The following is a 132,985-nucleotide window of genomic DNA, read 5'->3' on the forward strand; positions in this document are numbered from 1 at the left end:
CCAAATCCATGGAACTCCTGAGAAACACTGAAGTAAAGGTCTTCACTATCAAAAAGAAACATGGTCACTTCTTACGAACACCAATATAGGACACATAGACTCTGGTAACTCTAGAACACTGCCTGCTTCTACCTGTACCAAATTCACTCTGCTCACAAAGTTTAGTCAGAGATGGTCTACAAGCTTCTTTGTAAGGTCAAAGAGGTTTTTTTGAACTTAAAACCTGTCAGCTAGACAAGATAAGTGCACAACGTTCATGTAGAATGGGATTTATTATGATCAAAAGGTCAGGCTACTGACAGCCAGGGCAAAAGGTCTGTGTTTGTTTTAGACTGCTCATTTCCCAAGATAAAGCCAACCCTTCCGCTTGCTTTCAAAGCACTTTGAAGTCTGGTGGAACAACATCTTTCCAGCTTGGTCTCTCATGCCTTCTGTACCAACCAGCTTGTGTTTCACCATCAAGACCCTTTCCCCACCTCCACCTTTTTGTGTGTCTTGTACTGTCTCGTACTCTCAAGTTTCTAACAGTCTTCACTGAACATTAGCCTTCTAATATTCTCCATATTCATGAAATCTTCCGCATCTCTGCACTGCACTACCTGCTCATGTCTCTCTCTGCTGTCCTAATGGGAAGGTGCAGTGCGCACATCTCTCCTTGCTCAGTCTATGACCTCGGCAGTATAGAACATGGAATGTGCTTTCCATGAAGAAAAACCTATCATGTGTTGCCTATAACTCACATCAAAATTGGGACACAGAAACGTGCAATTCTATCAAAGTATCCTCAATACAGGGCCCATTTTCAATGTTGCAGGTGAAATTTACTTGAGTAGTAGGTAAGAATTGAACCAACAACACTGAGCTTCCATTCTAGTTCTCTATGCCACCCAACTTACAGGGTGGCACCAAGAAGAATTAGGAACAAAAGGCACCATGGTGGGTGAAGAGCCCAAGTGACTGATACAGTGATATGGACGGATCATTTGCCCAAGGCCTTCTGTTTGTATTGTAAACTCCTAGCCAAGTTCTCGGAGACTGACTGTTCTCCTGAACACACTGGATGCCTGAAGGATAGAGATTGTGTTTCATGTCTGCTGGATCTGCCTCAGGGCTTATTATTTTCGGCTCAATTAATACTTGTTAAACAAAAGATTTCTTTTTTATTTAGAGTCTATACAAATACAGGTACCTTCATTAGTGCAATGTTACTGGAGGAATAACAGTCGATAGGGAATAGAAAATGAGTACTGTTCACATTTCTTCATAGAATGATGAGTGTTATCCAAGCCAGTGTTTATACTGTCAGATTCTATCCACAACAGCCAACAGAGATGAAATGGAAGCAAAAAGGAGAAAGAAAACATCCAGGGAGTTGAAATTAATACACCTGCATCTCTCTACCATCGCTTTCAGAATCATCCCATGATCTTGTAGTTGATACATGGCATTAAAAAAAAAAATCAACAACATACAAAATGGCTGGGAAGGTTCAGGAGGCCTTGGCTTTCACCTTGGAGAGAAGCACCTCATTCTTGCGGCCCTCCTGGAGAAGCAAAGAGAGAAGAGAGGTGTGATTATATCAGCCTTGCTGTCCTTACCAAGTCCCTTGGGAGCAGGTTCCGACAAATCAGTATGGTGAAACTATTGGGTGACCACCTTTGACATAGTGATGCTACTTCAATGCTGCCAGACTGAAGACACAATGAGACTAGTGGTTTGGCTCTGGGCTTCCTAAAATCTCCAAGGGGACAGAAACTGAATGCAAACATTGGGCCTATGAGGGTGAGAGGTACGAAGGAACTGTGTAGAAGCAACCTAAGGAATTTTGAGAAAGGTAGCTGTAGCAGTACACAATGAGCAAAATCCTTTGACACACTTTTATTCTGACAGTGAGGGGTAAGTATTCTCAGCTTTAAGAAAAAAGTTTAAGGAAAAATGCATACAGAAAAGGGCTCTTCATAAGTATTTCTTTCTAGAATTAAAAAGTTAAATTTCTCACTGCCTCTATTTCTTGCTGAAGACCATGTATTGGGTGCCTGCTCTTGTTTTTTAAAAGCTTATCTTGAGGTGAATATAAACTTCATTTCAGCTATAACACACCCCACCCATTTCCCCCCTTACCTCTTTAAACTCTTTCACAGTCTTAAAATACAGTCTCTGCTTTTCTAACAGTTCTAAGTAATGGTCATTCAGTTGATCTCTTCTCATTTTGTTCTCCTGTTTCTTCTTTTCCATCTGTTGAAAAGATTTTGGGAAATGTGGGTGACAAAAAGGTTCCTGACCAAGGCAGCTGGTAACATCAAGAGCAACCATTGCTGAAGTTTCCATGGATTTCCTTCCACCTATAGATGCTGAGGTTGGCTCAGCAACATTTATTTCTTTGTATGACATTATAAATTATTCAACAATTGAACTATCATGGGACATTAACAGGTCTATTTTTGTCACTGCTAACAATTTCACAATAAACAAGTGGTTGATTCACAAATGGGAGGTTATTTTGCCCCTGGAGGACATCTGGAGATACCTACTAGCAGTTTTGAGAGTCACAACTATTAGGAAGAGGGGTCACTGTTTTCAGTGGGCAGAGGATGGGAATGCTGTACAGGGCAGTCCCACAAACAAGAATTATCTGACTCAGGATGTTAGTGGAGCTGAGGTTAAAAAAATCTCTGGTGTGTGAAACTGTTTGTTATACAATAAAGGTGTATGTCACCTTTCCACTTGATATAATTGTTTACATACTATAAGCTCTCTGCAATTACTTTAAAATCCATACAATAAGCCCTCATCATTCCTTACCTAGTCATCTTTCAAATAATACAAAATATTGGTTATCTTGGACTAGGATCACATACTAGAGGCTAGATGTTTATCTAAAGAAACTCCTTATAGGTTACAAAAGTTTATGCATTCATTAAATATTGACTGAATACTACCAGAAGCAGTGCACAAGGTAAGTCCTTGCTTTCACAAGGCACACTGATGCCTAGCAACAGAAACATTAGAGAAGGGTGGGATATACACACACATGGCTCCTCAGACTGAGGAGTGTGAGGGGGACTCCCTGAGGAAGAGCACCTAAGCAGGGATGACAGTGACGTGAACTATATTTTCTGAAGATAAACTCCAGAGCATTGGTCAGTGGAAAGTGAGGACACAAAGAGTTATAACACAGCTGAATGCTTGTGACATGAAATCATGAATGATGATTTTGCAAACAAATTTAGCAAACACAAGTCAAGGGGAACTCACTGTACCTGAGTCTCGGGTACAGTGATACCTGATACTTCCTATTGCACTAGGAGGGCCTGACAGTGGCTTTCCTCCCTCAGCACAGAAGCTTTAAACCAGATCCCTCATCCATTTAGTATCTGAGCAGAAAATCTGGCTATGACTAGTTTTGTTCTAGCAATACAGATAATGTACCGCAACTCAATTCTGAATCCACTCTGGGAAGTAGAACAGCAATATAGGGAATGTAGGAGCTTAAGTCCAAAAAGGCCTACATTCAAATCCTAGCTCTGCCACTTGTGGACCAGTGGACAGGCTATTTAATATTTCTCAATGACAGGTTCCCTCTTAGCTGTAAAACAGGGATAACATAATCTAGATCACAAGTTCTGTTGTAAAAAATGTGTGATGTTAAGTGTTAAGCAGATGATAGATCATTTTAATTCATAGTAGCTGTTCAGTAAGGTAACAATGCTTCTTAACACTTACTGTGCCAGAATGAGTAAGTTAAGGGGGAGGAGTTCCCTCACTCTCAGGGTCAGTAGTGCTCAGCTCTAGTTTCATTTTCATGTTCCCTTTAGCATTTCTTTGCCACTTAGACCACTCTTACTCCTTCCTCCTCTCTTCTTCACAACCAGGTAACAATGTCAAGTGCTTTTTCGCTGAGTTAGCATTTTTCCTAAAATTTCAGAGTCCCAAAGATGTTACTTCTCTGGGTGAGGTCAAAATGCCTTTATCCAGAAGCCCAGGTGAAGAGAAATGCCTGTTTTCCCATGTTTACTCAATGCTATCATTGTGCCAGTCCTGGAGTACAGAGGCTCAGCTGTCACATCACTGGAAGCAAGACCCATTCTGGCATTACAAAGACAGCAGTTTCCTTTTTCTTTCTTTTCCTTTTTTTTTTTTTTTTTGTTTGCACTTGTGTTTAAATTCAGGGCCTTGTGTTTGCTGTGGAGCTCTCCTACATGACTAGCGCTTTCAGCTTTCAGTATTTTTGAAGTAGGGGCCTGCATTTATGCCCAAATTTGTCTGAACTACAATCTATGTATTTATGCTTCCTGCATAGCTGGGATGATGGGCACACACTACTATGCCAGCATTTTCTCATCTGTAGAGGTAATACTACTCATAAGTTTTCCAGTTTATTTTTTTGTTTGTTTCTTTCTGTTTTAAGCCCCAGTAGTGGGGCTTGAATTCACAGCCTGAAGTTTGCTAGGCAGCCACTTTACATTTGAGCCATGGCATTAGCCCCATTCATTTAAAAGACTCTTAAAAGATCAGCACAGTGTGGCACTGGTGGCATATACCTATAATCCTAGCTAGTTAGGAAGCAGAGATTTGAGGATGGCAGTCCAGAACCAGCCTGGGATGGAAAGTCCATGAGACTCTTCAATAAACTACTCAGAGAATTCCAGAAGTGGTGCTTGTGACTCAAATGGTAGAGCTCTAGTCTTGAGCAAAGAAAGCTCACCAGAGATAGCGTCTAAGCTCTGAGTTCAAGCCTGAGGACCAGAAAAAAGAAAGCCAAGTGGGGGGGATGGAAGCAGAAGGAAGGAAGAAGGGTCAGTGGAAGGAAGGAAGGAAGGAAGGAAAGGAAAACCAGATCAGCACAGTGATTAACCCACAGTGGGTGCACAATGCCTCAGATCTGCTACCCAGAGCAATCTTTGAATTTGAGACACAGTCAGTGAAGGGCGGGCCCTGCCCACTGCCTGGTAAAGAGTTCCTCAGAGTGTGGTAAGGATGGACAGCAAACTCGCAAGACATGAAACTTGGGACATTACAGAAGACAGGTCAGCTGACCTTCATCTTGCTTTGCTTAATTCCTTCTACGATCTGTTCCATCTGCCGTAAAAACTGGTCCCGGGCAGCAGGGGAGGCCATGGCTCTGAAAAAAAAAAAAAGCAACAGAGATATGAGAGCACACAGAACTAAACTATGAGAAAGTAGGGTCAGCTTTATGTCCAGATTGTTGTCCCCAGAAGCAACTGGACCTTTGCAAAACAAATGGACCCAAGGGGATACCTGGGGTCCCAGGCATTTAGGATTATAAACCTCTGAGGAGGACAGTAAAGTTAGCCTGGTCTAATAACTTAATATTGATCTTTTATTCCCCATTCTCCCCACAAGTTCACTACCAAATCTGTATTTTCTTAATGTAAAATAAAACGAAAGATGCACTGCTTAAGAAATGAACTAAATTTGGTTTTAAAAAGTCTAGATTGGAAGATGTTTTTTGGGATTGGTAAACATATTCTGAGTGTTCCTCACCAGGGCTGGGACGCCTGGTCCTGTTGCTAGAGGCTTCCTGATGTGCTAACCAGCCTGTCTCACTCAACCTTGGCAGAGGGCAGGACACCACATGGATCAGAGTTGGAGTTGAGTTCCTCCAAAGGGCAGGCTCCCAGAGCTGGGCTCTTCACAGTGAACCTCACTATATACTCTCTCCATCATCAGGAAAGGGAGGTAGGCATCAGTTTTAGGAAAGTCACAAGACTATAAGACATTCCCTGAATCTGCTAGTTGTCTCCCCCCGCCCCCAATTTTGTTTTTAATTTAGAGCCTGTAATTTATTAAGACTCTGGTCTCAGTGTATCTTTTCACATATCAGGGCTACCAAAGGCTTATACTATAGAAAGAAAGCCTTGGGCTGCTTGGGAATGAATGGGCATTGAGGGAGTATGGGTAAGATAGCCTACCATGGACATACTTGAGGGCTGATGTGTTCTGTATAAAAGTGGCCTTACTACCCAATTTTTGGAGATAAAAATTTATATTTGAACAAAATAGAGGACGCATATTAACAGGTCTTTCATGCACAGGAAGGAAGGTAGAAGGTACTTACTGTGAGAAGTTCTCATGAATTGAGTTGAGCAGGCTAATCTAGGGACATGAAATAAAACCGTAAGATTAACACATTAACTCCCTTAGGTTTTGAAAGCTTACTTCCTTTCTACATATTGCTTTAGAAAGGAATGTATACTTCTTTTTTTCATATATTTTTTATTGTAATTAATAGAAGGGTTTTGTTAGGCTTTTGTTAGGAATGCATACTTCTTTAAAGTAACGTATTAAAGTCAAGTTATCAACCACTATGGAAAGCAGTATGGCGGTTCCTCAAAAGACTAAACATAGAGCTCCCCTATGACCCAGCAATTCCACTACTTGGCATTTACCCACTTGTCCAGAAACAGGACATACTAAATCCACTAGGACAATGATGTTTATTGCAGCACTATTTACCCCAGCAAAGATATGGAACCAACCCAGATGTCCCTCAGTTGATGAGTGGATCAACAAGATGTGGTATTTATACACAATGGAATTCTATGCTGCTGTCAGAAAGAACAACATCACCTCATTTGTAAGAAAATGGAAAGACTTAGAAAAAATCCTATTATGTGAAGTAAGCCAGACTCAAAGGAACATAGGCTCAATGGTTTCCCTCATTTGTCATAATCAAGTAGAAACTTGGTCTCTCCTCGCAGAGATTTACAATAGAGCAAAACCTAGATACATAAGGCCATATATTACGACACTAAATGAAAGGACCTCCAGGATATAGAAACAAAAGCCATATAATGAGTGATTGTTGTCCTTAATGTACTATGTTATCTCTCATCAATTTTGCTGTCCCTTGGTTATCTCATATTGTTACCGTATTTTACCTTGTAATCTGATATGTTGTATATATGCATATTTGGTTATTTGAAATAGGATAGGGGAGGGGGGAAAACAAGATGAGGGGCAGGGGTGGGGGGGTGGGAAATGGGGACCAAGACATGAGAAAGGGTATCAAAGTATGTGAAGTAATGTACCTTCTATCTGGTGAATGTAGTGTGGCCCTTCTATTAATTACAATAAAAATATATAAAAAAATAAAGTCACGTTAATATAGATTAAAGTAATGACATATGAAAGAAGAAAAAAGAACAACATATTCTTAGTTCTTTACATTTCTCAGAGAATTAATTTCTTTTTTTAAATATTTTTTTATTGTATTTAATAAAAGGGTTACATGATATTTGCCAGATAGATGGTGCATTAATTCACATACATTGATACCCTTCCACATGTCTTGGTCCCCATTACCCTCCCCCCCACCCCCCCTTTTGCTTTTCCCCCCTTCACTGTCCAATTTCAAGTAACCAAATACAAATGTATCCAATATATCAGATAACAAAGTGAGATATTGTGACAATATGAGATAACAAAGGAACAGCAAAAGAGATGAGAGATAACATAGCACCTTAAGGACAGCAATCATTCGTTATTTGGCTTTTGTTTCAATTAATTTCTTTCTTTTCTTTGCCAGTCCTGGAGCTTGAACTCAGGGCCTGTGCACTGTCCTTGGACATTATTTGCTCAAGGCTAGCAATCTAGCCTTGAGTCACAACATCACTTCCAGCTTCTTCTGTGTATGTGGTACTGAGGAATCGAATCCAGCACTTTGTGCATGCTAGGCGAGCACTCTACCAAGGGCACATTCCTGGCCCCAAAGAACTAATTTCTATCTCCTCAAAGAAAAGAAAAGTATACAAAACAAAATACACCTCTTCCTAAAATGCATTACCACAGAAATATAAAAAGAAGGCTCTCTAATGGGCCCTGAATGCCAGTTGCAAAGATACTATGACAATAATTTTTCTTCATGGCTATCAGTACGCAGAGTCAGAGAGAAGACTGAAAACAGTTTCCATCCTTTTCCCAGAATCTGTCTGTCAATGTGGCCAGCTGCCAGATGGCTGTGAGAGCCTTTGAGGGAACGCATCCTTCATGACTCTATTACCATGGAAACTCCCTAACTTCCCACAGTAGGATCCTCTATCTACTGCAGTGATTGAGTCCCAGAAAGGGCTTTCATCTGGGAACAGAAATCTGGGTCCTCTTGTATCAGTGTATCTACTAAACCTGTAGGCTCGGGAGTAAGGAACTTAGATTTTAGGTTCACAATCTAAAATGTCACAGACATAAATGCAATTGGAATAAAATATACAAAGTACATTCAAATATTAAGTTCTATCTTTGTTAATATGATTTGGAATAAAATACCAGCATCCCAATCCCTCAGTACCACTAGTTTTCTTTTTTAAAAAATTGCAACAACTTTGTAAACAATGTTGAAGAAGAAAGGGCAATCTCAAGGTGTTCTGAGAAGGGACTGAAAAGTCTTCACTTTCACAAGTAGGCCAGAGTGTAGAGCAGTGCTGTTCCTTAAGTCTGGTCAAAATCTCACCAAACATACTCATCTGTTCATTATCAAATGCCTGGAATATGCCAGTCCTGCATAAGGTCCTGAATACATAAAACATCCCTTTTCAAGGAGTCTGTCTGACTGTACTAGATAACAAAAATAACTGATGATCCGGGTACTGGTGGCTCACACCTGCATCCTTAGCTACTCAGGAGGCTGAAATTTGAGGATTGTGGTTCAAAGGCAGCCGGGGCATGAAAGACCATGAAATTTTTATCTCCAATTAACCACCAGAAAACTAGAAGTGATGCTGTGGCTCAAAGTGGTAAGAGTATTAGCCTTGAGCTGAAGAGCTCAGGGACAGCACCCCGGCCAGAGTTCAAGCTCCATAACCGATCAAAAAAAAAATCACAGATGTTTTAATTTGGGTTCAGAGATAATATACATCTATAATATTGTTCTTACAGGTTTTTGTCACAGTATAGGAGGAAAAACAGTAATAAGATGAAAACTAGAGGCCGGGAATATGGTCGAGTACTTGCCTAGCTTAGCACTCATGAAGCCTTGAGTTTGATTTCTTGGTACCACATACACAGAAAAGGCTGGAAGTGGTGCTGTGGCTCAAATGGCAGAGTGCTAGCCTTGAGGGAAAAGTGTCCAAGGACAGTGCCCAGGCCCTGAGTTCAAGCCCCAGGACTTGGCAAAAGCAAAAGCAAAACAAACAAACCAACCAAAAAAACTCAGGTATGTCAGCCTTCCGAAGAGGGTTGGACAAGAACTACTATGTATTGAGAATTCACCATATGCAAAGACTTAGGATTCTTTCACTTTGTCTCCATCATGATCACCATCAACTCAATTCCAGAGGGGTAGATAATCAGGCCAAAGCTGTGATCTCTTTACTCCCCTGTTCTGCTGTAAACACCATGTCTGTTCTCTTCGTTAATATACTGCTTCCTTCTCCTTACTGATTAGCCATTTGGGTGGTTCCTGAATCAGCAATCAATCTAACTTGTGCAGGAAAGTGAGAAAGAGCTGGAGAGGTGCTGGTGTCCACATCAACTCCTTGCCCCTGATTTGAGTTCCCATTCATTTGAATTCATGCCAGTGCCTTCACTGAGGATTAAATGGCTATTTTCTCCATGTGAACTATAATAAGCTGAATGAAATCTGCTTCATTCAGTGGTTTCTTCTTGCCTTATAAAACTCAAACCAGCTTCCTCACTTATGCTTGCACTGTATTTTTTCATGATAACATTTCTCACATGGCACTATACAGAACAGCTATCTACCAGCTTCACCTCACCACAATGAACTACCAAGGAACCTTGCACTTTCTGGTTGATCAATCTCAGCACTTGGCATACAATATGCACTCTTTACTTGTGAACTGAATGTAACCATCCCAGGTATCAAGACCATCTGAACTTCCTGAAGTCAACTATACTGTTAGTTGTTCACCTGAATCATTTCTTTAGAGAAATAGTTTCTTTTTTGTTGTGGTTTTGAAAATCAATAATTTATTTTTAACTCAGCACCCTGATATAAATTTATAAGCTTTGAATAGCGGTACAAACGTTTATTTATTTTCATATATTTTAATTAATAGAAGGGTTACATTATATTCGCTAGCTAGACGGTACATTACTTTCCAAACATTGATACCCTTTCTCATGTCTTGGTCCCAATTTCCCTCCCTCCACCCCCACCCCTCATCTTGTTTTCCCCCCTTCCCTATCCTATTTCAAATAACCAAATAAGCATATAAACCAAGCATTAATTTTTGCTAAAAATACTTTTCACTAAGTAAAAAGCCACAAATAGTTACATTTCTGTTTACAATGTATTTTTGGACTTGGAATGCTTTTTATTTGATATTATTAGAGTATAATATGTAAATTTGATTAAGTGATAAGGATATTGTAATAATTAAAGGTGTAGTTGCTATAGAGAAATAATTTCTTACCTCTTTTTCCAAATAGACCTTTTTATCATCCAGGGTATTATATAAAGTGAAGAACTGCTTGGTCTCTTTGTGTACTGCAGAAACTAAATGCAAAGAAATCAGAATGTGAGTGAGAGCAGAGATCAAATTGATTTAAGAACCCTGTCCCCATGAAGGAGGTCTCAGGTCTGTGTGCAAACTAAATTGCCTTGGAAGCTTCTGAAGTCTCAGAACCAATTACATGAGGATAGCTATTGGCAAGACTCAGGTAGATGACACTGTGGAGTAAACATTATAAATTACTGCCATAAATGGGCCAGTCACTATTCTCTGAGATGGATAAAAAACTGGGTGGAGTTGAGGATATTTGATGATGATGATGATGATGATGATGATGATGATGATGATGATAAATTGATATATTTTGGTGCAACTGCTTGAAAATGGTTTTGGGGTCAATATGTCCAATGGATAAGAAGAATATAAAATACACAATGGAGTTTTACTAAGCCACTAAGAAGAATGAAACTATATTGTTTGCTGGAAAATGGAGGAAACTAAAGATGACCATGTTAAGTGAACAAATCAGTCCTATAAAGATAGCACTGTATTTTTTTCCCTTCACTTATGCAGGGTAGATGAAAGTAGAACAAAGCAAAGCATTGAAGTCATGAAAGTGACTAGTAGAGATTACTAGGGAAATCAAAGGAAAAGGAAAGAGGGATAAGGGTGACAGATGGATGAATATGATCAAAGGATAATACATGCATGTGTGAAACTTATTACCATGTACAATTTAATATATACCAAGAAAATGACTTTAACTTATGAAGTTTACTTTGGAATAGGCAGATATACAGCATTATTGTTGAAAGCTTTCAAGTAGAAGGTAAAGATGTAACTTAAGGCAGAACCTATTTTTGCTGACAGCTGTCACTGTTGACATTTGCCTCTGATCATCCAAGAACTGTTTGAAAGGTCAAGCTGCTAGGCTAGGACATGGGAAATAAACTGACCTGGACTCCTCAAAGAAGGACAGAGCTTCAGTTTGAACAGAAATTCCAAGTATTTTGGAGGCCATGGCTTCAAAGCCAACTTGGAAGTGTATCTTGAAATTTACTGAGTGGAAACTGCAGTGCAGCAAAATTCTGAACTTGGGGACTGGCTCACAATTCAAGATGCAGACATATGGGGGAATCACTGGATACTGACTGCACACCAATGCTATGAAACTTTGCATTATATATTGGGGATTTTGAAGCTAATCCAAATTCCAGAGAGATATTAAATAGTAAAGCCTTTAGAATAAGAGTATAAAAGATAATCAACTTGATATTTGAGAAAGATATCTCAGCAAAAATATAGAGAGGGGATTAGTCACTGAATGGAGAGGAGAAGTCTTTAGCTGCAATAAGAAGAAACAGACCTGAACATAACCAGCAGGCAGCACTGCATCAGGGAGCAGTAGATGGGTCCATTATGGCTAGAGGAAGAAGGAGTTTGGCTATCATGGTGATATACAAGAGGGAAGATAAGGGAACTTTTGTCAGGGATGGGAATGTGGAGTAGGCTTACACAGTCTGAGTGGTGTATGGAAGGATTTTGTCTGACAGAGGAGAGGGGATCCAGGCATAGGTGACAGGAAGGGCCAGGACAAGACAGAGAAATTCATGGTGTGCTTAGGGGCAGAGTGTGGACTGCTAAGGCCACTAGGACTAGGAAGGTTCCAGCTCAGGTGCAATAATGAGAAATGCTTGATTCAATAGCTAAACGCTATAAGTAGAGAGCCAGTAAAGGACTGGGAGAAGGCACTGCAGACCAGCTCATGGTCATTTATCTGAGATAAGATGTAAGTAAGAACAGATATGGCAGAAGATGTAGGAGCAGAAAGACTAAGGCAACTTCTTCAGGGCACTGTGAGTCACAAAATGTGGTCACTGATCAGACTAGTCCCAGAGGCCTGGGTGAATATGATGTTATAAAGCAAAGTCTGTATGCACAGAAAGAGGACAAAGAGTGAGGAGTGATCTATATATGCTGGCATCACGATGTTCTATGTTGAACTGGGAAGTGAGCCTGAGTCCTGGGAAGGTCATGAGGTTGGCCACAGTGAGGGCTGGTTAAAAGAGTATTTCTAAGATCTTTACTGGCTTAAAGAATCTGTCTACATGAGCAAAGAAAGTAATGCAGTGTGCCCTCAGGGTTCTCAAACAGCCCTGATGAGGAAATAAAGCCCAAATCACAGTTATAATATTCAATGTACACAAGAGAAAATGAAACCATGTCACTTGAGGGGATGGGAGAGAATGATGGAAGGGTGACAGTGACCAAGATGCACTGTATGTATTAACTGAAATGTTGAATTGAAATTCAATTGAGGGGATTGGTGATGTTGGGAGAGATGGGAGAGAATGATGGAAGGGTGACAGTGACCAAGATGTACTGTATGTATTAATTGAAATGTTGAACTGAAATTCCTTTGTGCAACTACTTAGGGATAGTAATAATAATAATGATAATAACAACAATGCAGTGGCACTCACTGGATACTATGTTAAAAGTGAACTATACAACTTGTGCGTGGGAACGGGAGGGAAAAACTGGGAGAGAGCAAGGGAAGGTGACACTGTCCAAATATGCTCTTTACCTGACTTAATGTAACTGTAAACCATCTATATATCGTTTTTATAATAACAATAAAATTTAAAACATACGACAAATAACAAACAAATCCCCTACTAGGCTGGCATTTGTGGAATATGTTCTGGTAAACATAGCACCATGCTGAAGTGGACAGAGCCCCTTGTCTCCTATCCTTCCCAGTCTCAAGAGCTTAGGTGTGGTCAATGCACCTACTCTGGCGGTAGAGTTCAATAAATCTCTTCTGATACTGTATTAGCTCAGCGCGGCTGGGCACTTCATCAATCTTACGATGCAAAATTGCTATTTCTCGATTTCTTCGAGCCTAAATGGAAAGATAGGAGGAAATAACACTACTTGGTAAAAGGTTTTACACCTTCCCTAGGTGAGATTGTTCCAACTTCCATTTGACCTCAACCACATTCCCTGAAATGAAGATACAGAATCCTGCAACTAGCTAGTGTTCCCAACTAATGAAACAATATCAAGTTTCCCCCTTTATAATATGTGGCAGAAGGTATATTACAGATTCAAACATGGATGGCATCAGTGTTACAGATCTGGTAATGTATGGAACCCATACCCTCTGACAGAAAGTATGTCATCCTGCTGTCTATTCCAAATGCATTCAGAACTCCTAAGCCTGGATGAAGAGTACTAGTTCACTTCTCAAGTACTTCTCATGGACTGGAGAAACTTCCCTATGAATTGGATGTGCAACACAGTGAAGTGCAGAGATGCACAGGGAACAGCTGCTGCGGGAGCAAACCAGTCAGCCTGCACATGCCTCCATCCACATGTTTGGAGGCTCAGGACTCTGGGGTCTTAGCATTGTCTTTCTCCCATGTCTTCATTTCTCCTGTTTGCCAATCCTCCTGTTCTTCAGGTCTGTTTCATTAACAGAAGCAGAATTGGTCCTTGAATTTACAGGGTAGTACAGGCACAAAGTGAAAACGTACTATCAGCTCTTAAAACCAAACATAAAATTATGTCCCTGCAAATCTATCTGGATGGAAGCACCAAATCTCCTTTTGGCCAAAGCACCTCATGGGTCCTCAAGTTCTGATTTTCATTTTATTTCCCCTGGAACAAAATATTAAACAACTATTTAATGTATTGCTTGGTCTTAAGCAGCTTCCTCTCACCAATATTTAAATATGCTCAAACCAGTCACTTTTAATAAATGCCCCTTCCTTAAACATCTTCACCTTTCAAGCCACCGGCCTCTTTCTCTTTCCTTTCCTGGCAACCTCATCCAGAGCTATGCCTGCTTCCCACACTGCCCCATCATCCCTCACCCCCTCCTTGTGGACTGATAATTTTGGCTGCTCATGCCAACATCATGGTAGATCTTCACAATGGATATCCAATGGATGAGGATTAGTCTCAAGCTTCCTAGACTCTAGGGACCACTTCCCATGCTGTCCCCTGTGATCTCTGCTCAGCCTCTTCTGCTCACTGCTTCCCACTCTACTGGCACAGCAGCTCAGTGGCAGCCACGTGGTGGATTTCTCTTTCCCTTGGCTCCTCCTTATATGTGTACTTAGCAGGGTTTACATTTTGTATATTGTCAGTCTCAGTCAACATCTACCCAATGCAGACATAAAATCTCCAGCTCAAACTGATCTGAAAGCTAGTTCTGACAGTCACTCACTCCAGTGATTTTGTTAAATACCCAGAAAGATTCCACTGGCACTCTTATTCACACTCCCTTCCAATTTCTTCTCTTTTATGATTTTTCTTAGTGAATAACACACATATCTATAGAATAGAAACCTTAGCATTATTCCCAGTTCCCCTCTTCTCTTATCCAATCAATGCTAATCAATGTACATTCCTTCAGATTCAGTCTTCCATTCCCCACTGATACCCCATTTCAAATATCTTGCTGCCATCAGCAAACTACTGGTTCAACTTCTGCTTTCCTCAAGCTGGTCTGAAGCTTAAAAGATTATTTCCACATAAATTCCCTTGTACCTTGATGTTTATGGACATTCACTTCTCAACTAGCCAGTTCCCAGAAGCTGAATCATACCATTTACTGTCCCTGAGCCTTGAATTGCAAGGTAGAATCTGTAGGGAGATTTTTTTTTTTTTTGCCAGTCCTGGGACTTGAACTCAGGGCCTGGGCACTATCCTTGGACACTTTTTGCTCAAGGCTAGCAATCTGTCACTTGAGCCACAGTGCCACTTTCCGCTTTTTCTGTGTATGTGGTTCCAGGGTATCAAACCCAGGGCTTTGTGCATGCTAGGTGAGCACATTACCACTAGGCTATGCTCCCCGGCCCCTGTAGGGAGTTTTTAGTCAAAATTTCCAAATATGGGACAGTAGTGTCCTGATTTTATTTCATTCTATGTCTTCTTAAAGATTAGATAAGCACAGGAATATATCTGACTCACAAAACTTGACCCCAAAACTCAGCAAAATAATTAGGAGCCAGAAAGAGAAGAAACAGGATCTTACAGGCCACTGCTATTTGTGGACCACTCTCATCATAGCTTGGCCTTTTCATCGCAAAGAATACAGAGAGAGGAAGCCTAAGTCAAAGTGCAACTTAAAGCTCTTAAGTTCCATGAGCTGGATACTAGCCAAGAAAGGGATTTAAAAATATAATTTTGTCCTATTTACATTTACTTTCAGAGATGGTTTTAATTTTGACTCTGCATTTAGTTCTAGAGCTGGTTTTAAGGCTACTTGCCAACATTTGATGCCACTTTCTCAAATCCCTGGTTATCAGTTAACCAGATGAGGTATCTAACAAGAGAGGAAAAGTACTGGAACTCAAATCCTGACTTTGGCAACTCTGCCTCTGGAAAAGAATTTAATTTATATGTGTTCATTTTTTTCATGCAACACATGAGGTATACAATATTTATTTTCTACATGGGGTGAAGTTAAACTCAAATGAGTGGCGGTGAAAGTAAGACACCAACGTGTGAAGCTTTTACCATTTTAAATCATGATGACTCTCCAGATAAAAATAGGATTGTAAGCATCAGTCTTATTACTTGGTTTCCCTAGTTCTTAGACACTATGACATTCTATTTCAGTAACTTCTATCTAGTTAGATGTGTTTAAGGACTGTCAGTTCTTGCCATTTACCTGTAGTAAACGAATCTTATAAAGTTTCTCTTTCTCCATATTATACCGTCTGTCGAGATCTTCCTGAAAATGCGAAAAGGCCATAATTACTTGGGAGTGAAAAATGTTCTTTAAAAGTTAAATATGTTTTATCATCTTTCTTATCTTAAGCCCTCAAATTCCTGTTCTCAAATGCCCAAGTTTAGGATATAGGTCTTATCTCACATGAGGTTCTTGATATTTTTCACATTATGTTTAAAACTCCTTTCATCAGTAAGCCAGACTCAAAGGAACTTAGGCTCAATGGTTTCCCTCATTCATCATAATCAGTAGAAACCTTGGACTCTACTAGCAGAGATCTGCAATAGAGCAAAATCTTGATACATAAGGCCATATAGTATGAAGCTAATTGAAAGGACCTCCAGGATATTCAAACAAAAGCCATATAACAAATGATTGTTGTCCTTAATGTACTATGTTGTCTCTCATCTCCTTTGCTGTCCCTTGGGTATCTCATATTGTTACAGTATCTCACTTTGTTATCTGATATATTGAATTTATTTGTATTTGGTTATTTGAAATTTGATAGGGAAGGGGGGAAAACCAAGATGGGTGGGGGGGTGGGGGGGGAGGGTAATGGGTACCAAGACATGTGAAAGGGTATCAATGTATGTGAATTAATGCACCTTCTATCTGGCAAATATCATGTAACCCTTTTATTAATTACAATAAAAAATTAAAAACAAAACAAAAAACTCCTCTCATCAAGGATCCAGAATGAATCCAGTGGTTAAGTAAAAGGCTTCAAATCTATGAAGTCTTACCATTCCATACTTCAAATCTGTACTTTTATTTTTTTCTGTCTGGATTTTTTTTGTGTGTGTGCCAGTCCTAGGACTTGAATTAAGAGCTTGAGCACTGTCCCTGAGCTTTTTTGCTCAAACCTAACCCTCTTTTACTGAGCCAGAACTCTACTTCTTGTTTTTGGTAGTAAACTGGAGATAAGTGTCTCATGGTCTTTCCTTGTCCAGGTTGGCTCTGAATTGGGATCCTCAGATCTCAGCTTCCCGAGTAGCCTCCTGAGTAGCAGGCATGAATTGGTGCTTGGCTTCAAGTCTTTCTTAACCACATCTAGCTGGTGGTTTCCACAATAGATGGAGAATACTTTCTATCACTGCAGACAGCTCTTTTGGACAGTACTGAGGTAGAAAACATAGAGACTAGCCCCACGCTGAACTGGTACAGTGGGAGACATGGCTGGTCAGTTTACTGACTCAGAGAGAGCTAAAAGACAGTATGCATGTGTATAAGCGCGCGTGCGTGCGTGTGTGTGCACATGCACACGCATGCGCGCACACACACACACACACACACACACACACACCATTTCAGCTTCAATGAGTCCTGAAGCCCATTTTCCTAAATGAATAGAAAGAGGCATCCTTGAAAAAGGCCTTCTTCTCCAGTCCTCTTTCTCTCAGAGGTTTGTGGACATGCTGAGTACAGTGGCTTAACGCAGAACAAGGTTAGCAAATTTTAGCCTGTAAGCTAAATCCTCTAGCTTTTGGGTCTAATTTATCTCTCTGCCAATTTTTGTAAATAAAATTTGATTAGACTATAGTTTCATGCATTCATTCATATAGTAACTATGGTTCCTTTATCAGTTTGGCCACAAAGATCAACAGACTTATTATTTGGTGCTTTTCAGAAAAAGCTTGCCAACCTTTACATATGGTACAGTAGAGAAAAAAATCTTTTCCTTCCACAATATCCTCTCCCCTCATAGCCCATGGGCTATGACAAGTATATGTGGCTAACACAGGCCTTTCTCACTGCTTTGCTAAAATGGTAATATGAATGCAGAAAGCATGCACACCAAGCTGGAAGAAAAACCCACTGGAATGGTGGTACTGAGGGCCTTCCCAATAAGCTCCTGCCTCCATATGAATAGCAGATGTATAAAGTGGCACAATGTCCCTAAAAGCCCAGCAGATGAAGTGGCAGTTGTGCAGACATTCGGGTAAGTCTGAAGACTGTCTGGGGAGAATAGAAAGCTGGCTGCCCTATACTTTTTGTCTGTTCTGTGGATGGGGAGGTACTTACATTGTGAGTCAGGGCTCCCTGAGGCTCTCCACTGGAAAGGGTCTAAAAGGATGGAAATGTGAAAATGTAATCAGTATCTTTCCTGAGAAAGGGGGATGGAATGGAAGTTAAGAGTAGGTTGGTAGACGTCTAGGACTCCCCTAGCAGAGAATTACAACAGCTCAAAACCTAGGTACATAAGGTTACATAGGATGAGACTAAATGAAAGGATTTCTAGAACATGAAAACAAGAGCTTTGCCGGGAGTTTGGCCGAGTGGTAGAGTGCTTGCCTTGCATGCACAAAGACCCTGGTTCAATTCCTTGGTACCACATACACAGAAAAAAGCCAAAGTGGTGCTGAGGCTCAGGTGGTAAAGCTCTAGTCTTGAGAAAGTCCAAGGACAGTGCTCAAGACCTGAGCCCAAGCCCAGAATGGGCAAAAAAACAAAACAAAACAAAACAAGAGCTTTATCTTGTGTGATTGCTGTTCTTGATGTACTATGTTATTTCTTTTCTCTTTTTTTGCCCTTATGGTTAATCTCATACTATTACTTTACTTGACTTTGTTACCTAGTATATTGTATATACGTTTGTTTATTTGAAATAGAAAGGGAAGGGGGAACAAGATGATTGGGAGGGGATGGGGGAGAGGAATGGGGACAAAAACATGAGAAAGTGTATCAATGTGTGAGAAGCTACCTGAAGAATGTAACTGTAACCCCTCTATACCTTATTCTGACCCAAAAAAAAAAAAGAGTAGGTTGTAGAAAGGAGAGAGAGGTGGGGAAATGGCAGAGCTAAGAGGAACCCTGACATTCACCAAGCACATCTGAAAAGAGTAAAGAAAGCACATAGCCTGTGTATGAGACCAGTAGTTTAAACTGTTTTGAAGTATCTTTCAGTTACACCCTAGTGAGCTAAACTATAATTCTCTTCAGTGTAACTATCTCTTTAAAAAGACATGCTGAGGAGAGACATGGGCCCAGGAACTCAGTGAACTGAACAAAAATCAGAGGTGGCTGAGCTGATGACTCCAAGCTGGAGACTCCTCAAAGGCAGCCTTCGTGGTGATGGTCCCAGAGCATGATGGCATTCCTGGTTCAGCTGCTCATCTATTCCAGTATCTCACAGACTCAAAAGTTACATTTTAAGAGTCAATTCCAAAGATACTTTTACTGAGCTTTCTGAATTAACTCTGGACACGTAACGTAGTCTTCTACTCCCCGCCCTACACTTCGCACATCTGATCTGCAAAATTCCCTACTGCAGTTACTTTATAGTCACCTTGGACTCTAGGAAAGAACAATATAAACATCTTGTGACTGATGACAAACTGTCCTTAAAACAGGCAATGTCATCTTATCATTTAAAAAAAATCTGCTAAAAACTCAGGAGACTACTTCCAGGCAACTTGCTTTTATTCTGTTCCAGTGGTAAAATAATACCTTTTCTGGAAGTCCTTCAGAGACACAGACTAAGCCATGGCTCCTCAACGTTCCTTATTTAACTTGCAGTCAATGTCTACCCCCTAAAGATGGCTGAGGATGTAAGTGTATACTCCTCCCAACTTTCCCTATTCAACCTGAAGCCAATGTCTATCCTCTTGCAGATGGCTGAAGATGTATGCGTGTACTCAAGAGCTGTCTTCCCATGGCTGCTATGTAATAAATCTCCTTTCTCTGCCTTTCACCACATCATTACATCTCTTTATTAGCATATAGGGCCAAATGGACTGATTAAACATGGAACTTCACTTTGGACCTGGGGTGTGAAAACTTAAGTTTTAATATGGCTCAGCAAAAATGAGCAAGGAAACCCCTCTAAATCTGGGGTCTTCTGTGGGAGACAGTAGTCTGGCAAATCCCAGAATGGTTCCTGGAGAGGGCCAGGTCAGTGGTGGGGAACTTGGAGGGTTCCTGATACTGGTAGATTGGCAGAATCCCTCTTCTTCCTTGGAACTCAGGTTCTCCTTCATTTATAGGTAAAAGGGGGCTCTAATCAATGGGTCTACAGCTATTCCAGGTCTCACATCCTAAATACAAGTACTCTCAGAAAAAAAACCACCCAGAAACTCTAAATGAGGTATGACAGTATGGTAGGAACAACAAAATCCAAGAGCTCCCTATAATTTTATTTAGTCAGAGAAAGACATCACATTCCTATTCTATTCGATATCAGTGTTCAATGGAATTCTACTGTAGTTCCCTTGAAGAACAAGTCCTTTACTCAAGAGGCTCATTGGGTTGGATGCGGCTGCCCCCACAGCTCTAGGGCGCTAGCAGAGAGCCAACACTGCTCTCCTCCTTGACATTCAGTTACCTTTTGTTGTTAGCCAGGAGTAGAGAGGGAGAATGGATATACATACTAAAGCAAAGTTAAAGAATAGGTTGAGTGGGAAACAACTCAGATATTTCCTAAATGTAGACAAAAGAGAGGTCTGAGTTGTATGTGCCTCTGGTTGCTCTTCCACATCCAATATGACCTTTACCACAAAATGAAGAGACACAGGAATTCACAAGGGGAAAACAGCTGAGAGAGACCCATTTACAGGCTTAGGTTCAGTAAAGTACTTTCACACAGATTGCTGGTTAATCCTGAAGAAGAAATCATTTAGGGCCAGGAGTTTGGTCTAGTGGTAGAGTGCTTGCCCAGCATGCACCAACACCTGGGTTTGCTTCCTTAGTACCACATACATAGAAACAGCTGGAGGTGATGCTGTGGCTTAAGTGGGAAAGCTCTCTCCTTGAGAAAGCCAGAGGACAGTGCTCAGGCCCCGAGTTCAAGCCCCAGGACTGGCAAAAAGAAATCATTTAATGCAGTAATACTACAGCTGCTGGTCTTGAGGACACACTTACCTTTTCATCACTTTCTAGTTCCCTCTCAGCTTTGAGGTTTTCAATTTCCTGTTGAAGCCGTGCCATCTCCTCCTTAAAGAGCAATATAAACACTGATAAAACTCCCACAAGCTGGAAACTGGATGTAAATCTTATTTTCTCTTTTGTAAGTTCATAGCAGGGCAAAAAGAAAAAAGAAAAAACAAAAAAACCCAGAAAAACAACCCAACATGGAAGTAGCTGCCTCTTGATGTTAATTTCTAGCCTAGGAAAGTATTTTTCAGGAAGAGGGATGTGAGGAAGACATACCTTCCATCAAATGGGGCCTTTCCTTTGTTGGTTCTGGGGCTTGATCTCAGGGCTTGGGGGCTGTCTCTAGCCTTCTTGTTCTTAAGGCTAATTTTCTACGCTGTAAGCCATATTGTACCACTTCTGGCTTTTTCTGCTTAATTTATTGGAGATAAGAGTCTCATGGTCTTTTATGCCTGGGCTGGCTTCAAATCATGATGCTCAGATCTTAGCCTTTTCAGTGGCTAGGATTATAGACATGAGCCACCGGTGCCCAGCCATGGAGCCTTTTTTTCTGAAGGGCTGGTGAGGTGTGCAGTAATGATACAATGAGTGGCTTTGAGCCTGGTTCCAAACAGACATGTTTGCCTCTTCTTCTCAGTTTGCCTTAGCCTTATCTACCTCTTCAATATTCTCTTTCTCCACTTCACTAAGGGTCTCCTCCACTTGCCATCTTCTATATATCCCAGTAGCTCCCACGTGGGACTGATTCTTTCTCTTCCAAAGATCACATAAAATTAGCTGGGCCTTACTTCCTGCCTCCAACTATTATCACCCTCATGAGACCGAAAGTTCCCAGCTGGCAGGAGCTTGACCTTATGCATGTGACAAACAAACATCTCAGGCTTTCAAGGGCATCCCTGGATTTGTATGATACCTAATTTTTAATTTTTAAAAACTTTCTCTCTATATATATACATATATATTATAAATATGAAGAGGCACTTAGGCAGTACATCTTTGTGTTCCTCTCTTAAGAGTATCCTCTTTTGGTCTCACTGTGTATGAGAATCTTGTGTGTGTATCTAGAATCTAGTATAATTTATTAAATCCCAGTGTATTTTAGATCTGCTTTCTGCATATCAGAAAGAACATGTGCCATCTGTCTCTCTCAGTTTGGCTTACTTCTTATTATTTATATAAAATAATATATATTGAAACAAACTCCAAGATATTGAAATAAGAAACCATTTTTTTGTTTAAGTTTTTGATGATTCTGTACTCTTTACCTTATGTATGAGGCATTCTAAGTATATATCTTCAGAATGGCTGGAGGGAGGGCACAGAATGTGAGGAAAAAGTGCAGTGGTAGAGCTCACTAGACACTGAATAAAAGCAAACTGTACAACTTATAGATGGAGATGGGAGGGAGGGACTGGGAGAGAGTGAGGGAACAGAAGATAATGTACAAAAGGAAATGTACTCATTACCTGACCCATGTGGTTGTAAGCCCACTGTAAATAACCTCTCTAATAACAATAAATTAATTTAAAAAATTCCTATGAAGACATTTGTAAGTTAGATGATATTCTTGGCTTATACTCTCCATTTGGAGTTCTGGCACATGATTACTATCTAACTCCCTCTGCTAGCCCTCTCAAGTCTGGCATATCACTGCTTGAAGAGTCTGCTTTTTACACTGCACTAGACAGCATACCCCAACAGCATAGGGCAGGGAAACCAAGAGCTTTCACAAAAGACCTAGTTTGTTTGCCAACACCAAAAAGACACTTACCCGGCAATGTGCTTTAAACTCCTGTTCCTGATTTTTCAGATTTTCATTCATGGCTACAAGTGCTCTCAGGTTCTGCAGAATACTGAGGAGAAAAGACCTCAAACTGACATATTATAGGTCATTACAACTTCCTGAATTACAGCTAAAACCAAGGACTAGCTAAAAAGGACTTTTAATTTCCTTTGTTCCCACAAGTGTGTCTAATGTGTTCTCTACAAATGGTAATGATTTTCATTCAGCTTGCTTTATTATTCATTTGTATGCCTTCGACCATCAGGGATCCAAACAAACATTACATTATACACTCCAGAATTAAAATGTCAACTGTGGAAACATCAATGAGTTTCAATAGCACTGAATATATTTAATGATGCCAATTATTCATCTGTATTCAGGGAAATCACATTATTGAATACCATTTTTAGTATGCCTTCTGAAAGGAAAATACATTGCTTCAGGCTATAACAACAGCACTAGCTTAAAAATAAAATGATCAGATGTCTGACAGCACTTTCCTCCATTAGCAGGAAAGAAACATTTTAATCACAGGACAAAGTAGTCTGAAGGTACTTTTGGCTACCAGGGTCCCATCATTCTGAGAATGTTTATGACTTCAAAATCAAGTATGCAAATCTATGAGATTTTACTGCCCAGATAGTCAAAGGGGCAAATGGTCAGTATTGCTGCCCCTTTCACCAGTGAATTTTACATGGAGGAGAGAGGCCCAACTTGGCAGCTTGGTCTGGACCCAAAAGACTGTACTATTTCCTCTCAGGAGACAGGGCTGATTTACTGTGCTGGAAACAGTACACAGCTCCAGGGAGGAAGAATAAGCAGGGACAGAAACAAGAGGGGTACTTTTATCTACATGTTCTTCTATACTGTGACAGCATTATGGTTTTATTTATATTTAAATATTTACTTTGCCATCCTGGGGTTTGAACTCAGAGCCTTGTACTTGCTAGACAGGCATTCTAGTACTGTAGCATGCCCCAGCCCAAATAACTATTCTGTAATGTAGAAAAACAAAAAACATGCTACTCTGACGGAGAGGAACTGGGAGGAAAAGTGGGTAACTCAGGAAGGAGCGGACACACCAGCAATATTCATTCTGGCCAGAACATATGATCTCTATTGCTCTGTCCCCTGCTCAAAACCATTAAGCTACCAGATCCTGGCAGAACCATTTTCCCTGAGTAAGCCTCTTACCTTGGATCAGCTTTCGCTTCTATCTTCTCCAGAGCTGCCTGCTCTTTGTCCAGTTTCTCACTGTGACTCTTCAACTGAAAGAGAGAAGGAGGCATCCTTGTTTGGACCATGAGCAGAAAGGAGGGAGTGTGACCAGTTTCCTTCCTCCTGGATCACACCTAGACCTTCAGTAAGTGGCTGAGCCCATCAGTTTTGGTACTACGTTGAGAAAAGAGATGAATGAGAAATGACACATCAGGGAAAGCAGAATGAAAAGGTAAAAATCAGACTTCTAGACATATCCTGTTGCTCACAGAAATCTTGGCAGTGGATTCAAATCATAGCAGCAAATGGATGGAAAGCCAAAAGTAATGCCCAGAACAGATACCTCTTGGTAGCAAGAGAGATAGAGATGCAAAAGAGAGATAGACAGACAGAGACAGAGCTAGAAACTGATAGATCTACATCTCAAAATAAGACTGTTATAGCAGAACTAAAACTTTTTAGCCTGTTGAATAATTTTGTCAGTTTTTCGAATGCATGAAGGAAACTTTGAAGAAACTCAGATTTTGCTGCATAGAGTGCACCATAAAATGGAATATGTTACTCCTATTTAAAACTGAGAGTAGTTCTTTTACAATGATCTCTACTATCTAATAAGAAAAGAAAAAAAATGGTGTTCTAGTTCCTTGCCTGGTTTCCTCAGCAATCAGAAATGGAAGATGAGCCATCATGGAAACTGGGTTACATGGGTCAAATAGTCATACACCTCTTTTCCCCATCCTTCGATGCCTCTGCCAACATATCACCCAAGAATTCAGACTTTCATACAGTCTGATACTTGAGAAGCAGGAGTCATTTCTGTGAGCAACCTTGAAAGACCTTTATGTGCCCCCATTCCCTCTCAGACTGGCCCTTCTCAGGGAGTAATTCCTACTTCAGCCTACAGCCAACTCTCCCGTCAAGGTGCCTGATGTTTCAGCATATGGCGGTATAACTACACTGACAGCATGGGGTCATACAGCATCAAGTCACTGCCCCATGTCCTCAAATGGCATGAGCCAGAGGACAGGACCACATCTCCTTCAACAGCAAATGAAACTTAGTGTTCTAGTAGCAGCACTAGTCAGAAATGACTCTTGACAGTGGGCCATGGAAAGAGATCTGCTTACCTCTGCTAGTGTTTTCTTAGTTTCATTGTATTTGGATTGTAGATTGGTATGATTTGCTTGTAGCTGTAAATGAAAGACAAAAGTTATTTTCTCTCAATTGACCTTGATTGTAAGAGATGGGAGACATATATATTCCAATCTTACAAAAAAACAACAACTTAAGGGTTAAAATACAGATATATCTGAGCTTTTCTACAGCTAACTAACATGCCTGCAGACTATATGTTTCATTTCAACAGTAAGGTTTCTAACACAGAGTATGAGGAATAGGTAAAAATCAGAGGAAAGAGTTTAAGACTTCAACACTCAGACAAATACCACTCAATTACTTAACAGGAAACTCACATATTACTTTTTTATGGTTTGTTTTTTTTTCCAATTGGTATAACTACATAACCAGGGATAATTACACACTGCTGGCTGGCCATCTTTAATAACACTAATAGGGACTGAGTGTGATGGCTTACATCTATAATTACAGTTATTCAGGGGTGAAGATTAACCATGAGGATAGCAGTGTGAGGCCAGTAGGTGCAAAAAGTTATAAGTGGCAGAGTACCTGCCTAGGACATATAAGACATTAAGTTCAAGCCCAACCCAAACCAAAGCAAACAAAAAACAACATTAACTAGAAGAAGAAAACACTAACTTCTTCCAGATGTTTGGTCTTCTGCAGAATTTGCTTGTTCAAGGAAATGATTTTCCGATGATGTAGTTGGGAACTTCCTAAATTTTCTGGACTTTTTTCAGCTGACAGCTCAGACTGCTGTGGGAGACAGCCCAAAACATTTAATTGATTCACTTCTGTTTACATGATCCATCCCTATACAGTCTGGATGAAGAACTACTGGTCAGACAGTCACCAAGCCAGGGACATCTACCAGTACTTGTTCAGAAACTCAGTCAGAAGAGATTTTGACAAAATGATTAAAGTTCCCATCATAGAATCTGCATTTCTGACAGGAAAATTGAGCAAAGAGGGCCAAGAATGAAGACAAAGCTCAAGTGATAATATACCTTCTGCGTAAGCAAGCCAAACTGGAGTTTCTGAATTCAAATCCTGAAACTACCAAAAAAATCTAAAAATAAAACAATAATAAACCACAAGGCCGTGGTTATGCTGATACAAAAGCATCATTCTTGAATGTTAAGCAGGGAAATATCAAGGTCACAGTGCTATCTTCATAAGCCCATTCTGGAATCATTGAAAGAATAATGAACTGATTCACTTTTATCAAGTATTATAAACAACCACTACAAAGTATAAGCACTTAGAAGCACTTACAATGAAACCAGGTCCTCTAACTATTTTCTCCAATTTCTTATTTCTGCTTTTCTAGTGTTAACAGAGGATCAAGCTGAAAGGAATTAAAGTTGCTGAGAGGCCAACTAGGAAACTTCTGAAACAGTATTTAAGTGAAGAGAGGATGAAAAAGAAGGGCTAAACAGGACATCTATAAAGACTTTCAGGACTTGGCGAGGTGAACAGGAAATGAGACAACATTTGGAAAGATAATGGGCATGGCTGAGAAATCATAGACCTGGTATGAAAACAAATACTTACTTTGAGAAACCCTGAGAAAAACAAAAAGGTCTACTTTATGATAAAGTAGGAGGATTATTAGAGATGGCTTTATTAAATAGTCAACTATCCCTCACAACATTAACTTTTTTTTATTAAAGTACCACCAATTCCAACCTACCTAGTCTTTGATTTTAAACCTAAATACAATCAATTTTCCCCGAATGTTTTTACCATTTTTATAGGCTTGTGAATCTGAAAGATGTACCTCGGAGGAAAAGAGATGGGAAGTGAGGAGGAGGAGAAATTACATGGTCATAACCATCATTTATTTTGGTTAAGGACTTCTATGAATAATTCAGCAGCATTATTAATGGATGAGTTTTGCTGCTTAATAAGTCTGGAAGTGGGAAACAACCGGTTTAACATGTGGCATTAAACTGTAAGAAACATTATTTTCTATCCTTTGGGCAGATAGGTTACAACAGAAATAGAAAACCTAAGCATTTGGTATTATGATATATCTAGCCTTGAAACCTGAAAGTTTGAAAAAAATGCCAACTAATATACTTCAGCTTGTCAGATTTTGGGAAAATGTAGTTAACTTTTTAAAATTAATTTTGGATATATCAGATATTAATACCATGAAGTCTGGGAAAGATGTTTCTGAAAATTGGTGGGAACAGAAGAGAAGTGGGAGGAAGAAATACCATCCCTCCCCTATTTCTGTATCACTTTCCAGAAACAGATTATCAATTAATTGTATCTTCCCTTCTTGGACTAGATCACCCTGAATTATGTCATTAATCTGATCACCATTATGTTCTCAATAGCTTTTTTGTTTTTTCATAGGGCTACATGGCTGTTGATATGTGGGTACCATTTAAGAGAAAATAAGCAAGTAATAAGAGCCTAGTGAATCCTAAGACCACTGGTTTTAATATGTAACTTAGATTCCTTGACATTGATTTCTTCAGCATTTTTCAGAATGTTGAAAACCACTATGTGAAAGGACCTAGCTCACTTCAGAATTAATTCATTGACTGGAAATATAAGAATCTACCTACTAAAGGACCTCTAGGATATTGAAACAAAAGCCATATAACGAATGATTGTTGTCCTTAATGTACTATGTTATCTCTCATCTCCTTTGCTGTCCCTTGGGTACCTCATATTGTTATAGTATCTCACTTTGTTATCTGATATATTGAATTTATTTGTATTTGGTTATTTGAAATTTGATAGGGAAGGGGGGAAAACTAAGACAGGGGGTGGGTGGTGGGTGGGGGGGAGGGTAATGGGTACCAAGACATGTGAAAGGGTATCAATGTATGTGAATTAATGCACCTTCTATCTGGCAAATATCATGTAACCCTTTTATTAATTACAATAAAAAAAAGAATCTACCTACTATTTGGGATAGACAATGGAGCAGGCCCACTAAATGGTGGTGCTTCACTTCCTAATACTGAGAGGAGAAAGTCTCCAATCCTACTCTCCTACTGTATAGGTTATTCAGAGGACCATCCAAACGTAGAGAAAATGCATTCATTACACAGAAGAAATCCCGTAGCTGTTTCAAAATTCTATCACATCGGTATTATAGGATACCCTCTAAGAAACAGGTTTTCAAAATACTCTCAATACTAAGTAACATATTAATTCTCGGTGGAGTCTCTTAAATTTACAGTACAAAGATTAATGCACACTAATACCAGGATACTCAGTACTATTTCCATGTTAAAATGATTCATATGCACATGTACAGGACAATTATACATATAAATTTGTAGGTTCCTATGTTTTTCTTGGGTGTACCCATGCTGCAACAAGGTTTTAGGACAGATAAAATAGTTTATTCCAGACCTGAAATGAAGAAAGTTCTTGACTTTCTTACTGCAAAGCTGAAAATTCTATTTTTCAAACATGTTTTATTCAACAGTCTAATCTTTTCTTAAATACCTTCCTTAAAGCCAAGAGACCTCAGACTAAAGAAAGAAATAGGTTCTTTTAGCAGTGAAGCTCATCCAATAGTCTGTTCACCAATAGTCACAATAAAATAGAATGCCAAACATAATTATGTTGCATACTGAACCACAGCAAAGCTGGGTAGATAGGGAAGAGGCAGCTTCTGAAACCTGGACAGAAAAGTTAAATCCCAGGGCATCTGAACTGTATATTTTCAAAATGCAACAGCTGCCAAAGAATGTCAACCATACACAAATACAACCTTTATATTTATACTGGAGTGAGGGCTCAAGTACAAATCTAATTTTGTCCAACAATTTCAGGTTAAGAACATGCTTTCAAAATCACATTGTAGGTTACAATGAATTCTGATGCAGATTTTCTAATACTTGAAAGATAGTCACAATTTCTGTTCTTAAGAAGGATTAGATTTAAATGTCATTCAATAGTATTGCTCCAGTTCCAGTGGTAAATGTCCAATAGAAATGACTACATTAACTGAAATGATACAATTTCATAATTGAAAAAGACCTGAAAGGTTATCAATATATTAACCTTTTTGTCAGTGCTGGGGATCAAACCCAGTGTCTTGCACGTGAGGAGCTCTACCACCGGGTTCTATCCCCAGAGCTAAACGCAGAGCTTCTCTCTTTCATTCCCCTCCTCCATCAAAGTATAGTTACTGAGCTGGTAATAAAAAGATCACTATCTTACAAACTGCCATTTTCTCTATATGGATGAGAGGATTTTCGGTGTCTGGCACCTTTACCAATCCTTAATTGAAAATAAGTCAATTTATTTTTTAAATTTTTTCCTAAACCTAAGAACTAGCATGAATGTTATTTAATTTTGGAAGACCAGAAAATGGAAGTAGGAGTCCAAGACTGTACAGGTGCCCAACCAGAGTGCCCCCTCTCTGCACTGCTAGGTATTTGCTAATCTTAAACTTTACCAGTTTACAACTGTACCACATAAATCTTTAAAAAAAAAACAAAAAACAAAGCTGCCTTTTTAATTGCAATGAGGGCCCCTGGGCCCAGCCCGGGAACCAGAGCAGGCAGCACTGTCCCACATAAATCTTGACACTGGTGTAAAAGTAAAAAATACACAATGAAGCTGGGTGCTGTTAGCTCATGCCTATAATCCTAGCTATTCAGGAGGCTAAGATCTGAGGATTGAGGGGTTTTTTGTTTGTTTGCTTGTTTGCCAGTCCTGGGGCTTGAACTCAAGGCCTGAGAACTATCCTTGGGCTTTCTCAAGCCTAGAGCTCTCCACTTGAACCACAGCACCACTTCCAGCCTTTTCTATGCATGTGGTACTGAGGAATTGAACCCAGTCTTTGTGCATGGTAGGCAAGCACTCTATCATTCCCAACCTGAGAGGATGGAGGTTTGAAGCCAGCTTGGGGAGAAAAGTTCATAAGACTCTTATCTTTAATTAGCCAGGGGAAAAACAAAAACAAAAACCACAGAAGAGGAGCTGTGACTCAAGTGGTAGAATGATAGCCTTGAGTGAAGAAGCTCAGTAATAGCGCCCATGCCCTCAGTTCAAGTTCCATGATGGACATTAAAAAAAAAAAGCCCACAAGAAGACCTTGTAAAAATAGCCCCATGCAGTCCTCAAACTTAAATTCATGCAAACTTAAGTCAGAACTACATGTAATACTTGGTCAATTAGGTCAATCCTTTTTTTAGGGGGGACGAATACAAACATTTTGTGTGATAACACAGACTAAGTGTCAATTGCCATCACTGCAAGGGCATATAGAACATGCTGGTATATAATATATCTTTCACTGGGCTGCTGATTCCTTTGTAGGAGTGTCTCAGGCAGCATCCCTGCCTTGAGGGTTGCCATGCCTTGCCATATCTGGGCATGGTATATGATGCAAGAACCAAGTTGAAGATTAAAAACATGTCTCCAGAATTATATTGGTTTTCTTTATAAACAACTTTAATTCACTAAATGGAAAGAATGAAGCCGTTTTGAAACCAGGGCAGAAAAGTAACAACATGAGTAACAGGTTAACTCAAGAATGGACAATGTATTAACAGTTGATTCTTTTGAGTTGATTCCAGCCAATTTATTAAATAAATTTCCTGAGGGTGTTGGAAAAAATGGACCTACGATGTGTTAGCCACCATGCATTAGTGTAGTGACAGTAATCCTTCCTCTAGGTAGTCCAGAAGGGCTGCCAATCACAGAACCCAACTCTGACACAACTGGCCTTGAGATTAACTATGACTCAAGTCCTCTCAGGATTTATTATACCAGTATAGGAAGGTACTATAACATTGAAATAGTTGTGGCCAGACCTCCAATGCATTGACACAAAAGAAGGAAAACAAGGTCAGGAGAGAACATAACCAGCTGTTGAGGACTCAGGAGTCTCTCTTCTCCTTATGTCACCAGCAGAACCCTCATCACTGATCACTGCCATGACAGTTTAGCAGGCACATGGCTAAAGAGTTAAGTGGAAAAACTGAAGGGACAGTCTTCTGGATGGCAGCATCATTAAGGTGGAGTAAAAGCTATCCTGAAGAGGAGGCCAAATCCACTCTGATCACAGGTTGTACTCTATAGAGATTTTTTTCCCTTTGTACTTTCAAGTATGCATCTTTGGGTCATTCCCAGGCTCTAATTGCCTCCTAAGATTCTCATCTACTCTCACAAGACTGAACTTCAAAACACTGTAGAGGTTCTGACTAACCCATAGAATAGCCTTCAGAATCAAAAGGTTGCAAGTAATTGGGCCAGGATTTCTTAATTACTGAACAGGAAAATTTCCAAAACCAACTAAGAACAAAATTTTCTCCACAAATAAGCTCCTTGATGACCTAAAATAAATTTCATTTTGGAAATAAGACCATAGTCCTAAACTAGAATGCTATACTTTAAGGAGCTTGTGAGCATATGATCATGTGTTGTTCTGTAGTAACATGAGTGTCACTTGGACACTCCAGACAGAAGCTTCCACAGCTTTTAGTAACTTACGTGTATGATTCTAAATGTCCAGACTCCATCACTTTTCTCTCCTTGTTTATGTGATCTGTTCCCTGTAAAGCAGACAGCCTAGCTGGATGGTTAGTAGAGCCTGAAATGGCACAGTTACTGCAAAGCTTAGGAGGCAGAATGACAGATGGCCAAGGCTAAAGAAGACAGGTTTCAAAGCACACAGTCCTATTGAGCATTGGTAGCTCACACCTGTAATCCTAGCTATTCAAAAGGCTGAGGTCCGAGGACTGAGATTCAAAGCTAACATAGGTAGTGAAGTCTGTGAAACTCATCTCCTGTTAACTACCAAAAAGCTGGAAGTAGAGTTGTGGCTCAAGTGGTAAAGTACTAGTCTTGAGCAAAAAAGCTCAGAGAAGGTACCCAGGATCTGAGTTCAAGCCCTAGGACTGTCCACACATACACAAAAAGTACAAAGCCCTGTATTCAAAAACCTGGAACTTACTAGGTACACAGTACTGGACAAATTATTCTATCTCTTTAGTCTACAGTTTCTTCACTAGAAAAGGGGCTATATCACATACTTATTTACTGATCATTAGCACTGGCGGGCACTAAGAAAGGTTCTGAGGTTACAAAAGAATAAAACATGTTCCATATTCACATTAACAGGGAGTTTCAGCTGCACAAAAAAGTATAAAGATGAAGGCAACAGAGGATTACAAGTAAGAAGCAATATGTTAGACATCAACACCAAAAAAGCACAATGCAGTTTCATTGAGCGCATGCTGGGGAAGAGTATTATACTTTGGAGACAAAGAGAGATGAAGCTTCTTGGCCCAGAGCCATTAGACATTCATGAATTATAAATCTGGAAGTGTCTTCAGCATTCCTCTTCCCTGCTGTTTTATAGGAACCATATTAAATTGAGTTACACTTTACAGAGACTGGCTTAGAAACACATGGATTATTTACCATTTACTCTTAGAAGAACTTGTGAATGTTACAAATGAGAGAGAAGTCTACATATATTTTCAACCTCATTTTATAGCCAATGCCTGTTGACTTTGCAAACACTTGTTCTAATCAGACTACGCAATTTATTTCTTGGTTATAAAATATTTTTCACATATTATCTAGACTCCAGAAATTATCTTGTCCCTTTTCTTTTCTTTCTTTCTTTCTTTTTTTTTTTTTTAATCCTAGTCCTGGAGCTTGAAATCAAGGCCTGAGCACTGTCCTTGGGCACTACCACTTGAGCCACTGCACCACTCCTGGCTTTTTCTATGTATGTGGTACTGAGGAATCGAACCTGGGTCTTCGTGCTCCCTAGGTAAGCACTCTACCACTAGGACAAGAAAAACAGTACATGCTGGTGAAAGTCTTGCTTTTTTTTGTTTGTTTGTTTCACCAATGCTACTCTTGAGTATTCCTCCATTTCATTTCTACTTCCAACACTTACATTTTATTGCTGAAATGTGAAGGCAAGAGTATCAATTATAAGTGAAATGCCAGTGCCTAATTTCACCTAATCCACAGCAGTAAGAAGAACAAGTAAACTGTGCATAGGCCCAACATGGCCTGGTGATCTCACCTCCTGGTGTACACTGCACTTTGTAAACCTTTCCTCTTGAGTTCAGATAACAGCTGTGACTTGTTTCCAGCCAAAAGAACACAGAAAAGATGAATGCGATTACACGCATGTGTTATGATATGCTGCAGGACACTGTAATGTCCATCTTATACAAAGACACCATCTCTTTCTGGTTTTGAAGATGTATGTGATATTGTTGAGAAACCCATTAGGCAAGGAACTGAGGGTAGCCTCTAAGTAACTGCCAAAGAGAATGAGTAACTTCAATCACAAGAGCTAAATAAATGCTGCCACTGAGCACATGAGCTTGGAAGCAGATCCTTCCCTAGTAGAGCCCTAGATGAGCTTGTGGCCCTGGCCAGCACCTTAACTATAGTTTTGCAAGAGTTGGCAAAAAAAGAATCTGCCAAACTATGACCAATTGCTGACCTATAGAAACTGCAGTATTTAATGTTACTACATCTATGGTCATGTTGCTATGCAGCATATAACTATAGAAACAATCTAAGATGAAAAGAGCAGCTTCTGCCATCTGACAGCTAGCCCTGTACCATCAGTAAGCACTTGATATTGCTGGGAGCTAACATGCGTACATAACTTTAGATATTAAATATAAACAACTCCAAGGGGCACCAACACCAGACCAGGACACTGTGATATGAACAAAGATCAAGAAAAAGCAATCACATTTGAACACAATGAATCTAAAACATCACCCAAATCAAAAAAATTCCAAACAACCCTTGTACTTCTTATATAGCTTTTATCTAGATTTGTTCCTTTCCCCTCTGTCTTATAGAATTTATTATGATTGTCATTCTTGGATGCATCCTTCCTTATAGCATCTAACCCAGACAAATCCTCATATCTTTGACTCTTCTCCCAAACCAAGAAACCTCCTTCAAATCTTGGTGGGTCAAAGGAATCTATTTGGTACTTAGTACATAGCAAGTTAGACAAATGAATATAAAATCTAGAAATGTCTAGAGCATGCTGAGAGGGTCATTCAAAATTGATAGTATTTTATATTGTTACAACTTCTTTGTCACAACTATCTAAGTCCCCCCAAAATCTTTAACAAAAAATATTGGCTCAATTTCTGGTATTATCTACAAGGCAAGTGGAAACAATGTTACATTTAATATTATAGGGAACTATTTAGTGAATTATATTACCACATAGATGATAGGTATCAAACTAGGTGTAAAGTATAGAAACAGAAATTATTTCAGTTGTCATGCACCAGTAATAATAACAAAATTCCATAGTTGAAGAACAATAACCTGCTATGCAGCTTTTGATGCATTTAAACTTTACTAATGAGAGGGAAATAATATTCTTTCATAAAAGAAACTGGGACAAACAAAATTAAGTTACTGGGCCAAACTCACACAGCTGAGAAACTGAGGAGACAAATATGAACTAAGATACTACTCAGCTCCACATGTTATGTTGATAATTACTGCTGCTTTCAAATATAAATGAGGACTGCAACTATGCATGACTGTGGATGTCTGGAGATAAACAGAAGATAATATACAAATGTGAATGACTGATACTGGAATATGGTTAACAGGAATTTAATTTTAAGAAACACTAATTCCTGTGGCATATGATCTACTTGATGGACACAGACAAGCAATGGGTGTTTGACTTTCTCCAATTCTCCATACAAAGTTTAACTGAGCATATCTTGCAAAGCAATAACACTGCTTTCCATCCCAAATCACTTCTAATTTCACTCTAGAAGAGTGGAGTGGAGACAGTCTAGGACTAATGGTCACATGCAGTACCCAAAGGTAGACCAAGATCACTGTGAAATAGTGAGAAAAGGCAGAACGCAGGCAATGGGAAACTAAAGCCCAGGGGGAGACATGGAAAGTGTGGGGCTGGAAAGGAACAGGAAAGAAAATCTTTTAGATTCCCAGGTGAGGAGAGGGCTGGGAGGAGAGGTGCACTTCCAACCCCAGAAGAGTTGTTCCTCACTTTCTTCCTACAGCAATCAGAGCTCCTTTCTGCTCACAACAGACAAGTCTGAATACAGAAATCAATCTCCACAAAAACAGCAACATTATCTAGTAGTCTTTTTTTTTTTGCCAGTCCTGGGCTTGAGCTCAGGGCCTGAGCACTGTCCTTGGACTTTCTCAAGGCTAGCATTCTACCACCTGAGCCTCAGCACCACTTCCGGCTTTTTTTTTTCTATGTATGTGGTACTGAGGAATTGAACCCAGGTCTTCGTGCATGCTAGGCAAGCCCTCTGCCACTAGGCCAAGCTCCCATCCCTCTAGTTGTCTTTTTTCCTTAAAAATCTAGCTTCAGGAATATTGCGACAACATAGGGTGGAACAGAGCCATACTCTTGTTACAAGGTGTGGGTGCTGTCAGGGGGCCAAAGCACTTTCCACTGGAGAGAGTAAAAGAATCACTATTTCCAGGATTCTATCTACATGTCTTCTGAGTTTATTTTCACTTTTACCATAATCAAAATCTTTTTCTGGTCAAATCTCCAATGGCACATTGATTGGTTTTATCCTTTCTATGTGGCAAATGGAAAGAGAATCTAGGAAAGTTGGATTAGAAAGTGTGTGTTCAGAAACATCTACAGTACTTGGAGGAAAGAGCAGTAAGGAAACCCCATCTAGATACTGTCTCATTCACGGTCTCACCCAGAAGCCCTCTTCCCTGGTAAGAGAGAAACTTTTGCTGTGATTACAGTAGTTTACATACTCCAGGTTACAGGAAACAATTTTCCCCTGACCATACCACTTGTGTAATCATTTCAGAGGTCATCAGGGTGGAAATAGAACTAATTCATTCTCAAGGCTTCGAAGACAAGGCAAGTAAAGCTAAATGCTCTAGCATACAACATTTAAAGAAAGTAGACTGAGTATGGATGAGAAAGGAGGGATGTAAAACAATGTCTTGTAAATAGGAGCATGCCCATAGTACATCACAGCCAGGCCAGAGTCAGTTAGGTGCAAAATGATTAATCACTCCCTTCCTGAAATATTCAAGGTCCTATTGCCTCTCTCAGGATGGAAAAAAAATTTAATACTGAAATATGGCTGTGAGGCTTTTGTTCATTCTATACTCTTTTAATAAAGTAGAACAAAAATTTTTGCCATGGGCTTGGCTGAGTTATGGGGTTTATCTCCTAAGTGGCAAAAAGCCTCATTCTTCAATCCAATCATCAAACTGAGCTCGAGTTATAAGATGTGGGATAGGGAAGAAAAAAATGCCTGTGTTGTACCTCAGGCAAGGATGTATCAAATGTGATCACTGCTCTCAGAGACAGATTTTCTCTTAATATTTATTGGAAAATGTGCACTGTAGAACAAAATTAATTTAGCTAATGGGCAAATGCTGATGTGAGCATGGTAAAGCCTAGTATCTGTGGTTTTGACAAATGTGGCTGATGAATTAGAACCAGATTCCACACTGCAGGGGAGGGGCAAGGAAGTAGAACAAAGCATGGGGCAATGTCTGGTCCAGACTCCAGCAGACACCCACCTACCTTATCTGCATATTCAGACACGATCTGCTTAATCTCGGCAGAGCAGAGCCCCACAATCTGGCCCACGGAGCTTGCAGTGAGACGGCTCTGAAATCATATGGGAGTGTGTTCTCAAGTCCACAGCTTGTCTTTGGTAGAACTAGAAATCTTGAACACCCAGTATGATTGAAAAATAATATTCCCCGGGAGAATAAGACAATATGGGTTTGTCCACTTATTTATTGGCAGGGGAAACAATAGACTAGGCTAATAAGTACAAACATCAGAGCCATCACCATTCTATCTCCTGAGTCCCAAACTGGTTGGACCAGCTTCTTGGGCTCTGGCTACCCAAGTTTCAGTTCTGTGCCCCATCCCTCATTTTCTTAAGGATCACCAATCACAGCCTGAGGGGATTTAGGGAGCTAAAGATTCAAGGAAGAGCAAAAAGAATCTCAGACCCTAAAATAAGTCTTTTCTGCCACAGTCTTATCGGTCTCAATGGCAAAATCTGTGAATGGGCTTGAGCTTGGGGGAAGTACAATTACAAACGTGGGATACTGTCTTCTATCTAGGTGCTCCTTCCACAGGTAGATCCTGTGGTTAGGGAGAGGTAGAGCTGACTCCAGCTCTTTTACAGAGGTTTGATGAGCTGTCACAGTAGTCATATCTTCCAAGTTTCTCCCTTAGAGGGCAATGTCATTCTAAAAAAGCTTATGAAAAGCCTCTCCAAAAGACGATCCCTACAGGGTGGTACCCCAGAAGGAGGCCTTCCAGAGCAGAAGGGATTGCCACATCCCCATTTTTACCATCCCTGTCCTCCCACAACTCCTTACCTCCTCATTAGCCATGGCAGTCATCTTGGTCATCAGTGACTGAATACGCTGCTGGAAGAGGAAAGGAAGGAGCAGCAGTGAGTAAGAAGTGCTTACACAAGCTCTGCCTGGAAGCCCCAGGATTTTGTCCCTTGATCTGGTTTAATGTGAGCCTCACAACAGGTGATGAGATGAACCTGTAAGGCGTAGAAGAAAACTCTTCTGCAGTTGGCCTTCTGGGAAAGCCAGGATAGGAGCTCTCCTAAATGATATAAATTAAAATCTCTGAGGGCTGAGACATACCTCTTCAGCTGCTTGAAGCTCATCTTCTTCATGAGCATCTGTTCTTTCCACAGCTGAAAGCCCTGCTGCAAGTGTTTTCTTGTCCTCAGCCTGGAAAGGGAGATGTGAGAACAGTTGAACATTAAAGACTCAGCAGAAAAAGACAACATTACAAAGAGGCACAAGCCTGTGACGGAAAATACATTTATCTGGAGATATATTAATCTGGAGAACTAAACCAGCCTTAGAGTACAGACAGTTCAGAGGCTAAGCCCACGCTCTAGTAAAAGGATGAGCAGCCTGGGTGGGTATCTGGGGCTGGTGAACCTCATTTGTCCCAAACTGCCCTTTTAAATGAATGCCACACACAATCTCCAAACTTGCCGTTTCTCTTTGATGGGATCGTCCCTCTACTTTAAATTTCAGGGAAGATCAGTAGTGCTACTTCAATTTGCCAATTATGATGCATTAATGGAATATGAAAGTAATTTAGTAGGGGCAACTAAGATTTATATAAATAAAGGCAATACAATGTATCAGAGTACACAGTGGTAAAGTTTTAATACTACTTAGCCAAAGTTTTGATTTAGTTATAAAAAAAAAGTGAAAATGACTGTCTGAAGGACAAAACTCTAACCTGCTTAATTTGTGGATCAAATTGTACACTCTGGACTTAGGCCTTAGGCTCTTAATGTATTATGGCATACTTGAGAGCTTTATCAATTGTTTTATCCTCAAATTTAGTTGATCAATCTAGAGTTTTTGGTTTTAATTGCATCTCTGCCATCCATCTAATTTAATTATCTCTGCCATGTATCTCATGCTATCTGTTCATGTGCCTCTTTCCTGAAAAACAGGAGTATCATCCTTAGTGAGTAGTTTCAGTGAATAAGTACATGCAAAGCCCTTTAACAAAGACTCTAGGACACAGCAAGGGTTTAGTACTATAAGATATACCTGCTCTGTTGGTGATGATTAAGAACCATTAGGGAATACATACATATTTTGAGGGAAATCTTTAAGACTCCTTCAGAAAGTTGGAAAACCCCATCCTGTCTTTCCTGGCTTTTCCACACTCTGCTTCCTGGCACAGGGCAGGCCTATTAATTTATTCTATCTTGTTGCTAGCATACTGTTCTCATCTGCCCAGAGGCCTATCATCACGTCATGTGAGAAATGTAATCTGGGAAGCAGACTTAATACTGTAAGACCCTACCTACAAATCCTGAGGCCATGGCTTCAGTCACCTTTCACACCTCCACCCTAGGATGAAACTGCTGCTATGTTTTGGCTTCACTGTTTGCAGAGGTGGCAAGTTGAAAATTCCATGACAAAGATGCAGGAGCTAAAGGCAGATGGAACATCTCTGCTTCACCTGCCTTCCCAAGGCTCAGCACGTGGTTAGCAGCAGCCTTTGCCATGCTCTTCCTTTTTGGGTTTCCCAGTGCGCTGTTACTAAAATATTACTATCAGGCAGAGGCTAAAAGAGTCCGTGGGACTGTCATCTTTCAAGTATTCTCTCCGACTGCTGATTCTTGTCTTACCTTCTCTGCATTCTGGCGGCTAAATCCATATCTCCTGTTGGTCCCAAAAAAAGGAGTTCAATTACTACTCAAAAATCACAATAAATTCTACATGTACTTTTAAAAAAATTTTTATAGGAAAAACACTGAAGAGGACTTAGGTTATTTGGTGTTTGTCCAAAAACATATTCTACCCATTTTTGAATAAAGGGCCAGCCATGCTATTTGCTATACAAACCTGTAAAAGAATACTCAGATACTAACAAGAATAACATTTTGGTAAGTACAGTTATTATTCTTTGAATCAGAAACTCCATTTCAGAGCCACAGTGTAAGCTAAAAGCTTAAAAGCTATCTGTATGAACAAATATGAATGTGTTTGCTCAAGCTGAACATGCTTTCCAATATTACTTCAATAACAATTCTGCACGCATTTTATTATTATGCATAATCCAAGTATGATGTCAATAATATGGATTCACTTCACATAACCTTAAACGTTAAAAACACACAAATGCACTTTAGTTTAAATTAGTCTATTTTCTGGTTCTATTCATCTAAGTCTTAAAAAACACAAAAGCAACAATGTAAAAACAATTCAATATATTTTTTAAAAAAGCATGTAATGCAAAACATCCGGCATTGCATAGTTTAGTTTATAAGGAAATAAAATGACACGTAACCATTTAAGAAACAAAAATTGGGGGATTCACTCTACAGGCTACCTCTCAGTGTGCTGCCTCCCCTGAGCCTACAGTTTTACCCTCTCTTGCTCTTCATACTCCTTACCCAGCTTCACAACTGGCCTGCCTCCAATCTATCAATGGAAACCTTTTCAATTGGGAGAAAACAGTATGCCTGAGTGGCCTCATGTGCCTTCTCCTCCATGGCCCTCAGCTCACACATACTTGCTCCACCCACTTCCTGAACAGGGAGCTTTGCACACACAGTTCTCTCCTCTCCTCATGCTTCCCTAGTTACCTCTCACCCTTCAGCTCTGAAGTTGCTTCTCCAAGGCTCCTAGCATAGGTATGCTGTGCATACAAGCAGTACTGACTATTCATCCTGCACCTGCATATGTTTCTTTCACTTCCCTATCTCCTGGTTGTACATCTTCATCTTTTTCCTTTAGGGCTATGACCCTACTTTTGTATTTCTTATGTTTGTTGAATTAAAAAAATAAAAATAAGTTTAAAAATGCAGGAAGCAGTATGTCATAAGAATTATTTAGCCCTGAAGTGGGTTGCCATCTAATTGGACAGACTAACAGGTCACTACAGAGCAGCAGGCACAACTTTTAGGCATCAATTTACAGTTCTGAAGTGTAGTCAGCTTACGGTTGGTTTTAAATGTTTATACAAATTCTGTAAAAAAACAAAAACAAAAACAAAAACAAAAACAAAAAACCTTATGGCACACTCTGAATGGCTTAACTGGTATTGACTGCATCTTTCCATACAGCAGAGGCTGGAAAACAAGAGGCTATTTTCCACACCCATTGGGACCTAGGATTCTGAGTGTTATCTAGGTCCTACCAATCTGGAGTTGGACATGTGGAACAGTTAAATAAGGAAAGACAGAGATCCACTATGTTGGCCAGGATTACAGCAGAAGCAGCCTGTTCTGGATCAGCAGCTCTGTCACAGTGGCTTCCTGGTTTCTGTGGAATTAGTGAGTTCTTGCCAGCAGCGGTACCACCAGCTTTCTGATTCCTCAGGCTGTTAGCTAGCCTCCTAATCTAGAGCCAGGGCAGCATCCTTAGCCCCAGCTCAAATGTGAGGCATGGAAGTCAGCACTGGCTGAGCCTGAGTTCCCATCACTCCCTATGATCAATGAAGCCCTTCTGCTGAAATTCACAGACACTGCATTTTCCACCAGTGAGTCTTGAACAACACGGGGTCTGGTCAAAACTTCCCATTCCTATAAGTGTCTTTGTATCGACAGCTTGTCTTCTAGGCCTTTACTCTGAGGAGAAACTGTCAAAGCAGAAGCCTCTCTGTGGCAAATAGTTCTCTTCTAAAGCCCTGAAAATGTTATAGATTTTCCAAATAAAACAGTAGACAACAAACCTGAGTTATCCAAATCCCAGGCCCATCTACTTCTTTCCAGACAGAGGTTCTAGGAAAACTACCCTGACCATCTAAAATTAAGTAACCACATTGCCTTCTGCATTTATAACCATAAATACTCATTACCCTGTGTGGGATAATTATTTTTCATCTCCCATCCCTGCCTGTTGAACTACTAGAGAAGAATTTGTTTCATTCATTTTTAAAAAAATAAGATGTAATACATATAATCTAAAATTTGTCATTTGAAGTATATACTTGTTTTTTAGTGAAGTGTGAAACCATCAACACTGTAAACCCAGAAAGTTCTATCACCCTAAAAGGAACTCTGTACCTATTAATTTGTTTCAATCCCATCCTCTCAGTTCCTGACTACATTTAAATCCATTCTCTCTCTCTGCCCCTTTGCTCCCCCCTCTCCCTCTCTCTCTCGCTTTCTCTTTCTCTATAAATTTGCCTTTCTGGACATTGATGTGCATGAAATTGTTCAATATGTGGCTTTTTACATCTGGCTTTTTTCAATGTTTCTAATTCATTATGCTGTAGCAAGAATGATTAATTCAACCCTTCTTTTTGGCCAAATAATATCCCACTATGTGGGACAACTACGTTTTGTTTAACTATTAATCAGGATAAACATTTAGGTTGTTTTCATGTTGAGGCTGTTTTGAACAAAGCTGCCAGGACCTTTCCTGTACAACTCCAGTTATGATCATATCCTCACTGTGTAGTTTAGAGCCAGCACACACACAGGCACTCAATGCTTGAATGCCAAATGAAGTGTCCAGCTAATTTTACTAAAAGCCTTCTTCTCCATGCGACATGGTAGTACTGCCTATATGATAAAGAAGAGCTAAAATGAGAATGTCCAAAGTAACCACTACTCCATCTCCCACAACCTCATCCTCTATATGCTAGACAAGCAAAAAAACAAACAAAAAAAAAGCATGTATTCTAAAAGAAAGAAAACCCTGAAATCTTCATTTAGTACTGACCTTAGGTTTAGAAACTGGCCTGAGTACAACCCTAGCAGCAGGAAATTATAGGATTAAGACCTTTTGCTCTTTTTCACACTCAATTTGAGAGGAGTCACACATAAAACCCGTGCCTTATTCTGCTCCATAAAGGGAGCCAGTTTTCATGCTGGCATCAATTTGCATTGTCTAGTACAGGGCAAGCAGGGTCCTTCTAGTTTATCTATCCTTCGCACAATGACAACGAAACTATCAACAACAAATGTATTCCTCAAGGGTCCATGTAAAAAAGAACTTTAAAGCAAGGAACACTATCAGCATAGTGCAGTGAGGTGACTGAATTAACTGAATCTGGCACTTTTTTTCATCCCTAGGAGAATGATTTTCTATAAAGAAAAATGCCAACATGAGTAATTCAGACTAACAAATCCCACTACATTCCCCTAAATACTCCCTAATCTTGGAAATGTGACTCAGAGTTTCTCTTTCCAGCTGGCCATCACAGAGCTGTGCTGCTTTCCCTGCTCACGTGGAGATGGGCTTGGCTGGACATACCCCAACATGGTTTATGGGGCAGGAGTTATGAGAATATAACCCATCCATTTGTATGGGGCTCCACACTCAGAAAATTCATGAATATAGTTACTGCTATTGTCCTAAAATCCTTAAGTCATTCATTTTATTGACAATTCTTAACAAGTAGCCATACATTCTCATTTTTTGCTGGACCTCAAAACTATGTAGCTTATGCAGTGCAGGTGATGCCTGACTCAAAGGGGACACTCACTTCTCAGAAACAACTGGTAGGCTTTAATGACAGTGACCACACTTGGTGTTTAGCTAACTCAACTACTAGTTTTATGATTGGAAGGGAAATACTTGATCTCACACTATTCTTTCAAAACAAGTAATAAATAAAAAAAATAAGTTATTGCCTTTCCCTGGAAAGCTAGAATAATGAAACCTAATTTCTTCTGGTTCTCTCTAGTACCTCAGAGGAGCAAACCACCAGGTGCTCAACTCAGAAAACTGCTCAGTTGGGGGTGCAGTTAGTTTCAGCCACCCAGCAAGGGCTGGCATGTGCAGCAGAGCTCTCCAACCACAGAGAAAGGAAGGAGGAGGAGACATACTCACATCAAGGGATCAGTTATCCTAAGTAGAGAATGCATGACATTAATGAAGGTCAAGATCTAATGTCAATCAATACATTCAATGCAGAGAATTATATCCTTGTCTTTTTTAAAATGAAAATTAAAGATATAAAATAATAGTTTTTTAATAAACCATTTAAAAGATGTAATAAAACTACTTCAAAGCTTTCACAGAGAGTCAAAATTGTTCTTATAAGACTTAAACAGGCAAAAATGTTTCCATTTCTTGTTTACTAAAGATCTTAATAGTGGCAGGTCATGAAGGGTACACCAGCAGCCTCCACAAATGCGAAGAAACCCCTAGCATGGTGCAAGTTATCCACATCTCCAGAGAAGAACTGCAAAGGCTACCTATGGAAATAGGTAATACCAGAGAGAAAAGTCCCTGAAGGTGAAAAGTTTGCCTGAAAATAGAAAATCAAGTAGAAGACAATCCAACGGAACCAAATGAAGTCATTTAAATTAGCTTTTCTTTTAAGTGATTTTATAAAGTAGATACTAAGACAAATTCATTACCTGCCATATTCCAAAAGTGTAGCATGGATTCGAGATTCTTCATCGAGTAGCTCCTCTGCTCCCTGCTGGCGTTTGTATTTCCGTCGGGGCTTGTAAACATCCTACGTGGATAAAAAAAGCAAGTTCTAGATTGTGAGGAGTGCTCTTGAACTACCTGCTGGATGTGTTCAATCAGTTAGAGGAAGAAGTCTTTCCCATCCCAGCTGAGGAGTCCTTGATCAGCTGCAGGTCACAGGTACTTAGGGTGATTTAGGTGACTTCGGGGACTACTGAAGACACAGAGGCAAGGTTGATAAAAACTCAGATAAGACTAATCATGGTTATCTGAGATAATCTGCTTATATCTACACATCTTGTTTTCTAAGAAATAGAAAAGCTGTCTTTTTTTATGGGCAGGCAAAGGTGAATAACAAAAGAGCTTCCTTTGCTCTTACTTTTTTTATATAGAGGATTTGTGGTCACTAAAAAATATGAAGTTGTGAGCAGCTTTATTTACCACATGAGAAAGGGTATCAATGTATGTGAAGTAATGCACCCTCTCTATCTGGTGAATATAATGTAACCCTTCCATTAATTACAATAAAAATATATGGAAAAAAACAAACAAATAAAAATATGAAGTACATAAACTCACTCCACCCACCAAATACTGCTGGTGTTAATTGCAAATCCTGCTACATTGTTTACAGACAGAAACACAGCATTTCCTACCAATGCAAGAGTAAGTAATGAACACTTAGTGAAAATGTCCAGGAATTCCATCAGCTTTTTGTTATTCATTTACTTAAAATTACAAAGTTTTACAAGTAACAAATGAATATATTCTTATAAAAAGCTTCACATTTTCCCCATTGATAATTCTGGTCAACTTATTTCATTTCCTATTATTCTTATCTTATTATTATTTTATTTTCTATCTTAGCAAGTTCCACTCTGTGAACATGCATTATGTGATGTCAATAACTGTGTAGAAGAGAGAATGGAACGTGGCCTGGGATGATGCTGGAGGCTGTTCTCACCAACTGCTGCCACAAGTGTTCCCTAGTTTGCTCATGGTTTCTACATAAATTGGAAGCTATAAATAACATAAAAGAGATACATGGTGAAGTGAAAAATATAATGAAACTGCATGACGCAGTTACTGTGTATAATTTAATTTCCACTGAGCTCTGCTTGTAGCAGTGTTATATAATTGAGCTTAACTGCTGTCTTCCTTGGTTACCACTGAAGCAGTCTATGACCCAAGACAGGAAATTGGATTCTTCTATAAAAGACTTCAAAACAATAGCACACTGAAATGAACAGGTAAAAGAGCCTTTCCTTTGCCATACAATGACAATGTTGGCTTTTACATTTACAGCTTAAAGTTTATATTCACATATACATGTTACCTTTTGCACTTTCTAGCCACCATAAAGAAGAGGTAGGGCAAATGCTATTATTTTCATTTTACTGCTTTGGAAACAGAATGAAACAATAGTACTTTAGGTTTAAGACAGTATTACGGTAAGGGCTGGATGCAGTGGCTCATGCTTGTAATCAGAACGATTATAGTTCAAGGCCAGCTCAGACAAAAAAGTTATTGAAAGTCTCTCCACAGACAAATCCAGTGTGGTTATCTATACCAGTTTTGTCCCAGCTATACTAGAGGTATAAGTAAAATAAATTGTGGTCAGGCCAGCCTGGACCAAAATATTAAGACATCTCCTTAAAAATAAGTATAAAAGGGCTAGGAGTGTGCCAGGTAGTATAGCATTTTCCTAGCAAGCACAGGCTGGAGCTCAAACCCTAATATAATAACAAAAAGAGATAAAAACATAATACCAAGTTCCAGATACCTTTGTTTCTAAACTTAAAGCTTTCCATTACACTAATTTGTCTCTGATAGACCTTTTAGCCACCCACCAGTCATTTCTTCAAGACATTTCATAAAGCTTAATTACATAAACTGCACTGCCACATGCATCACTATAATGGTCCCTATAAACAACAGATGGCAAATGGCCCAGGTTTCCAGGCCCACTATAAAAAACTCCTGTAATGTCATCCATTAAAGGAGTACTGATGCCCTCTCCCAACTCTACTGATAACCAGCTCTGTGAGTTTTCCCTCTATGGGTCTCAGTTTCCTTATATGTAAAATGAGGACAAACAGAACTTGAAAGACACTCTCAGTCTCTCTGTCTTTATGTTTATTTTAATCCTATGAATATATGACTTGGTAAATCAATCTGCCTGTTTAAAGTTAGAGCTTAATTTTAAAATATTCCATGCTTTACATATGCTCAAATTCTTTTTTTAAAATAAAGGTATAAACACTCAGTCTTTTTTCCATGAATAATAACAGCTTCCATTTCTAATGATGGTGAATGCCAGACAGGCACAGATTGTTATATATGCACTGCCCACTTGATCCTCACACCTTTGAGGGAAGCTATCCTTGTTTTCTGTTTATAAATTAAACTTAGGCAGACAGTAAAGAGTGCAAACAACTTGCCCACAGTTAAGGCAGTAAGTGATAAAGATAGATAATACTAGAACTGAGGCTCAGAAGCACTCTATAAATGTTTTATACCTGAATTCTGATAATCTCTTATTGTAGATTGATTTTTTTTTGGCAGATGATGACATATGAATGGCATTAAAAAATTAAGGTAACCACTTTTATAAAGCAGAGAATCCCTGCATCATGAGATCAAATAAGGATTCACAGGTCTAGTTGCCAGTCAGATCACCTGTGAGAATAATGCCTCTTTATCCCACATTCTAAATGCCAGGGCAGAAAAGTAGAACAACACAGCATCCAGGCAGCATTTGCAGCAAATCCCTGCTGGCTGCTGCCGCCCTTATAATAATGGAAGACAACTTTTTTATTAAAATAATAGAGTAGGTATGAAGCAGCCACTACCAATCAGGTATTCTGAACTCAAAGGCTCAGTGGATCTGACCACCCCCAACTTTTCCCTGAGTTGCCTTCATTGATCTTAACTGCACATTCTCACGTCTCATACAACTCTGACATCACTCAGCCTAGGATTCTTCAATAAATCTGCCTCCTCCACCACGAGGTGTGCAGTACCCTGAAAGAGCTCAAAGGAAAAAAAAAAGAACAAAAACAATAACTGAACTACTCTTGAACCAACAACCAAAGGAAGGCCTGAGATCAGAGTAACAGAAATGCTGAGGCACGTACAGACAGCATTATTTGCATAGTTTTTTTTTTCTCCAAAGACAGCCCCAGATCTTGTTCTTAGTCTATTTTCTTCTCCATAAACAGGGCCTGATGTGCAATAGGATCCCCCTGCCCTTTAAAATACAGCACACATCCCATCTCAGTTTAATTTGGCAGGTAAGACTAAGGTGTGTTATATAAATAAGCTGAAGACAGCCTTTATGTCTTATCCTCTGTGTTATCTCATTCTTTGTAGTGATTTTTACCTCAAAATTTGGTCAGCCCAATGGAATAGAACTGAGGACCCAGATATTAGCCCAGAGACCTATGGCCAACTAATATTTGATAAGGGAGCCAAAAAAATAGAATGGAAGAAAGACAGCCTCTTCAACAAGTGGTGCTGGTGAACTGGTTAAGCACCTGCAGAAAACTAAACTTGGATCCTTCTTTGTCACTTTGCACCAGGATTAACTACAATGAATCAAAGAACTGGAGGTAAAAGCAGATATACTGAAAACTTTACAAGAAGGAATAGGAGATACTATGTTTCCTTGGCACAGGTCGAAACTTTCTTAATAAGAACCAAGAAACACAATAAATCAGAGAAAGTCCGGATAAGTGGGACTGCATTAAACTGCAGAGCTTCTGTACCACAAAGGGCACAGCTAGCAAACTAACTAGAAACCTACAGAGTGGGAGAAGATCTTCACTAACCATACAATAGACAAAGGCTGTTGGGGCCTGACCTCCATCTCTGAGGCCTGATTCTGGCTCAGTGGCAATTAAAGGGCTTTGGCCAGGCACTCACTCCTTGCATACCTCTCTTAAGGCATCTCTGTGAAGGTGACTTGATTGAGCCCCCCATGGCTTCCCAGGTCTCCAGCACTTTCCTGCACCTGTCCCGCCCAGTGCCTGAAAGCCCTACCCAGACCCTTAGTGGTAGCACGGTGGCCCTCTTCCTGTTGGCTAGTTTCCCAGTTCCCACCTTCTCCTACCCCAACAGTATATAACTAATTGTCTGACGCAATAAAGGGATGAGAGATCAGATCAGCAGAGATCGGCAGAGAGATCTGATGCGCTTCCATGGTTAACACTGCTTCTGACTCAGTGTGTTTTTTTCTTCCCCGGTAATTGGGGGAGGGCTGGGGCATCAATACTTACCATCTCGCTTGGCTCCTGGGGGAATACAGGCTGGCCCTGTGTGTCCCTCCCCGTACCCATGTTGCTGCCCCAGAGAGAAGCAACAAAAGGCCACATATTTAAAATATATCAACAGCTCAAAAAATGGAATCACTCTCAAACTAATCTCCGAAAAAAAACCCATCCCATTCAAAGATAGGCCAAAGACTTAAAGAGAGTCTTCTCTGAAGAAGAAATAAGAATGGCCTATAGACACATGAAGAAATGCTCAAAATCTCTGGCCATAAAGGAAATGCAAATCAAAACAACTCTAAAATTCCATCTCATTCCAGTTAGAAAGGCCATGATCAAGAAATCTAAAAGCAACAGATGCTGGTGGGGATGTAGCCAGAAGGGATCACTACTACACTGTTGGTGGGAGTACAAACTCCTTCAACCATTATGGAAAGAAATATAGCAGTTCCTCAAAAGACTAAACATAGAACTCCCCTATGACCCAGCAATTCCACTACTTGGCATTTGCCCAATGGTCCAGAAACAAGGACATACTAAATCCACTAGTACAATGATGTTCATTGCAGCACTATTTGCCATAGCAACGATATGGAACCAACCCAGATGCCCCTCAGTTGATGAGTGGATCAACAAGATGTGGTATTTATACACAATGGAATTCTATGCTGCTGTCAGAAAAAAAAACCACATCACCTCATTTCTAAGGAAATGGAAAGACTTAGAAAAAAATCCTATTAAGTGAAAGAAGCCAGACTCAAAGGAACATAGGCTCAACGGTTTCCCTCATTTGTCATAATCAGTAGAAATCTTGGACTCTCCTAGCAGAGATTTACAATAGAGCAAAACCTAGATACATAAGGCCATATAGGATGATGCTAAATGAAAGACCTCCAGGATATAGAAACAAAAGCCATACAATGAGTGATTGTTGTCCTTAATGTACTCATCTTTTTTGCTGTCCCTTGATTATCTCATATTGTTACAGTATTTCACCTTGTTATCTGATATATTGTATAAATGCTTGTTTGGTTATTTGAAATTGGATAGGGAAGGGGAGAAAAAAGATGAAGGGTGGGGGTGGGGGGAGAGAAATGGGGACCAAGACATGAGAAATGTTTGTGAAGTAATGCACCTTCTATCTGGTGAATATAATGTAACTCTTCTATTAATTACAATAAAAATATAAGAAAAAAAAGCTGGTCAGCAATCAAACTTAAATTCCCAAGTTGGTCAAATCAAACTCCAACTGCTGTAACCACATTCAAAATAAGAATATATTTTAGCCATTTAAAGTGTCTATTTTGCAAACCCTTCAAAATGCCATCCTTTTAACTGTTAGTGTTTGTTCTGTGACAGGTTGATAATATCAAGACCCTCTTCCTGCCTTTCAGGGATAGGATCAGACTCTTTATGCACTGCTGAATATATCACCTTATGGTAGAGTTCCCCCCTCGGTCCTTGGGACTACTTCCTAGTCCTCCTCTACTGTGGACAGTAGCTTCTGTGTCTAACTAAGGTCATGGTCTATGTGAAGTGAAATGAAATTTGATAGATATAGAGGATCTGCATGCTCAGAAGAGAAGGAAGTGGGTTACCACGTGACATCCACTCTCACATCTGTTAATGGGAAAAGTCACAAGAAATGCCCCACGAGATGAGTACTACCTGACATTACAGAAATAAGGCAGCAACATAATGGAAAAGTAGGTGCTGAACAACTGTGGCAGAAACTGGGGAAAGTAGAAAAGCAACAGAAACTGTTGTGTGGAAGTCAGCTGCCTGCCTTTTTCTGTGTAGCTTGCAGTTACATAGACAAATTATTAACCTTTTTTATGTTTGTTTTTTTTTCAGTACTGGGAATTGAACTCAAGACCTCAAAGACTACCACTGGAGCCGCATTGCGCACCCTTTTTTCCTTGGTTGTTTTCTGGATAGGGTCTTGCTTTATTTCTAGATTGGTCTGGACCATGATTTGCGCTTCCCCATTCATCCATGATAACAGGTATGCTCCACCATGCCCAATTATTGTGTTCCATCATAGCTGGGATTGGTTGAGATGGAGTCTTGAGAACTTTTCACTCAGGCTAACCACGACTACCTGATCTCTGTTTCCCAAGTAGTATCAACCTTTTTGAGTTTCCATTTCCTGATTTATAAGATGGAATAATCTGTGAGTCTGTACTGATGAGGTAAATGGCTGACTAGGTGCCAGGCATATAAAAGACACTCAGCTTAAAGCACATGGCAGCCATATGTATTTTATAAAAGGCAAGAAGGTCTAAAAACTAGGCACTTGTAGGTTGAACATATTTTATTCCTTAATTTTCCCTTCCTAATTAAAATTTAGAATTCTAGATTCAGCAGTAAAGAGAAGATAAGAAATACTGACAGAATGCCTGAAAGGCAAAACTCAGAAATATATGAAAGCAGAAAATTTGAGCCTTCCATGCCACACATGTCACCTAAGACAGGTTCCCTTCTCTTAACAAAGGGAAGGATTTTCCTTGAGGGGAATGATAACAAACTGTATGCTGTCCAATTTTGTCACAAAAAAAAACAGGCCAGAAAAAAACACTACAGGTTTGGGCTGGGAGTTTGGCCTAGTGGTTAACGTGCTTGCCTAGCATGAGCGAAGACCCGGGTTCGATTCCTTGGTACCACATATATACAAAAAAGCTGGAAGTGGTGCTGAGGCTCAAGTGGTAGAGCTCTAGCCTTGAGAAAGGCCAAGGACAGTGCTCAGGCCCTGAGCTCAAGCCCAGGACTGGCAAAAAAAAAACACAAAACACTACAGGTTCAGAGTATTTTGCAAACTTCTGGGACCCTCAAGTCAGCCAAGAAAGTGCCAGAAGAACTGACAAGGGAGAGGGATGGAGAGAGAGGGATGGAATCTAAAGTTAATGGAACATATAGCGAGGAACCTAGGAAGGCAGCTCCTGACATAAGATGTATGCTAAGTAGATAAGAAAAAAAGTAAAACTCCACTCGCCAAACCATAAAAATTCGTTACCATGAAGAATGTATTGCCATGCAAATGTATTGCCAAATAACTGAGGCTAAAGTTCACATGGCAACTTCTAGGATATGGAAACAGGAGGTTTATCTTTGTGTTTATTGTTTTTAATGTACTATGTTATTTCTTTTCCCTTTTTTTCCCCTAAGGGTTAATCTCATGTGGTTAATGTATCTGATTTTGTTACCTGGTATATTGTATATATGTTTATTTGTTTATTTGAAATAGGGAAGGGGGAAAACAAGATGATTGGGAGGGGGTGGGGGGAGGATAATGGGGACAAAACCATGAGAAGGGTATAAATGTGTGAGAAGTAATGCACCCACTAGCTGATGAAGTAACTGTAACCCCTCTATGCATTACCCCGACCAAAAAAAAAAAATCTCCAAATTCTGCCATCATTTTCTAGTGAGCTCAAAACTGCATTTTACAATGATTTCAACACTAAGTATTGAATCCATCACTTTCATTGTGGCTTTGCACAATTTGTCTAACCTATCTGGGTTTTAGTTACCTCATTTGTAAGGAAGAACTTCCTGTTGTAAGAACCAGAGAAAAGCCAGGTGCTGGTCAGACACACCTGTAATCCTAGCTACTCAAGAGGCTGAGATTTGCGGATTGTCATTCAAAGCCAGCTTGGGCACAAAAGTCCATGGGACTCTTATCTCCAATTAAACACCAGAAAACTAGAAATAGCGCTGTAGCTCAAGTGGTAGAGCTTCTTGAGCTGAAGACCTCAAGGACAGTGCCCAGACCCAGAGCTCAAGCCCCATGACTAACTGAAAAAAAAAAAAATAAGAAAAAAAAGAACCAGAGAAGTTTTGGATAAAATTTGATCCAACCAGAAGTAGACTTAAAAAAAAAAAAAGACATTCCCCTCCCAGCCAACTTTATTATAAGTGAGAAAAAAATTACCTGTTTGATTCTAAAGGCCTCAGAAAGACCAAGGTTATGAACATTCAAGGCCATCTCAGCGAGAGAGTGACTGATATTAATATTGATCTCTTTTAAAATTCTGAGTTATACAGCCAAATAATGTATAATTTTTTACTTCCCTGGACTTGCTGAGATTAACAGGTGATAGTGTTCAATTAAGCATTAAAAAAAGCTTAACTTGAGCTTACTGAATCTGAATATGTTAAACATAGACTAAGTATAAAATTCAAATACTATAGGCTTTACAGGGAAAAGAAAATTTCCCTTCTTTTCCATTTGTTGAGTCTCCAGGTCTCAGATTCAGAAATAATGCTGTTACTTGGTTTTCCTACTTTTTCAAAAATGCTATGTCACTTAAAACAGGGGAAATAACAGTATATGCAATTAACTGGGTACTATCTTTCATGAAAAATATTAGGAGGAATCTTAAATAACATACAAGAGATTCTATATTAGCAAGAAGAAAAATTACAAATTTATATTTCAGTTACGATTCTAAGTTAATTTAAAAACACACAGAGCAAACATATTACAATGTTACTGTCATTTTTGGGATCTGAAATGTCCCCAATGGTCCCCAAAAGTAGCAATGATGAGAGGTAAGATCTGAATGCTAAGAGTTCCGACCTTATCACCATACCAGTGCTTTGATGGATTCGTATCTTAATGGGCTATTGGAGTGGGTGCAACTTCAGGAAATGGAGTCTAATTGGAGGAAGAAGGCAACTAGAGTCATGTCACTGAAGGGTATGTTTTATGTTTTGTTCTCTCTTCTTCCTCCTCCTCCCTCCTTCCCCTCTCCCTTCTTCTCCCTCTCTCCCTCCCTCACCCCCTCTCTCTTTCTGCCTTCAAGTTGAGCAGATTTGCTATACCCTACTCTCCATCAGGATGTTCTGTCTTGCCAGAGGCCTAAAGCAATAAGGTCAAAAGATAATGGACTCAAATCCCTGAAACCAAAAGAAATCTTTGCTCCTTATAAGATGTTATCAGTTATTTTATCACAGCGATGGAAAGATAGCTAACACATAACTGTCTAAGCACCCAATGTGGCTATTTCTATGTTGAGATTAGCACTGGTTTTCTTTAGCTGCATCTATCAATCTTTAAAAGAAGAACTTTCAATCAGATCTTGATATTGTACAGGCTGGACAAAGAAGTCCTTGAGACTCCAACTCCGAATTAACCAGAAAAAAATGCCAGATTGGAGGCACAAATCAAGTGGTAGAGCACTAGCTATAAGCAATGAAGCTGAGTGCAAGCAAAAGTTTCTGAGTTCAAGTACTAGTATTGGTACAAAAAAGAGAAAGAAAGAAAAAGAACTTTTATTAAGTTCAAGTATTGGTATCAGCACAAAAGAGAAAGAGAGAGAGAGAGAGAGAGAGAGAGAGAGAGAGAGAGAGAGAGAGGGGGGGGGAGAAAGAGAGAGGGGGGGGAGAAAGGGAGAGAAAGGGAGAGAGAGAGAGAGAACTTTTAGGATGTTCTAAGTTGAATACCTAGGTTACAACCAAGAAAGAAAACTAATCTGGTAACCAGGCACTGGTGGCTCACTAGCTACTCAGCCTGGGCAGGAAAGTCCATGAGACTCTTATTTACAATTAATCACCAGAAAACTGGAAGTGGAGATGTGGCGCAAGGTGGTAGAGTGTTAGCCTTGAGCAAAAGAAGCTCAGGGACAGCACCCAGGCCCTGAGTTCAAACCCCAGGACCACAGAACCAGTACATACACACACACACACACACACACACACACACACACACACACCCTACTCTAGTGTCACATAATTATTTCTTCTTTCTATTTAATACCACCACTAAATTAGAAGACAATACCTGATTTCTAGTACCCCATCTTAACGGTGTTCAATCGCATCCACTTTAAAATGAAATTAAGATATTAAATTAAAATTAAAAGATACAAATTACAATTACAAAGTGACATAGACTTTTCTGTTTCATAGGAGCATATCATATCTTTTATCAAGTCAATGTTCTTTTCAGAGAAATCACTTTGGGAAACCATAAGAAACCACTCTCAAGATGATGCAGTTCAGCATCTTTTTAAAAAAGACTCAGGCCGGGAGTTTGGCCTAGTGGTAGAGGGCTTGCCTAGCATGCATGAAGACCCAGGTTCAATTCCTTCATACCACATACAAAGAAAAAAAGCTAGAAGAAAAAAAAGCCAGACATGGTGCTATGGCTCAAGTGGTAGAGCTCTAGCCTTGAAAAAGCCCAAAGACAGTGCCCAGACCCTGAGTTCAAGGCCCAAGACTGAAAAAAAAAAAAAGACTCCATAGTTAACTCACAAAGCCACACAAACCAGACTACCTCAATCTTGAAAATTATACAATGCAACCCAAGAGCTATTTGCATAAAAATTACACCTAGAATTTAAGCCAGCTGGTTACAACCTATATAATATGGTTGACTCTTACACATAAGCTTCAGTAGAATGGAAGGTATGATGTTATTTAGATGAAGTGAACAAGACACAAGGAAAGGAACACTATATGCTACTTCTGAAAGAGAGAACTGTACATCCAGGCATTGAGACTTCATTCTCTTGAGTTTTGTAAAGCTTCATGGACCAGAAGAAGTACTACTGACAAGGATCCTCTGGCTGTGAGTGTTTTGAAAAGGACCAAAACTCTCTCTTGCTCTACCACTTTCCATGCTGGGGAAGTAGGCACATGTGTAGACTCCCAATAATCATGTGTAAGGTGACTTTCCATCAAAGTTCAGAAGCTATTCTGCTCACCAAAGCTACCAAAAAGATAAAGGTGGCATAGTAACTTCAATTCACCATCTCCAGTTCATCTTCTCTCTCTAAAGCTATGCAAGTCACCCCTGCATTGGGATCAAGAAGCATCTGGATATTTTTCCCTTAGTTCATAACTAGAACTAAGGACACAGATGTTGGCAGATTCTACTTCACACCCCCATTGGAGATCAGCTCCCAGGCAATCCCTAAAGGTGACTTGTGCTTTAAATGAATGCTATCTGAAGGCTTGGTTAGGACAGAAAAACACAAGCAAGGTACTTACAGAGAGGTCAACAACTGTCTTAATGGCCTTGTCTTTTCTCTTTTTGAAGTCATCATCCTGGAAGGCAAAATATAAGAATTAAGTAAATCCCAGATAAAGAATAACTGAGGCTAGGCACCAGTGGCTCATACCTAGGATCCTTGCCACTCAGGAAAGGCTAACATCTGAGGATCACGGTTCAATCCTTAGAAAAGTCTTCATGAGACTCTTATCTCCAATTAACTATGCAAAATAAAACAAAACAACAACAAAACTAGAAGTGACACTGACCCAAAGTGGTAGAGCACTAGCCTTAAGCAAAAGAGCTCAGAGGTAGTGCCTAGGCCTGAGCTACTCTGCCCCTTCCTGGGTGTCTCTGAATATGCACGGATGCTGTTCTTGATGAACAAGAATGAAGGGCACAAATAAAAGAAATGCAAATCAAAGCAACTCTAAGATTCCACCTACTCCAGTGAGAATGGCCAGGATCAAGAAATCTAATAACAACAGATGCTGGTGGGGATGTGGTCAGGAGGGATCACTACTACACTGTTGGTGGGAGTATAAACTCCTTCAACCATTATGGAAAGCAGTATGGCAGTTCCTCGAAAGACTAAACATAGAACTCCCCTATGACCCAGCAATTCCACTACTTGGCATTTATCCAATCGTCCAGAAACAAGGAAACACTAAATCCACTAGCATAATGATGTTCACTGCAGCACTATTTGCCATAGCAACGATATGGAACCAACCCAGATGCCCCTCAGTTGATGAGTGGATCAACAAGATGTGGTATTTATACACAATGGAATTCTATGCTGCTGTCAGAAAAAACCACATCACCTCATTTGTAAGGAAATGGAAAGACTTAGAAAAAATCCTATTCAGTGAAGTAAGACAAACTCAAAGGAAAATAGGCTCAATGGTTTCCCCCATTTGTCATAATCAGTAGAAACCTTGGGCTCCTAGCAGAGATTTACAATAGAGCAAAACCCAGGTATATAAGTCCATGTAGGATGATGCTAAATGAAAAGACCTCCAGGATATAGAAACAAAAGCCATATAATGAGTGATTGTTGTCCTTAATGTACTATGTTATCTTTCATCTCTTTTGCTGTTCCTTGATTATCTCATATTGTTACAGTATTTCACCTTGTTATCTGATATACTGTATATATGCTTGATTGGTTATTTGAAATCGGATAGGGAAGGGGGGAAACAAGATGAGGGACAGGGGTGGAGGGAGGGAAATGGGGACCAAATGGGAAAGGGCATCAATGTTTGTAGGGTAATGTACCTTTTATCTGGTGAATGTAGTGTGGCCCTTCTATTAATCACAATAAAAAATATATTGGAAAAAAGAAAGAAAGAAAGAAAGAAAGAAAGAAAGAAAGAAAGAGAAAATAAAGGAAGGAAGAATGAGGAAAAGAGGAATTTATAAAACTTTCCATTTTTTAATGGCATTTTCTGGGAAGTGGATGAAACTAGAAGGAATCATGTTGAGTGAGATAAGTCAAGACCAAAGGAACAAAAGGTGCATGGTATCCTTAATATGTAGATATTAGATCCAAACAGTACAAGAGCAAGGACTCAATATTTGGGGACCCAATGTTATAGACATGGTCTTGGAGATAGAAACATAACTACATAGACATGAAAATCTATGATGGGCTATATACTCTATAGACATAATGTTTTATTACATAGATTAATGTTTAATTTTAATTATGTTCTAAAACCTAAGTGCCAGTGACTGTATACAGAGATTTCTTCTTGAATACTTATTTGTTAAACATGACATTTGAAATATGATGTAAAAATCAATGTTAATAAATTCTTTAATAAAAAAAAAGAATGAAGGGCACAATACTGACCTCCGGGAGACTGTAAGTTTTCTGAAACTGGGCTATAGAATAAGAGCGGATGTAGTCACCTATTTCTTCTTTTGTTTCTATAGCTCGTTTCACCAGCCACTGGGGGAGAAAATAAGGAAAGGTGAGTTGAAAGGAAAGAAATTGTATTGCATTGAAGGTTGCTCAGAGACAACATACTTTATGAGCTCAAATTGGCTTGGGTGAGCTAACTAGGTAAAAAGAAACAGAACAGAATAAAACAAACACAAATTAAAAAAAAAAACAATCAGCATATGCTAACATATGCTACCCTATAGGAAAAGCAATTGGCTAGGCATCAAAAATTCTAAGTGGGACCAGTGCTAAGTAGCTTTATAGGTGCTTTAAAGCTGTGCCTCATACCATCCAACTTTGGTCTGCCTCTGTCAAGGGAAAACATGACCTTGATATTTCTGATGGCACAGAGTTACTAGAGGAGTGAAAGAAAGCATAACACTAGAGTGATATGAAAGCATCTGAAGCACAAGGCTGATACAATATCCTCCCAGCAATGGGTACAAATGACTGATCTTAATGTAAACCTATTGCCTGTGCTGCTTGCACCAGACAGGGTGCTCCCCATGGAGAATACGAAGTTCAACTGTTCCTGCAACAGATGAAAAAATCCTGATATTCAGATTAAAGAACAGTACTAAGTCAAGAGCCTACCGAGTTAGCCCAACATTCTCTCTTATACCTCATGACATTTCCAAGGAAGATTAGTGGGAAAATGGGTTCTAATAAATGGTTCCTAGCTTCCCTAGGCTGACAACTAAAAGTTATACCCCAGGTAACACACAGACAGACAGGCAGAGACAGACAGACAGACAGTCTCTCTCTCTCTCTCTCTCTCTCTCTCTCTCTCTCTCTCTCTCTCTCTCTCTCTCTCTCTCTCTCTCTCTCTCTCTCCCTCCCTCCCTCCCTCATGCTCTGTCAGAGATCCAGGTGCTGAGGGTGAGTGAAGAAAGAACCTTTGATGTTTCGATCTGTATTCATTTACTTCCTTCATAACTGAAGGATACAATGGAGAGGGAAGCCATTTGTCTGGATTGCCACTCTTTCTACAACAGAGAAGCTATATCTACAAAGCAGTTTGGGGGGAAAACAGTTGTGTTTTTACTAAAAGCACAGCACCACTGGTAAGATCTAATTGCTTATGCAAGTAGACTTATGTTCCATGTTCAGAAGACAGTAGCTCAAGACATGTTTTGCAAGTAGTTGTACAGGGTGAGTATAGGCAACTATGAACCATGTACCCTATGCACAACAGTGCTCAATTTAGTTCTGCTTTTTTTGGGGTCATGAAACCCAGTTTCTGATTGTTCATGTCTGTTTCCTTTTCAGTCATGCCTATACGAATCAGATATACTTATCCAATATAACAAGGATATAGTTATTCCTCGTCTGGACCCTAAAGAGTGTGATCATGGGAGAAAGAGATGGCCTGTGGAGTCCTTTCAGACATGTAACAGCTCTGTTTTGGAGTTCCTAGAATGAAGGAGGGGACCTCTTGGACAGGCGGGCTACGTCAGAGCCCCCTAGCATGAGACAAGTATGCACTTCATGGGACTCATGTCCAGCATGGAAGAAAATTATGTATCCTAGATTGCAAGTACCTGGAAGTTAGACCCATTTTCTTCTCAGCTAACTTTCAGAGTGTTACAATAGCTTTGCCAAATGTTGTAAATATGAGAGATCACGTTAAGACGTGAACAGTTCCCAACTACTAGAGTCTCTGATTAACCTTTCACTAGTGCCTAAAAACAGGAAAAACCTTCAGTCAGGTGTAAGTTTTTCATAATGCTAAATATATGCAATTTGAAGTACTGTCTTCTTGGCATTTCTTTTAAGAAATAATAGAGAAAGAAACATAGTAGTTACCTTTAAAAAATATTTTTACCTGGAAAACTATAAGTGCCAACTCCAGGTCAACCTCGACTTCTGCTTTTGAATGTTATAGGCCCATGAACTAAGCAATATAGTAATCACTAGCCCAGGTTCTCCTGCCCAGATGGGAGTATCTCTAGCAGAACACTCACAGCATGAAACACCAAGAGAACCTCAAAATGTCCAAGCTGACTGGGAAGATCATTTCTCATTCATCTTCTAATATTTGGGATAGATTTGCTCTCCCCACTACTTGAGCATGGGCTAGAGCAAGATCTAATGCTTAGACATCCAGACTTTAGGAGAAGCTAACAGCTTCACGATATGACTCTTGGAGGTTTCTGTAATCACAAAAAGAATGAGTACTGTCTCCTTGGCTCACAGAGACAGAAGTCTAAGGAACATAAAAATCAAATTATGAATTAAACTCTCAGCCTCAATTTTATTACTTTTATTTATAAATTTACAAAATCGAAGACATTTCATTCCACTAGACTTAGTAAATAGGTAATAACAGAAGCCAGTGTTCGGTAGGTAGAGCATTTACAAAGATTAGCCAGTCCTTCTAAGTTCTCCACACATATCAACTTACTTCTCATTCCATCAAGTCGGCACTATTGCTATTTATGTTTAACAAACAAGAAGTTAAGGCATTTCTCAAGGTCCCACGGCTAGAAAGTGGCAGAGGCGCAATGGGAACATGTAAGTCTGGAGTCAATGCTCTTACTTCCTACATTCCACAGCCCTAATGTGGAACATGAAGATTTTTCAGGCCAAGGTTGTGCAGCTTCTTTCTCAACAGCTTCAAGAGTGGTAGAATAGAAAAGGCATAAGACCTGGGATACAGAGTTTACCTGAGGATCTTCAGTTATCCATTCCCCAAGTTATTTGCATTTTATCAGCCTTCCTAATCTCACCTTCCTCAAAGGCTAAGACAGAATTATAATAGATGCCTCAGACACTGTCAAAATCAGACATAAAGTACTATCTACAGGCATACTACCACTTCTTGGTCTTATGTCAATATATATTCATTATTTATTTGCATTTGTGTGTGTGCGTGTGTGTGTATGTGTGCATGTGTGTGTGTGTGTGCGCGTGCGTGCATTTGAGTTCTGATTTGTTGATTTTGGTGAGTTTATTTACTCAGTTATGTGTTCTATAGTCTGAAACAAACATTACTCTATCATCCATCTTATTATTTAAAAAAAAACTATAAAATTGTTTTTATACTTCCTACAAAAATACTGTCAGCTACTCAGAGGGTGAGATCTGAGGATCCCTGTTTGAAGCCAGCCTGGGGAGGAAAGTTCATGAGATTCTTACCTCTAATAAATTACTCACAAAAAAATCTACAAATGTTGCTATGGCTGTAGTAGTAGAGTGCTAGCCTTGAGCATAAAGCAGCTCAGGAACAGATCCACAGCCTGAGAATGAATGAATACATGAATGTAATGCTTTTCCATAAAACTGGAAGAAGAAGAAAAAAAAACACAGAGATGATACTACGAAAAGGGAATAAGGAGTACCAGAGGGATTTTGAGAATGATGACACTACAATGTCCTCCTGCACCAAATCCAAACCATACCCACTAGATCTAGGATCCAGATCACTTAGCCCCAAAGCCAGATCTGTTTAAAGAACTACAATTTGCAGGCCAGGAAGCATGTGGAAGATCTCACCTGCACAACAGGAAATATGTGGATGAAGTCCATGCCCTGGATCTGGTGGGGCTCTAGCTGGTGTGGGCACTTCATTTTTGGAAGGACAGACACAATCTTCTCGGATAGAGATCTATGCAGGGAAAACAAACAAACAGTGCAGATCAGAATACCCTGAGTGGCCTAAAGACTTTGCTCAAGCCTGGGATTGCAGCCCAGGATCATACCAATGTCAGAACTGCAAAGTGAGAAAAAGCAGCACCGTTGAGGGATGTGTGCAAAGGTCATAAATCTTTCATTCTAAGATTTTGTTCTTCCTACTTTTTTGATGTTAAAACACTTTTTTTTTAACCCAAGTACTGGGGACTAAAGCCAGGGCCTGTGCTTACTAAGCAAGCACTCAGCCACTTAAGGATTGTTCTCAGCCACTTTTTTTGTTTTATTTTTTTGAGAGAGAATCATACTAACTTTGCCTGGTTGCCTTGGCTGGGACTGAAGTCATGATCTTCTTGCCTTCAACTTACCAGGAATTTCAGGAGTGTGTCACTATACCCAGTATTTTTATTATTTTCTTTATGAACACCAATGCTGTTTTTGTGTCTTCACTCAGTGAGTGAGGTCTTTTCATATATGGCTGTTATGTGGCCAACACAGCCTTTCCTCAGTCCTCAGCTATATTTCTATTCAGCAGGATAAGAGCTCCCTCCAGTGGCTACAAATCTGTTTGCACAGGGTCACAGATAATCCACCAATCAGTAGCTTAAAATCCAGAGGTAGAAATCCTCAGCACCATGCAGTCCAACTTCTTGCCTAGAGACAGTTCTTGCTGCTTCTTAGAGCCAGCCTACTCATCCAGGTCACAAAAGACCTGAAATACAGAAAGATATAGCTAGTGGACCACAGGACTTATAACCCTTTTAAACTTGTCTTCCTAAAAACATTTGGAAGTCTCAGTAGCACATGGGAACTACAAGTCACTAATGTTGCTGGAAGAGTAACATGGAAGGAAACACTGCAGGGTGTGTATATAGAGTTATGAGGACAAAGTCAGAATACAAAGGTACACTAGCCCCCACTCAGCTTTCCCCTACATCTCAATACGGTTCCCCTAACTTCCTAAAAATCAGGAAAAAGGACAACTGCAGAGGTCACCATGCAGATTTCCTAGCCTAAGATTTTAGCATAATCACATTAAGGGTGCGTAGTCAGCCTTTATATATTCATCTATTTAGCATAGAGTGGCATCAAACTTACAATCCTCTTGTATCAGCCTCCTGAATACTAAGACATTACATTTAGTCAACTCCCCAGCTGTTAAGTGCTCAGTACACTTTCCTCTTACTGACAACTATTTAAAGGGAATGAATTAAATGTGGATCTAATTCTAGGCTCCCATACCCCTCTGGAACTTCTGGCCGGCAACTCACCTGGTCCAATACTATCCTCATAAAATGAACAACTCCTACATCCTATCTATTCAAAGAGTGTTGTGAAAGTTAAATAGTACAATACATGGTGTAGTACTAAAATACAGGCAGGCTTCCCTTTGCCTGAGATCATCTATCCTCAAGTCTCAGCTCCTATAACATCCAACCCTAACTATCCTACTTAAAACCTGAATTTTCTTTCCCAATAATACTCCTCATAAAAAATATTTTTGTAATCTTCCTCTTTTAATGTTACCATTATATATCTTACTTAAGAAGTCATAACCTGGGCTGGGAGTTTGGCCTAGTGGTTAAAGTGCTTGCCTAGCATGCATGAAGACCCAGGTTCGATTCCTCGGTACCACATATACAGAAAAAAACCGGAAGTGGTGCTGAGGCTCAAGTGGTAGAGCTCTAGCCTTGAGAACGTCCAAGGACAGTGCTCAGGCCCTGAGCTCAAGCCCAGGACTGGCAAAAAAAAAAAAAGAAGTCATAACCTATAAGCCTTATAAATCAATTGTTTCTTCAATGTTGCTATTCTAACTAACACAAGGGACCAACAGAAAACTACTAGGAAATACATGGCTTAGTTCCAGTGATCCTCTTTCCCTAGCCTCACCTATAGCCTCAAAGGAGTGCTGTATAGCTACAAAGTCACCATGTAGACTGGTGGTCAGACTGTGTGCAATATTCAGTTGCCTCAGGTCCAAGAGCAAGAGAGAACCAAGCTGCATGCCACAGTTAATTTCTCAGATTTGTAAGTTACAAATTTTGGACTGATTTTTGCCCTACACAGTAGGGCTTGAGACCAACAAGGTCCAAAGCCTCCTCAGAATCCATATGAATGTATGTATTCTAATGACATATTTCCTGAATGCTCCAGAAGTCAGACAGTCACCAAATCTTAAAGAGGCACCAAAGAAGACAGAAAAGGAAGTTCAACTTCTACAACAGCTGCAACAAAACAGGAAGCAGCTATGAAGAAAAACAGTTTTTAAGGGCTATAACACATCCTTTTTGGAACATTCATTCACAAAGTAATGATCCAGAAAAATTTCTGATCAGCTTCCCCCCACGTCCCGCCCAGAAAAGAAAAAAAAAAGGACATGAATATAGTTATGTGGAGACAAACACAGACTTTAAAGAACAACACTTAAAAATTATAAAAGCTTACAGATAAACACAACAGTTACTAACCCCTGCCTCACTTTTCAACTAATGGAAGTATCAGATACAGACATACACAAGTCATAGCATGAAAAAATTGATGGTGACACACTTGCTAAGGAATGGAATTTGCCTAGACTATCACTTCAACAGGGAAACATTTTACAAAATTAAGTGAATGAACTAGACTTATCCAGATGAGAGACAACCAAATAAAAAGAATACAAAACCACCATTGTCAACAGGAATCCTTATGAAGGCTTTCTTATTAACATAGACAAGGGAAAACAACAGACCATTTTTCTATTCAGAAGCTGGGCAGATAAGCCTAGGTAGAAACCAAAGAGCAGACACCAAATAGAAACAAAATTGCAAAGAACAAAAAACTTCAAAAACAATTTTCTAAAAATCTTCATTTATATGTGAAATGAGTTTATATCAAATTAGATACAAGACACCATTTTCCTCCAACATGTTTTACTTTCAGTATAAACATTTTCTTACAGGTACATGTGATACTTTCAAAACTTGCAAAAACTGCAAAATTCCCAATTTTATTTTCTTGTAAGACTTCAGAAAAAAAAAAAAAGGACTAACATCAAATTCTCCTTCAAGGCAATTTTAAATCCTAGACTTTACCTTTTCTAGTAATGTGTGCTGTTGTTTAAAATGTTATTAATAATTAAAATCCACTTGTGGTTTTAATTTAAAAATAAAAAATTTGCCTGAGATTGAGAGTGAATGGCCTGTGAGAGAACACCTAGGTGGGATGCGATTGCAGGCGTGAGATGGCCTAGGGAAAGACAAGGTTTGAGGCTCTAGAGGGAGTAGAGCAACTGTTAACAAACCAAAGAACACTAAGGAATATTTAGGAATCAGACTTCACAGTAAATTAGATATGGGATAGGTCTGCAAACAAAAGCATAGAAAGAAGATTCTAGAGTTTATGTGACAGGTTAAAGTAATGAAATTGTGCTAATCAGTTTTTTATTGGTGACAAACACCTTAAGGGGTATAAAATCTCATCTGGCTCACCATTTCAGACAATGATGGCATAGAGGGGATTGCAGAATAAAGAGGAAAAGGGATTGAAGAAGTGGGAGGAGAGGTGATGACAGTGGGGGGGGGAAGGAAGGAAAATCAGGGAAGGGAGAGGACAAGAGTGGGACAAAGAGGGAGAAGAGGGAAAGAGGGAAGGAGAGGGAAAGATTGGGGGACAGAGAAAGGGAGGGAGAGAAAAGAGGGAGAGAAGAGAGGAAGGAAAGAGGTAAAATTTATGTTCTTTTTAATGAGCAACTTTTCAAAATATCCTTTGGCCTTAGCTTCTTAGGAACCAAATTTCCTTCTTTTATATCAACTATGAACAGAGTAACTTACTGCATTTTTTTTCTTTTTTGGGGGGGGGGCCTCCAGAAAGGTTAGAGACAAACATTTGCCCACTCTAGAAAAATGAAGAATTAAGTGGCCTACCACTCATACTGGCAGCCTGTCCTGTATCTCCACATTCTCACCCCCACTTTTCCTTTGCTTCACTTTTCTAACATCACTGCTTCAGATGATATTTATGTCATCTTTAATCCTTTCAGAAGTGGTTTTACCTGGGGGAGGGTAATGCTTCTGAAAATTAAAGAACAAGTCACAGAACCATATGTTTCTGTGTTTCTTACAGATAAGGGAATCACAGCCCTGGGAAATGGCCTTTCCAAGATGACAGTTGCTTACTGATAGGCTTGGGATCAGAAATAGCTATCCCAAATGATCTAATAAAATCTCCCAAGTCCAAGCCAAGGTATAGAAGATTGGACAGGGCACCAATAGGTAAAATCTCAAGCCAGGAGCTCATGCCATTTTGTTAATGGTGAGTAAAATGAGGCTCTGCCTTATACAAGAAGGAAATCTTTTACTTCTATCCAGATTATTGCTTTTTGAAAGAGATAAAGTACAAAGTTATTAGAAATTCTCATTTAAAAAATTATTATAAACAGCCTGAACATTAAAGTACTCTTACATAATGGCCGTTAGGTCTTGGCTTTTTTCAGCCTCAGTTCCATTGGTAAAACAGGGATAATAAAAATTAAAATATGTGACCTATCCAGCACAACTTCTGGCACACAGTTGACACTCAAGTTCCCCACAGTCCTGTTCACTCATGTGTATGTTTATGCTGCTTTCACACTGTGGTAGCAAAGCTGAGTTACTATGACAGAGACCAGTGACTATGCCTAAACCGTCACAGGAAAAAATTTGCTGATCCCTAAAGTAAAAATAGACAGTGTATTAATAATCTAGTTTATAATCCACATAGAAATTAACATATTGCACAAAGAAGAACAAGAAACTAAATCTAGTGTTGTAAGGTTCTCATCCTGTACATGTATATTATTTGAAAACTGGCTAAAAATCTTAAATGTATATTATAAATATTAAGGCAGTAACTGCATTTTTGTAAAAGTATAATTCATAAGCTGAGTGAAGACAGAAAGTAGCCATAGAAAAATACCCTGTCAATGCAAAAAAGGGAGGAAGAAAAAAATTAGAGGAACAAAGGAAAACTGAAACAAATACAAAGCAAGTAGCAAGAAAGCAAATTTAAACATAGTCATATCCGAAATGCTTCAATCTAAGTATATCAAGTAAAAGACATATTAGTACATTCAAAAAAGTGGAAGATCAGCCAGGCCTGGTGGCTCACACCTGTAACCCTAGCTACTTAGGAGGCTGAGATCTGAGGATCAAGGTTCAAAGCCAACCCAGGCACTAAAAACCCTGAGAGTCTTATCTCCAATTAATCACTAGAAAATGGGAAGTAGGGCCCCAGGGGCAGGGCAGTAGCCTTGAGCTGAAGAGCTCAGGAAAAGTGCCAGGGCCCAGAGTTCAAGCCCCATGACAAAAAAAAAAAGGTGGAAGACCTAATGATACAAGATCTAAAAGGAAATTAAATTTTGTGTGTGTGTGTGTGGCAACAGGACTCTTTTTTATTGTAATGTATAAAGTGGTTACAGTCATATTCACCAGACAACAGGTCCATTACTTCTCACACATTGATATCCGTTCTCATCTTTTTGTCCCCATTTCCCTGCTCCACCCCCTCCCAATCATCTTTGCTTTCCTACTTCAAATAAACAAATAAATGTATACACAATGTGCCAGGTGACAAAGTCAGATACTGTAACATTATGAGATTAACCAAAGGGGGGAAAAATGAGAAGAGAAATAACATAGTACATTAAGAACAACAATCATACAAGATACAGCTCCTGTTTCCATAACCTAGAGATCCTTTCATTTAGTCTCGTCCTATATGACCTGTTGTACCTAGTTTTTGTACTATGGTAATCCTCTGCTAGGAAAGCCCTAGATGTGTACTAATTATTACAAATGAGGTAAGCCATTGAGCATATGTTCCTGTGGGTCTGGCTTACTTCATTTAATACGATTTTATTTTATTTTTTGTTAATTACATTTTTTATTAAAGAATTTATTAACATTGATTTTTACATCATATTTCAAATGACATGTTTAACAAATAACTGTTCAAGAAGGGAATATATATATGCAATCACTGGCACTTAATTTTTAGAATATAATCAAAATTAGGCTAAGGGTTTGTTTGTATATTATAGATACATAAAAATTTTTGAAATAAAACATTATATCTAGAGAGTCATAGGTTTTTATGTCTATGTATTTGTGTTTATATTTCCAATAATATGTCTATAGCATTGGGTATGCAAATATTGAGTCCTTGCTCTTGTATTGTTTGGATCTAGTGGCAACATATTAAGGATACCATGTGCCTCGTGTTCCTTTGGTCTTGACTTGTCTCACTCAATATGATTCACTCTAGATTCATCCACTTCCCTGCAAATGCCATTATTTTATCTTGTCTGTTGGCAATGTATAATTCTATTGCATATATATATATACATATATATATATATATATACACACACCACATTTTCTGTATCCATTCATCTCCAGTAGGGCATCAGGATTGTTTCCATCACCTGGCTATTGTGAATAGTGCAGAGATGAACATAGCATAGCAGGTGTCCTTATCATATCTTGGATTATGATGTTCAGGGTAGATGCCCAGGAATGGTATGGTTGGATCGTAGGGAAGGTCAATTTTCAGTTCTTAAGAAACCTCCACACTGCTTTCCCGAGAGGCTGAACTAATTTAAAGTCCCACCAACAGTTTTAGTAGGGTTCCTTTTTCTCCACAACCCCACAAGCAAGTGTCATTGTCTTAGTTCAAAATCTTGGCCATTCTTGTTAGGGTAAGGTGTATCTTACCGTTGTTTTTATTTGTATTTCCTTTATGACCAAGGATGATGAGCATTTTCTCATATGCTTTTCTTCCATTTTAATCTCTTCTTCTGATAAGTCTCTCTTTAGTTCCCTTGCCCATTTAGTGAATGGTTTGTTGGGTTTGAGGGGAATTAGTTTCTTGAGTTCCCTGCAGATACTGGATATTATGCACTTGTCAGATGTATTAATGGTAAATATCTTTTCCCAGTTGGTTGGGTGTCTCTACTTTTGCGACTACGCTTTTATCTGTGCAGAAACTTTTTATTTTTAGGTAGTCCCATTTATCGAGTCTCTCCAATCTGTTGTGACCCTGTTGTTTCCCTGTTCAGGAAACTTTTGTCTGTGCCTATGAGTTCCAGTGTCTCTCCTATTTATCATGTAGCAGTTCCATGGTTTCCGGTCTAACATTGAGGTCTTTGATGCACTTTAATGCTTGTGCATGTCAAAGGCTAGAATCAATTTTTAGTTTTCTGCATGTGGCTGCCCAGTTTTGCCAGCACCAATAATTGAATACACTGTGTTTGTTCCACTGTATATCTTTGGCAAGGAAATTAAATTTTAAAATGAAATCAGAAAAATTAAAGTAACAGAATAGAATCAAGGAAGAGAATAATGATAAGGATGCTAACAGCACAGATAATTTGTTTTGTAAGGTAAATATGGCTTTGCAACACAGCTAGTGAACTATTTTCTGACACAATTATATTTTACTTAATTTGCATTATTTAAGCAAATGAATAGTACCCAAAATAGGTGTGTAAAAAAGCAAAATAGATATGTTACATGGTCAAGACTAACTAAGCTAGGGTTACAAGTACTGGAGAGGATCTACATGTAAACAATGTAAGAGTTTATGTTAACAACAAATACAGTGCAAGGCCAGTACCACAAAATAAATAAATAAAATAAAATACAACAGGACAGGGTGACATATACCTATAATCCTAGCATTTGGGAGTGTGAGGTAAGAAGATTGCAAGTTCCAGGCCTGTCTGGGACATGTATGAAAACCCTTAGAAATAAATAAATAAAATAGATAAACACTGATAGACACTAACAGTATAACATGAAAATGAAAAAAATACATAATAGAAACACATAGTTACTACTTCTCCAAAAAAGTCCCTTCTCCCTCTGTTTAGGTTCTTCCATGGGAAACTCTAATAACTTACATTTTTTGACCTATTGTAGAGTTTTCCTGAAAGAGCAAGTCAACATCTACGTCAAAGCTGCAAGTGGTGATACACCAAGTCATTCCTCCTACTACCTGTAAGAAACACACCAAATGTTTGTTTTTTGCTTCTAAAGGAAAGAAAGCAGAAGGTTGATAAATTATTAGTTTATAAAGACTCAACAAACAAACAAAATTATACATCTTTAGAGAGAAAATGTGTTCTCCTTTCGTATGATCCATCTAAAATAGCACTACCATGTAAAACTGCAATGGTGAAAATGTTCTGTACCTATGCTGTCCAGTATATCAGCTGCTGGCCATGTGACTGAGAAGTTGACTTTACTATAAAATGAAAACATTACACATAGCTTCTCTTCCTAGTAAAGGAGACAGACATTAATTCTCTACTGAAAGTTTCTTTTTTGTTTTTGGCCAATCCTGGGGGGCTTGAACTCAAGGCCTGGGCACCGTCCCTGGGTTCTTGAGCTCAAGGTCAGCACTCTTAACACAGCACCATTTGAAGCACAACACCACTTCCAGCCTTTTCTGTGTTTGTGGTACCTAGGAATCGAACGCAGGTCTTCGTGATGCTAGATATTCTATCACTAGGCCATATTCCTGGTCCCCTGAAAGGTTTCTTAAACTTCCAATATGCCACATCCACAGAAATTTGTATTTTGCAGACCAAGTATCTGAGCATCAAAAGGCTGATATGTTTTGGCTCATTTATTTTCCATATATCTTACTAGTCTCATCTACCTAACACAAATGTGAACCACCACTGTACTTCGCCTTTAGAAGTTTTCTGAGATGAAAATGAGGCTTAGGCTAAAAATCCACTTTAAAATAAAATCCTTTTCAGATGTAGCATGATATTTGAAAAATCACTGAATCTTTTTTCTGGCTGCATTTTAGATTCAAGGGTGATGTCTATTAAAATTCCAGGCCCCAACCTACATGGAAACAACTAGAGGTTCAAGGGTGAGGTTGTTTTGTGTTACAAAACAACTCAGGACAATTCTCATATGCCCAAGCCAGGACTGTAATTGATGAAGCACTAAGCCCTGGTTTCCCAAAGATTCCCTGCCCTACCCTGCCATTGGTCTTGGACCACTGAACCATTTCCTGCATCAGTCCATGTATTCCATGTACATTGCTTTATTTATCTTCTGTTTATAACAAAAGTACTGCTCCTTAAGAGGACCTACTGTTTTGGCTCTGTGCCCTTAACACCTATTACTATGTCCTGTGCAAAGTAATTGTTCATGGCACTGCTCAACTGTAAGCAGCAGTGGCTTTTCCCTCCTGGAAACTCAGAGCATATTTCCTCTACAGATTATCTGTCAACTGTTTAGGAGCATGCTGACTTGGTTTAATTCATTATTAACTAAGCTTATTTGTGAACATCAACTTTATAATCTGTACCCAAACTGTAGCTTCCTTAGTGGAGAAACTGTTTCTCTTGCTTGCCTGCATTTTCTAAAAGTTTGTACACAGAAGATTCACCTGTATCTACTGACATTACTTTCTTTAGGAAATTTTAATACAGCCATAACGAGTTTGTACTAAGAGGAATGGAAACATGGAAATGGAGGAGGTAAAGACATAATCTCTTCCTCTGTCTGCCATAGTCATCCTGATAAGACACATGTAATGAATGGTAAGAATGGTTTCTTCTTACTTTGTCAAAAGGTGACAAGCCTTTAATTCTTGCTCTGAAATATCCAGCTGCAACCAAGAGTTCCAGAATTTCAGTCAGCTTGACATTTTGTTCTTCATCTTCTCTTGTTTCCACCTAGAAAAAGAACAAATGTGGATGGTAAAATCTACCTTCAACCATGACACCACAATCTCATTGCAAAGGAACAAGTGAGATTGGTTGAATCACTGTACAAAATTCATTATAAATTTGACAAACATCACACAGAAGCAAGCAGACTGTGTCCCAAAGGATGGGCTGACAGCCTTCAATATACTTTTAATCCTCTTAGGTAGAAGCAAACTGCTCATTATAGGCTACAGGAATCTAGGGGAATGAAAAACTAGTGGACAGTATCTCCTTCTAAGTTTTCTTTGTTTCACTTTTTAAAATTTACATTTATTTTTATTTTTTTGCCAGTCCTAGGGCGTTAACTCAGGGCCTGGGAACTGTCCTTGAGCACTTGTGCTCAATGCTAGTACTTTGCCAAGTGAGTCACAGCACCACTTCTGGCTTTTTCTCTCTGTATGTGGTACTGCAGAATTGAACCCAGGACTTCATGCATGCTAGGCAAGCACTCTACCACTAGGCTACACTCAGTCTCCTCCTCTCCCGCTCCCCTTTTTCTTTAAATAGGATTATGTTGTTCTTCAGACTGGTTTAGACCTCTGGATCCTCTTGCTTAGCCTGCTGAAGTGTGTGTTACCACACTTCAACAGTTTGCTTGATCTGTTTCTCAACTAAAGTATAAGCTCCTTATCGGAAGAAAAAAGACATTTTAAAAACTTTATACTCATCCAAGTCTGGAAATCATTAACAAGAGAAATAAGAACAAAAGAAAGAATTCAAATATGTATTTCTCCCGGCACAATCCCTTTTGGTTTCTAAAGCAAACACAAGTAAGGTTTTCACCCCATATATATTAAAGGGTAATTGTTGCCACATAATAGGATTGCCTTAAAAATAATGTCATCTAGCATATGTAAATGGATTTGGTTCAAAGTTATAAATTTATATCCTTCCTTTCTCCACTACTATGTAAATGTGTCTAATAGTCTAATACTTTCCCATCTAGTACTTTTACTTTCTTGAACTGCCTTTCCTCCCTTCCATTATTATAGAAAATCAAAAGGCACCACCTTTCTATACAAAACACCAATACACCTTAGCTCAAAGATTCCCAAACTCATCTTTGACTACTCTTGCATATGACAATGCCAATGAAACCTTCCTTTATTGTACATTTTACATTTATCTTCCCCTTTCATTCATACTTTCATGCTATGACTATTCCAGTTGCTTTCCAATCTCCCAGTTTATTTATGCTGTCTAGTTCTTCCCAAAGTTTCCCCATTACTCTTCATGAGAACTCATATCTTAGCCCTCATCACAATGCATCATAATCTGTCTACAAAAAAAAACCAACAAAACCCTCCACATCTCTTGGGTTGGCATTCAGATCTCTGGCTGCAACTTTCCTTTTTAGCTTCATCCTTTATCTTCCACCCAACAAGGATAATCTGAAAGCAGCTTCAGCCAACTCAGACAAACATTGTTTCTCATTTTTTCCACTGGTCACACCATCCCTTTCCCTCAGTATTCTCAAACCAAGCAGAAATCACCATCAAATCTTATTGAATACATCAAAATATAACTATTCCTTACATATCTAGCTCAAAACAGTCATTTCTGCATTTCTATTTTATGCCATTCATATATAATTAAGTGTTGGCCCCTTCTTTGTGTCATGGTTGGTTTGGGGTACATACCTACCTTTCTCACTAAACTGTTAACTGGCTCAGGAGAGGACCTATGTATCACATGTGTGTTTAATCCTCTTTACCAAAAACATTTAGCTTAAAGGGCACACATGTTAAAATACAGAACTAGGTGCTTGATACATTAAGTGCAGGACCTAAACAAGTTACAAAGTAGCAAAACATTTCCACTGTCATGACACTGACAGTACAAAGTAAATTTTGTTTTGAAGTGCAAGCTGTCAGCAAAAAGAGGATGGATGCACATTAACATAAAGCTGAACACCCAATTATTAGAGATGGAACTAATAATTGCTTGAGATAGGGTCGGTGACGGCCTTGAGCCTCGGATCATTTTCTCCATATACCCCTCTATCAAAGAATCCAGTCCATCAAAGATTGTAAAGATTAACTTTTACTAGTCCTTAGTGGACTACTACAGAGTAGTTCCTAGTATACAGTTATATTAATTATTCACAACTTCTGCAAACGATTTTGGAAAGTTTGACAAACATCTACAAGTGAAGATAGAAAAGGAAAAGAGGAAACAAAGAGCAATTATGGCCTACTATATAGCAAAAGAAAATCAGATGACATATTTTCTTAGACCTCTTGGGACATAAAATAGGACTTGTTTATTTTGTTGGTGATCAGTTGTCATGAGCACACTTCTAGAAAGAGTAAAAATACATGACAGGAGGATAACCCTGTCTAACTCATATGTAAAGAACACCCACAGGCAGATGTTTGCCCCTGCTTCATGTCTACACACCCCCAGTATGGAGAACTGTACTTTTGCAAAATAACCTGTGAATTAACTGACACAAGATACTGAATGCTAATGTTTCATCAAAGTTCATTTTGCAGATAAACAGTGAAACAATGGGGGAAAAAAGCCATTACTTCATGGGAAATAAAAAGGACACCTTTTCTAGAAACTATAAAAAGCTTGCAAGGTGGTTAAATACACTCAGTTGTTAAAACTAAGAGTCTGATAAAGATGAATGACTGTGAGCTCTTAAACTAGACCCAATAAATTTTCGATTGCGCTGCACTGTAGTTCATATAAACTAGAAGGGAGGGTCAAGTCTAGCTTTCTTTCACAGTCATACAAAAAGAGTTTCAAAAGCTGAGCATATTGAATTAACTGCAGTAGTGACAGCTGGATGACAGACTAGTCATTGATAGTAATTTGCTTATATTCAGTGTGACTTCCTATGGATTGCCAGAACTGTCTAAAGCTTTAGGAAAAGACAAATCAGTCCTTCTCTCAAGCAGATTTGCTTATTATCTTAGAAAATCCCTCATTGGCTTGGAGGATTTAAAGTAGAAATAAGAAGACTAGAAAAGAATCTAAAAGCCCAAGTAAAACTTGAAAAGAAAGCTAGAATGAAGAAGTGACAAAGCTTCAAATATCACAGGAACATCTTAGTCTTCACTGTCCCAGGTGGAAAGAAAAAGAAAAAGGAATGTGCATGTAGGTTTCACCTAAAGATGGAGTTCTGACAACATCACACGGACCAGCAGTTCTTACAACAAAATAAACTTGTATCCTGACCAAGCTACAGCGATGACCCCACAGTCCTTCCACTGCTAGCATGGGGATTCTGAAAATCAGGAGGATGAAAGAGCTGAGGATTTGCCATGGGCTCAGAAAAGCAAGGCTGTTCACAGGCAGGCATGACACCGGTCTCCATACTATGTCCAAGAAATCAGTCCCTGGCCCAATGCTTGCATCACAACCTCGGTATAGACACGACGTTGCCCATTACGATTCGGAATTGTCAACTATGCTAGCTTCTGAGCAAATGAACAGGAAGGGAAGACAGACAGATGCAAACTACTTCTATGAATGAATGATGTCTGCAGCCCAGGAAAAGAAGCAGTTCCTCTTTATTCCCAGCCAACGCAGAAATGTGACAATCGCTGGGGACTTGATCCTGTCCCGCTAGGATCCAGTGAGTACTTCAGTACCATTACCCTTACGATCCTCTTTGTGGGAGGGGCAGCCACGTTTCTGCCCCAGGGCTCGGTCGCGGCCACTCCACACCGCGGAAGAGCGCGGTCCCCACATCCGACACCTCCCTCCCGGCCTCCCAAACTTCCTGCAGCTGCAAACCCTGCGGACAGCCAGAAGGGCGGAGCTGGTCCCTGAGACCCCCCCCCACACACTCCCCCCGCGGCCCGGACGGCGTGGGGACTGGTTTCCAAGGTCACCGCCCTTTGCACTCTCGGACCTGGACAGACCCGTCTTGTGACGGCTGCGCTCCCGAGCCTCCGCCCTCGGAGAGAACTCCCGCCGCGCCCGGGACAGCCGGGGGGCGTGGGGCGGGGGAGGGTTACCCCGGGAACCCGGCGGGGCTCAGGACCGCGTCGGGGCAGCTGTGTGCCTGGGAAGCCCCCCCCCTCCACGGAACCCCCGCAAGTCTGCCCACCCGGCCGCCGCCCCGGCCACGCAGGGGCGCGCGCTGCCCCTCTCCGGTGGTTGCGGGGCTCCCTCGCGGTGGAGGCGCATTAGGACCGGGCTGGGGTAAACCCGAGGCCCCGCAGGCCCCGCAGCGCACGCAGCCCCCAGGCCGGGCCCTGTCCTCAGAAGCCCGGGCGTGACAGGAAGGGAGGTCCTTACCTCAGGCAGACCCTGGCCCTCCGACCCCTTGGGCAACCCCATGTTCCGATAGGGGTGACGGGGGGCCGGTAGCGAACCCCGCCAAGCGCCTGGAGCCAGCTGTCCCAGCCGCCAAGCGGCTACCGGGGTGGAGCGCAAAGCGGAAACTTCCTCTGCCACTGCCGCCGCCGCTGGCCGGGAAGCGCGGCCCAGCAGAGCATGCGCAGTGGAGCCAGAGCGCAGCTCCACTGCGCCTGTGCGACTCCAGCTGGCGAGGCTGGGAGAGGCTGGGCGAGGCCGGGTCCCACCGTACCTGTTCTCCCTATCCCGGGTCAGGGCTGTGCGTGGGGCTTTACGCCGCGTCTGTGAGGTTCCTCCCCGCCACCCCCCGCGCATTGTGAAAGGTGTTTTTTTTTTCTTTCTTTCTTTTCTTCAAGTTAAGGACATTTTGCATTCCAGCTCCTTCTCACCCTTCTCGAGGCATCGGATCTCCCCAGCGATTCTGGTTTTGTCCACCAGCCGAACTTCGGGAGCCCCCGACCTCCTGAGCCAGGCGTAGCGCGGATAAGCTGGGAGATTCCAGATCCAGCCCTGTCCCCCGCTCGCCTGCGCCGCTTTCTGGGTATGTGGACGAAGGGATTGTTCATGGCTGCTTCCTGCGCAGAGCCCGTGGCCCGGGCTTCTTAGCCACCGTCCCCTGGTCCACTCCATAGCAGGTTTCTGGGTCTTCCTGGGGAAAGTAACCTCTCTTTAGAACGAGGACTTCTGTAGCTTACTAAAAGTGTCCCAGAAGATGACATCCCCAGAACTGCTCTGTAAAGGGGCCTCCCAGCCTCCCCTTGTCTTCAGAAGGAGAAGTAGGTGATATGTGAAATCTCCTGCTGTAAATGAGATGGGGGTGGGGAGGAGGTGTGAAACTGTGAGCCCCTTGAGATCACAGGAGTCTTATATTTTTTTTACCCTAATATCTTTTTTGAAAAATTGGCTATTAAGTAAACGTTTTCCTGAAAAACTTTTTTTTTTTGTAATCTTGGGGTTTGTCGTAACAGGAAAAAAAAAAAGATTTGTTGGAGCAAACCAGTTTCGTCTCATATTAACCAGTAAATAATTCAGGAAGCTATGTGTCACCCCCTTCTCCCGCCCTCTCAGTGCCCAATGATTTGAGAAATCAAAGTGCAAGTTGAAGTGCAGAAGTGAGAGGGCTCCTTTGGGTTGTATGGCACCTCCAACCTCCATCTCACCAACTGTGATACCTATAAAACTAAATTTCTAAGGTGCCCACTCTCATAGATATCCAAATATTTTTGTGCACTTAAAACTTCCCTTCACTGAAATGGTATCGATAGAGAAGGAATGGGGACTGAGAATCACCTGTGACTAGATACATATTAATGCTTCAGGCTGAGTAGCAACACCTCACAGAGTTGGCAAGCCTAAATAGCTTCACATAAGCAGTCCAAGATGAAGAGCCTGGGGAATAATGGAATTTAGGCAGGTTACACCATTGGTTCTCTGTTCGTAAATGCCTTTGCCAAGGATTTTTCCCCCTATGTATGTGGTACCGAGGAATAGAATCCCTGCATAGTCTTGGAGAAAATCATTTTTAAAAAGGGGAAAGGAGATTGGTATAGAATCTCTTTGGTAAGTGGGGGTATTTCCCCCTTCTCTGCTGCCAAGTAACCCAATACACATTCTATCTACCCGATGAACTACTGGGTATATAAATCATTTTTGTGGATTTGTGAATGGAGTATCAGAGCTGTCTGTTGTTCATTTGATTGTGAGATTATTGGAGGTAAAATGGCAACATAGTAAAAAGCTTCTTGCTAAAATACGTTTTATCTGGGATAAGGATTTATTTCTTTTGGGGGGGATCAAACACGGGGTCTTGAAATCAGGGCCTTAGTGCTGTCCCTTAGCTCTTTTGCTCAAAGGTAATGTTCTACTACTTGACCCACAGCGCCACTTCTGGAGTTTGGTGGCTTCTTGGAGATAAGAATCTCACAGGACTTTTCAGCCTGGAATGGCTTCTAACCATCATTCTCATATCTCAGCCTCCTGAGTAGCTAGGATCACAGGCGGGAGTCACTGGTGACCAGCTTGAAGATTTCTTTAAAGCTACAATCATGTGGGTTTTAGAATTCCCAGTTCTACTCTCAGCTTTGACTTTGACCAAGAAGGGGATCATGAAGTTCTATAGCAAGAAAGAACCTCAGAAGGTATTCTCGCCTAAGTTACAGCACTGAATGGTAGTGGCAGATTTCTGGCAGAGGCCAGACTTCTGATTTACAATGTACTTAAGTCATCCATCAGTTAATATCACTGAGCCCTTTCTATGCCAGTAGAAAGTTGTCTGCACATTGAAGTCTCCTGGTTCCATTCTCACAGAATATCTAACTTACAGGCCTGTGGAGGGATATCTTCCTTAGAATATGCTATATATATATATATATATATATATATATATATGATTGTGTTATGAGTACAATATATGTTTTAATAGGTGGCAGTGGTGCAGGAAAGTCAAGATCCAGTAATAAACTAAGAGTCTTTATGTTAAATGAGTTTGTGTTGATCATGGGGCTTGAACTCTGGACCTAGGCACTGTCCCTGAACTCTTCAGCTCAAGGCTAGCACTCTCCTACTTTGAGCTACTGCACCAATTCCAGTTTTCTGGTGTTTAACTGGATATGAGTCACACAGACCTTGGTGTCCAAGCTGGCTTTGAACTGTGATTCTCAGATCTCAGCCTCTTGGGTACCTAGGATTTCAGGCATGAGCTACCAGCTCCAGCTTCTTGGAAATTCTTAGTTTTGTGTTAGTCTATTCCCAGTGCAGAAAATTCAAGATCCATAAACAAACTAGGATTCTTTAAATGAGTTCCTGTGCTGTTCTATTCTCAATTGGTGAAAATTTACAATGAACCATATGACATTTCTACAGTAATATAATAGAAGCATAGGAATTACAACCCTCTATTCTGGACTACTGCTAAAACAACCTGGTGTGTCTGCACACACACACACACACACACACACACACACACACACACACACACTGCACATACAGTTTTAAGTGAATTAGTTCTCCAAGTATACTTTTTAAAAATGAAAGCTTTATTTATGGATTTCAATAATCTTCAGTTTTCACACCTACATCCTATTACCTATATTAAAAACAATTTGAGGGCTGGGAGTTTGGCCTAGTGGTAGAGTGCTTGCCTAGCATGTACAAAGGCCCAGGTTTGATTCCTTGGTACCACATACATAGAAAAAAGCTGGAAGTGGTGCTAAAAGCTCAAGTGGTAGAGCTCTAGCCTTGAAAAAGTCCAAGGACAGTGTTCAGGCCAAAAAACCCAAACAAAAAACAATTTGACAAGGATCCAAATACACAGTAGTAAATAAACAAGCCTGAGACACTGCTATGTTTTCTGTCTCCTAGAGAAAGATGATACCATTTTCTTGGTAAAGTGATTTAAAAACTAAACATTTCTTATGAAAGCATATAAATTAATAAGATAATGTAAGTAGAAGTAAATGCCATTAGTGAAGAAAAACCCAATTATTCCAGAATCATTGGAGAAATACAAATAATTGGAAAACATACAAATAATTGGAATAATTACAAAAAGGGGTTCGGATGGGCCTCTCATGCTATTTGGAGGGCAACCTAAATCCCAAGAAGATAAGGAAATTTCAGGGAAAAGTGTTCCAGTAAAAGAGGCACCTGAAGCATTTTGCACAGCTTTCGTTTTCCCCTGCACATCTGCTCTCAGCCCATTCTCTCTGCTTGCTACTATATAAGTTAACACGTAAGAGCTCCATCAGCAGAGCCTGGGACCTTACGACATCGATGTGGATTCTGAGGTATTTAGGTCTGCAGTGTGAGTGCTGGGGAAATGGGAATCTAAGCTGCATCTGGGGCATAGGACTCTATTAGTAACATGTCAAATATACAAGAAATTTAAAATCATCCTTGGATGTGATATTTATGCTTCTAGGACTTCCATACAGAGATCCAACACATTGTTACTATAAGGGAAAAATCTGGATTCCATGTAAATAGCCCATAATAAGGTACTGATTCATTATATTATAGTATATTCATTGGTGCAATATCATGTTACCAGTGAAAATGTGCAGTTCAGCAAGTCATGAAAAAAAAAAAGGATGAGAGTGAGGCTATATAAAATTTAACAATGTCTGCCTGTCAAAAAATCATTAAAATACTTAAAAGGCTAACTGGGGAGAAAATGTTCCTTACCTGTGACAAGAAGTCTTATAAATGAGGTAGAAAAATTTAATAGAAAAATGAACACAAGGCTTGAATAGAGAATTCTTGAAAGAAATTGTCACTAAGATGTAAGAAAAAATTCTCACTATATTTTTTAAAAAGCCAAAATGAGGTGTCATTTTTATACAAAAGAAATAATTGATGTTTTAAGGACCTTAATGCCAATAGCATACCCTAGTCATTAAGTTTTCACAGAGGTTCTGGAAGACAATTTGGCCAAGTTCACTGCCTCAAATATTCCATCAGTGCCTATGATTTTCCAGGCACTGGCAAGAATATTCAGTGGGTATATGCTTCAGCATCTCATGGAAATTTAGAGTTTTTTGTGGCAACTTTGTCTATTGTTGCTGCTGTAACAAAGTGCCATAAACCAACTGACTTATGAACTACAATGAGTTTATTGCTCATAGTCCCTGAGGCTGGGAAATATAAGACCAAGTCACAGGCAAGTTTATTGATTGGCGAGGACTCATTCCTTATAGGCCATCTTCTCACTATAACCTCCAAAAATCATGATATCTTTGGAGTCCCTCTTATAAGACCAAGGATCCCATTCATAAGGTCAGAGTACAAATCACTCCCTAAAGGTCACACTTCCTAATTACTATCACCTTGGGGGCTTAAGTTTCAAAATAGCTGCTAAAGATGTCAAATTTTCCTGCACTAATGTTGAGTCCTAAGGAATTTTGTTGTTGTTAGAGCAATGTATGGAGATCTGAGATTGTGGTAACACAGGAAAAGTAGTATAAACCATTCCATATTTCCTCATTTTTACACTACACTAGTACCAACTACCACAAGAACATCTGCGTATGTTAGGATGTTTTGGCGTAAAGCAAACAGTGCTCTTTCAGCTTGGGTCCTTGAATGAGCAACAGACAGAAAAAAAGGAATAACCCTGACAACCAAACCTAACATGAGTAAAATATCAGTGTTTATTGTAAATGATTTGGGGGTTGGTATGCTTCACTGTCATAGCACTATCCTAATGCACTACACAAGGAAGAGTTATCCCCCCATCAAATGTAATAAGCATTGAAATTCTTTCTCTAGAGACTATCTGATTCAGAAAAGGAATAAAATGAAACTGTATAATGAACAATCAACAAACAACTACAAGATTGACACAATTGAATTCTGAATTAAGTGTCATTGGGATAAATGGATAGTTGAATGAATGGTGGCTTGCACCTATAATCCTTGCTTCTCAGGAGGCTGAGAGTTGAGGATTAAGGTTCAAAGCCAGCTTGGACAGGAAAGCCTTTGAGACTCTTACCTCCAGTTAAACACCCAAAAAGTCAGAAGTGGAATCATGGCATAAGTAGTGGAGTGCTAGCTTTGAGCTTTTGCTCAGGGGCAGTGCTCAAGCCCTGAATTGAAGTCCGAGGACTTAAGCCACAGCATCACTTGTGGCTTTTTCTGTGTTTGTGGTACCCAGGAATCAAACCCAGGGCTTTGTGCATGCTAAGCAAGCATCCTACTACTAGGCCACAATTCTGATTGGCACAATAAAAGAGAGGGGGGGGGAGAAAGAGAGGGGGGGGGAGGGGAGAAGTAAGGGGTTCCAAATGTGGAATTAATAAAGGTTTCTCCAGAAACTTAACATTTAAGACCTGAAGAGGAGTGAGAGCTAAACACAGTTTTAGCATTCTGGCTGTGGTGGACATGGTGGACAGATCAGTAGAAGCTCTTGGGCAGGAAGCATGGCGCAGGCAGTTCACACAGCACCTGGGGGTAGGGAGGGCACAGGGCACAGGGAAAGGTTTGGATTCTACCTAAGTAAGAGTCATCAAGAGTCATCAAAGGACTGTTTGGGGTTTGTTTATTTAAATAAGTTTGTTTTGTAAACATACAAGTCACATCATTAGTGTGATTCAGACTTTATAGAAATAAAATTTGAATTTCAAATGCCCATAGTGAAAATATTACTCACATAAAATTATTCCTACTTCCATTCAGGTTATGGAGTCTAAATTAACAGCAACAATGGAAACACTGCCCTTAGACTGTCTGAAAAGTGAAAGAAACAACTTAGAAAATTCACATCTAATTAAACTATACGGCATTATCCTTAGAATTACAGTCTTATACATACACATAAAAATAAATGAGAAAAAAATTCAAAATTTCCTTAGAAGATAGGAATTTAGAAAATTCTGTTGTCAGGATCAATGTGAGACTTCTTTTTTTTCCATGTTTGAAAAACAAGTTAAAATGTACATTTATTTTATTTTTTGAAATTTCTACTGTTTTAATAACAGTAATTACTATGTAATTACTGTGTAATACAGCTACATAAGTCAGGGAATGAGACGTCTTAAAAATCCAGAAAGCATACTTCTACTATCTCCAAACCAACTAAAATAAAAGCATGTTAGTAAGCTTCACACAAATAATAAACTTGCACTTTTTTCATATTCCATACTTACGGAGACATGCAGCACTTCTTACTTCACACATGAGATGGGAGGAGCTATGTCTGCACACATAGAGCAAATAATTCAGCAGCAGATAGCAGTTGGGCATCCTATTAGACAACTCAGTTCTGATGCTGCCTAACTGGAGAGCTGGATCCAACAGGTTCAAGGTTCAGTACCACACATTTGCCCCCAACCTCAAAGGCTAGTCTCAAGCATAGATTATACCCTACGCTGAACTTCTGATCAATGCATTATAAATCAGGGCTACAATGACATCACTCTTGAGTTTAATGGATTAACTAGCGTGGCTCAAGGAACTCAGGAAAACTTCACTACTTGTAATAGGTGATATTATAAATGATATACTTTGTAGGATATCCAGCTAGAGCTGAGAAGATGGCTAGGGAGGAGTATGAAAGAAGGAAGATAGATCTTCCAAACCCTCTGGGGGCATACTCCCATGCAGTGGCTTCTGTATATTCAGCTATTTGAAAGCCCCTGAGACTTTTTCTTTTAGGATTTTATATTTGTTTCATTTATGAAGGTATGATGACACCATTACTCACTGATAATGAACTCAACCATCAGCCCCTTCTCCTTCCCAGTGAATGATTGGGGCTGAAAATTACTTTTCCGATGACCTGCGCAGCTGAAGCTACTCTAGGGACTGCCAGACCCTTATCATCACATTTTACAAAAGACAATCTTCTTTTAAAAATTTATGTATTTATTTATGTATTTATTTATTTATTGCCAGTCCTGGGGCTTGAACTGGGTCTGTTCTTGAGCTTTTGTGTGTGTGTGTGTGTGTGTGTGTGTGTGTGTGTGTGTGTGGTTGTTGTTGTTTGTTTGTTTTTTCTCAAGGTTAACACTGTTATCACTTGAGACTTAGTTGCACTTCTGGCTTTTTGGTGGTAATTGGAAATAACCTAATGGACTTAATTGGGCTTACCTGCTCATGGTGGCTTTGAACCACAATTCTCAAATCTCAGACTCCTGACTAGCTAAGATTACAGGAAAGAGCTACTGGCACTATGTCAAAAGACATTCTTATTATTCCAGATACTTCAAGGAATCTAGGAGACATACATCAAAAAACTGGGAGAAAGAACTAATGATTATTTTACAGATTTATAATATTGTAGGCTTATACAATTTTACCTTAAGAACTTTTACATTTCTTGACAATGACAAGAAACTACTGCAATGTTTCTAGATACTTTTACTGGACTTAACAGCAAAAGCACATACTCAAGTCTACCTGCAAAGATAAAAAAAACTCACTAATTTATATTTAAAAATAGTAAAAATTATAAAACATTACCCCAAATATTATCATCCTGGCAAACTGCTTTGTGAACTACAGTATCAATACTTAATAGCAATAAAATTAACAGTAAAGAAGATCTGAATTACTGGAAAGGGAAAAAATGGTTCTGTTATGGTGAACTTATTCATGCAAACTCACCTGAATTACAGACTTCAAATTTGAATTATTTTTTTTAGTTTAAACTTTTTTAATATATTTTTTATTGTAATTAATAGAAGGGTTACATGATATTTGCCAGATAAATGGTGCCTTAATTCCCACACATTGATACCCTTTCACATGTCATGGGAATTATTTTAATAATAAAATATATTAACATTAAAGAAAAGAGAATAGCTACAAAAATAAGTTAGAAGTCAGAAAGACAGGGTAGAAGATGCAGACTCCTTTGGGGAACTTGCCTATGAACAGAAGGGAAGAGTTTATGTAGTTGGAGCAGCTTAATTGATGGGAAATTAGTTTCATTATCTTTTCTTTAAATATAACAAGAATTTGAGTTTCCTTTGTCAAATTGCAGGAAGAAGCTAGCTAAGAAATGAGCCACAATACTTATAAATTTTCGTCAGATGAAAAAAAAAAAGCCTTGTCGGCTCCTCAAGAATAGATGAGGAGGTTGTGCATGTTTTGATGACCTGTGCATGTAGGTTCTGCCCTAAGCAGGTGGACTAAGGTTGGATGGGTGGTTATGGATGATGAATAAGTGAGTTCATATTAACATATATGTGTATCAAAGTGGCCAGCAGGTGGCAGATGTAATAGTAATTCCTTTTAGAGGAAGCTTTTCAGAGAGTATCTACAAGACAATAGACCTGAATTATAACTTTTTGTTACTTAAGTTAATCTGTGTAAGGAGAAATTTAGGGCTGGTTTAGTGTTTATTGATTTCACATAGCAAATAGCCTTAGATCAATTTAGAAGCTCTTGGTAATATAAACCAAGCCATGTTAAACAAAACACACAAACAAGAACAAACAGTCAGCTACATAGACTTGAAAAATGACTTGCTATACTCTGGATCTGGAGTGTCTGTCAAAGGTCTAAGTATTAAAGATGTGCCCCCACTGGATCACTCTGTTGGAAGACTAAGGTCCCTATGGGAGGTTTTAAGTCATTAGAGGTATGACCTCAAAGGAGACCTTTGGGCACTGGTCTCTGTCTTCATCTCTTTCTCTCTCTGTTTATGAAGTCAATAGGTTTTCTATAACTGGTACTCCCAACATGATCCCAAAGCCACAGGATCAACCAATCATGGACTGAAAGCTCTAAAACTATGAGATGAAATTAGTTCTTCCTCTTTCTTTAAGTTGTATTGGTTTTAGTAACAAACATGGAACTGCCTATGTATGTCTATCAATATTTTCCTTCTCCTGAAGTCCCACTAAAATGATGGCAAGGGCAAGAGAATTACGTAGAAAACCAAAGTATGATCTCATAGGTCAGACTTAATATAGGTCACACTTAATATAGTATGTGTGAGAAACAACCTGGATTTTTCTCCTATCCATCTTTAAAGTTGCTCTGTCAGTCATCTTTTACCTGCACCTGGACTATGTCTTATATGGATTCTAAGCCTCTTCTGAGTACTTTTGTAGATAAGTATGCTATCATCTTTAAATATTGGAATGTACACTCTGACCTAATCTTCAGTCTATCACCTGATCAAAACTTTCCCTTTCCTGGCCAGGTCTGGCCTTAAATTCTGCCAAATGAATGGTCTATTCTTTTTCATTCCTCACTCTGTTTTAATTACTAATTGATGCTTCAATCTCTTTCCCTGTCATGACCAAGGGGAACAAAGACTTTAAAAAAAAAGGAAAAAAGGCTGGGAGTATGGCCAAGTGGTAGAGTGCTTGCCTAGCATGCACAAAGACCCGGGTTTGTTTCCTCGGTATTACATGCATAGAAAAAGCTAGAAGTGGTGCTATGGCTCAAGTGGTAGAGCTCTAGCCTTGAGAAAGTCCAAGGACGGTGCTCAGACCCTCAGTTCAAACCCCACGACTGGCAAAAAAAAAGAAGAAAATGTTTTTGATTAATAGATTTATCTGACATTCTGCCTCTGTAGAGCAGATGCCCTAAATTGACCCTGTTGATGTCGGGGGCAGGTGCTTTTTGCAGGCTTTTCTTGATTCTCTTTTGGGACTTTTGACATTACAGTCTTCTTCCTACCTTTTTCTTGTGACATACCATGTAGCTGACCACATAATGCTTCCCTAATTCTCCTCCAAAGTCCTCCGGCTGCAAGCTCATTCTGTTTAGCCAGAACTCTTATGAGAGAAGCAGAGAACCTTTCAAGTTCTCTCTTAGTTTTCTCTTACTTTGCTGGTCTCACGGTTCCTGGAAAACTCATATATCTCTATCCAACCCAATGATGGAAATAGAGACCAGTTTCCTTGTGATTCCTTTATTGTCCTACACAGATATCTTCAAGAAAAGTAGGGTTAGTGGAAGGCTCTAATCTTTCTGCTTTGCACGAGGGCTATCTAACTACAGAGAACTGGAGTCTAGTTTGTCTCAGAATACCCTATTACCCAGAACAAGCCCACAGGTTTATGCAGCTAGCCGCTAAGAACTAAGATGCAAGTATTCACTTCTGGCAGGTAATTCCTGTGTCTTGACTGGATGCCATGAAGCCTTCTCTTGCTTGAGATAAAAAGTAGAAGAAAGTATCCACTTTAAAGGTTCACGTTTCTAGTCAGCATGGTGGCTCTCACGGGTAATCCTGGCTACTCAGGAGGCTGAGATCTGAGGAACATGATTCAAAGCCAGCCCAGGCACTAAAGACCATGAGACTCTTATTTCCAATTAATCACTAAAAATGGGAAGTGGGGCTGTGGCTCCAGGGAGAGGACAGTGGCCTTGAGGTGAAGAGCTCAGGGACAGCTCCCAGGCCCAGAGTTCAAGCCCCATGACCCACAAAATTAATAAATAAGTAAAGAAAGAAAGTAAGTAAGAAAGAAAGAAAGAAAAAAAGAAAGAAAGAAAGAAGTTCGCGTTCCTATACATAACTCAATTCCCCCAAAATCTGTTGATTTAAAGAGCTCAAATCTTTTATGTTTCTCCATATATGAGCTAGAAGTGGAAGACAGACTAAGGGCAAATGGCTTCATTTACCAAGAGTCCATAGTATGTGCATCCTATATTAATATGTTGTGCCTTCCTTTGAATGAGAAGCTATGTTTTTATATTCTAGACTTTGGGTCTCATCTCAGAGTAACTTTATTACAAACTTTACTTAAAAGCCTTTTACAATTACATATTATAAATAAGTACTATTTGCATATTACTGGAGAATAAAATGGACTCTTGGAAATTAAAAGTGGGCTACATGAAATTTTAAAATCCAGTGGAAGCATTGAAAGCTAGGCCAAGGAAATGTAGACAGTAGGGAGGTACATTTGCAAAGAAGTAATAAAGTAGTGTCCTGGTTGAAAAAAACACTCAGATGCCATGAATAAAGAGTAGAAAAATAATCCATATCAAAAACATTATTATAATGTTTCCAAACATGAAAGATAAAAGCAAAGATACTAAGATTTGGCAGAAAGGACAGGCCACATAATAAAGAAATGAGAATGAGAATAGCATGATTTCTCAAGAGCAACAGTTGACATCAGGATGCAGTGGAATAGCATGTTAAAAAGTCTAAGAGAACTATTTTTAGCTGAGAATTCTATACAGTAAAATTTTAATCAACCAGTTGGATAAAATAAAACCATATTAAGCGTATAGTGTGACATGTACACGACACTAGTTGTCTTTGTGATGTCCTTGACTTGTTCCTCTGCCAGCAGAATTCATTTAGTGTGAAAATGTGCTGAATTCTGTATGTCCTTGGCTCCATGCAGATTAGGAGTGGACATGAGATCCTTGTAAGCGGATAATTTCAAAGTGGGTAAGTTTCAGCAAGCACATTGTTTTCTTCTTTTTCATTCTTATCTTCCTGCCTGGACATGAAACTCGAGTTGGAATCCCAGCCCCCCCCCCATTAAAAATTTTATTTTTACTATCTAGTATGTGCTATCCTAAATTCCATGATTCTCTCCACTTGCAGTTTTAAAAAAGAACCTTAAAAGATTTCCCTGCCTAAACACAATAAATGTTCTTTGATGAAAGATGCCAGCTCGATGAGTCATCTTGCTCACTGTGTTCTCATGCCCACCACAATAGAGACTGAATTAGGAGTTTTTGAGTGAGTACATGAAAGAAAGAGTGAACAAACACAATCCTCAGGTATCACGTTCTAGGCACTTTACCTTTTTTTTTTTTTAACTGCTCCTTTTCTTTTACCTTGAAGGGTGGTGTTTTACTACTTGAGCCACACTTATGCTTGTATCTTTTTGATGGTTAACCGAAGATAAGAATCTCATAGACTTCCTTGCCAAGCCTAGCTTTCAGATCTAGGCCTCTGGGCAGCGAGAATTACAGAGGAGAGCCATGGCATCACACTCATCCTTGTCTTATTTCGAAGCTTTTGCACTTGGTTCATCTTCCCTTTTTCTTATGATTTTCATGACTTTAATACCCACCAACAAGATCCTTCTAACTCTGAGTTAATGTGCCTTTGAGTTTTTTAAAAGACAAATCTAAGTGTTTCTCGAGTTCAATTTCTTCTTGTACCCCTGTTTTCCTCTTCCACATATTCCGAAAACTCTCACCAGAATAGTTCCAGTAAGTTCTGGTAATTCCTCCACGCCATAGTAATGCTGCTGCCAGATTTATCATCTAAGCAACATAGCCATTTAGCTTAAAGCCACACTTAGTTAAAAAAAAATATTGGTGTATTTTAAGTTTTGCCTTTACAATCTATCCTAACATATTTTTATCTCCTTACCTCTCACAGCTATCCCAGACCTCTCACATATCCTTTCAGATCCACTTGGAGTTGGCCCAATCATTTGCATTTGTCTATACTACTTCTTCTGTTTAGAATTGCACTGGCTTTCTCTCCTGCCTATAGCCCTTCATCTCAGCCAACTGATATTGAACCCAGCATCCTAGGATTAAGCCTAATGACACTTTCTCCCATAAAGCATTACCCAAAGACTTTAGCAGAATGAATCGCTGGAGCCTCTATTATTATAAAACCACTTTTCACTTACATCTATGCTCATCGATAATGTTCCTTTTCTCTAACTCTTAAGGACCTAGCACACAGCACCCGAAATACTTGAGAATTGTAAGATGAATTGAGATTCAAGAAGTTATCTTCAATTGCAGTTAAAAGTCTAGAATCTTGAGAAAGGCAATACAAGGCATATCTGCTCTCTAGGGAACACTGCCTCGTAATTATTTTAAAAGTTTTTCATTTTAGCAAAGGGCCTTAGAAACTATTCCTTTTCAAAGATCCACCAAAGCTTCATTTTCCTAATTAATTATTGTAGATGAGTAACTATTGCATAAATCAATTTCCAAGTTAGTTTGATGGTGATCACTAATGAAATAGATTGGAGATCTAGAGCCCCAAAGAGAATGTTTTCAGATGAATAATATATTTTATTTGTCAGCAGCCCTCAAGCTCAATTTATGGTGAAATTAACTGAAAGTAGATTGCAAATAATTCTCAGTTCATTGTCAGTCTGCATTTCCAAGGCCCTGAATAGATATAGAATGACGAAAGGTAATTTCGTTTTTTTTTTTTTGTAATTGCTTGTGGATAATACCAGAGCCTTTGAAAGAGAGCATGAGGCCATGCATTTTGAAAGTTGCAAAGAAACTGCAAAGCTTGCAATGAATATCAAAAAGGTTCTATATGTTACATATAGTAGAATGAACATTTCTAGACCTTTTACAATCCATTCTTCTAAGATTATCTGCAATCAATATCAGGATTTCAGAGTTGATGTATGAAAACAGTATTTTATATTTCAATAGTAATTACTAGGATGGAATATTTGAACCTAAGTAAGTACCTTGAGAGTAAATTCTGAAAGGGATTAAAAAAACAAAAAAAATCATTCATATTACACAAGAAAACTGTAAGAAAATAAAAAGGTCCCAGAGCTTTTCTATTGCAGGAATTTTACATGAATGTACATTATAATTCTCTAACATATAACATGTCCAAACTTATACACACCCTTCTGTGGGATGATGCTATGAGAAACACAAGGTTTTGCTCAATAAAACACATTGAGAGATGTTGATATGAACTCTGACAGCACAGTGGACAGATACTTTCTGTTAGCGATTACAAGTGTTATGATGAGCAATAACATCCTTTATCTTAATTTTTGAAATAAATGCAAATGTTACCTAGAAAGCTGATGTTACTTCTTTATTTTTTGTACTTCTCATAGTACCATTTCCTCTGTCTCTATTATTTTCCATTCTCTCTAACTTGTTTTTACTGTTTACAGTGTTTTTTTTTCTCCTCTCTGATAATAGCTAGGAGACCACCAGAATTGTGGAAGAAGCAGGGAAGAATTCTCATGCAGACTTTAAAGGAGCATGGCCTTTATTTAAATTAGGATTTTCAACTTCTGGCCCTCCAGAACTGTGAAACAGTAAATGCCTGAATTTGTGGAACTCAAATACTTATGAACTTCAATGATGAAGATTAACTGTGAAATCAGCTTCTAGTACAGTTGTGCCCATGCCTGACCAGAATGAGGAGAAGCTGAGTGAAATCTGTGGGTAACAGCAAAGCAGTAGTCCTGACAGCTGCTCTCTGCCATCAGTGATGGTGGTGCTTAGCAAACTTTACAGACTTTTCCTGATTCCTCTTGCCATCTATATCCAAGGCCACACAGGAAGGGGATTTTGCTAAGCATACCCACTTGTAACTAATTTGTCACTGTGCAAGCTGGCCACAGGGGTGTTGATTCTGAAGAGAAGCTTTCTCAGTGTCTTGTTTGGGGGTGGAGCGTCTAACTGCCCAGTAAATGACAGAGCACAGGATCAGGCTGTGGCCCTCAGTGGAGGACTTCCCTTCACCAATTCTTCAGCTTTGGATGTAGACTTAATTCATGACCTCAACTTTTCAGGCTTTACCCATTATGTTCTAATTGTGTCTCTAGAGGACAGTCTTCTTAAAAATTTTATTGTCGGGATAAAGCATAGAGGGGTTACATTTACACTTGTCAGGTAGTAGGTGCATTACAAGGACAGTCTTCTTATATTTTTTGTGAGAATCAGAGATAGTAATCTATCTGTGAAGATGGCAACATAACAAAACAGGGATGAGCTCAATCTAACAGAGATTTTTCAATCTTCCCATCTTCAGCCTTGAGACTTGTGATTGCTCTCCAGGCCCCTGTCCGGTCCATTTAAAGTTGTCAGAATTCTTTCCTTCTATACACAAATGGCTCAGTACCACCACTCCAAATGTCCCCAGGGTGTCTGCCCCTTCTTCTTTGTAAAGGTTAAGCCAATCTTCCATTTGTTTTTATCCATTTGCAAAAATTTGTGGACATTCTTCATTTGCTGTTGCCAATTTTTCTCCTCTGTGGTCTTTCATTGTCCTTGAAGGTTAAAAAGTTGAAATTTTCTTCTTGTTTCTATTGTGTCTCTGGAAGAAAGTAATGGTCACTGTGTATATCCAACTTACCATTGTTTGCCTTTGTCCTTTATTCCACAGCCTCCTTGATCCTACTCTGTGCTTGGTTTCCTACACCCAGTAAACTCTTAGTGCCAGTTGCAACTGCAACTCTTGACTACCCTCTCTGGCTTAGATTTTCTGTGTATCAGACCTTGTTTCCCGGTTCTGCCAGGTGACCCTCTCTTTAGTGCTGCACCTCCCGCAGGTCTACTGCCTCCTCCTTTAGTCTCCTACCCTGGTTTCTCATCCTCTGTTCCAGTGCTTTGTCCCTGGACCTCACTGCGCTCTCATCTTTGCTTCAATGACCATAGTTATAGGACGAGTCCCAATTGAGGACTCAACACACACTCAAAATAGTACCTTTGCAATGGACTGTCCACTTTGTATGTTTCAGCTCTGCTTTCCTTCACATTGACTTTGCTCTCAGACAGTCCCTCAGTAGCTGGGGGCCAAGTGAATGCTCTGAGATTTCACAGTCCTCACGTGTCAAAATCTCAGATGAATTTCACCACCCTGTTGCAAGCTTCCTTCAGAGAATGTGGCTTTGCCTGGTCTGCCTACATGCAGATCTCTCTCAGATTATTTCCTGAGGTGAGGACTGAAGATTAGCTTTTAAAACTCCCAGTGAAAGCTGAGACAGGATTGTCAACATGAAAACAAAAACCAAGGACATTTTCTACTTCCGAACAACAGATGGCGATGTGGGAAAGCAAATGAAAGACACTTTTCCATGGTAGAGAAATTCTGTCATCAAGAATAAGGATGAAGGGGAAAGGAAAGGAAGGAAAGGAAGAGGTGACATTGTTCAAAAAAAGAAATGTACTCATTACTTAATATGGGAAATATATATTACCTCTGTGTACAACACATTAATCATAACAATAAAATGATTCCTCTTCTTGTTTTTTTTTTAAAAGGATGCCAGGTCAGAGATGTGGCATTTGCTCAAGCTTGCAAGCCTAGATACTCTGGAGATCTGAGGATTCAGGTTCGAATTCAGCCTGGACAGAAAAGTCTATGAGACTCTTAATTCCAATTAAACACCAAAAATCCATAACTGGATAAGTGGAGCTGTGGCTCAAATGGTAGAGTACTAGTCTCAAACACAAAAAGCTCAGGACCAATAGTTCCTAGACTGGCGTACACACACACACACACACACACACACACACACACACACACACACACAAATGAGGATGCCACGCTATAAACAACATATGGGCAAACAATGAATACTGTAATTAGGTGTTAATAACTAAATATTGAAACTTTGTCTTCCATCTAACTCAGAACAGTGTTATGACAGCTAATAAGTGATTGTAAAGAAAATAATCAATTATTTACAGCAATAATTAGAATAGCTTGTATGCTTGTAATCATGAAATGGTTTGCAAAAGTAGGTGAATGCAAAGCCAGTTATTATTCTGTTCTTATAAGATGTCACGGCACTGCTTTTGCAGTGATTTCATTTTTTTTAGTGATTTCCACACTGCATACATTTATTCCGTGGAATCACACATGCACATTGTTTTATAGGTCACTCTGTCATAAGTTATTTGAAATTATGTATGATTCATATATATTCAACTCATGTATATGTGTGCATATATGTATTATGTATATATGTGTGTATATATATGCGTATATTTATATACATATGAAAGGCTGCTGCTTATGTGAGGGGAACTTGGAAAGATACCACGCATTGAACAAACCAAAACAAAATCCTGAACCAGAAGAATAAAGTCTACCCCTAGAGTCCCTGTCTCTAGTGTCTGATTCTCATATATAAAAACAAAACCAGAAAGTCGTGTATGATTCTGAACTTCTCATCCTCCTTCTCATTCCACATTTTTAAATCTCTTTGAATTGCTTCATGTCTTCAGGATATAGCGAAATCCCTTGCTCTGGAAGGAAGCCATGACTGATATATTTCAAGATCTCTCCCTTTCCTCTCTGCTAGTAGCAGATCTAATGCAGTTTACTTATTAGATGAGTCACCATGGATACTGATACACGCAAGCCAAATCTACCCCAGTGAAGGGAATTGGAGAATTGAGGCAATTATCTTCATAATTTAAATAAACAATGTTCCTCTCGTTTTTGTTTTGGTTACCTGAATTTTTCAAGTGAATATCTAATTTTAATGTTGAATTATTAGAGATGGTTCCTGCCTCAAGTTTCATATTGAATTAGCTGGCAGAGATCTGGACTCCTTTGTACAAAGCAAAGGTATCCTGCACCTTTTATTTTATCATGCCAAGCCTTCCTGTATGGCATTTGGAAGCACAGTGCAAATAACTCATGTTTAGATGAACCATTTCTGGAAGGAAGACAACATGAACATTGCTCGGAGAGATCGGATATTTCCAACCTGACAAAGACATTCATAATACCATATACTTCCCGACAATATGCACAGACCACATCTTTCCTTTCTGGTCCTCAGGCAAGCCACAGCCTGCATCGATTCTTCCCATTGGGATTTTAGCTGTCTCTCCTACTCTCATCTTTCTTCTCAGACCATACTCCAACATTGCCAGTGTTAATTCTTCCATGACCTTTAACTCAATGCAGAGAGGAGTTTTGAAGACTAAGACTTTGATGGCTATTGTTTTCAAACTGTAAGCCATTGTGCTGTTGTTTTCAACATTCATACACAACATCTTGATTACTAGTACTGTTTGTGTGTGAGCGTTAGTGCATGTGTGTGTGTGGATGCCATACAAGGGCTTGAGCTCAGAGCCTGTGTACTCTGTCTTAGCTTTTTTGTTCACGGCTGGTGCTCTACCATTTGAGACACATTTACACATCTGGCTTTTGTTAGTTATTTTTATTAGAGATAAGAATCTCATAGGCTTTCCTGCCCTGGCTGGCTTTGGACTGCAATCCTCGGATCTCAGCCTCTCTACTATCGAGGATTACAGGTGTGAGACACTGGTATCTTCCTTACTTAGTATCTCTTGTCTTTAAGCTACCATCATTTGGCTTCCAAGTGGTAGTGGTAATGGTAATTGTTATGGTATGAGCCTCAATGACTGCCATTTGATTGTTTCTGTGTATTGTGCATTTTTGAAGACTGACTCTCCATTTTAAGCTTATGTCACTACCCAAGATGCCACCTATCATTGTGGGTTCCTCTGTCTTCCTCATCTCTAATCTGTATCTCTTCCCAGCAGGAAATCTATTCTGCACATATAGAGGTCTAATAATGATAGTCATGGTTAGAACTGTTCTTCATGTGATAGGCAATGTACATTTTCCTCTCCCCTCCCCCCCTTGTGTGTGTGTGTGTGTGTGTGTGTGTGTGTGTGTGTGTGTGTATGCATGTGCTGGTGTTGGGGCTTGAAATCAGAACCTGGGCAGGGTTTGCTTTTGTGTTTTTACTCAAGCCTAATGTTCTACTGTTCTATCAGTTGAGTCAGAGCTCTACTTCTGACTTGGTGGTTTATTGGAGATAAGGGTCTCAGACAGGCTTTCCGGTCTGGGCTGGGTTTGTGCCTGATTCTCAAGTCTCAGGCACCTGAGTGTGTAGCATTACAGGCATGAGCCACAGGCACTTGGTGATGCAGATATTTTTATTCAATTGTGCTTCTGTCTCCTTCCTCCACTTTAATAGAACTTTACCCCTAGTACTTATTTTCTAAAAACATGATAGGAGTACAATATTGGAAGGAAAGCAGATAGCATGTGCTACTATGACTTTGCCCTTAATGAATTTCATTGTTGTGATGAGGAGATTGTGATGAGGAGGTCATTGTAAGGTGGTATGCACCCAGAAGGTTCCTTGGAGAGAGTGTCCTTTTCTCTGCATTTCAGAAGACTGCCTTGAAGAGAAATGGTTAACAGTAAAATAGAATAGTCACAAGAAAGTGACTTAGAGGCTCCCTGTGAAACCACATGCCCATCATTTTGATGTGGATTGGTGCCAGCTTCTGAATCTCCCCTGGTTATTCCCTGCTGCTCTTGGTATCCCTTACATCCTGTGATCTCATTTCTCTTACATCCATTATTTGGACTTCATTGTTTAAGTGAACCCAGGGCTTTCTGCACAGGAAGGGATGCCAGGAGTCCCATTGTAAGCTCAGGAGAGAAGGTGTGAGTTGCCTAAGGTGGCATCATTGGCCCAACTAGACATTAAGCTTTCCAATTGCTGGTCTGGTCTGCTTTCTACCTTGCCACATTAGGCCCCTGTCTATTAAGGCATCACGAATAGGGGCACAAGGCCCCCCAAACTTCTCCCAGATCTGTCAATTGCTTAGTGCTCTTTGCCATCCAATTACTCATTTCCTCCCTGGTGTGGATTTCTGCCTTATCAGGGCAGTCAGTATTTATACAAAGACAGTCGGGCTGCAGTGCCCTCATCAAAATGCTACTCTATTGTCTTGCTTAAAACCAAACACAATATCCTGGGGGCCCCTTTTCTCCTGCCGAGAAGCCCTGCTTTCCCCCAAACTGGAAGCAAAACGTGTTCACACTCCAAATCCTGAGGGATTGATTTGATTTTAAAGTTGGCTGTCCACTTTCTTCCTGCCACCCAATATATTATGTGTACAGCTGGAGACTCCTTTGTTTTGAGCTAATGTCTTTATTTAAAACAAAACACGCGGAGCCTGGTTAGGCAAATGCATAAACAGGTATCCAATTCACAGTGACTTCCTCCAAGAGGCAGTCTCTGGCCCTCTGTCAGTTGGTCCCCACTGGGTTGTTTGATACATTCACTGCATTTTATATTACTTAATGTGGCTTATGTATCTGCCAATAAATCTGAAATACAGGTCACAGAATATGTAGCTCAAGGAAATCCATAAAATAGTAGAGAGAAGCTTCACTAACTGCATCAGATTGCCAAAAGCTGAGGTCATTTCCTCTTGCTAAAAATGTAGAGCTCCATAAATTATTTTTATCACCTCCAGAGTCAAGCAAACAGTTTTGCACAGATGCCAAAAGGGGGTTCATTGCTTTCTTTTTTCCTCTTTAAACTGAAAATATTTTTTCTCAAGTCTTCGGCAGAATGATTGTGTTTATCCTTCTCTCCAATCTCCTCCCCTCCCCAGCAGTATTAACATCCCAACGCACTGCATGTAAATCTAGGAACATCAACCCAAGCCCAAAAGATAGTTCTGACCTTGGTGTAATTATTCCCTGAGATGAAGAGTTGACATTCTTTCCTTAAAAATGTCTTTAAGGAGATGTTAGGTGTGCAGAAACAGTGAAAAACCGAGCAGTGAACATTCAGTGGAGAACTTTATAGAAAACATCACTGAATTAACTTACAGTACATTTGTTAAACATGAGCACCTCTAATAATGACATTTCATTTAACAATGCCCTTTGTCTTTTCAGTTCATCAGTTACCTATTTCAGTAATGAACTGCAGTCATACCATTCCGATTTTCTCCTAATGTAAAGGCTCAGCTCACTTCACCGCCAGTGAAGCATGATGCTATTATTCAGTTCTTGGCTTAGGAAAAAAGCTATAGAATATATCATAATTCTAATTGGCTAACAAATATTAAGCCCTATGATTGTTAAGGGCACTCAGTGATTCTGCTTAGCTTTTGATGGGGATAAGTAAAATTAAAAGCAAAAAAAAAATGGAAATAGTTTGAAGGAGGAAAAGAAGGTGAGTGTGTATAGTTTATGAGCAGTAACCCAAGTATCCATTGAAAAAATATGAGCACACATTATATTTAATAGCTCAAATGTTATCTTAATTCTTTATCAACAATTCATGCAGATAGCTTAATACCAAATATTTTAGTTAGGATTAACAATCTGTGAAACAGAAGGCTTAGCAAATGAGAGATGGAATCTGTTGTTCTTGCAGCTACAGTAGGTGAATGCAAGGCACTGGAAGGCTCAGCTGTGCAGGAGACATTTTTTCTCTGCCAAGTAAATGTAGGCAGATTTGGAAAATATTATGTCTATCGTGGTCCTGATTTATACTTCCCCTGGAAAGAAATGAAGCCTGTGTCCAAACTTATTTTTTTGTCTCCTTTGCAAAGCTTTCTTTGGAATGAAAGATAGGTTCCTTCCTGTTTTCTTTTTTCCACATGGCAGAGTCCACTAAAGCACCGCCCCTCCCTGTGCTGTCTTTTGAACTCACCCAAACATCTCATTAGTAAAAAATCAAGATTCAGCTCTCTATAATTTTTCCCCAGCTGTGGCAAAGCTGCACAATTTACAATAGATCTTTGGAAAACTGCTTTTTACCGAGTGCTGCTGCATCTATAGATCTCTCTCAATTACCCACAGTAAATTTAGGCATTGTACAAGAGCAAATTTTACAGTCCATGAAGAGATGAAGTGAAATCTAGATGAAATTCATTGTGACAGATTCCCAGTTAGTGCTCTGATGTGTCTGTATTACAGAAGATAGACATTCTATTAGCATGGAAGCTCTCATAATGGACTGTGAATCATCTCAGGTAATAGAGACGCCAAGCAGAATGACTGAAAAGCACTATTGAATTCCATTAGAGCTCTTTGTTTTTAAATCAGTCATTTCTTGCGAATAACCACCTATACACGTCTTGACCCTATCTCCAAGTGATAATTGTAGACTAATATTACAATACATTAATCTGAGTTACTGTGCAATTAGCATTTCTGTTGCAGAGGCTTATTTTGGGTTTCCTAAATAAGGCCTGCTCCTTAGGAGACTGGAGCTGATATAAAAATATTCATCTTCAAAAATGGGCTCTTCTGTGAGTCTCTCTTAATTCTGTTCCAACATTACTGAGATTATTTCTTGGTCATTATGTTGCAGGCATTTTAAACCTTTCTCTTTACCTTTAAAGGAAACTTGTTTTAAATAAGGCAGTACATTTAAAAAAAAATTTAATTTAAAGTATCTTAAATATCTAACTAATCATTAAGAAAACAAGGAACAACACGTTCTGTTCCATAAATATCTGTATCTAACCTATCAATCAAGTGTAATTGAAAAGATGCAGTTATTACTTGAATAATTACTACAAGGTTGGGATTGAAACAGTATGCTGACGCCATTTGGATGTCTGCAAAATCACCATTTGTAGAGTAAATCAAGTTACAGGAGTTCTTCAATTATAATGTAAATAACAAGCATGTACAGTAGATAACCTGAACAAGTATACATTTCTTGATCCATTGCATCAAATGCAATAGCATCTCATGAGGCAAAGCTTTGTTTGAACAAAGGCTCTATAGTTTATATATATACATATCATATATATACATATACATATACATACACATATATTTGTATCTACACACATATACACATCTCTTCCTGGATCTAGTGTCTTCTACCTGATTTACAAGACAGGAACAAGGTAATTGTGCACAGAGTCTATGGCATCCAGAGCACAGCCACGTGAGTCGAATGGCTTCAATATTCTCCTATAAATCCCCAGGGATGACTTTAAGAAGAGTCGACTTTACGTCTTCTGTCTACGATCATCTATTTTCACATCAGGATGAACAACATTATTCTCATCCGAGAGCAGATCTGAGCCGAGCTCTTCAACATGTAGCTTTCTCCTTAATGTTGTAATGACAGGTGTAAGATTAACTTTGTTAGGTGTCTAGCCACTCATGCAAACTAAATTAAATTAATGGAACAAATTTCTCTCATAATTAAGATAAAAATTCATGTCAGCTGTAACCTTGCTGTACACTAATTATATACAAATGATTTATCATCTGCTTCGCCCAGAATATTAATCCTTACCTCATTGATAACTGCAGCCAGTGTTAAGAGATGAGAGTTGATTAACTATGACAGATTGGGCAACCACAGCCCTCAGTGCCGGTGCTACCAGTGAAACCAATAACACTCAAGCAGCTCTCTGTGTTTAAAATGCATTCCCATGGAAACAGATGCATGCTTAATGAAGGATACTGAGATTATTTTCAATAATGACTGATATTGGAACAGTGGGCAGAGCTGATCAATAACAATTAACCACTTGGTCTGCTAAAGACATGGTTAGAGATAGCAGGTTATTTACACATTAGTAGAACCTTATTCGAAGACCAGTATTTCAGAATGTCTCTATGTTGCACCGTTTCTTTCCCTGCCTGGGAGGGGCTCCACGGAGGAGAGAGATGGTATTGTGCCAAGCGCCCTCCTGTCGCCTCTTAGCTCCTGCTTATGAAATGAGTGATTGATGTTGCCAGCGGTTCTTTGGATGCTCTGCAGATAGCTGCCAAATGTATCAAGGAAAGTCCAAAAGCAACTGTGACCATGAAACTAATATTGCTTTGTAGGGATTTGGTTTGGTGGAAAACTTTCCTGCCAAGGCGTAACTCAATTGTACAGAAAATTCTTTTGATCTTTCAGTGTAAGCTCTTTTATTTAATTTTAAAGAATCCAAGATGAGTAGTGCAGATATTTCAGGAAACCGTCTGCTTTGGATTCCTGTCATACTAGCTAGAAAGGGCTTTAATAACAGAAATTTAATAATAGATGTGCCTTTCAAATCTATTTGAAAATTTGCACTTTTATTTTGTATTAATTTGAATCACCCCAGGAGTCAAGATCTTGTAATGCTAATTACTAATATAGACTCCCAGAATCGCTACCCTGACAGTCAGCTTGGAGAAATCCCAACTCCCTGGGCCAAAAAGTGTTAATAAAAAGTGATTAGCTACTTAGGCTGAGTCATATTATAATAATGCATTATATTTCCCTTGAATGGGTGATGTGCATTTTCATTTCTTTGAATGAGGAAAACGGTTGAAGGAGATGAGAATATCGGCATTTTCACCCACATTGTTACTAAAAAGAATCAAGCGTTAAGAAACACAGGAGAAAGATCTTTCTCTATGCATTTTAGATTTCAAGACTTAGATCTGAAAATGCAAATAAATAGCTACACACACAGACACATTTACCAGTGGAATTCATCTATTTGTTTGACCAGGCAGACTTACATGTAAACTCACAAAGAAACAAATGCCAACCCTAATAGACTACCTGTGTGTTAGAAGCTGTATGTTCTAGGTAAAGACCTAGCATTTGTCTTCTTTAGTGCTATGGGGGGGGGGGGAGGGAATAAATGTCCTCTTAAATAGTCAGCCACAGGGTATCTGTGCCTGGGACTCCACACATATGCTAATGAATTTGGAACAACCTTTATTGTGGCTGAACAAAAATGGATCTTAAACACCCCAAGTCAAGCACAGCAAACAAGAAACAGGCTGACATATTTCTATCAGGGAAGCAACCAGAATGTCAAACTCTTGAATGATAATGGGTGATCTTAGCTGTTTTATGATTTCAGGAGATAAATCTAGAGATGAGAAAGGGCTATAAATACCTGTAAAGAATGCTCCATAAAAATAAAATCTTATGAATATCTCTACGAATCTCTTTCACATCACCACCTTCCCTGCTCCCCAAGCAACAAATAAACCTAATGAATGACCCTTTTCTAAAGCTTCAGGTGGAATCAAATTACATTTAACACAAAAGTAGTGATACAGTAATAACATATTTTCTCCCTACAGGGACTAGAGTGTTAGAAATGAAACAACATTTCTCAGGGAACAGGCTCATTAGTTTATTTAGTTATCCTTATTGGGGTGTCTGTTTATTACCTTTTTAAAAGCAGCATAATCATCCTGTGACACTGAGGACTTGAATCCTTATTACAACTAACACAGTTCCACCCCTCTACCCTGGCTGGAAATGCACTAGAGGCAATTACTCTTTCCCTATCGTCTGAACAACACAATTATTGGGAAGATAATAAGATTATCCAGGCTTTTGCTTCTTAAAATGATGCTGAGGAACAGCAACTGAATACTGTTTCTTATGCGTTCATCTTTAAAATAAATAACAGAAGTAAAAATGTGCCTCTGAGCTAATGAGGACCGTGAGACAGGGCCATAGCTACGTTTTCTCACTTGCCTAATGAGCAAAGTGACAGACAGTGAGACAGTTCACACTTGAGTAACTTTCTCCTCATCAGCAATTGCACTGGGCCCCTCCTGCCAGGGTTGCAGAGGTGGGAGTGGGGAGATGTAATAAATAAGACTCCAGCTCTGCTGGCCAGAGTAAGTTATCACAAAGAGAGGAGGTCTTGGGGTACAATCCCTAAGGAAATTTAACTAGGGAAAAAAAGAGCCCATTGAAGTCATCCCCAGCCTAATGTTCAATTAGAATTGAATTAAAACAATGAAAAAAGGAATCACCCTCTCTTCATCAGACCAGTTGCCTGGAGGGGGTGGGGTAGCTAGGGAGTGGGAAGCAATGGCCTCCTTTCCCACTGGAGTCTGCACACTCCTTTAAAATGGCCCTGTCTTTTTTGGGCTTCACTGTCATGCAGGCTTCATTCCCAGGGAAAGTGGGGGGAAGGCAGTCAAAGAATGATCAACGAAGTGGGGAGAAGAAAGATGAAAGTCTCTTTGGAAGAAGTACTTTCAGGAGCTTATTCAGAAGTTCATGAGGGGAGGAAACCTTGAAATCCATTTCTTTCCTGGTTTGATTGTTGGAAACAGGAGAACAAACTTCCTCTATACCAGGCCCTATAAATATTCTTGGACTGGTGGGATCTATATAGGCTGAACCCTTATAAAGGGGAGCAAACTGAGGTTCCAGGAGGCTAAGTGATTTGCACAAGCTCATCCAGCTAGTAAATGGAATCATAGAATTATGAATTCAATTTACCATATTCCAGGGCTCAGAACCCATACTCTTTTCACCAAATTCCATTTTCTTTACCAGGAAGCTGATAAGAGACAAAGACTTGAGAAAAAAGACAGAAAAAATTGGGAAGCAAGCCGTCCTATAGAAAAGAATTTAAGTGTTTGTTTATATTCACACATACTATTTATATGTTTATGGGTACAGTATTGTAATTTGATGCATGTATATAATGCATCAAACCAGAACAATGAATATTTCTGCCTTTTTGGTGTGTTGGGAACCTGTGGACTCTCTTAGTCACTCAGAAATATATCAGGCATTTTTGCAGATTATAATTTCCCTGCTATTCAATAGAACAAAACAAGTTCCCTTTCCCCCTCCCCTTCAACTGTATTTTAGAACCTATTATCTGTGTCAGCTGACCCTTACTGCCCAATTTTCAACCACCATTCTTTTCCCTTCCACCATAAGATCCACGTTTCCAGCTTCCTCAAGTGAGTGTTAACATTCAGTACTTTTTTCTCCTATGCTTGGCTTGTTCTGCGCAACACAGTGTCTTCCAGCTCCCTCTACCTTGCTGCAAATGATACAATTCCATTCTTCCCCATTGCTGTCTAGCTGTCCATTGTGTTTTTATTCTATTCTCCCTCTCCATTCTTTGATGGAGGCCTTGGTTTACTCCATATCCTTGCTGCAGTCAACAATGCCAGAGGTTTTTCTAAGCTAATAAAACTTTGTGTCTCGAAAACTAATTTCTTGATTCGTAGGCCAAGAAATCTGGTTCATTTATTTAAGTTATGGAGAGTGAAGCAGAGGTACAGAGAGTCTAGGAACTCTCCATCAGTCACACTGGTAGGGGAGAAAAGACCAGGACCCAATCAAGGTTCCCTGGGCTCTTCTTAAGGCACCATTCTTGCTTTCTGTGCTTAATGGTAATATTTCATGGGAGAAGCAGAACTTATCTTCTATAGATTGTAAAGTTTCTCTTGTTAAGGTTTTGTTTATTGAAAATCATTGGAAGGAAGTAGTACTTAGAACTCTTCCGATTAGTTCATACTAGAGAAAACTGTATAGCTAAGGACTCACTCCATGTTTACATAAGATAGTAACCATAAACCTGAGAGATCTACATTGATTATGTTAATGAAAGACTAAATGTATGATTCAGTCAAAGGAAGAGATATTTTAAATCTTTTTAACAATAGCCACTACTAGTATCTAGTATTTGAAATGTGAAATAAATAAATACCTTATCGCTAATCATTCCAATACCAAGGTGGGAGGCACTATTCTCATTTAAAAGATCAGCAAGCGAGTAATCTCAAAATGGAATTTTTCTTGCCCTGAGCCCTAAAAAATTGATGCAACTCAAAGACCAAAGCTCAATTGAGATTCCCGTGACAGCAAACACTCAGTACATTTGGTCTTCAGTCATTTGCTTTGCTGTCATTTATGTCATATATAGTTATGCTGCATATGTTTAAAATGTTGGCACATTCTATATCTCATTTCTTTAGGGTCTTAATGACAACAGTGTCTTTAAAACTAGAGTGAGCTGAATCTTGCACTCAGCAGAGGAACCTGCTTAGCATATGCCAGCGCTCCATGTTTTAGAGGTTCTTTGCTTTATTCAAATTACTAACCACTTAGAGCATCACTAAAAACCTTTCTCCCTTGCTCCCCATGCATGCTTAACCTAATTAACTATAAATGAGGAAAATGCTATCCACATTAAAAGAAAATGTTAACCTATAAATTATCCCACTCTTTCTGGTGAGAGGCTGAGGACTCATTGAGAAAGAACCAACATGGGGGCAGCATGGCAGTTCATATGCACCTAATGCCCTCCCTCCAGAGAGGGGCCACTTGCTAATAGTGATACCTTCCTTTGTTTATTACAAGGCTATGTATATTTCTGGAAATTAGCCCCTTTGTATTTGCTTAACATGCTCTTAGGGAACTAGAATAATAAAGTGGAAAGCTGTTAAAATGCTCTCAGGAGCTCACTAAGGTAGAAAGATATTAAGTGACATTCTTGACTTGTTCCTTAGGGAGAGCATCCTAATCCTTTTCCATCATTCAAAGCCAAATTCAACTACATAAAGTCTTGAAGGCCTCAGTTTTTAGAGTCCAAAATATTATAATTCTGACTGGCTTTACTCAGCCTTGTCCCTGATGCTTCAAGATGCCATGTGAGCCCTTGAGTAAACTGGAAAACACCGTAGTTAGAAATGCTTGTTAGAAAAGGGTACCTGTTAATACATCAGTCAGAAAGCTCATAGTATCCTCTTATCCTAGATTTGACCTTTAAAGACTAAAGGTAGAACAATTGGAACAGGAAATTGGTTATGGGGCAGAGAAGGCTGAGGACATACACCATACTCAGGAGAAGATGTGGCTGTGTGTGTGTGTGTGTGTATGTGTGTGTGTGTGTGTGTGTGTGTGTGTAAGAGCTCGGCAAGGGAGTAGGAAAGGAAAAGGGAGGGAGAGAGGGACAGTGACAGGGAAATAAAGCAACTTAACCCACAGATTTAACTTCTGTGTGGAGGGCAAGTGCTCAGAACAAAGAGGAGAGGACAAGAAGCAACAATGCCCAAAGCAGAAATTTCTTTTTAAACTTTGTTCCTAGTTGTTCCTGGCTGTAATACATGCAACATGCAAGCATCAACAGTCTTGAGGTTGTAGGGTCTAAAGAGATTAAATGGCACAGGTAATTCCTCGTTCTTCCATACTCTCCTTGCTTTTGTTAACTCTCTATCTGGCAGCAGTTGATAACAAACTTACCTCACTCCTGTAGCTCTCAGAGAAACACTAGTCTTTGAGGTATTAGTACAAGGCTTTTGTCCCCCTCTCAGGCTTGCTGTGGGTTTCTACTTCCACTGCTACCTTAGGTCTATGTGGAAATGACTAGTGAACTGGCCACTGCGGGGAATGCCTGAATCCAAGCACACTTAACCCCCATATGTGCAGTCAATTCTTGATTATCCACACCAATGGTCTGTGACCCAAGCCCAGGTAATCCCAAATAATTGACGATCCAAAAGGAATTTCTCTTTGGTTTTGGAATATGCACTGACTTTTTTTTTCCAGCTGCAGATCTCCTCTCTAACTTATGCTTTTCTTGGTGAACGTTAAGAATCATTTATGTTCCTTTAGTTGGGCGCTTGGTCTGAGCAATGGCTTGAAGTCAGCTTCAGATTGAAAATTTGCCTACTCCATAGACAAATGATTCCCTTGCAGGCAGTTGAATTTGACAGCATCATATATCGCATAAAGAATCATCTGTCCATGCTAGTACTGTTAATTCATTCATTCATTCACCGTTTCAACACATTTGCACTCCCTTTCTACTATATTCTGGGACTATGCAATGAATTAGCAGATTAAAGGCTGAGTCCAGCTACTGTGGGGGTACACCTGTTAGTGGGGAGGGGGACTTAGTAGAAGAAATTGTAGTATCATCCTCTAGACCCCCCCACACCACACACCAACACACACACGCACACACACGTTCTATTTTTCTTTTTCAGTTTCCCATTCATGTAGCTAATTTTATTTGAGAAAGTTTAGCATTTGGGAAGAAATGATGTAGATATTTGCTGAGTTGGGCAGGACTCACAAGAAAAGACAAGAACCCAGGACCTAGCCCATTTTTAATGACCTAGAAATACTAAAAATATAAGAGAACCCAAACCAGGGGTACAAATATGTAGGAGACTTAAAATATTAATGTCTAATAACTTTATATTTTAACACTCAAAAACTAGTGTTTGTATTTCTTTGTTTGGAGAAAATGTCCAATGTCTAAATTCTAGACCCACTACAAATGTGAGTAGTAGCTGCTCAGGTTCCTTTTCTTCACGTCTGCTCAACCTTTGCCAAGAAAAGTCTTGGTCTGGAAAAGGGAGGTCTAAATGGAACCAAACAGGAAGCCTTTGTGGTACTCAGAGGAATCATCTCCTCCTCCTCCTCCACCTCCTCCTCCTCCTCCTTCACCTCCTTCTCCTCCTCCTACTCCTCCTTCTACTATTGTGGTTTGTGAGTGTTGAACTCTGGGCCTGGGCTCTGTCCCTGAGTTCTTTAGCTCAAGACAAGAGCTCTACCACTTGAGCCACAGTTCCACTTCTAGTTTTCTGGTGGTTAATTGGAGATAAGAGTCTCATGGACTTTTGTTCCTGGGCTGGCTTTGAACCATGATTCTCAGATCTCACTCTCCCGAGTAGCTAGAATTACAGGCATGAGCTACCAGCACCTGCCTGGTCCATGCTTTTCTTGTATCATCATCTCCCCTGTTAACCCATACTTGCTGATATTTTCTTGAAGTGACCATGGAAGATAAAAAAAAACTTCTGATCATGGGTAAATTAAGGTTAGAGGTCAAAGACTGCTACACATCTTATTTTTATTTTATTTTTTGCCATTCCTGGGGCTCAGACTCTGGGCCTGGGCAATGTCCTTGAGCTTTTATGCTCAAGGGTATTGCTATACCACTTGAGCTACAATTCCACTTCCAGGTTTGTTTTTGTATGTGGTTAACTGGAGATAAGAATCTCACAGACTTTTCTGCCTGGGTTGACTTTGAACCATGATCCTCGGGGCTCAGATTCCTACATAGTTATGATGGAAAGCATGAGCCACAGGTGCATGGCACCACTAGTAATTTTAAGTATATTTTGTATATATTTATTTGTTTGAACAATGTATTTTCTAAACAGTGTAGACAATGATGGAGAGCACAGTAAGATTAATTTCTAGTAGTATTTTGTCTACTTTAATCAGTTACGATAAGTACTGTATAATGGGTTTTATTTTAATATCCATTGCTTTTTAGCCACCTTGCAGGATTTCTGTTCTGGAAAAGATGGATGTGATGTTGGTAAACTGGCTCCTTAGGCAATGTGTACAGTGGGAGACATATTGTTTTTGTGTCATTACCTAGATGTTTAATATTTGTTCATGTTCTTTCTCATTTAGAATTAACTCATACACCAAGATCTAGGGTGACCTGGAGATCCAGAAATGCTGAGCGGATTGAGAGTATGTCAGAAAATGCATAGGCTTCCTTCATAGCTAATTTGGTGTGTTTGAAATATCTATTTAGTAACTAGGATGATAGCTTCAGTTCAGTCTGTGGTCTTATTTATACCCAGCCTAGCTTCTGAGCAGAGTTAATCTTCTTCTTCTTTCTCCTCCTCCTCCTCCTCCTCCTCCTCCTCCTCCTCCTCCTCCTCCTCCTCCTCCTCCTCCTCCTCCTCCTCCTCCCCCTTCTCTTCCTCTTCATCCTCTGCCTCCTTCTTCTATGTTATTTTTGTCTTTTCCTTTCTTCCTTCATCTCTTGTTCTTTGTTTTTCTGTCATTTCCTTCAATGTTCTTGAGCTCCCCAAATTTCATGGTAAAACCTCACTCTTCTTTTGTCATCATGTTTATTCTTTTCCTCTCATTCTCAGAACTACTTTTCTATTTTTTACCATTTTCTTTCCTGGCAGCTCAGCTTGTTCCTAGCTAGTCAGGAGGCTGAGATCTGTGAATCACTGTGTTCAAAGCCAGCTTGGGTATTAAAAAATGTGAGACTCTTATCTCCAATTAATCACTAGAGAATGGGAAGTGGGACTGTGGCTCAGGGGTAGAAGCAGTAGCCTTGAGCTGAAGAGCTCAGGGACAATGCCCAGGTCCAGAGTTCAAGCCCCATGACCCACAAAAAAAACCCAATCATTTAATATATAGTTCCTACAAGGAAACTTGTAGTTTGGAAGCATTTCTTTGTTCAGTGTGTGTGTGTGTGTGTGTGTGTGTGTGTGTGTGTGTGTGTGAGAGAGAGAGAGAGAGAGAGAGAGAGAGAGACAGAGAGAGAGACAGAGAGAGAGAGAAACAGAGAGAGACAGAGACAGACAGAGAGACAGAGAGACAGAGAGAAACACACACACAGAGAGAGAGAGAGAGAGAGAGAGAGAGAGAGAGAGAGAGAGAGAGAGAGAGAGAGAGAGAGAGAGAGAGAGCGCACTTGTACTCATGCATATACAATGGAAAGTTTGGGAGGCTAAAGAGTGAGAACTGAGAGGTAGAACCCAGAGCAAACTGTAATCATGAAGAAGCAGAAATTAAAAGAAGGTTCCATTAGCCTTAGTAGATAGGAGAGATGCAATCAGTATAAAATTTTATGAAATCAAAATCAGGGTCATAGGGGCTGGGATACTGGCCTAATGCTAGAGTGATAGAGTGCTTGCCTAGCATGCACCAAGACCTGGGTTGGATTCCTAGTACCATATACACAGAAAAAGCCACAAGTGGGGCTGTGGCCCAAGTAGTAGAGTGATAGATACCCTTGAGAAAAACCAAAGATAATTTTCAGGCCCTGAGTTCAAGCCTCAGGACTGGCAAAAAAAAATGAGGGTCATTTTATAAAATATAATTATCTGCTGGCCATAGATAAAAGCACTTATAATTTAAATGGGTGTAAATATTCAGTTAACATTTATTTATTTATTTATATCTATAGTAAATGTGATGAACAGGGGGTTACAGTAATAGTACAGTAAGGTAATGAGTACATTTTTTTTAATCACAGTTACCTTCTCCCTCATTTTTTCCTATTTATTCTTCTCTACTTCCCTTCCTCCCAAGTTGTATAGTTCATTTCTAACATAGTGTCTGGTGAGACAAGGACTTCTTTTATCACCAGATTCGAAAATTACTATTTTTTTCTATTTATGTCTTATGTAATTTCATTGGAAGAGCTGACTTTATCTGCATTTTTCTTGAAATTGTGCTTTCTTGGTTTTTCACATAAGCTTTTTATCTCTTCCTCCTATTATGTTTATAGTTATGATTAGTATCTTCAAGTAGTTAAAGAAGTTGTCATTTACACCAGGGTGAGGTGGCTCACACCTGTAATCCTAGCTACTCAGGAGGCTGAGATCTGAGGATCATGGCAAAAAGTCAGCCCGGACACTACAAAGCCATGAGAATCTTTTCTCCAATTCATCACTAGAAAACAGGAAGTGAGGCTGTGGCTCAAGGGTAGGATGGTAGCCTTGAGCTGAAGAGCTCAGGGACAGCACCCAGGACCAGAGTTCAAGCCCCAGGATCCCCCCAAAAAAGAAGTTGCCATTTAATAAAGCAGTTTATAAATACAATATATCTCAATCAATGTTATCACTTTGAACATTCTCATCCATCTCTCCTCTACCTACCCCATCTCTCACTCTTGTTAATTTTTTTTTTTTTGCCAGTCCTGAGCTTGAGCTCAGGGCATGAACCCTGTCCTTGGACTTTCTCAAGGCTAGCATTCTACCACTTGAGCCTCAACACCACTTCCAGCTTTTTGCTATGTATGCGGGGTTCCGAGGAATTGAACCCGGGTCTTTGTGCGTGGTAGGCAAGCACTCTACCACTAGGCCAAACTCCCGGCCCCCCACTCTTGTTAATTTTATAGGATGCACATTGGATTGTGAACTGCATTATCCTCATTCTTCTCTTCATTTTTTTATTATTATCTTTATGTTGTATGAGGGATTTGCCACCTCTTTCAACATCCGCATCCATCCCTCTTGTATCCACCCCTTTAACTGCCACTGGACCTCAGGGTTCTACTCTGTGGCTTCTTTGTTCTTTGTTAGGGCTCTCTATTGGAGACAATTATGTACCCTTTTTTCTGACATTTACTAATGTAAAGAAGCATTTTTGGTAATCAGAACTGAGAATGTTGCTAAAACTATAATAAATATCCTTCTTAAAGAATTATCCAATTCTAGGCCCTGGAGTTGGCCTAGTGGTAGAGTGCTTGCCTAGCATACATGAAGCCCTGTGTTCAATTCATCTGTATCCCATAACAAGAAAAGTCAGAGTGGTGCTGTGGCTTAAAGTGGTAGAGTGCTAGCCTCAAGAATCAAGCTCAGGGAAAGTGCCTAAGCCCTGAGTTTCAGCCCCAGGACTACAAAAAAAAGTATCCAGTTCTAAATGCCAACAGTGTCAAGGCTGAGTAACCCAGCTGTGTATTTGAAAAGAAAGTACAGAATTCAGGGTGAATCTTGGCATGAAAGGAGCATGCAGGTAGTGGTTTAGACTCCTGAGGGAGGTCCCTCTGCAAAGGGTCTCCTTTTTTGGGAGCATCACAGTAAATGGAGGGTCCAGAACTTTGTGACAGCTGGATCTAGGTTCATATTCTAAAGTAGAGATGGTATGTCTTACTTTGTGGATTTACCTTAACAATCAATTAGATAAACTATACAATCAAATTAGATAAGCTATATAAAGTACTGAGTACACAGTAGGTTCCTAAATGGCACCTCATCCTTTAAATTACATGGTGTGGCAAAACTAAACCTTTAAGACTAGGGTTAGTTCATCAGTTAATACTTAGTGAGTAGCTGAAAATAATTAAGAGTAGAATAAATATTTGCAGGATCAAGTATGAATAAACTACTCACACTTACCTCTTAGGACATTGGTTATCATGACAGCTCTCCAGCTTGAGACTGTTTCATTTTGTTTTTCTGTCTTTGTTGGATCTAAGATTCAAAAGTAAGTTTCCTGAGCTTAATTATGCTATACCCTGACTGCCTCAGTATAAAAGCCAGTGAGGTTTTATGAGGCAGGCCATTGACTGGATGTGATCATCTTATTTTCTTGTGGTCTCAGCCAGGGTGACAGAGGAGAAAAAAAATTCAGAGGTGCATGTGATGTATCTTGGTCTTGTATTCATCATCATTGTAAAAGGGAAGGTTTACATATTTGGTGGTATAGAAAGTGGTCACTTTATAGCTGAGTTAACTTGCAGGATGACACGTAGTATAGGGAAAGAGACAGAAAAGTGGGACCCTTATACACTTTGTGGCTCCTGAAGTCTATACAGTATAACTTTTAAATTCTATTTTAAAGGCAGAAAAACTTTTTGAATTCAGAACCATTAAACCCAGCATTTGTAATGTCAAGACACTGAATAGATTTTTATAACTGCAAAAGACCTAAGAAATCATCTAGTCTAAACTCTTCATTGGACTTCTGATTGAATATAAGATTAGATTACTCTCAGGTAGCTCAAAACTTTTATTCTTACAATTTTGTAACATATAGGCCAATTGCAACTGGCCATTTCAAGCAACATATAGTATTTCAATGAATAACTAATCATTTTGATCAATTTATGCCTCCATTTATATGTAAGAAAATTATAGTTTGTTATAACTAACAGTTGCAATATTTACTAATTTATAGAGGGTTTTCTCACCGGAATTCCACTTAAAGGAAAGATGAAATATGACTGATATTTTATAATCCAATCTGGAGTTGCATACATAGTCCAGAATAGGCAATTATATTTCCAAAGTGAGATAAAAGCATTCCCCTCTTATTTCTTGCTTTTAATTCTGTGCCACTATTGAGTTATATTGCCTCGAACAAGTGAGGATCAGGTTTTGTTACAGCTTTTGTATTCTGCTCATTCATAGGGCCTACAGAGCCTTTGGCTCCTAGGCCCCTCAGAAGGAATGACTTTGGGTGGAAAAGATGACATTATTGGTGAAATTGAAGGCTCACATAAACTTACCTCCCCAGGGAAAATATCTGAAAAGACATCATTGGGAGCTCAGAAGAAAATATTATGTCCTAACCTTTTAAAAATTAATCCACCTATTAAAAGGGATCCCAAATGTATTTCATTCTAGTTATAAGCTGAAAGGTACGATGATTAAACCAAGACAAATGTAGTGTCATAAGCAAATGTCATGCCATAGATTTACCTACCAACAAGACATTGGCATGGTTCAGGTCAGAGGTTAATTAAAGACATTGAAAGGTCATTCTGTGATTAGGTGAAGGCAGAGTTTTAATAGGGCATCAGTCTGACCCACATTGACAGAAGATTTATGCCAGCCGTGATGACATCGCCAAGAATCCTGCTGATAACAAGAGCCTCAATATTGGACTGAACAGAATGATGAATGGAGCACATATCTCCTCACACTTCTCATTACAAGCTCTTTCACTCCTGGTGGCACTTAGCAGCATTTATTTACTGGAGTTTGAAGGTATAGGACAGCAACCCAGTATATCTAATACTTTTAAGTGTACACTTGTGATATAAAAATGAAACAAGAGATAAGATTGGGTCTTTGAATAATTGCACAGCTTTGCTTCCAAGATTATATTCACTGGTACTAACATTATTCCCCCCCAACCCCCACCCCCTGCCCGCCACTCCATGTTCTTCCAGAGTGTGAGCAGTTCAAGAAAATTAATTGTCTAAGGCAGAAGGTCAGAGGGAAAAATTACTGATAAGCATGAAACATGCTATAAAACAGCTCCTCACCACATTTTGCTTTCCAGAGCTCATAGTATAAGAACAAAAGATAATGCAAAGAGAAAGATATACACATTTACTGCTATGCCATATTTAGAGTTGCTGATGTGCTGTTCTTATTTGGTTTAGATTAGGTAAAGGATCTAGAAAGAAAGCTCACTAAATGAAAAATAAATAAAAATCAAACAAACAACTTACAATATTACTGTGCTGAAAGCAAATAGAAGAGAAACCAACGCCCTGATGAATAATGTTTACTTTTCCACGAAACTCCTTTTCAATATGCTATGTATTTATCAAACCAACAGAGTGTAAATTCTATGAATAAGCCCTATCATCTCTCACTCAGCAGACGCCATGAAAATGATAACTACAGAAAATGGTTAGTATTATAAAAAGCTACTTTCTATACACTTAAACATATCTACTTCAGCGATTTCACAGTGGGCAAAAAAAAAAAATCAACAAGGGAAGAGGCAGCAGGACCTTCCGGTCCCCTCCTCATCCTCCCAACCCTCACCCCAGGCTTTGCTCCATGCCTTCAGAGAAGACCTTCGAGCAGCCAGTAGAAGACATGCGACTCATCCAGGAGCAGCACCCCACCAAGATCCGGGTGACAATAGAGCAGTACAGGGTGAGAAACAGCTGCCAGTCCTGGACAAAACTAAGTTCCTGGTGTCAGATCACGTCAACATGAGCGAGCTAATCCAGATCCTCAGAAGGTGTCTTCAAGTCAATGCCAACCAACCAGGCCTTCTTCCTCATGGTGGATGGACACAGCATGGTGAGCGTGTCCACGCCCATCTCGGAGGTGTATGGGAGTGAGAAGCACCAGGATGGCTTCCTGGATATGGTGTATGCCTCCCTGAAGACCTTCGGAACCAAGCTGTCTGCCTAAGACTAGAACAGCCAGTCTCAAGGGTTTTTATTGTTTAACCCTTCCCAAGGCAGAAAAGGGATATGACCCATATCCCATGTGATTGGCCAGTTCACCTATACAGACCCTCGAAGCACACAGCCCCCACCTAGGCTGTGAGGTTCTTGTGTATTTCAGCAGAAACTCAAATTCCATGTGAACAGTCAGGTTTGGAGAACCCTGTTATTTAACCTAGGCTTGTTTTGCTTTTAGATCTTAGAAGTTTAAAATACTTTGCATGCCAAGTTGCCAATAAAAGACAAATCAGAAGCTTTCTGCTTGAGCCACCAACAAGGACTAGGCAAAGGGAAGATCACATAACATCTAACCCCCAAGTGAAAGTCCACATGCACTCAGGAACAGAGATGGATCCATGGAAGGAGAGAAAGCCATGAAAATATTGCCTTTTTGATTTTTAATCCCAGTCTTTAACTCAGGGCCTGGGCTCTGTCCCTGAGATTTTTGTTGAAGGCTAGTGCTCTACCACTTGAGCCACAGGTCTACTACTGACTTTTTGTCAGTTAATTAGAAATAAGATTCTCGCAAACTTTGAAGCCTGGGCTGCTTTCAAACTGGGATCCTCATATCTCAGCCTCCTTGAGTAGCTGGAATTACAGGTGTGAACCACCAGTGCTCAACTGACTTTCCTTTTTTTATTTTGAGGTGATTCTGTCTGTGGGATAACACATTATAGATGGGTTTAAAACAAATTAATAATTCAGTCCACCACAGAAATCACTTGGAACCACCAGAAGGTAAATATGCATGCCCTGAACCACACACACACACACACACACACACACACACACACACACACACACAACACTGGAACCTGGTCCTTGGCACAGATAAGTGAAATAAGCTTTTCAAGTGCCTGAACTAATCCTACCTGAGTGCCTAACAACTACAAATCAAGAGGAGGATTTCCTTGTTGGATTTGTGAAAATCCAACACTTTCCGCACATTTTTAGCTTAGGATCTTTCACTGGCCTTGACAAATGTTTGCTACAGTGGCCTTTAGAACATGCAAAATAGACTTGTAAACTGATTTTTTCTCTTCTAGTCTGCTCCCTCAGAGGCTTCTTTATGCAAGAAATCACCTGCATTAACTGGACTGGCCACTGTAGGGCAGGCTTTCTTGAGAAGAGAGGTCTCTGTCAGGCTACTCATTCCTTACTGGTGCATAGATCTGTACTGGGATTTGGAGTGGCCATTGGGAGATCTGGCATGATGGCTATTGAAGAGTCTTGTTGGTCAGTTTTTGCCAGTTCATATGTAGTCTGCTAGAATACATGGACCTCCTTAGGGCTGTGTATGTGTCTGGATATGTGGATATGGAGGGTGTGTATAGGTAGGAGGGCATGTGTTTGAGGATCTGCACCTTCCTTTGGGAAGTTTGAATTTGTGTGTGAATAAAAAGAAAATATTTAAGTTCTGTAATTTGTGCAGAAAGCATAATATTTTCCTTCCTACTATCTGTGTCTCTCTGAGGTTTGTTTAAGTGTCAGAGATGAGTTGAAGCTAATCAAAGTTAACTGTCTGGATCTGTTTCCTATTTCTAGCTGTTATACCAGAATGGCATGGAAATGGCATAACATCTTTACTTTCTCTTTTGTTGTATCCAGAAATGTTTTATGAAGAATTTTAGGCAATTATGGCTCTTTAAAAAGAATAGTGAGGGCCAGGAATGGGACTAGTAATACAGTGCTTGGCTTGCATGCACAAAGACCTGGGTTCGATTCCTTGATACCACATACACAGAAAAAGCCAAAAGTGGTGCTGTGGCTCAAGTGGTAGAGCGCTAGCCTCGAGAAAGCCCAAGGACAGTGCCCAGGCCCTGAGTTCAAGCCCCAGGACTGGCAAAAACTAGTAAAAAAAATCCATCAATTTGCTGGTTTGTACTAAATAGTTACAAAAAGTGCAAAAGAATAAATCCATAGACTCTGTTCTCAGGGACTTAAAACTCACTGACTGAATGATCAAATAAAGAACCAAGGAAGCAACATCGAATCTGTTAAGTACTACAGGAATGGTATGAGACTAGATTTCTGAAAAGTATTCCCCGCTTACTTTCTTTCTTCCTCTGGTACTAGGGTAGAAAACAAAGTCTCCCACATGCTAGGCAAGTGCTTTATCATTTCAGCCAAGCTCAAACCCTTTTATTTGTACTTTGTTTCTAGGGTCATGCCAACTTTCTGCCCATGTTGGGCTGGTCTCAAACTTTGAACCTCCTGCCTCTGCTTGCCAAAATCTGGGACTATATGTATATATCATTGTGCCTAGATTGTAAAAGATTCTTTGTAAATAGTTTATGTTTTCTGCTTATATATTCTCTATTTCAAGTGCTCAATTTGGTCACTGTAGTGAGAAATGAGCTAAGAATAATCTGCAAAGAAACTGATACAGCTGTGTTCTAATAAAATTATATTTACAAAGATAAGTGTGGCAGGCTATATTTGTTCAAAGGACCATACTTTGCTGACTCCCGATTCAGGCATCAAGCACTGTGGTCTTCAGAAAAATAAAGGGAAAGGAGAGAAGTTCTCATATAGCAGCAGCAGATAGAAAATCATGTAGGTGGAGAAAGGACATTCACATTAAAAAATTGTTTACAAGGCCGGGAGTTTGGCCTAGTGGTAGACTGCTTGCCTAGCATGCGCAGAGACCCAGGTTCGATTCCTCGGTACCACATACATAAAAAAAAAGCCGGAAGTGGTGCTGAGGCTCAAGTGGTAGAGCCCTAGCCTGGAGAAAGTCCAAGGACAGTGCTCAGGCCCTGAGCTCAAGCCCAGGACTGGCAAAACAATTGTCTACAAGTAGTTGTATAGAGGGGTTTCATTTCAACATATCAGTTTATGAATTCAATGATTCCTGGACAACGTAACCACTTTCATAATTCTCTCCCATCTCTCCCAACTAGGCTCATTTCCTCTACTTTCCCAATCCCATTCTCATACATACACACACACACACACACACACACACACACACACACACACACACACACACACGTATATGTATACACATACCTTGAATATTACATTTCCATTAATTTAAGAGAGAATATTATGGTGGGAGCGCAGAGAAAAATCAAAGTTACTTGTATTATATAATTGTAAAGGATCTATGTTAGGGTGAGTGGAAATAAAACTATGAAGCAATATGAGAAAACAGGCTATTTCCACTTCATGACACATATATACATACATATACATATGTATGTATATATATTCATCCTTAAACCACGGTGTCCAATTCAGGTGCTTCCCATCAGGCTGGCTTTTCTTTTCCTTAGCATGTCTCATTCTTTCAAGATTGGCATTTCAGGCTCCTGGGTACAGAGACGTCACCCATAGGAAGAATGAAAATACAGCTGTATGTACAATTGAGAGAGCGTCTTTGTGTTGTTTTCTCTGTGCTGTCCAGAGTAGCATCCCAATTTAAGTGATCACGGTCTTCAACGTCTGTGTCTTCTATGACATGAGATCCCAGTGTAAGCCAAGCCTCTAATTCAGAGGGTAGCGATGCTTTAAGTGTCAGAATTCTAGTCTGTCTCGCTGATTCCCAAGACAGAAGGTTTTGTGGTACAAACCATGCTTCCTGCTGTAGATTGACAAGAGGTATTGGCAAATTAAAGGGCATGAGAAAGTCTGTTTGCTGAGAATCTTTTAAACTTGTATAACCACAAATTTCCCACAGTGCTTGATCAGAGGAAGTATTTTTCCCTGCAGGGAGTATCTATAAGCATGTCCTTGAACTCATTTTTGGAAAACAATGACTTATGGCAACAAATATAGAAATAAATAGTGACTAGTTGTAGCTTCAAGTTAACATGACAGAGGGAGGAATAAGAGAGAGAAATTAAAAAACTCAAATGATTGTCCAGGATATGAGCAAGAGTAGAACTTATTTATTACAGCTAAACTCTGTGCCCTCTACCTACCTTCAGTGTGCTAGGCAGTGATGGGTGAGCAGGAGTGCAAACTGCTGAGAAAGGATAGCAAAATAATAGAGAACAGGATATTCAAAGCTGCTTTATCCTTCACTTTATTTCAATGTCAAATTTCTAGTATTGTTTCCTTCTGTATTCTCTTGGAGAATAAAAATGATTGTCATTAGGCAGGACTGGGCTTGGTGGGGGCAGAATATACCATTAATGTGTGCATAAACATCCCAATCCAAGGATAAGTTCCAGTCTCTGTAAAGCAGAGGTAGAGTTGTGCAAAGGAGCGAAGCAGCCATGGATTCTGTTGAATTATCTGGAGGCTTCACTGAGAAAGTCTGTGAAATTTGCTGCAAACAAGTCAGACATTACAATCCAATTAAATACAATCATATCTTGCAGAGGCTCTAGTCTAGTGCCTCATTTCATTTTCATGTTTACTTTTCTGTGTACTTCTGGGACATCCTATTTTTTGTGTTTTATATTGCTATTTAGCTTTATGAACTCATGGAATTAGTGTTTATTAAGTAACTACTGTATAATATGTGTCAGTAAAGCCATGAAGAATATAAAATGATCCCTGACTTCATGGAGCTGACAATCAATGGGGGAAACACTGCAACCAATAAATGTTATCAAGGGCAATAAATGTTTGCCAGACATTTGTACCCAAAGCTGAAAATGATAAGAGGTTTTTGTACAGGGATGACCTTGGAATCAAATCTAGAAAAATGAGCAAGTGTGTACAAGAAGTAATTTGCAGCCGGCCAAATCCTGCAGAATTACTTTTGTAGTTGGTCCCCTGGGCATTTGTATGATCAGGATATCCTTGAGTTCATCCCATTCATAGAACTTCTTGTCCCATTTGAAATTTGATAGGGAAGGGGGGAAAACCAAGACGGGTGGGGGGTGTGGGGGGGAGGGAAATGGGTACCAAGACATGTGAAAGGGTATCAATGTACGTGAATTAATGCACCTTCTATCTGGCAAATATCATGTAACCCTTTTACTAATTACAATAAAAAAATGCAAAAAAAAAAAAAAAAAAAGAACTTCTTGTCCCTAGTAGTGCATCAGCAGTGATCTCCAAAGTGGGATGTGTGCCACTAGGGTCAGAGATGATTTGACCTAAAGTCTTCCTTTTTTTTTTTTTTGCCTGTCCTGGGCTTGAGCTCAGGGCCTGAGCACTGTCCTTGGACTTTCTCAAGGCTAGAGCTCTACCACTTGTGCCTCAGCACCACTTCTGGCTTTTTTCTATGTATGTGGTACTAGGAATTGAGTCCAGGTCTTCATGCATGCTAAAGCACTCTACCACTAGGCCCCTCCCGGCCCCTGACACCAACAACTTAAAAAAAAAATTGCTACCTCCCTTTGAAATCTCCCTCCTTCTCTTTGTGTTGATACGAGGGCTTGAATTCAGGGCCTGGTCACTGTTCCTTAGATTGCTTTCCCTATTACATGATACACAACTCGACTTCTAGTTTACTGGTGGTTACTCCGAGATTTCCTGCCTGGTCTGGCTTAGAACCAGGATCTTCAGATATCAGCCTCTTATGTAGCTAGAATTAAAGTCATATATCAGCAGAGTCTGGCTCTCCCCATTTTGCGATTGCTTTATAAGTCATGTTTAGTACAATAATATATGCTGATGCTTTATAAATATATATGCATGTATTTATGTATATGGTATGACTTTTAAATGATTGGAATATACATGATCAAAGAAATTATAGCCTACTTTATTTTCTTTTTTGTTTTGCTGGTCCTGGGGCTTGGACTTAGTGCCTGGGTATTGTCCCTGAGCCCTGTTGTGCTCAAGGCTAGTGCTCTACCATTTAAGCCTCAGTGCCACTTCGAGCTTTTTCTGAGTAGTTGATTGAAGATAAGAGTCTCATGGACTTCTTTGCCTGAGCTGGCTTCAAACTATGATTCTTAGATCTCAGCTTCCTGAGTAGCTAGGGTTATAGGTGTGAGCCACAGGCATACAACTTGTGTTCATTATTAATCTATGAAGTGATTGTATTCTGAGGCTGAGGATTCACAAGAAGTTTTGTAGGACATTATTCAACTCCCCACAGTAATTTAAATGTATATTTTAAGCATGCAAAAGTATGCATTACTAAGTTAAATACCTACTAAGTAGCTGGGTTCCTAGTATCCATTTTTTTTTGTTTTGTTTTTTTTATTTTATTTATTTATTTTTTTATTGTAATTAGTAAAAGGGTTACATGATATTTGCCAGATAGAAGGTGCATTAATTCACATACATTGATACCCTTTCACATGTCTTGGTACCCATTTCCCTCCCCCCCCACACCCCCCACCCGTCCTAGAATCCATTTTGATTGAAAAGCATGTAGCAATAGGTATGTGTACATACAAAAAATGTTTGTAATGGTACACACAGTGGAAATAGCTCTGTGTAGAAGAATTATGGGTGATTTTTTCCTTTTCCTTTTATTGTTTCCCATATGATGTGACTATTAGGCTATGAAGGTAGAGTAATAATAATTTTAAAAAGCCTTCTTAATTATTGGCCTTTGAGGGGCCAGGAGGTTGGCCTGGTGGTAGAGTGCTTGCCTAGCACGTACGAAGACCTGGGTTCGATTCCCCAGAACCACATACATAGAAAAATCCAGAAGTGTGCTGTGGCTCAAGTGGTAGGGCTCTAACCTTAACAACACTCAAGGACAGCGTTCAGACCCTAGGTTCAAGCCTCAAGACTATCAAGCCACTCACCCTTCCCAAATGGCCCTTGATTCCTCAAACACTTTAGTGACAGAGCATGAAGTCTTCTATCCATTTAATACTATTGATGTTTATAGAAAAATCATAATCATTTGGAGGCTGGGAGCAGGTAGCTCAACTTTTAATTCTAAGTACTGAAGAGCCTGAGGTTTGGAGGATTTCAGTGTGAAGCCCGGACAGAGAAGTCCTTGAGATTATATATCCCACCTACCAGCAAATAGTAATCTTGGAGAGGTGGTTCAAATGATAGTGTCAGCGGAGCAAGCATGAGACCTGAATTCAAATACTAACATTAATAAAAATGAAAAAAAGAAAAGAAAAAGAAAGAAAGGAAAATCACTTGTAAGATCTTCCACACTTGGTTAAACTGTACCCCTTCCTGTATGTTTATCTGCTTTTTGTCTGTTTATCTGCTTCCTTACTTGATAAAGCTCTGCCAAGTTTTCTTCCCATGGTGACTTGTTTAGAAATTTTACACCCTCTTGGCAGTGTGGTGGATTTTCATGCAACCTTCACTGTTCTAGCAAGGCTTCAAAGGTCAGTTAGACATCTTGGCCACGTTTTTTTGTTTCCATGTGATGCCCCTCCCCCCTTTTAGTAGGTGTTCAAAGGCCAATTTGTATGCTAATGTTTCTTTTTATCGAAATTGCTTTAAAGTTTTTCTGGTAACAAAGACAAAAACTAACCAAGTCATTTATTATTCTTTTTCCTTTTTGCCCTGAATAGATGGCTGCTCTTCCTTCTGTTATTTGAGTGCCCTCTAGTGTTTCCTTTGTTGTTATTTAGTCCCTGCCTCATAAGACTTCAGGCTTTATCCAAAGACCCAAACACGCAGGAACTTTTACTGCCGCCTTCTCTTGGACTGGATAACAACTCTGCCTAAAATCAACACCCCTTGCCAACAGGAGGTAGACAGAGAGAATCATTGCCCCTTTATAACTAATAAAAGGCTGGGCTATTAGATCTGCCCAGGAGAACAGTCCCCACTCCCTGCCTTTCCTCACTGTGAAGGATATAACCTACCAGAAATCACCTGCTCAAAACCAGTAATCACCTATCAATACTTGCATGTGAATCGGCAAAGGACTCCAGACTCTGAGATCATTCCTAAACTACCAGGGTCATGCTTCCTTCAGACAGTGAAAGATTCCCCAGGCTCTGAAATCACTTCTGTAACTGCTGTGGTCACACTTTCCCACCTTTCCATATGTAGAATTTCTTGACCATAAGTTCTCTCTCTTCTTTGCTCTTTGTATACCCCAATTTCATGTGGGCTGGAAATTTGTTCTCCCTACAATAAACTCTTTTCCTCCTGAACCATGTGCTGGTCTCTGTTCAGTTAATCTCACACCAAATATTTTGTCACCGTGTCCCTCAATTAACTACAAGAAACTTCTAAACTATTCTGGAATGACCGTACATAAATTTCATTCCTAAACTTCAGATATCATACTTCAAATATCAAGGAATTTTAAAGTATTTTGATCATAAAGGAATTCAATCACAAGAGACAGAGGAGCTACCTTTTGAGGGGTCGAATTGGGAATCTTTATTAGAAAGCTGGTGACCGTGAGTGGACACATGTCCCCCAAAATTTGTGGCCTGAAATACACTTAATACTGTTAGGAAATTTAGCCATGAGGGTAGAAGAGTAAAGAAAGCAAAAGAAAAAAAAACCCTAAAAACAAACCAAAGCAAAGCAAACTAAAGTAAACCAAAACAATAACAACAATCTCAATGAACGAGATAAATTCTAATGGAGAGTTGAAGAGAGATGCCATGGTGACCTGAGGAGAACCAGGCAAAATGAGGCATGGTGTAAAGATGGTGTCTGAGGTAATGGGGCCTAAATAGGATCATGGTTAGGGGGCAGGATCACAGGCAGCTCTAGAATTCAAAGCGTCTCTTGAGTTTATGGTACAGGTCTGGCAGGTCCAGTAACTTACTGTTCAAATCCCCACCCCTGTGTCTAGGAATTCAGACATGTCCACCACTTGGGGGTTGGAGTGGTAGTTGACCTCTAAGAGGTTTTGGAAATTCCCTATAATTTACCACATTGCCAAGGTGGTGCCAGTTTGACCCAGTATCCACATTTCATTTTAAAGTGAACCAGTGTACCTCCACTACGTTCATACTCATAGTCCCAATTTTCTCCAATGTTTGGATTCAGGAGAAGGGTGCCATAAATTCCAACTTTCCTTTATTAAAATAACTAGCTTTGGATGGTTTCAATTCAGCTAATAAAAGTTATCTGAAAGACTGATTTCTCTGAATAAAAGTTCCCTTGAAAAACAAATGCTAGGTTTCCACAGTGGTCTGATGTTTCATGAGAGAGGTTTTTTCCATAGACATTTCTTTAAAGAAGATTTGAGACCAATCTGGTTTTCCTAACACACCAATTATAGATGCGTTACTATTAGCTGTGATGGGTCATTTTAGTCAGAGTTCCAATTCTTATGGATGTCCAGGTCATTTTTGTTATCATCTTTACAATAGAGTTTCCTTTCTTTTCAATATAAGAAAGACTTTAGAGACTCAAAACTAAGAGTAATGTTGGCTCCTGAATATGCAAACCTCCTCTCTGAGGTATAAGGAACACAAGCAACTCTATCCTGAGCTCTGCACAACTTGCTTGTCAGCTGTGGTTTAGGTATGCAAGATAAGCAATGAAAGAGAGTTTCTTTAGTACCACAATCTAGTATGAAGAGAACTGTTGTCAATTTCTTGTGTATTTCACTTATCCCAGTCTTCAGTCTTAGGGTACAGAATAGCCTCTCTGCTTCTGTATCTCTCCCTCTGACACACATGTTCTGTAAATCAATGCTATAAGTGACTTCTGGGGAGCAGAAGACCCAGAACCCAGACAATGTCCTTGAACTTCATTCTCCAAGAGCGTATGTAAAGCTGGTGAGTATGCAGTGAGGGATTCGATGGAAGCAGCCTTGAAAAAGTATGCTCAGTCTTTCAAGAACTTTGTTCAAATACTGGATCCCATTGTTTCTTAAGATAATATGACGAACGTGGGGGAACTCTGGTTAGGATGGTGACAGCAGCTGCTGCCAGATGGTCATTGTAATTTCTTTAGCAATGGTAATCGGTCCTCTATATTATAGAGGAAATGCTTTCTTCTTTCACAGACTAGTGTAACCTAATACACAAAAAGACCAAAAGTATCAAAGCTAGCTGAATGTTATCTTGACTTGATTAGTGGCATGACTGAAGTTGGCATTGCTTTAGCAATTGTCTCCCAGAGAAAGGAGGTACATAGATCAACAAAGAATATGCTTCACCGGATAGTTACATCCAGAACAATCTTAAAGACGGTATCAAGAACAAATAGCACATCTTTACAGGAAAGTAGCAAAAGAAAAGAAAGCAGCTAAATCAGTTTTGATATTGAATAATTGAAACAACACTGCAAAATTATCCAAGTAGGAAAGAGTATCTATGTTGTTTGCATCATTTATTTTTGCTTTTAAAAAATAAAACATTTTTAGAAAAAGAAAGAAAAGCACATGCACAACCTCTGTTTCAGTATTGCCAGCTGAGATAGTTCCTGCTGAAAAGAAAAAAAATATGTTCCCAAAAAATAAAATAAAGTCTTACTGCAAAAATACCAAATTGTAAAGGAGGGGATAGTCTCAGATTTCTGAGAAATATAAATCTGCAAAGTCTATTATCCAAAGACCTTGTACATCAATACTGGATTTGAATTATGGAGCTGGGTTGGGCCTTCATTTACATGGTATTCCCCCAAGTAGTCAGATAATATCAATATCTTGCATTTATATGATGATCATCTTCCCAGATGGCTTCATTAAATTGTATGTTTTATGAGACCTACTTTCTGAAATGTGGTCATCTCTGAATGAGAATGATGCTCTTGGGTAACTCGACACAAGGGAAAAATCGTGTTTTGCATTTATGCTGTCTTGCTACCAGCGATCATAAAAATGTTCAGTTAGCAAGCATTTCCTGAGCATCTGTGTGGGCAGAGCCTGAGACAAGGCTCTGCATGGTAACATACAGAAGATTAAAAGGCATGGTCCCAGCCCTCCAATATCTCAGTCTCTATTAAAGAACAATCTTTGTTTCACAAATGTGAGAACTTGTGAGCTGGATAAGTTTAGAGCACTGATGAAAGTCGCAGAATAAATTTGCTCCAAAGATAGAAGATCTCTTTTGCAGGGCTGGGTGTGAACAGTTTGGAGATTAACATCTAAAAGTGCTTAAAATATTTGAAAAATGTATTCAAATATTAAGACTGTGTTTTGTTAAGGAACAAAAGACCAGCCAACAAAAGGAAAATAAGGAAGGATCTATTACATTGTTGTCAAAAATTTACAGATATTATGAAATAGCTAATACTTTGATAATTATGGTAGAGGGACAAAAGGAAGGTAGAGCTCCAACCTAAAGAGTTTGGCTGATTTTAGAATTAATTGTCTATATGTGATTTTAAGGAAAGAAGTCTAGCTTGTTCCTTAAACAAAAAAAATATCAATCTGTTGGCTTATTTCTGTTTTGTAAACCTTCAGTGACTTCTTGTTGAAATCACACTTAACAAAAACCAACTGAATGGCACACAACCATCAGTCCATAAGGGATTATAAGAAATTTATAAGGGATTATAAGAAACGTCATGTGGATGTGTTTATTACAGCCTTTCTCAAATACCTATTGGGTCTGGGAGCAGGGTAAGGAGGAAGGAAGAGAGGATAGGGGTAATGCATGCAAAAGAAGGGAAAAAGAAGCAGATATGAATGAAAAAATAAAGGAAATCAAAACCTAGTAGACTAGGCAAATGTGGGGTTTGTTTTGCCTCCTCTTACATTGTGTCTGAGCTCAGAGTCCTGGACTTAAGAACTACCACCTGAGCCACATCCCAGTTCTTTTGCTTTTAGTTGGGCAATATTACAGGTTGCCCAGCTGACCTAGGCATCAATCTTCCTACTTTTGTATCCTGAATAGCCAGGGGTACTATCTTGTCTGACCCAAGTTGTAGCTTATTACTATCATGTCAGGACTGCATTGATGTGTAGTATATGTATATCTCGAAACACAGAAGGAGAAAATCATTATACTTAAAATATCTACAAGCTCACATATCATTGAAATCCCAACATTAGTCTTTTTCTGTTGGGATTCAATATAAATTACTTCATTAACAGAGAGCTACACTGGATTATCTCTACAGTAAATGTTTATTATGTAGGAATCTGTCATTACATAAACAAGAATAATGGGCCATTTAATATAAGATGCAAGTGATGGTCATGTGGATGCTCCTTAACAGAATGAAAATACTACATCCAAGTCCAAACTCCTTTCTTGGTGAAATTTTAAAGAAATAGTCAACACATTACTGATAAAAATATATTGTCAACCTCAAAAGTCTTCTGTCAACCTCAAACATTTTTTGTGTGGGGGGTGGAGGGGATCAGATCATGGGGCTTGAACTCTGTGCCTGGGCACTGTCCCTGAGCTCTTCAGCTCAAAGATAGCTCGCTACCCCTTGAACCACAGCAATACTTCCACTTTTCTAGTGGTTAACTGGAGATAAGAATCTCATGGACGTTAGTGCCCAGGCTGGCTTTAAACTGCAATCCTCAGAACTCAGTCTTCTGAGTAACCTGGATTACAGGTGTGAGGCACCAGTGCCCAGCTCTCACACGTGTTTTTGAGAGAGTTCTATGTGGCTTTTCTCTTTCCTAAATCAGGATTATCTTCAGGTACTTCTAACATGGTATCTTTTTCTTAACATAGAACTTTTGTGCTTCTACTTGAAACTGAAACTGTTAGCTAGATGCCAGTTCCTCATGCCTATAATCATAGCTATTCAGGAGGCTGAAATCTGAAGATCACAGTTCAGAGACAGCAAGGCAGTAATATCCATGGGATCTTATCATCATTTAATCATCAAAAAAAACTTGAAGTGAAGCTATGACTTAAGTGGTAAAACACTAGCACTGAGCAAAAAACTCAAACAAACGAACAAAAGAAAAACCTCAGGGACAGTTCCTAGGTTCACACACACACAAACAAAAAAGAAAAAAGGAAAAGGAAACCATTATCTCCACAGCCTTCTAAATTTCAAGGATCCTTTCTACAAAACAAAGATGGTTGATTATATATGGAAATTTCAAGTTCTGCATAAATTCAAACAAGAAAAGCTGTTGTAGTCATTAGCAATCAGGGAAAATGTCAGCACTAGAAATTGGGCTTTCACTTAGGCCCTAAGGATGTTGAAGATTGCAATAGTCAGAGAAAGAGGTTGGCCCATTAGAGAAATACCTTACAAAAATAAGGACTTCCAAATATAGGTCAAAGAATAATTACAACTTAGTATGATGTTTTCACGGGCCTCTGACTACCAAGAAAAGTAAAGAGCAATATGAATATGAATAAGAATAAAACTAAAGCAATGTCAAGTGCTGTGCTGTATCTAAATAGTGCCCTTCTTTGTTTTAGTGTTGAAGAATCCTTTTCTGAAATGATAATGGTAGTAGATAATGGCCGTTCTTATTTTGTGAATTAGTGGCATTAAGCCTGCCCTTCATAAGTATTCTTTGTCTGTTTCTCTCTCTGTGGCTCTCTCCCTGACACATATCTCCTTTGAGATTTTACTAAGCTGACAAAATTCAAAGATTTGGACATCATCAGTTAGGTGAGAATTTCTGACAATATGGTATTCATTGCAACTTTTTCCCCATTAAATAAGCCAAGCAGGCCAAGAAGTGAGGACATCATTGAATTTTAAGATTGTATTTCCCTATGAAAAATGGACATTGAGTCTAAGTAATGCCATCTTGTTCTCACAGCCATCTTAATAGATAATAAGGACTTTTTACACAGTTATGAAAACTCTAGAAGTGAAATAGGTCATTCTTTGAATTGCAGATATGTCAAGTTGTTTAGGTTCAGGAAACTTTTGCTCCAGGGAATAGTTGTTCTTGATTGTTCCCTCTAGATAACTGGCCCTTAGTTGTTCCCATTGCTTTTGAATAACACTTTTGTTAGATTCCATTCTCCACTCATATTTTTTTTTTGCTTTTATAAGCTTTGTGCTAGCTGCATTCAGAGCTTCATGTTCTTTGGGAGATGAGTCCACTTGCAGTCACTGGCTTTCTAATAAAGACCTCTCAATGTGGGGCTTCTCTGTATCTCTTTGATTGAATTTCCATATAGCACTGAAATAAAGATACTAGATCTAATCTATGCCATCTTGGCCATGTGATGGATGATAGGGATTTGGGTTTAACTGGTGCATCTTGTCATCATGATAGAGGCAAGTTCCAACCTCATGCCTGAGGCATGGGGTAGGAAGTGGGCCTGTCAGTCCTATGCTTTGAACTCAGGAGACCCTTCAGTTTCCTGGGACCCTGCCCCTCTCCCCCTGACCCTACTTAGGCCTGGAGACCTCAAGAGAACATGCCTCTTGTCTCCTGGCTTTCCTCTGGGCACCCATTCAGCTCTCCAGTGGCATCGATCTGGTTTGTTGGTATTGTTTTTCCTGCTTTTTCTTTGCTTCACTACTCTCATGACTCAGTTTTCTAATAGTGTTAATGGTATTTTTGTGGCTGCAGGTCTTTGTGATGAGAGTTTACACTGCAGTTGCCGGCTCTCCAATAAAAAGTCCCAGTTAGACCTCTTAAAATGTGGCTTCTCTGTTTCTTGTGACTGAATTCCCATATAGCAACACCTGTTCCAGTGATACTGCCAAAGCAATCAGTGCTGTTCATACTTAGGTAAGGAATACAGAGTTAAGCTTAATATCCCGTACCTAGGACATGTGCTGGATCTTCCAATGACATAGATCTTAGCACCCTAGTAAACATCTGCTCTGTAGACTTTTACTCCTTGTAGAGCTACATGCCCCGTTGGCAGTAGCCTGGATGCCAAACTGGTTGCAATGTCCTTTCTGTGTATTGATCAAATAAGTGAACTATTTCACAACCTTTCCTTATTCCACTGATACAGTATGACTAGGCATTTTGAGCTTTATTTTAGGACAAGTATGTTGATGTCTTTTCTCAGAAGCCAATCTTGGCTATTTTAAGTGCTGCTTGACTTCTAGACAGAAGGTGGTACCCATCCTCTAAGCCACCATGTAAACATTCCCTTCCCTTGGAAGGAAAACCGTGTTTTCTGTTTTCCTATATGCCCCTGCATTTTCTATCTCCTTAATAAGGAGCATACAACGAAATAAGGATCCTGGGTCTAACTGGTGCCATTGTGGCAGTGTGGTGGATGATAGGGAATTGGGTTTAAGGGGCGCCATCTTGGAAAAGTGGTGGATGACAGGGAATTTCTAAAAGCTCTTCGAAGTAGAGTCCCACACAGGAGTTGGTACTTGGATAATAGGTTACTGGATCCACCAGACCTGTACCATGAATTCTTAAGAAAGACAATTTGAACTTTGGATCTCCCCGTGACCCTGCCCCCTGACTATGACTTTATTTAGGCTCCTCCACCGCAGCTGCCATTTTATACCATGTCTCCTGTCTCCTGATTCTCCACAGGTCACCATGGCTGCCCTCTTCAACTCCCCATTAGAGATGATCTGCTTTGTGAAGATTATTTTTCTGCCCTTTCTTTTACCCAATGGTTCGGTTTCCTAACAGCATTGAGTATATTTGAGGCCATCAGTTTTCTGGGGGACATGTATATGCTCACAGTCACTGGCTTTCTAGTAAAGACTCCCTGTTTGACCTCTCAAAATGTGGCTTCTTTGTTTGAGATCAGATTTCTGAATAACACACTAAGAGACACTTAATGAAGGTGCTAGGGCTGATCCTCTGCAGACATAATAGGCTTTTTAGATGTTAATTGGACATTTATATATGACTTTACTAGCTCATTACCTATGAGCTGATAGGGAAAATACAATTACAATATCTGATTTTATCTATTTCTGTCTTGAAATGAAGGACTAGATTGAGTAGTGACTGGGTCAAGGTCATCTAGCTTAGACGGTTGCAGAGCAACGACTTAAAGTTGATCTAGCTTTCTCTCTCTCTCTCTCTCTGTCTCTCTCTGTCTTTCTGTCTCTCTGTCTCTCTGTCTCTGTCTCTCTCTGTCTCTCTCTGTCTCTCTCTCTCTCTCCCTCTCTCCCTCTCCCTCTTCCCTGGGCCGCACCCCACTGGAATTGAAATCACTGCAATAGCCACTGCCAAGTATCTCACAATGGCTATTTGATAGTAGTCCTTTTAATCTGTACCCGGGTGGTTTTCAGTTTTTCACTTCATCAGCACAGGGAGGCAATGACATTGCTCAGACTAATATTTCATGCTTAGCTCTGGATTTCCTTGGTTTTATACTTCTGACTCTTCCCTCCATTTCTTGTAAGGCCTTATGATTTAATTTAATTTTAGCTTATAGCTTTGGTACCTGAAAGAGTGGCAATTTGTCCTTTAAATTATTCACCCAGGGGAATCAATGTTCTTAGAAAATGAGGAGGGAGAAGTTATAAGCTCAGTCCCAGCAGAGGGATACATGACACACACTGATGCCTCAGCCACTTGTTCTTCTCCCACAATGCCTTATCTCCTACATTCAGCCCTGGCTCCTATAATACCTCCTATTTCTGCAGAGCTTTTTCACATTAACAAATAAAGCAATTTACAGAGTATTTACACACTGACTAGAGACTAATTATATACCTGCAAGCACTGCAATCATTCTGGACAAGCAACATTCCTCTACATTAGCTTCTGTGTAGGAAGGTGACTTGGAGCTGTATACGGAAATTCAGACAACAGTCAGTCTTGGCTCTGACAGCCAGTTGTTCAATAGAGAAGCAACATGCATTATCTCTGATGCACCTTTTATCTAACTAGGTCTAGAGTATTCACAAAAGAAGATAAAGAATGAATTAATACTATGATTCCAGTAGATCTTTCCATAGTTGTTGATAAAGCTGAGCAAAAACAAGGGAAGCAGAAAAATGTGGTATTACAAAGTTATTTGTTGATGCACAGGGTGCTTCATTGCAGGGTGAAGAAATGAGTGCAATTTTTAGCTGCAGTTATTCTGTTAAAGGAGAGGAGATGAGTAACTTTAAGTTATCACTAATGAGTACTTATGATCATTGAATTTTTTACACATAACGTTTTAGTTAATTTCACAGTCATCCCATTTATCACGTAATAGTCACTGAAGTTTAAAAAGGTGAAATAATGTTCTCAAGATTACACGTAAGGACTGTCTTATCTTTATTCTATCATAAGATTCTTCAGGCTAAGAAAGGGTAACAAGCAACAAATGCAAGTATTGTGTGTGTGTGTGTGTGTGTGTGTGTGTGTGTGTATGTGAGAGAGAGAGAGAGAGAGAGAGAGAGAGAGAGAGAGAGAGAGAGAGACAGAAAGACAGACAGACAGACAGACAGAGACAGAGACAGAGAGACAGAAAGACAGAAAGAGTTGTATAGACAAAAGGAAAAAAAGAATTGGTAGCATTCAATTTATAGTGATGCTAAGAAAAGGAATGAGAAATTCTCCAAGTTTAATTTTTTGTCATACAATGGTATGGAAGTAATAGAAGTAAACTTGACAAACTGACAATGGCTCAGAGGATGTTCTCTGATGAGTTAAGCAGAAAAACCAAAAAAGCAGCAACATCAGCTCATTAAACTGCTAGAAGCTAATGTTCAGAGTGAAGTCAGTGAAAAGAAGTTCACAGAGATACAGGGGAAGAAGTACCATATGTGTGTATGGCATGGGGCCTACACCCCATTGGCTGTGCTATGCTCATCCTAACGTAGAGTTTTAAAAACTTATCTGCAAATTTTCTGACTCTCCTCTCCTTGAAGAGTGATGTCTGTCTCTTCCCTTTGAATCTAGGTTGAGTGGTTATCTAACAAAGTGTTGCAGAAGGATGCTGTGTGATGGAAAAAGTGGTTCATCTTCTATCTGATATAATTCAAGGAATAGGTAATTGGTACAGATCTAAGAGTATATATCCAAGGAAAAGAGCTCATTGCTGAAGTAGGGCATTTACTTTTGGGAAACCAAAGTCCATAGCCAAAGTGTGAGAAGTGTAAGATATAAAGAATGAAGGGAAAGTGAATATCAAAGTTAATTATCAGACTGGAAGGCAGTCAGGGTACAGAGTGCAAATATTCACTATGAACAGTGTGGAATAGAATTGATTTAGAAGTGTTATGTCAAGTCATTTAAGGAGTAGAAATGTTCCCAAGGTTAAGGAATCTAGAGATAAGCAAAACCACTTAGCTGATTTTATTCCCGTGCTCTCTGTAGCTAAATGTCACCAGACAGGAAAGACAGCACAAATACTGGTGTGTAAAACTGGACAGGTGAGGAACATGTAAAAAAAAACACTCATCTGGGGCCAGGAGTGTGGCCTAGTGGTAAAGTGCTTGCCTTGCATGCATGAAGCCCTGGGTTCGATTTCTTGGTACCACATGCTCACGTGGTACATCACTGGCCTTAAGAAAGCTCAAGGATAGTGTACAAACTCCAAGTTCAAGCCCCAGGACTTAAACATATACACTTTATCCAAAATGGGTGTGTCTTATACCTAAATTAGTTACATACTGGACTCTAAAAGGCTTTTGGAATAAGATTGAATGCCTGTTAACAGCTTTTTAGCAATCTTGAAAATTAAGAAAAGCTGAAAACAAGCCAAATATCTTCAAAACAGAAGTTAACTCCTGTGAAATCTCTGTAGGCAGGTTTGAATCTGGGCTATCTTCTAGAGAAAATCATGAAATAATTTGTAGTCCTTCAGCTATGGAGCTAGCACAAGTTGATGAAGAGGTAGTGTTTAGTTTTAATTTCTATATGGATTTGTCAATTTCTCTGATACTGCTCAGAATGGGTGTTGGGCTCATACTTGGGATTGCTATAAGCAAAGAGTTCTTGCTGGTGAATGTGTTTATGTCATCCTACAGGCAGGTTTCCAGAATCTACCACTGCCTTTGTGCTGTATTTCCTAAAATATCTACTAAGATTCGGCATAAGGTTCTGGTGAAATGATAACATACTAATGGAGTATAAAACACAAAACTAAGAGGGTTAAGGGTACCACAAATGGTGAAATTCATACCAACAATCTCTCAAGAGATAGTAATATGGACATGTTTAACAAGAAGAAATTTATTATGGAAATTATCATCTCTTATGTTTAGGCATCTAGCCCTCACTACCAGTGGAGGAAAAATTCCTGACATTCAAGTTTCATCCTATTGATAAAAGAATGAGATAGAGAAAATGTGGTTTATGCAAATGGTAAAGATTTCAGAGTTGCCTAAACTTAATCGCTCTATACAACTTAATGGTGAGTGGAAGTTAGCTGCCAGAAAGTGTTACTAAGATGTGATACTGTGGTAAAAGGAATACTCAGAACAAAGATGTGATGAGAAAGTGACCTTGCAAAGAGAATACTGACAGAAGCATGTATAGATAAAGGGCATCATTGAGGCAAGGGCATAGGGAAACACGTAGTGTTACTATTGAAACACGATGTATTTATATGTGTTTATCCAGGATAAAACTCTTGGGGAGTTAGGAGCAAGGAGGATTTAACTATTTAAAGGTTGTTGTCATATAGAATGGAGTAGAAAGAGGGAGGAGACATAAAGAACCTGAGTCCAGTTGAACCCCAGAATAAACATTCATATTGAGAACTATGCCAAGAAGAAAGCATTTTTCTGAAGAGGTGAAGAATTCCCCATCTTCAAGGCATTCTACGGAAACTGGGAAGTTATTTGTCAAAAATTATATCAAAGTGTTTAAGAAAGTGCTTAAGGTCACAAAACCGTGACATTTTATCACCACTTTACCAAGTATATATATATATATACTGTTTTGAAAATTCTCTTGGGCTGGGAACATGACTTAGAGGTAGAGTGCTTGCATGAAGCCCTGGACTGAATTTCTCAGTACCACATAAACAGAAAAGTCTGGAAGTGGCCCTATGGCTCAGTGGTAAAGTGTTAGCCTTGAGCAAAAGCAGCTCAGGGACAGTGTCCAGGCCATGAGTTCAATCCCCAGAAATGGCAAAAACAAAAACCTCTTTAATTGAGCTGGGAAACGTGACTCAGGCCTATAATCCTAATTACTCAAGAGGCTGAGATCTGAGGATTGAAGTTCAGAGCCACTCTGGGCAGAAGGTCCTTGAGACTCTCCAATTAATCACAGAAAAAGCTCGAAGTGGAACTGTAGAGCAAGTGGTAGAGATGCTAGCCTTGAGCAAAATGAGCTCAAGGACAATGCCCAGGCCTAGAGTTCAATCCCTAGTACTGGTCAAAAAAAAATCTCTTTAATCACTACCAAAGCAAAACATTAATTCCTAACACTTAACAATGGCAATACATTTCGGATTCTGAGGGGTTAAATTTAAAATCATTCCAAATAATTTTTATATTTACATGAAGAATTCTTTGTGGTGGTAGTGTTTGGACTCAACCCCTTTAGCCCCCTCCCCCCACCTCAAATGGCCTTCTGTCACTGGAGCCAAGTCTCCAGCTCATTATTTGACAATTCGATTTAATACTATTTTTTAAAAGAATTTATTAACGTTGATTTTTACATCATATTTTAAATGACAAGTTTAACATATAAGTGTTCAAGGAGGGAATCTCTATTTACAATCACTGGGACTTAGTATTTAGAATTTAATCACAATTAGGCTAAGGGTTTGTATGTCATAGAAACGTATTAATTTATGAAATAAAACATTTTGTCTATAGAGTCATAGGTTTTTATGTCTATATAGTTATGTTTGTATTTCCATTACCATGTCCATAGCTTTGGGTATGCAGTTATTGAGTCCTCGCTCTTGTACTCTTTGGATTTAATAGCCACATATTAAGGATACCATGCGCCTTTTGTTCCTTAGGTCTTGACTTGTCTCACTCAACAGGATTCACTCTTGATTCATCTATTTCCCTGTGAATGCCATTATTTTATCTTGTCTGTTTCCTATGT

General features: G+C 39.5%; 1 protein-coding gene and 1 pseudogene across 1 annotated transcript; one reads left to right on the top strand and one right to left on the bottom strand.

Annotated features, from left to right (window-relative positions):
* Nucleotides 1-1,137: 1,137 nt before the first annotated feature.
* Ccdc93 (CCC complex scaffolding subunit CCDC93) lies at nt 1,138-75,085 on the bottom strand. Its single transcript, XM_090342929.1, has 24 exons — nt 74,935-75,085; nt 70,534-70,647; nt 68,851-68,945; nt 60,795-60,906; nt 57,207-57,305; nt 55,351-55,407; nt 44,035-44,135; nt 39,346-39,379; nt 37,823-37,912; nt 37,541-37,591; nt 36,726-36,812; nt 25,826-25,942; nt 25,177-25,239; nt 24,026-24,099; nt 22,817-22,898; nt 21,034-21,105; nt 18,199-18,240; nt 16,117-16,179; nt 13,230-13,338; nt 10,395-10,477; nt 6,080-6,117; nt 5,038-5,122; nt 2,122-2,235; nt 1,138-1,543 (listed from the first exon to the last, which is right to left on the bottom strand). The coding sequence occupies exons 1-24, from the start codon at nt 74,974-74,976 to the stop codon at nt 1,490-1,492; spliced, it is 1,878 nt and encodes a 625-aa protein (XP_090199055.1). The 5' UTR covers nt 74,977-75,085; the 3' UTR covers nt 1,138-1,489.
* A 36,879-nt stretch (nt 75,086-111,964) lies between these two features.
* On the top strand, nt 111,965-112,327 carry LOC150056490 (microtubule-associated protein 1 light chain 3 beta pseudogene; annotated as a pseudogene).
* Nucleotides 112,328-132,985: the final 20,658 nt, after the last annotated feature.

This window comes from Megascapheus bottae, chromosome 12 (genome assembly GCF_031878675.1).
Source record: "Megascapheus bottae isolate mThoBot1 chromosome 12, mThoBot2.hap1, whole genome shotgun sequence".
Taxonomy (NCBI): Eukaryota; Metazoa; Chordata; class Mammalia; order Rodentia; family Geomyidae; genus Megascapheus; species Megascapheus bottae.

Bases quoted from the DNA above. Each gene is read 5' to 3' on its own strand.
- Ccdc93 (XM_090342929.1), bottom strand. From the start codon at position 74,976: ATGGGGTTGCCCAAGGGGTCGGAGGGCCAGGGTCTGCCTGAG. The intron at 25,240-25,825 runs GTTAGTGTTTTC...TTTCATTTACAG, and splicing joins AGACCAAACATCTGGAAGAA to CTACAAGCAAATCATACCAA. The intron at 22,899-24,025 runs GTAAGAGGCTTA...TTTTCTCCTCAG, and splicing joins GAAGCGAAAGCTGATCCAAG to TATTCTGCAGAACCTGAGAG.